At 47.0% G+C, this 141715-nt stretch overlaps 2 protein-coding genes across 3 annotated transcripts; one reads left to right on the forward strand and one right to left on the reverse strand.

Moving 5' to 3' along the window:
* Positions 1-7378: 7378 nt before the first annotated feature.
* On the reverse strand, positions 7379-29235 carry NCSTN (nicastrin). Of its 2 annotated transcripts, none has more exons than XM_073567187.1 (17): positions 29080-29235; positions 26866-26970; positions 26102-26225; positions 25878-25996; positions 25542-25687; positions 24076-24226; positions 23887-23993; positions 16012-16164; positions 15732-15836; positions 15508-15585; positions 15228-15397; positions 14938-15040; positions 13089-13181; positions 12716-12803; positions 11859-12025; positions 11420-11632; positions 7379-8407 (listed from the first exon to the last, which is right to left on the reverse strand). In XM_073567187.1, the coding sequence occupies exons 1-17, from the start codon at positions 29153-29155 to the stop codon at positions 8282-8284; spliced, it is 2124 nt and encodes a 707-aa protein (XP_073423288.1). In that variant the 5' UTR covers positions 29156-29235; the 3' UTR covers positions 7379-8281. The 2 variants fall into 2 exon arrangements, with proteins under 2 accessions (XP_073423288.1, XP_073423287.1); XM_073567186.1 differs by having other exon boundaries at positions 23887-23996.
* Positions 29236-29283: 48 nt separating this feature from the next.
* COPA (COPI coat complex subunit alpha) lies at positions 29284-77797 on the forward strand. The gene is made up of 33 exons (XM_073567185.1): positions 29284-29455; positions 40243-40356; positions 40441-40514; positions 40657-40737; positions 40839-40915; positions 40996-41105; positions 44204-44313; positions 44925-45024; positions 48613-48748; positions 48857-48939; positions 49046-49196; positions 49303-49369; positions 57245-57320; positions 57631-57713; positions 57794-57933; positions 58053-58138; positions 58234-58372; positions 58502-58664; positions 58925-59071; positions 59262-59451; positions 59533-59628; positions 59706-59794; positions 59924-60047; positions 63374-63460; positions 63541-63650; positions 63732-63809; positions 63900-63968; positions 64056-64192; positions 76152-76338; positions 76424-76534; positions 76648-76809; positions 76889-77083; positions 77449-77797. Exons 1-33 carry the CDS (start codon positions 29416-29418, stop codon positions 77506-77508), a joined length of 3672 nt encoding a protein of 1223 aa, XP_073423286.1. The 5' UTR covers positions 29284-29415; the 3' UTR covers positions 77509-77797.
* The last annotated feature ends 63918 nt before the right edge of the window (positions 77798-141715 follow it).

Consider the following 141715-nt stretch of genomic DNA (forward strand, 5'->3'; position numbering starts at 1 on the left):
GTTGTATGAATGTAGTATATATGTAGCATGTATGTATGTTGTATGAATGTAGTATATATGTAGCATGTATGTAGTATGTAGGATGTATGTTGTATGAATGTAGTATATATGTAGCATGTATGTAGGATGTATGTATGTTGTATGAATGTAGTATATATGTAGTATGTATGTAGTATGTAGTATATATGTATGTTGTATGAATGTAGTATATATGTAGCATGTATGTATGTAGTACATATGTATGTTGTATGAATGTAGTATATATGTAGCATGTATGTAGTATATATGTATGTTGTATGAATGTAGTATATATGTAATATGTATGTTGTATGAATGTAGTATATATGTAGCATGTATGTAGTATGTATGTATGTTGTATGAATGTAGTATAAATGTAGTATGTATGTAGTATATATGTATGTTGTATGAATGTAGTATATATGTAGCATGTATATAGTATGTATGTATGTAGTATATATGTAGCATGTATGTAGTATGTATGCATGTTGTATGAATATAGTATGTATGTAGTATGTATGTTGTATGAATGTAGTATATATGTAGCATGTATGTATGTTGTATGAATGTAGTATATATGTAGCATGTATGTAGTATGTAGTACATATGTATGTTGTATGAATGTAGTATATATGTAGTATGTATGTAGTATGTATGTATGTTGTATGAATGTAGTATAAATGTAGTATGTATGTAGTATATATGTATGTTGTATGAATGTAGTATATATGTAGCATGTATATAGTATGTAGTACATATGTATGTTGTATGAATGTAGTATATATGTAGCATGTATGTATGTTGTATGAATGTAGTATATATGTAGCATGTATGTAGTATATATGTATGTTGTATGAATGTAGTATATATGTAGCATGTATGTATGTTGTATGAATGTAGTATATATGTAGCATGTATGTAGTATACATGTATGTTGTATGAATGTAGTATACATGTAGCATGTATGTAGTATATATGTATCTTGTATGAATGTAGTATATATGTAGCATGTATGTATGTTGTATGAATGTAGTATATGTAGCATGTATGTAGTATGTTCTATGAATGTAGTATATATGTAGCATGTATGTATGTTGTATGAATGTAGTATATGTAGCATGTATGTAGTATGTTCTATGAATGTAGTATATATGTAGCATGTATGTATGTTGTATGAATGTAGTATATGTAGCATGTATGTAGTATGTATGTTCTATGAATGTAGTATATATGTAGCATGTATGTAGTACATATGTATGTTGTATGAATGTAGTATATATGTAGCATGTATGTAGTATATATGTATGTTGTATGAATGTAGTATATATGTAGCATGTATGTATGTTGTATGAATGTAATATATATGTAGCATGTATGTAGTATGTAGGATGTATGTTGTATGAATGTAGTATATATGTAGCATGTATGTAGGATGTATGTATGTTGTATGAATGTAGTATATATGTAGTATGTATGTAGTATGTAGTATATATGTATGTTGTATGAATGTAGTATATATGTAGCATGTATGTATGTAGTACATATGTATGTTGTATGAATGTAGTATATATGTAGCATGTATGTAGTATATATGTATGTTGTATGAATGTAGTATATATGTAACATGTATGTATGTTGTATGAATGTAGTATATATGTAGCATGTATGTAGTATGTATGTATGTTGTATGAATGTAGTATAAATGTAGTATGTATGTAGTATATATGTATGTTGTATGAATGTAGTATATATGTAGCATGTATATAGTATGTAGTATGTATGTAGTATATATGTAGCATGTATGTAGTATGTATGCATGTTGTATGAATATAGTATGTATGTAGTATGTTGTATGAATGTAGTATATATGTAGCATGTATGTATGTTGTATGAATGTAGTATATATGTAGCATGTATGTAGTATATATGTATGTTGTATGAATGTAGTATATATGTAGCATGTATGTATGTTGTATGAATGTAGTATATATGTAGCATGTATGTAGTATACATGTATGTTGTATGAATGTAGTATATATGTAGCATGTATGTAGTATATATGTATGTTGTATGAATGTAGTATATATGTAGCATGTATGTATGTTGTATGAATGTAGTATATATGTAGCATGTATGTAGTATACATGTATGTTGTATGAATGTAGTATACATGTAGCATGTATGTAGTATATATGTATCTTGTATGAATGTAGTATATATGTAGCATGTATGTATGTTGTATGAATGTAGTATATGTAGCATGTATGTAGTATGTTCTATGAATGTAGTATATATGTAGCATGTATGTATGTTGTATGAATGTAGTATATGTAGCATGTATGTAGTATGTATGTTCTATGAATGAAGTATATATGTAGCATGTATGTAGTATGTAGTACATATGTATGTTGTATCAATGTAGTATATGTAGCATGTATGTAGTATGTATGTTGTATGAATGTAGTACATATGTAGCATGTATGTAGTATATATGCATGTTGTATGAATGTAGTATATATGTAGCATGTATGTAGTATGTATGTTGTATGAATGTAGTATATATGTAGCATGTATGTATGTTGTATGAATGTAGTACATATGTAGCATATGTAGCATGTATGTAGTATGTATGTATGTTGTATGAATGTAGTATATGTAGCATGTATGTATGTAGTACATATGTATGTTGTATGAATGTAGTACATATGTAGCATGTATGTAGTATGAATGTAGTATATATGTAGCATGTATGTATGTAGTACATATGTATGTTGTATGAATGTAGTACATATGTAGCATGTATGTAGTATGAATGTAGTATATGTAGCATATATGTATGTTGTATGAATGTAGTACATATGTAGCATGTATGTAGTATGTATGTGGTATGAATGTTGGGACTACTACTGTCCCATCATTGGCTAATGTGTCAATTACTGTCATTGTAGCAGGCATCGTCCGATGGGACTTGTAGTCCCATCGGACAATGCCTGCACACACAAGACCCCCGGAAGGCCCGCACAGACCACCGGCAGCCGGCACAGGCCCCCGGCAGCCGGCACAGACCGACAGCCGGCACAGGCCCCCGAGAGGCCCGTACAGACCACCGGTAGCCGGCACAAGCCCCCGGCAGCCGGCACAGACCACCGACAGCCGGCACAGGCACCCGAGAGGCCCGAACAGACTACCGGCAGCCGGCACAGGCCCCTGACAGCTGGCACAGACCACCGGCAGCCGGCACAGGCCCCCGACAGGCCTGTACAGACCCCCGAGAGGCCCGCACAAACCACCGGCAGCCGGCACAGGCCCAAGACAGTCAGCACAGACCCCCGGCAGCCGGCACAGGCCCCCGACAGTCGGCACAGACCCCCGACAGTCGGCACAGACCCCCGAGAGGCCCGTACAGACCACCGGCAGCCGGCACAGGCCCCCGACAGTCGGCACAGACCCCCAAGAGGCCCGTACAGACCACCGGCAACCGGTCCAGACCCCGCCCGCACACACAGACACGCACAGTGTCCGCCCACGCACCGCCCACACTCTTCCCCCCCTCCCGAACAGGATGTACAAGGCAAGAAAGGGGGTTTTTTTTAATTCCGATATTTCTGTCCCATTGACTTGAATGGGACTTCCGGTATCGGAATCGGCGATACCGATACTTTTTGGGGTATCGGTCCGATCTAATCCGATCTGATATTTCTGAATAACGGATGGTATCGCTCAAGACTAATCAACACCTAGCACTTGCAGTGCTTTCCATAGAAAGCTGGTGAAACAGCGACATCTAGTGGTTATAGTTCAGTACTTTCCATAGAACAAGGGACAACTAGTGGTTGTAGTTTATTACTAGAGTACTTTCCATAGAAATGGCAACACCTAGAGGTTATACAGGGTGGGCCATGTATATGGATACACCTAAATAAAATTCGAATGGTTGGTGATATCTACATCCTGTTTGTGACACATTAGTATATGGGAGGGGGGGGACTTTTCAAGATGGGTGATGACCATGGCGGCCATTTTGGATCCAGCTTTATTTTTTTCAATGGTTAGAGGGACATGTGACATCAAACTTATTGAGAATGTCACAAGAAACAAGGGCAACACATCATCATGTAGCAATTTCAGATATCCAGTGGCATTGAGGTTTCCATTGATGAAGAATGGCCCCACTATCTTTCTACCCCATATACCACACCATACTATCAATATATGGGTGTCAGGTCCGAGCATTCCTACATCAACAGTTTCCTGGAAAATGGATTGGCCGTCGTGGGCCAGTTGAATGGCCACCAAGGTCTCCCGATCTGACCCCCTTAGACTTTTATCTTTGGGGTCATCTGAAGGCAATTGTCTATGCTGTGAAGATACGAGATGTGCAGCATCTGAAACAACGGATACTGGAAGCCTGTGCTAGCATTTCTTTAGCGGTGTTCATATCAATGATTCAAGAGTGGGAGAAGAGGGTTGCATTGTCCATCCAACACAATGGGCAGCACTTTGAACACATTGTATAAGTGGTCGTAAACTTGTAAATAACTCATGAAAGAATAAAGTTATGTTAAAACCAAGCACGCCATTGTTTTTCTTGTGAAATTCTCAATAAGATTGATGTGTCACATGACCCTCTTCCCATTGGAGAAAATAAAGTTGGATCCAAAATGGCCGACTTCAAAATGGCCACCATGGTCACCACCCATCTTGAAAAGTTTCCCCCTCCATATACTAATGTGCCACAAACAGGAAGTTGATATCACCAACCATTCCCATTTTATTTACTGTAGGTGTATCCATATAAATGGCCCACACTGTAGTTCAGTACTGCAGCACTCTCCATAGAAATGGCAACACCTAGTGGTTATAGCTCAATGCTACAGTAATTTCCATAGAAACAGTGACACCTAGTGGTTATAGCTCAATGCTACAGTACTTTCCATAGAAACAGTGACACATCGTAGTTATAGCTCAATGCTACAGTACTTTCCATAGAAACAGCAACACCTAGTGGTTATAGCTCAATGCTACAGTAATTTCCATAGAAACAGTGACACCTAGTGGTTATAGCTCAATGCTACAGTACTTTCCATAGAAACAGTGACACATCGTAGTTATAGCTCAATGCTACAGTACTTTCCATAGAAACAGCAACACCTAGTGGTTATAGCTCAATGCTACAGTAATTTCCATAGAAACAGTGACACCTAGTGGTTATAGCTCAATGCTACAGTACTTTCCATAGAAACAGTGACACATCGTAGTTATAGCTCAATGCTACAGTACTTTCCATAGAAACAGCAACACCTAGTGGTTATAGCTCAATGCTACAGTAATTTCCATAGAAACAGTGACACCTAGTGGTTATAGCTCAATGCTACAGTACTTTCCATAGAAACAGTGACACATCGTAGTTATAGCTCAATTCTACAGTACTTTCCATAGAAACAGTGACACCTAGTGGTTATAGCTCAATGCTACAGTACTTTCCATAGAAACAGCGACACCTAGTGGTTATAGCTCAATGCTACAGTACTTTCCATAGAAATGGCAACACCTAGTGATTATAGCTCATAACTGCAGTACTTTCCATAGAAACAGTGACACATCGTAGTTATAGCTCAATGCTACAGTACTTTCCATAGAAACAGCAACACCTAGTGGTTATAGCTCAGTGCTACAGTGCTTTCCGTAGAAATGGCAACACCTAGTGGTTATAGTTCAATACTGTAGTATTTTCCATAGAAAAACCGACACCTAGTGGTTACAGTTAAGTACTGCAGTACTTGCATTAAAATTGGCAACACCTAGTGGTTATAGCTCAGTGCTACAATGCTTTCCATAGAAACAGTGACACCTAGTGGTTATAGCTCAATGCTACAATACTTTCCATAGAAAAAGCAACACCTAGTGGTTATAGCGCAGCGCTACAATACTTTCCATAGAAACTGCGACACCCAGTGGTTATAGTTCAGTACTGCAGTACTTTCCATAGAAATATCGACACCTAGTGGTTATAGCTCAGTACTACAGTGCTTTCCATAGAAATGGCAACATCTAGTGGTTATAGCTCAGTACTACAGTGGTTTACGTAGAAATGGCAACATCAGTACTACAGTGCTTTCCGTAGAAACGGCAACACCTAGTGGTTATAGATCAGTACTACAGTGCTTTCCATAGAAACGGCAACACCTACTGCTTATAGATCAGTACTACAGTGCTTTCCATAGAAATGGCAACATCTAGTGGTTTTAGTTCAGTACTACAGTGCTTTCCGTAGAAACGGCAACACCTAGTGGTTATAGATCAGTACTACAGTGCTTTCCATAGAAATGCCAACATCTAGTGGTTATAGATCAGTACTACAGTGCTTTCCGTAGAAATTGCAACATTTAGTGGTTATAGTTCAGTACTACAGTGATTTCCGTAGAAACGGCAACACCTAGTGGTTATAGATCAGTACTACAGTGCTTTCCATAGAAACGGCAACACCTAGTGGTTATAGATCAGTACTACAGTGCTTTCCATAGAAATGGCAACACCTAGTGGTTATAGATCAGTACTACAGTGCTTTCCATAGAAATGGCAACACCTACTGCTTATAGATCAGTACTACAGTGCTTTCCATAGAAACGGCAACACTTAGTGGTTATAGTTCAGTACTACAGTGCTTTCCGTAGAAACGGCAACACCTAGTGGTTATACTTTAGTACTGCAGTACTTTCCATAGAAATGGCAACATCTAGTGGTTATACTTTAGTACTGCAGTACTATCCATAGAAACAGTGACACATAGTGGTTATAGCGCAGAGCTACAGTACTTTCCATAGAAATGGCAACACCCATTGGTTATAGCTCAATGCTACAGTAATTTCCATAGAAAAAGCGACACCTAGTGGTCATAGTTAAGTACTGCAGAACTTTATAGAAATGGGAACACCTAGTTGTTACAGTTCAGTACTACAGTGCTTTCCATAAAAATGGCAACAACTAGTGGTTATAGTTCAATACTGCAGTACTATCCATAGAAAAAGTGACACACCTAGTGGTTATAGTTCATAACTACAGTACTTTCCATAGAAACGGCACCACCTAATGGTTATAGTTCAGTACTACAATACTTTCCATAGAAACAGTGACACCTAGTGATTATAGCTCAGTGCTACAGTACTTTCCATAGAAAAAGCAACACCTAGTGGTTATAGTTCAGTACTGCAGTACTTTCCATAGAAACAGTGACACCTAGTAGTTATAGTTCAGTACTTTCAATTGGTTGCTGAAAACATCGACACCTACAGGTCAAAGTGTAGTACTGCAGTTCTTTTGACTTGTCCCAGAAGATATTTTAAATATTTTCAACACAGAATCATTTTTTAGTCATTTTATTACATCTTAGGAAAGGGGAACAACATAAGAAAAAAAATTTAAAAAAAAATACAAGAACAATGAAAGATGGCAGATGATGTTCATTCTATCGCCATTGCAACAAGTAATTCTACGGTTGGTGGAATATTGCTTTGAATTTCATGAAAATTCCACGGGAAAAACCTGAAACATAAGCTTTAACCACAGCCTTTGAGATGAAGACTGGTATAGGGCGTGCGACTGCTGCCAACCTTCTATACCGCCAGCACGTGTCTGTACAGCTAGAGTTGTCAGGGAACACTGACTATCAACCAGTCTTTCCATTGGTTGGCAGCCAGCACGCCTCTAATAACAAGGCTTTCCATTGGTTGTCATCCACCACGCCTCCACTAACCAGGCTTTCCACTGGTTGCCATCCACCACAAACACACCAATCAGTCTGTCTATTCGCTCGTTGGCAGCACGCCTCTATTAAGCAGTCATTGAAATGGTCAGTAGGCGGCACATTCCCTGCCAAGCAGTATGGTTTGGGGTCTGAATTGGGCGACAGTCAGGATCGGCATTGGGTCCTCCTCGTATGTTATAGGCTGGATTTTATTTTGGGAGAGATAAGTGGACTAACTGTTTGTAGGCCACCCAGTAAAGCAGGTAAAGACAGAGGATGCATTTGGTCCTGGATCCAGAGTCTCCATCTTGGAAACTTTTTGCCATCACATTGCACTTTTTCCTGTAGGTGGGAACAGGAGTTTTCATTTTCGTCATGGTCGCTGCTTGAATTAAAGAAAAAAAAAAATCAAAGTCCTTTCCAGTGTGGATCCATTGTTAAAGCAGCATGGGTGCTCCCACCTAACCAGTACAAACAGTAGCAGTCAAGGTCCTCCATCCAGCAGGGGGCGGTAAGTCTCTAGTAGGTCACTGACCCGCTGCTGTCTTGTGCACTTGTGAACAGTATGTTTGCCTTGGAGTTTATGAAGTAGGTAGCTCCGAAAGACAAAAGAAGGACGGCGATGCCCACGATCAGAGTTATCACCTGCGAGCAAAGAGAAAAGCGCATGAGCACAGGCAGGAAGGGTCAGGATTACGTCACATGCCTGTAACGATGGGGGGGGGGTTCTGTGCAAGTGTAGAGAGCAGACTCCGGAGCCAGTAGTTCACCTCCTTATCTGCCACGGTCAATATCTGACAGCAGGACCCGAGTGGTTAATTCTCCCATGACGTGACTACACAGGCGCCGACTGTGCAGTCATGGCAGCTGTCACAGCTATGGGGGACAGTGTACTGCCATGTTGATGTGTAGTGCAGTCACAAACTAAAACTTCCTGGTGGGAGAATGAGGAGTGGATAAAAAATTAATCAATAAAAATAGCTAATAGAGAAACAAACAAAAATCTGAAAATGTAACCCCTTAACGACCGCCGATATGCCTTTTAACGGCGGCAGTTAGGGGGCCTTATTCCTCATGAGGGTGGCGTTTAGGGTTATGGTTGTGGCAAGGGTTGGGATTAGGGTTAGGTGTAGAGTTGCTGTTAGGGCTAGGATAGTGTTGGAGTTAGAATTGGAGGTTTCCCTGTTTAGCACATCAGGGGGGTCTCCAAACGCGACATGGTGCCTCCATTGATTCCAGCCAATTTTGTGTTCAAAAAGTCAAACGGTGCTCCCTCCCTTGTGAGCCCCGATGTGTGCCCAAACAGTGGCTTTCCCCCACATACGGGGTATCGGCGTACTCAGGAGAAAGTGCATGACAAATTTTGTGGTCCATTTTCTCCTGATACCCTTGTGAGAATAAAGTTTGGGTCTAAAGTAACTTTTTTCACAAAAAATTAAAATGTTAATTTTTTCCTTCCACAATGCTTTAGTTCTTGTTAATAAACTTCTTGAATGTGATTTTGTGCACCTTGTGGGATGTAGTTTTTAGAATGGAGTCACTTTTGGGTATTTTCTGTTATATTGACCCCCCCCCCCCCAAACTCACTTCAAATGTGAGGTGGTCCCTAAAAAAGGCTTTGTAAATTTTGTTGTAAAGATGAGATATCGCTGGTCAAGTTTTAACCCTTATAACTTCCTCAACAAAAACAAATTATGTTTCCAAAATTGTGCTGATGTAGAGTAGGCATGTGGGAAATGTAACTTAATAACTATTTTGTGTGACATACAGTAGCTCTCTGATTTAAGGGCATAAAAATTTAAAAATTTCAAAATTTGCGCCAAATTACCGTTTTTTCGGAAATAAACGCAAATCATATCAAAGAAATTTTACCACTAACATGAATTACAATACATCACGAAAAAAAACAATCTCAATCTTCTTAGTGGAATCCGTTTAAGCGTTCCAGAGTTATAACCTCATAATGCGAAAAAATTGGCCTGGTCATTAAAGGGAACCTGTCACCCCCCCAGGCGTTTTTAAGTAAAAGAACCACCTTCAGCAGCACTAAGGCTGCATTCTGTGAATGTGGCTCTTATGTTTCTTATCCCTAGGAACGCTGAAATAAAGACTTATAAATTGTCCGCCATACCTCGATTGTGCCATGAAGATATGTTTTCTCCCCTGTGTCAACTGCCTCGCAGCCGTTCATCTCCCTCTTGCCTATGTGTGTCGCCTCCTCTGTTCCTCGTTACATGACCGGCGCCTGCACTCTGCAAACATTTCTCTTGCATGTGCCGTGCGCGCTGCCCGTGAACTTACATTAGGTGATGATGTAATGATATCGCGCCTGCATGTAGCGAAGGCCCCAGATCCCGCCCTGCAGTGTGTTATGATGTATTCACACTGCGGGGCTGGGAATCTGGCGCCTGCGCAGTGAGGTTCTCTGCGCCTGTCCCCATCTCCCTCCTCCTCTTTCCTCCACCGTAATACGTCGGCACTCGGCAGCGTCTTAGTGAGCTGAAATGCTGACGTATTATGGTAGAGGAAAGAGGAGGAGAGAGATGGGGACAGGCGCAGAGATCCTCACTGCGCAGGCGCCAAATTCCCAGCCCTGCAGTCTGAATACATCATAACACACTGCAGGGCGGGATCTGGGGCCTTCGCTACATGCAGGCGCGATATCATTACATCATCACCTAATGTAAGTTCACGGGCAGCGCGCACGGCACATGCAAGAGAAATGTTTGCAGAGTGCAGGCGCCGGTCATGTAACGAGGAACAGAGGAGGCGACACACATAGGCAAGAGGGAGATGAACGGCTGCGAGGCAGTTGACACAGGGGGAGAAAACATATCTTCATGGCACAATCGAGGTATGGCGGACAATTTATAAAAGTCTTTATTTCAGCGTTCCTAGGGATAAGAAACATAAGAGCCACATTCACAGAATGCAGCCTTAGTGCTGCTGAAGGTGGTTCTTTTACTTAAAAAGGCCCTGAGGGGGTGACAGGTTTCCTTTAAGGTCAAAATTGGCTGTGTCACTAAGGGGTTAATATCACTTTTCCCATGCCGGAAAATAAAAATTGGCAAGAATATTTGTTATAGTGATGGTCCAGAAAAGTCTGATCTTTAAAAATCAGAAAAAAAAACCTCAAAATTGACTTTTTTGGGTCACCATGTCCTCCAAATAAAAGAATGTGGAGATACAAAAAAAAATAAATTAGGAAAAAAATTTAAAAAAAATGTACATTTGTATATACCCCAAAATGGAATAAAAACTACAGCTCACCCTGAAAAAAACCCTCACACAGTTTATCAAACAAAATTAGGGGGTCTCAGAAAATGGGAATACCACATTTTTATAAAATGCAAAAAAAAGGAAGAAAAAAAATAGTAGAAAAACTATACAAGTGTCATTTTTACTGCACACAGGGCTCCATTAAAAAAAATGCATTTTTTCCACCATTTCACCACCACCTGGAGTTATTTTTTTTTTTGTTTTTCAGTACATTATATGAATGGCATCATTCAAAACTACAACTCGTTTCGCAAAACATGAGCCCTTGCATGGCGATGTGGACAGAAAAACAAAAAGTTATGGCTCCAGGCGAGCAGAGGAAAAATACAGTCCCCCCAAGGTGTAGTAAGCCTGGGGCTCCTGCTTGGTGGCACCCACCTCCAGCTCGTGACTGGGCACGAGGAATATGCGGGCCCGGATCTCCTTCCAGCGGCTTTCCGTCCAGGTGGAGTACTCTGTGGAGTCCCACTCATTCAGCTCAAAGGCGGGAGACTCGGCCAGATAGCTATGGAGGGTGGTCCGCACACAGTACGGTGCCCGGGTCGTCGAGTTATCATTCAATGGACCCTGCACCCATAAATATTCATAAAGCTAAAAAGAAAAAAAAACATGAAAAATTAAATTGATAAAATCCTAATATTTAAAGTTGGTGATGGAAACAGTCAGCAGGCAGGTCATCAGGGTCCATAAGATAGAGGGCCTTTAGTTTTTCATAGCTGATTATCTATTGTAGCATACATTATAAATGCTAGGAATGCTGAGAGATTTCAGCTCTGACGCCTGCAAAATTGTGATTGCAGGTCTGCTACAGACTTGCCTTAGGATCTGCAGCCTTGTCCGGGCTCTGACATTGCTCCTTCGTGTAGTTCACCACTTGTCCCGTGAGATTGGCAAGAACGGAGATGAGGAAGCTGGTTGGTGGGTTTGGGGACTGGGTCCTCCCGATCACAGAGGCCGTCACGTAATACTGAGCAGGTTTTTCTTCTAGAAATACAATCAGCATCAGTATTACACCACGTTTTGCCATCTGACATTTCTTGCTAGTTTTCTACTATTTTTTTTTTTTTTTTTTTTTTAAGATTTGACGCAATTTTCAGATGCCAATTACTTGCATGGAGACGAGATGCCATGATGTCTCCCATATGCATGACACGCAGAAATATGACATTCATGCTTGCCAGTCTCTATCATGTACATGATCAAATGCAGCAGATGCATGGAGGATTTACATAGCAGCACTGAGCAGTGTAGCTATGCATCCAGCTCTGAGGTCACTTACAAAAATGCAGCAGCGACATATGACTAGTATCCTGCAAATTTCACACGCTTCCCACCAATGCAGCCTTTCACGTTTTTTCGGTTGTTTATGACTCCAGTGAAAGTTAGCTGATATGGTCTATGCCATACACTGCACACAGAGAGCAGGGATTCTACTTGCACGTCTCTATGCAACCGAAGATCAGAAGCAGCAGCATGGAGGTCATTATACAACTGTACTGAGCTGTGTAGCTGTTAATCCAGCACAGGGTTGAGGTAAACACGAGAGAGCAGCTGCACAGATTTGTGTGTGTCTGTGCCCCTCTCTCTCCTTCCCACTCCATAGACTTCTATGGGTGGGGTGTAACCTGATCCCTCAGTGAGAGGATATTGCTTGGAGAAGCAGACCAGCCTTACCCAGGTTTCCTTTCCAGTCAGACTTAATGATGGACTGAAACCAACTATTGTTAGACATCACCAGGAAGCCGTACAACATCCGTGTCACCTGAAACAAAGCAGAAAATTATATAAGCCCCTAAATGCTGTTTATTGTCACATTCTCCAGTCACAACCAAAGCTGCCTGAAAAATTCAGTTGATTGCCCCTGAAAATCAGAGATTTAGCTCCTCCCTGTTGGCAAACATATGACCCAGCAGCTGAGTGCGGGACTCTATAGCACTCATGTCAGCTCTTACCGCAGGACACCAGTAGAAATCTGAAGGCAGCTTTAGAGGTGAACGGAGAAGAAGAGTTAAGTAGAGTAGACAGATGTCAGACAGGAGCTTCTTACCGACGTCACGTCTGCCTGGATGTCAGCGGCGTGGTGACCTCCTGCCTGCTGGTACAAGGTCCTGGCCAGCAACGTGGCCACCTCCGAGAGAGACTGCAAAACCGAAAGCATTTATAGTCACAGCCTATACGTAGGCACCGTCAACACTTACAAGGGGGGTTGGAGGGACTGACACCAGGAAGGGGGTGCCACAGATCTAGCTGGGAGGAAGAGTGACCTCAGGAAAGGGGTGAAGCTGAGACTTAGCTGGGAGTGTGTGTGTGGGGGACTGACCACAGCAAAGGGGTCACCACTGACACCTAGCTGAAGGTGGGGGGAATAATTGTGACCCCAGGAAAGGGGGCGCCGCTGAGACCTATTCGGGAGTGGGGGAATAACTGTGACCCCAGGAACGGGATGTCGCCGAGACCTAGCCGGGAGTGAGGGGGGGGAATAACTGTGATCCCAGGAAAGGGGGTACCGCTGAGACCTAGCCAGGAGTGGGGGTGAGTAACTATGAAAAAACTATGGGAGAGCATCGTAGATACCTAGCCAAGGGGGAGGAAGACTCTGACACTGGGAGGGGAGAGCGTCATAGATATCTAGCCAGGAGGAAAGACTCTGATCCTGGGAGGGGAGAGCACTGTAGAGACCTAGCCAGGGGGAGGAAGACTCTGTCCCTGGGAACGACGAGCTACCGAGACCTAGCCAGGGGTGGGGGGGTTGGGGGGGGGACTCTGACCCTGGGAACAACAAGCTACTGAGAACTAGCCAGAGGGGAGGACGACTCTGACCCTGGGTGGGAAGAGAGCTGCAGAGACCTAGCTAGGGGGGAGGAGGACTCTGACTCTGGGAGGGTAGAGCGCCATAGAGACCCAGTCAAGGCGAAGGAAGACTCTGACCCTGGGAGGGGAGAGCACTGTAGAGACCTAGCCAGGACGAAGGAGGACTCTGACCCTGGGAGGGGAGAGCGCTGTAGAGGCCTAGTTTGGAGAAGGCAGAGATCTTGTGTGAGTGACCCTGGGAAGGGTTGCTGCTAACACTTAGTTGGGGAGGAGAAGTGTAAAGTGCTAGAATGGGGGCCGCCATGTCATAGTCGGGGAAGGTGGGGGGTTAATTTCTGAAAAGTACCAGTGAGATCTAGTAAGGGGGATGAAACAACTGACCTCAAGAATGAGCAGGAACTGGGGTTGGGAATGAACCCGGCTGCATTAAAGGGAATCTGTCACCCCTTTTTTGAGATATCATATAATGATATCATTCAATTGTGTGTCACATAAGGATTCTCTTAGTACTTTTGCTTCCCCCTGACCCAGAACCTTTCATGCATAAATACCTTTTTTATATCGGTTCAGATGTATGTAAACTGACGCTGTCCGGTCCGCTGGGCGGGGCTTATACAACTGCTCCCCCCTCCCTGTCTTGCTCTATGCATTTCTTCTTGTGTAGAGCAAGACAGGGAAGGGGGAGCAGTTGAATAAGCCCCGCCCAGCGGACCGGACCTTGGCAGTTTACGTACATCTGAACCGATATAAAAAAGGTATTTATGCATGAAAGGTGCGGGGTCAGGGGGAAGCAAAAGTACTAAGAGAATCCTTATGTGACACACAATTGAATGATATCATTATATGATATCTCAAAAAAGGGGTGATAGATTCCCTTTAAGGGTGTGTCAAGCCCTAAGTGGTCGGCTGGAGGGAATGTGCCCCCCAGAATGAGGCACCCAGATCTGGTCTTGTAGAGGATCAGGGGAGGGGGAGCACCTCTGAGGACACCATAAATTATTCTTGGGTAGGAACATATTCAGGGGGTCTGTCCAGCAGCATGTACGAGGACACACGTGGAGCCTCCTCCTGTCATAGCGAGGTACCTGTGCAGCCTCTGTGACGTAGTTCAGAGCCTCCTCCTTGGAGAGTCCGCTGGGATAGTTCATGTTGATGCTGGTGGCAGTGTCGTACATACTGTTATAGTACCTATGGGGGGAGAGGACGGAGAGAAGCCATTGTCAGCTAGGACATCTTGTACAGCTGCACGCTGCCTCCTGATGGATGAAAATAGCTAACAGCCTGGAGTCATCTATAGTGGACGCAAGCATGTCAGTGGCCATTTCTGCATAGCTTCAACCAAAAAACCTAAATATGGGGGCAGCGCCGGTCTTACTTGTTGCGGTACGAGCTTCTGTGGTCAGTCAGCACTACTCCCGGGATAGTTCGGACTCTCAGGAACCGCTGGAAGGACGCTGGCGGAAGGGGCTGGGACTGGTCAGTTTCTTGCATGGTGACATTGGTGTTAACACTGGAGTTTTTCAGTAACTGGATCAGCTGCTCCACCTGGATGAGGAACATACGTTACAATGAATGCTATTCCATTACCCCACATCTAGGGAGAGCCAAACGGCAGAAGCAGGGCGGAAGCCAGCAGGCATCACTCGGGCGCCCACCTCAGTGTTCACAGACTCGTTAATCCGAGAAATGGGGTCAGTGTGGATCCACAAAGCAGAATCACTCCTCAGCGCCACCTGGTGTACAAAGGCAGAAATGCAGATAAAAATGTAACCGAAGTCTGCAGCGCTCCTGTCATACTGAGCACACTGGCCAATCTAAAAAAGCAGTGCTGCACTGTAAAGCATGAAGGACATACATAATGTACAGTTCTGTGTATTACCTGACTGAGCTCCACAAAGGAGTGAATGTTGTTCAGACGGATAGGAAATTTTCCTTTCTCCATGTCATACACCATCCGGGAGCTGCCAATGTAATCAAACACTTCCTGCAAACATAACATAACCCGAGATCATATGAACGTCTCTCCGACAGGGTAGAACTAAATATTCCAGCATGCCATGCAACAGCAACCCCCTGTGCACAGAGCGCAAACAACAGTGTTCCAACTGATCAATAGAATTCGAGAACTTCAGTGTAGACTGACAAAGAAACCATCTTACTCCCTGGAAGAAGGCAAACATGATGTTCCTGGGCAATGACTGGGAGTCGGCCACTTTGTGGATTGCCTCTGCGGCTGCCAGCTGGGTCACCAGGGCGGACACTGTGCTCTCTGCTGACGGTGCCAGGTTCCAGAAGAACGACCGTCCGTCCAGCTGGTGAAGAAGTCACAACATTTATTGAGATTTATTGTTGCAGTGGCTAACGAAATTCTAAATTTTATCGAAAAATAAAATGGCTTGTGCTAAGAATTTCTGACACCTGGAATTTTTTTTATGTTTTCATAGTTGAGCCTTGCGAGGGTTTTTTACTTTAATTCTTTTGCCAAGGCGAGTTGTAGACTTTATTGATAACTTTTTTGTATACTAATTACATTTTAATCACATTTTAGTACATGGGGTTTTTCTTTCAGGAGAGTAAAATAAAAAATAAAATTGTCAAAATCGGGAGTTTGGTTCTTTTATACATACATAAAAAAAAATTTTACCTACAAAATTAAAAATAAAATAACTAAAAAAATTCTAATACAGATTTAAAAAAATAAAATTCTAATACACATATACAGTGGCATGTAAAAGTCTGGGCACCCCCTGGTCAAAATTACTGCTATTGTGAACAGGCCTAAAGTTACAGATCACACGTTTCCTTTGTATTTTAGGAAAAAAATTAAAAATTTTATTCATCTTTTACATTTTAAAAATAACAAAAAGGAAAATGGGCCAATGCAAAAGTTCCCCCCCCCCCCGCATGGCTAGTTCCTAGTAGCGCCTCTTTTGAGAGTAACACAGCTTGTTAATGCTTTTTGTATTCAGACAGGAGTCTTTAATTTCTTGTTTGGGGGATTTTCATCCATTCCTCCTTGGAGAATTCGTCCAGTTCTGTGAGATTCCTGGGTCGTCTTGCATCCTCTGCTATTTTGAGGTCTAGCCACAGATTTTCAATGGTGCTCAGATCAGGGGACTGTGAGGGCCATTGTAAAACCTTCATCTTGCGCCTTTAGAATTCGCTTATTGTGGGTTTTGATGTATTTAGAATCATTATCCATTTGTAGAAGCCATCCTCTTTTCAGCTTCAGCTTTTTTTACAGATAGTGTTATGTTTGCATCAAGAATTAGTTGAAATTTCATTGAATCCATTCTTCCCTCCACCCATGAAATGTTCCCTGTGCCATTTGCTGCAACACAACCCCAAAGCATGATTGATCCATCCCCATGCAATGGTTGGCGGGATGTTCTTTTCCTGAAATTCTGGCCCTTTTTCTTCACACATACCTGTGATCGTCGTGACCAGAGTTCTATTTTATTAGTCAACAGGACTTGTTTCCAAAGTGCTTAAGGCTTGTTTCAATGTTCTTTTGCATACTTCTGACGCTGAATTTAATGGTGGGACGCAGGAGCGGTTTCCTTCAGATGACACTTCCAGAAGGCCATATTTGTGCAGGTGTCCTAGACAGGAGAACAATGTACCACAACTCCAGAGTCTGCTAAATATTTCTTAAGGTCTTTTGCAGTCAAGTGGTGGATTTGATTTGCCCCTCTAGCAATCCTAAGAGCAGCTTTCACAGACATTTTGCTTGGTCTTTCAGACCTTATCTTGACCTCCACTGTTCCTGGTAACGGCCATTTCTTAATTACATTTCAAACTGAGAAAAGGGCAACTTGAAAAAACACTTTTCTATCTTCTTATAGGCGTCTCCTGCTTTAAGGGCCGCCACCATTTTCAGAGTGTTGGGCAGCTATTTACAAGAACTCATGAATGCTGTTTCTTTGGCACAGGGTTAGAGGAGGCCGGGATTTTATAAAGCTGTGAAATTTGCATCACCTGGCCTTTCCTAGCAATGATAGTGAACAAGCAGTAACCCTAACAGGCTAATTAAGCTTTGAAACCTTGGCCAGTTATCTGAGCACACAAAGCTTCAAGGGTGCACAAAGTTTTGCATCAGTCCATTTTTCTTTTTGGAATTTTAAAAAGAAAAAAATGAGTATATAGATTTTTTTTTGCCAACAATACAAAGGAAATGTGTCATCTGTAACATTAGGCCTTCATTCCATCTTCAACTTGCCTAACTGTTCACAATAACAGTAATTTCGAGCAGAGGTGCCAAAACTTTTACATGCCACTGTGTATAATGCATATTTCAATATTGTTTAACCATTATATTTTTAAAATATATTTGGAAAAAAAAAAAATCAGAAACAGTACACCATCTCAAGTGGAAAAAGATGTTGTTTAGTAACCCATCATGTGACGTTTCGGCTCCATGTGTGAGCCTTTTTCAAGTTGCAGATTGTGTGCTGCTTTCGATTTTTTCTAAATAAAATAAGGACTAGTATATAACTGGGAGGCTCTGCACCCAATTTTTGCTAGAAAGGTGCTGATATACATACACATGCGCTCACACATTATTTATGTTTTTTTCATCTAAATTTTTATTTTTTAACTTCTTTTGTATATATTCACTTAAACCTTTACATGTACAGTGGGTACGGAAAGTATTCAAGACCCCTTTAAATTTTTCACTCTGTTTCATTGCATCCATTTAGTAAATTCAAAAAAGTTTATTTTTTTCCCATTAATGTACACTCTGCACCCCATCTTCACTGGAAAAAAAAAACCTGAAATGTAGAAATTTTTGCAAATTTATTAAAAAAGAAAAACTGAAATATCATATGGTATATGACCCATTGCTCAGTATTGAGTAGAAGCACCCTATTGAGCTAGTACAGCCATGAGTCTTCTTGGGAATGATGCAACAAGTTTTTCACACCTGGATTTGGGGATCCTCTGCCATTCTTCCTTGCAGATCCTCTCCAGTTCCGTCAGGTTGGATGGTGATTGTTGGTGGACAGCCATTTTCAGGTCTCCCCAGAAATGCTCAATTGGGTTTAGGTCAGGGCTCTGGCTGGGCCAGTCAAGAATGGACACGGAGTTGTTCTGAAGCTACTCCTTTACTTTAGCTGCGTGCTTATGGTCATTGTCTTGTTGGAAGGTGAACCTTTGGCCAAGTCTGAGGTCCAGAGCACTCTGGATGAGGTTTTTATCCAGGATATCTCTGTACTTAGCCACATTCATGTTTCCTTCAATTGCAACCAGTCGTCCTGTCCCTGCAGCTGAAAAACACCCTCATAGCATGATGCTGCCACCACCCTGTTTCACTGTTGGGATTGTATTGGACAGGTGATGAGCAGTGTCTGGTTTTCTCCACACATATCGCTTAGAAATATCACCAAAAAGTTCTATCTTCATCTCATCAGACCAGAGAAGCTTATTTCTCATAGTCTGGGAGTCCTTCATATGTTGTTTAGAAAATTATGCGGGCTTTCATATGTCTTGCACTGAGGAGAGGCTTCCGTTGGGCCACTCTGCAATAAAGGCCCGACTGGTGGGGGGCTGCAGTGATAGTTGACTTTGTGGAACTTTCTCCCATCTCCATACTGCATCTGTGGAGCTCAGCCACAATGATCTTGGGGTTCTTCTTTACCTCTCTCACCAAGGTTCTTCTCCCACGATTGCTCAGTTTGGCTGGACAGCCAGGTCTAGGAAGACTTCTGGTCGTCCCAAACTTCTTCCATTTAAGGATTATGGAGGCCACTGTACTCTTAGGAACCTTGAGTACTGCAGAAAATCTTTTGTAACCTTGGCCAGTTCCATTGACCTCATGATTCTCATTTGTTCTGACATGCACTGTGAGCAGTGAGGTCTTATATAGACAGGTGTGTGCCTTTACAAGTCAAGTCCTATCAGTTTAATTAAACACAGCTGGACTCCAATGAAGGAGTAGAACCATCTCAAGGAGGATCACAAGGAAATGGACAGAATGTGACTTAAATATGAGTGTCTGAGTAAAGGATCTGAATTCTTATGACCATGTGATATTTCAGTTTTTCTTTAATATATTTGCAAAAATTTCTACATTTCTGGGGTTTTTTCCAGTCAAGATGGGGTGCAGAGTGTACATTAATGAGAAAAAAAACGAGCTTTTTAGAATTTACCAAATGGCTGCAATGAAACAAAGAGTGAAAATTTTAAAGAGGTCTGAATACTTTCCGTACCCACTGTATATATGATATTTATAGATGTATTTGATTTACCGTAGTTTGAATTTACATCTTTACCTTTTTTCATATATATTTTATACTAGCTGAAGAGCTCGGCATTGGCCGGGCACAGTAACTAACTGTGGTTAGTTATAACAAATTAAAATGATTATCCTCCATCCCATAGGCCCGTGCCCATATACCCATCATACATATCCTCCATCCCACAGTCCCATGCCCATATACCATCACACATCCTCCATCCCATAGTCCAGTGCCCATATACCCATCATACATCCTCCATCCCATAGTCCCGTGCCCATATACCCATCATACATATCCTCCATCCCACAGTCCCATGCCCATATACCATCACACATCCTCCATCCCATAGTCCAGTGCCCATATACCCATCATACATCCTCCATCCCATAGTCCCGTGCCCATATACCCAACACACATCCTCCATCCCATAGTCCAGTGCCCATATACCCATCACACATCCTCCATCCCATAGTCCTGAGCTGGGTGGCGCTGAGCAGGGAGTTTCTGGAGATGTGCTGTTATATAACCTAACAGTGTGGCTCTATGTGCGGCTGCTGATGTTGCGATTTTTAACGCTGGTATCAATAGAGCGTGGCAGTAATAGAGGAGGGGGTGATTTACTTCTGTCAAGTGCTCTCTGCTCCTTTCTGGGGGGTAGACAAAGGCTGGGAGCTTATGTTCCCAGGGACGCTAGATTTCTCCCACCCGATCAGTGTCTGCTGAGGTGTTGTGGGAAAACTGTTGCTCATAGCAACCAATCACAGCTCAGCTGTCATCTTTTAAACAGCTCTGGTGTAATGAAAGATGCTTAGTGATTGGTTGCTATGGGCAACACAGGCAAATGTAACCTGTTGTGGGTGTGTGTGTGTGTGTGTGTGTGTGTGTGTGTGTGTGTGTGTGTGTGTGTGTGTGTGTGTGTGTCCACCGTCGCAGCTACAGCCACAAAATTTGGCACAGTCACACGTCTGGACCCCGAGAGTGTCCTAAGCTATGTTGTGAGGCGAAATTTTAACCCCGCGCGTTCCAATTCACCAATTTTGCCCATATCTACATAATGGGGAAAAAGTGTGTGTGTGTATCAAGCCCCGCCCCTCATTATGATGTTATAATGGTTGCCATGGTGACGCTGATGTCATCATAGGTTGCAAGCCCCGCCGCTCATTATGATTTCATAATGGTTGACTATGGAATGGAGGATGTGTGATGGGTATATGGGCACTGGACTATGGGAAGGAGGATATGTATGACCGGTATATGGGCACGGGCCTATGGGATGGTGGATATGTATGATGGGTATATGGGCATGGGACTATGGGATGGAGGATATGTATGACAGGTATATGGGCACGGGATCATGGGATGGAAGATGTGTGATGGGTTTATGGGCACTGGACTATGGGATGGAGGATATGTATGACGGGTATATGGGCACGGGACTATGGGATGGAGAATATGTATGACGGGTATATGGGCACGGGACTATGGGATGGAGGATATGTATGACAGGTATATGGGCACGGGACTATGGAATGGAGGATGTGTGATGGGTATATGGGCATGGGACTATGGGATGGAGGATGTGTGATGGGTATATGGGCACGGGACTCTGGGATGGCGGATATGTATGACAGGTATATGGGCACGGGACTATGGGATGGCGGATATGTATGATGGGTATATGGGCACGGGCCTATGGGATGGCGAATATGTATGATGGGTATATGGGCACGGACCTATGAGATGGCGAATATGTATGATGGGTATATGGGCATAGGACTATGAGAAGAAGGATGTGTGGTGGGTATATGGATACTCGACTATGGGATGGCGAATATGTATGATGGCTATATGGGCACGGGCCTATGGGATGGCGAATATGTATGATGGGTATATGGGCACGGGCCTATGGGATGGTGGATATGTATGATGGGTATATGGGCATGGGACTATGGGATGGAGGATATGTATGACAGGTATATGGGCACGGGATCATGGGATGGAAGATGTGTGATGGGTTTATGGGCACTGGACTATGGGATGGAGGATATGTATGACGGGTATATGGGCACGGGACTATGGGATGGAGAATATGTATGACGGGTATATGGGCACGGGACTATGGGATGGAGGATATGTATGACAGGTATATGGGCACGGGACTATGGAATGGAGGATGTGTGATGGGTATATGGGCATGGGACTATGGGATGGAGGATGTGTGATGGGTATATGGGCACGGGACTCTGGGATGGCGGATATGTATGACAGGTATATGGGCACGGGACTATGGGATGGCGGATATGTATGATGGGTATATGGGCACGGGCCTATGGGATGGCGAATATGTATGATGGGTATATGGGCACGGACCTATGAGATGGCGAATATGTATGATGGGTATATGGGCATAGGACTATGAGAAGAAGGATGTGTGGTGGGTATATGGATACTCGACTATGGGATGGCGAATATGTATGATGGCTATATGGGCACGGGCCTATGGGATGGCGAATATGTATGATGGGTATATGGGCACGGGACTATGGGATGGAGGATGTGTGATGGGTATATGGGCACTCGACTATGGGATGGAGGATATGTATGATGGGTATATGGGCACGGGCCTATGGGATGATGGGTATATGGGCACGGGACTATGGGATGGAGGATAATTATAATTTGCTATAACTAACCACAGTTTGTTACTATGCCCGGGCAGCGCCGGGCTCTTCAGCTAGCCTAATATATAAAGCTCAATGTGTGTATGTGGTGTATGTCCGGGATAGGCATCCGCACTGTCGCAGCTACAGCCACAAAATTTGGCACAGTCACACGTCTGGACCCCGAGAGTGTCCAAAGCTATGTTGTGAGGCAAAATCTTAACCCTGCGCGTTCCAATTCACCAAACAATTTTGCCCCTATCTACATAAGGGGGAAAAAAGTGCGCGCGCATCAAGCCCCGCCCCTCATTATGATGTCACAATGGTTGCCATGGCGACGCCGATTCATCATAGGCTGCAATGGGGACGTTTATGTCATAACGGTTGCCATGGTGATGATGATGTCATAATGGGTATATGGGCACGGGACTATGGGATGGAGGATATGTATGACGGGTATATGGGCACGGGACTATGGGATGGCGGATATGTATGATGGGTATATGGGCACGGGACTATGGGATGGAGGATAATTATAATTTGTTATAACTAACCACAGTTAGTTACTATGCCAGGGCAGCGCCGGGCTCTTCAGCTAGTATGAAATATATATATACAGTATATTAGATATCTATTTTATATATATATATATATATATTAGATATTTATTATGTATATATTAGATATTTATTATATACATATATTAGATATTTATTATATGGGACTTTGCGTGTGGAGTAAGTGTGGCTATGTGAAGTGGGCGTGGCTTTATACACATACATACACACATATACTCAATTTGATATATATATATATATATATATATATTTAACCTCTCTCTGGTGTATATATACATATCTTCTATTTCTTTACTTTTTTCTTTTGGGGTGGGGGGGGGGTTCAGATGAACCTTCAATCGTTTCATTTGTACTTCATACTGCAATTTGTCAGTATAGCTGCATATGGAGAAGATGATGACTATTGGGGGGATAAAGGAGGTTTCCACCTTGTTCAACCCAAAGAGTGAGGCTGTCCGGAGAGTATGAGGCGCCCTAACGTTTCCAATAATGACCGCCATGGTGGCAGGACATAAATCGTAAGTTGGGGAGGGTAGCCCTGCCCCTAGTGCACTCACCCTGGCAGCCGATATGACCACCTGATCGCCGGGCGGTATGGGTTCCGAGATGTTTACCGGCTTCACAGTGCTCCAGACATTGTAATCAGTAAGAGTATCACACACAGCTTCTAAAAGACAGTGTTGAAGTCAGTACTGGAGACTACACTGTTACACTTCATTATACCAGGGCACCCGGGGCACACTGACCAGGGTTAATGCTGAAGGACATCTGGATTGAATTGCGCCTCATACACGTGACGGTGCTGGTAACGGCGTGCATCGGAGAGATTAGCTGCATGGCGCAAAGCGGGTACTGGGGAGAAGTGTTGTTACCAGGAATGTTGTGCTTCATGTAACACTGGAGAGAGAAAAAAGGGCGAGGAGGACTGTTATGAGAATATGAACCATTTTCCAGAACTTTCTGATGCATCTTCTGGGACACAGACGCTGCCCCCCCCCCCATTAGGTTTGTACCGTACACACAAGCTGCAGCATCCAACTCCCCTCCTTCTCTCCCTGCCAGCACTGTGTAATTCTATCTCACTCTTTCCCCCCTCCCTCGGGAATGTGTTTGTGAGCAGCTCACTCAGCTCTGTGCAAGAGCGCATGGTTTTGGAAATCTCTTTGTTCCTGCAAACTTGAATATAATAGCACCGATTATTCATATACGCAACAAACCTATATTTTTGGAATCTACATCCTTTAAGCTATTCTCCACAGTGCTTTGCGACTTCCACGCTCACCAGAAACTGAGAAAAGGGGAAATGCCTCACCGTAATACATAGAGATACCATGTTTAGACTTAAATGAATGCTAATTTTGTCCGAAAACCTATAATACTTCTGTCATCTTGCTGTGAGCCCCGTAGCCAGAGTTATGGCCCTTATGAGGTTTTAGTAACTTTTGAAAAGGGGAATGCATTCTATAGCTCAGCCCACCCTGTGAAGTCATCCGGGGAGGAAGACCCTTAGTTTTGGGCAAAGGTATAAAGCTCAGAGGCCCAGACAAAGGGTGTTTATTTGCCCGGGGTGCCAGATAGGAATCAGCTGTGCTGATGAGCCATTTTCCCTCGGGGAAGGCGCCCTTCCCCCTCTCTCCTACATGGCGTGCCATTGACTGAGAACTGTAAGTTTCCCTTTTAATCCCTTTTTATTTGTAATTGCCTGAATATATTGTAATTGTCTCGTTTGTAATATCTTTTTATATTTTTGTAAACACTGCCTAAAACTATGAAAATTTACTAGCTTTGTTTTCCTTGCTCTAAACGTATCATAACGTCCTCTGGGTTAAATTTACGCTACTGTTGGGTTGGCTTTTAACTTGATATTGATTTTAATATTAGAACTAGGAGCTGGTGGCAGCAAAGTGTGTCCTGGGCTATTTGGGGAAACTCTGCCAGGGACGGACGGAGGTTTTACATGTGTATTTCCTGTCTGGGACTGGGGATATACATACCGCCCTCCCTGCAGAGTGCCCAATAGCCAGTACACCGCAAGGCAGCCTTTCTGGTGACTACTTATCCTAGATGTAGTTCCCAAACTGACCTGATGGTAAGGCAGGCTCCAGAGAGCTGCAAGTTCCAAAACAGGAACTGAAGGTGAGATCGTAAAAGAGGATCCCTGACAAGGACGGAGGAGAAGTATGAGAATCCGAGGAAGGAGTGACCTACCAACCTGCTTAATGACCTCCGTCTCATTTTCATCCTGCAGGAGGAAGATGGGAAACTGGAAATCTTCATAGGACATCCCACTACCCAGAGGATTCCACAGCGTCCCATTACAGTGCGAGTACTGGGAGCCGTGCTCACTCCAGTACAGTCCTGAGGAGAACGACAGGATTATACTAGTCATATACTCGTACATAGAAGCAGTATTATAGTAGTTATATTCTTGTACATAGGGAGAAGTATTATAGTAGTTATATTCTTGTACATAGGGAGCAGTATTATAGTAGTTATATTCCTGTACATAGGGGGCAGCATGCATATGTTACAGGCAGAACAAACTCACCAAATCCATCATTAGGACACTGAAGGTCCATGGAGAAGCCTTCAGGTGGGGGTGGTTTGGAGTATATTACCGCTACTCCAGATATTCTAGAGCTCTCCTTAAATTTCAGCAGAATGTCCCTAATTGGGATGAGACTTTCATCAATATGTGGTAAACCCAACACTTTGTCATTCTATACATTATTTTTTTTTGGACATTGAAAACCTTTATTAATTGTTTCTTACTTGGTGAACAGGTTGCCCTCCAGGAGCACCATGTACGGAGGTGTAGGACCGGTCTCCAGTACCCAGGGCAAGTCTTCTTCCCTTTCCACAACATGTATCACACCCGTGTCACCATTTCTAGAAGCTGAAAGACAACAACAACTTAAAGGACAATACAGAAAACTTCAACTATATAGAGTAGTTATCCTTCCTCAGAACCAATGTTAGCTATAGATACAATTGATGGTGATGCACTTCCCACTTAGTTTGTCGGGAAAGTTGGCAGCATAATCCAAAGTATTAGCTATCACTCCATTCCATGAAGATGCATGGGCAAAACACGTCATAAGCTCATATGGAATAATATATCTATTACTGTGCTAATAGACAATAATGCAGAGTAGAGGACCGCTAGAGACACGTAGCGACTAGCCCACAGTAAGCCGGACAGCTTACACATACATTTAGAAGCTTATTTTTGCCTTCTTTTTCTAATCGGACATTTCCAGGAATTTTTAGTATAAACAGAGTACCCTCCAACTCAAAGTCCCCCCCAATAATAAAGAGCGCCATCCAACCAATTGTTTGTAACCTAGACTTTCTCCATTGACCGGCGCCCAAGGCGAGAGAGAGAGACGGGAAGAGTGGCGAGTGAGGCAAGGGGAGAGAGACAAGGCAAGCGGCGCCCTTGGCGACAGAAAGAGAGCCCGCCCCTGGCCTCTAACTTTCTTGTGGCCTCTGTAGAAAGCAATAACCTCCCAAGGCCCCGTAGAACTAGGACTCACACTGGCATCCGATCTGGTGGGTGGCATTCAGGAGCCGGACACAGGGGGCCGTGCTGTTCAGAGTGACGTAAATCTTCCTCTCCACTGAATTCCCACCACATAAAGCTGAAAAACAAAAACCACAAGAAAGCATATGAAGCCAAAGAATAAGGAAGATCTATTGGGGGATCTGAGGAGAGGGGGCCCGATGCTAAGTGGGGGGAAGACAGAATACCCGCAGCACAGGAGGGGGGCACAGACGTCCCGCCACAAAAGAGAGAGGGGAGCACAGACGTCCCGCCGCACAGGAGGGGGGGGGTGTCCACAGAGGACCCGCCGCACAGGAGGGGGGGGTCCACAGAGGACCCGTCGCACAGGAGGGGGGGGTCCACAGAGGACCCGTCGCACAGGAGGGGGGGGATCACAGTGGACCCGTAGCACAGGAGGGGGGGGGGACACGACAGGGGACCCGTCGCACAGGAGGGGGGGGGGGACGACAGGGGACCCGTCGCAGAGGAGGGGGGGGGACGACAGGGGACCCGTCGCAGAGGAGGGGGGGGGAGACGACAGGGGACCCGTCGCAGAGGAGGGGGGGACCACAGAGGACCCGGCGCACAGGAGGGGGGGACCACAGAGGACCCGGCGCACAGGAGGGGGGGACCACAGAGGACCCGGCGCACAGGAGGGGGGGACCACAGAGGACCCGGCGCACAGGAGGGGGGGACCACAGAGGACCCGGCGCACAGGAGGGGGGGACCACAGAGGACCCGGCGCACAGGAGGGGGGGACCACAGAGGACCCGGCGCACAGGAGGGGGGGACCACAGAGGACCCGGCGCACAGGAGGGGGGGACCACAGAGGACCCGGCGCACAGGAGGGGGGGACCACAGAGGACCCGGCGCACAGGAGGGGGGGACCACAGAGGACCCGGCGCACAGGAGGGGGGGACCACAGAGGACCCGGCGCACAGGAGGGGGGGACCACAGAGGACCCGGCGCACAGGAGGGGGGGACCACAGAGGACCCGGCGCACAGGAGGGGGGGACCACAGAGGACCCGGCGCACAGGAGGGGGGGACCACAGAGGACCCGGCGCACAGGAGGGGGGGACCACAGAGGACCCGGCGCACAGGAGGGGGGGACCACAGAGGACCCGGCGCACAGGAGGGGGGGACCACAGAGGACCCGGCGCACAGGAGGGGGGGACCACAGAGGACCCGGCGCACAGGAGGGGGGGACCACAGAGGACCCGGCGCACAGGAGGGGGGGGACCACAGAGGACCCGGCGCACAGGAGGGGGGGACCACAGAGGACCCGGCGCACAGGAGGGGGGGACCACAGAGGACCCGCAGCACAGGAGGGGGGGACCACAGAGGACCCGCAGCACAGGAGGGGGGGACCACAGAGGACCCGCAGCACAGGAGGGGGGGACCACAGAGGACCCGCAGCACAGGAGGGGGGGACCACAGAGGACCCGCAGCACAGGAGGGGGACCACAGAGGACCCGCAGCACAGGAGGGGGGGGATCACAGAGGACCCGCAGCACAGGAGGGGGGGGGATCACAGAGGACCCGCAGCACAGGAGGGGGGGGATCACAGAGGACCCGCAGCACAGGAAGGGGGGGATCACAGAGGACCAGCAGCACAGGAAGGGGGGGATCACAGAGGACCAGCAGCACAGGAAGGGGGGGATCACAGAGGACCCGCAGCACAGGAAGGGGGGGATCACAGAGGACTTGCAGCACAGGAGGGGGGATCACGGAGGACTTGCAGCACAGGAGGGGGGATCACGGAGGACTTGCAGCACAGGAGGGGGGATGACAGAGGACTTGCAGCACAGGAGGGGGGATGACAGAGGACTTGCAGCACAGGAGGGGGGGATCACAGAGGACCCGCAGCACAGGAAGGGGGGATGATGGAGGACCCGCAGCACAGGAGGGGGGGGATCACGGAGGACTTGCAGCACAGGAGGGGGGTATGATGGAGGACCCGCAGCACAGGAGGGGAGTATGATGGAGGACCCGCAGCACAGGAGGGGGGGGATCACGGAGGACTTGCAGCACAGGAGGGGGGTATGATGGAGGACCCGCAGCACAGGAGGGGGGGATCACGGAGGACTTGCAGCACAGGAGGGGGGATGACAGAGGGCGCACATACCATTGTCAGGCTGCACATACACACAGTGATCGGCAGGTTCCAGCGGGCTGGAGGAAGCCCTTCCATACATCACCTCTCACCTGCCAGCAGCACCAGGGTCGCTCCAAGACTCCTCCATCTTGGCATAAATCCCCCCGTCTCTCCAGCAGCCGCCATGTTTACTAGTCATTAATCGCTTCCGCCTATCACTTCCTAGCCGGAAGTCGGCAGGCGCGGCCATGGTGACGAAAGTGTGCGACTTCCGCGATAGCCGACGTCCCTTCCGGATGTTCTTCCTGGGCTGGAACTCTATGGTAGCTTGGATAACTGTCTACGCGCATGCGTAAGAGAAGTCAGGCTGATCCAACGCGGCACTTCCGGAAGGGAGGCTGACGTGTGACGGCGGAGAGGAGACTCGGCAGAAGCGGACGGAGGACATGTTGACCAAATTCGAGACTAAGTCTGCTCGGGTGAAAGGTATTGGGGGGCTGAGATGTGACCCAAGGCATTGTGTGTGCGGGGGGCCTGTGCTGGTCTCTGGGAGATGTCCCGAGTGACTGGGCCGGGGAGTACCGACTGAATAGTGTGCACCCACCAACTATACAGTGCGCACCCCCACTATAGTGTGCACCCACCAACTATACAGTGCGCACCCCCACTATAGTGTGCACCCACCAACTATACAGTGCGCACCCCCACTATAGTGTGCACCCACCAACTATACAGTGCGCACCCCCACTATAGTGTGCACCCACCAACTATACAGTGCGCACCCCCACTATAGTGTGCACCCACCAACTATACAGTGCGCACCCCCACTATAGTGTGCACCCACCAACTATACAGTGCGCACCCCCACTATAGTGTGCACCCACCAACTATACAGTGCGCACCCCCACTATAGTGTGCACCCACCAACTATACAGTGCGCACCCCCACTATAGTGTGCACCCACCAACTATACAGTGCGCACCCCCACTATAGTGCGCACCCCCACTATAGTGTGCACCCACCAACTATACAGTGCGCACCCCCACTATAGTGTGCACCCACCAACTATACAGTGCGCACCCCCACTATAGTGTGCACCCACCAACTATACAGTGCGCACCCCCACTATAGTGTGCACCCACCAACTATACAGTGCGCACCCCCACTATAGTGTGCACCCACCAACTATACAGTGCGCACCCCCACTATAGTGCGCACCCCCACTATAGTGTGCACCCACCAACTATACAGTGCGCACCCCCACTATAGTGTGCACCCACCAACTATACAGTGTGCACCCCCACTATAGTGTGCACCCACCAACTATACAGTGCGCACCCCCACTATAGTGTGCACCCACCAACTATACAGTGCGCACCCCCACTATAGTGTGCACCCACCAACTATACAGTGCGCACCCCCACTATAGTGTGCACCCACCAACTATACAGTGCGCACCCCCCACTATAGTGTGCACCCACCAACTATACAGTGCGCACCCCCACTATAGTGCGCACCCACCAACTATACAGTGCGCACCCCCACTATAGTGTGCACCCACCAACTATACAGTGTGCACCCACCAACTATACAGTGCGCACCCCCACTATAGTGTGCACCCACCAACTATACAGTGCGCACCCCCACTATAGTGTGCACCCACCAACTATACAGTGCGCACCCCCACTATAGTGTGCACCCACCAACTATACAGTGCGCACCCCCACTATAGTGTGCACCCACCAACTATACAGTGCGCACCCCCCACTATAGTGCGCACCCACCAACTATACAGTGTGCACCCCCACTATAGTGTGCACCCACCCAACTGTACAGTGCGCACCCACCAACTATACAGTGCGCACCCCCACTATAGTGCGCACCCCCACTATAGTGCGCACCCCCACTATAGTGTGCACCCACCAACTATACAGTGCGCACCCCCACTATAGTGTGCACCCACCAACTATACAGTGCGCACCCCCACTATAGTGTGCACCCACCAACTATACAGTGCGCACCCCCACTATAGTGTGCACCCACCAACTATACAGTGCGCACCCCCACTATAGTGTGCACCCACCAACTATACAGTGCGCACCCCCACTATAGTGTGCACCCACCAACTATACAGTGCGCACCCCCACTATAGTGAGCACCCACCAACTATACAGTGCGCACCCCCACTATAGTGTGCACCCACCAACTATACAGTGCGCACCCCCACTATAGTGTGCACCCACCAACTATACAGTGCGCACCCCCACTATAGTGTGCACCCACCAACTATACAGTGCACCCACCAACTATACAGTGCGCACCCCCACTATAGTGCGCACCCACCAACTATACAGTGCGCACCCCCACTATAGTGCGCACCCACCAACTATACAGTGCGCACCCCCCACTATAGTGTGCACCCACCAACTATACAGTGCGCACCCCCACTATAGTGTGCACCCACCAACTATACAGTGCGCACCCCCACTATAGTGTGCACCCACCAACTATACAGTGCGCACCCACCAACTATACAGTGCGCACCCACCAACTATACAGTGCGCACCCACCAACTATACAGTGTGCACCCACCAACTATACAGTGCGCACTCCCACTATAGTGCACACCCACCAACTATACAGTGCACCCACCAACTATACAGTGCGCACCCCCACTATAGTGCGCACCCACCAACTATACAGTGCGCACCCCCACTATAGTGTGCACCCACCAACTATACAGTGCGCACCCCCACTATAGTGTGCACCCACCAACTATACAGTGCGCACCCCCACTATAGTGTGCACCCACCAACTATACAGTGCGCACTCCCACTATAGTGCGCACCCACCAACTATACAGTGCGCACCCCCACTATAGTGCGCACCCACCAACTATACAGTGCGCACCCCCACTGTAGTGCGCACCCACCAACTATACAGTGCGCACCCCCACTGTAGTGCGCACCCACCAACTATACAGTGCACACCCCCACTATAGTGTGCACCCACCAACTATACAGTGCGCACCCCCACTATAGTGTGCACCCACCAACTATACAGTGCGCACCCCCACTATACAGTGCGCACCCACCAACTATACAGTGCGCACCCACCAACTATACAGTGCGCACCCACCAACTATACAGTGTGCACCCCTACTATAGTGTGCACCCACCAACTATACAGTGCGCACCCACCAACTATACAGTGTGCACCCCTACTATAGTGTGCACCCACCAACTATACAGTGCGCACCCCCACTATAATGTGCACCCACCAACTATACAGTGCGCACCCCCACTATAGTGCGCACCCACCAACTATACAGTGCGCACCCCCACTATAGTGCGCACCCACCAACTATACAGTGCGCACCCACCAACTATACAGTGCGCACCCACCAACTGTACAGTGCGCACCCCCACTATAGTGTGCACCCACCAACTGTACAGTGCGCACCCCCACTATAGTGTGCACCCACCAACTGTACAGTACGCACCCCCCACTATAGTGTGCACTCCCCCTACTATACAGTGCGCACCCCCACTATAGTGTGCACCCACCAACTGTACAGTGCGCACCCCGACTGTACAGAACCCACTCCCCCTACTATACAGTGCGCACCCCCACTATAGTGTGCACCCACCAACTGTACAGTGCGCACCCCGACTGTACAGAACGCACCCCCCACTATAGTGTGCACTCCCCCTACTATACAGTGCGCACCCCCACTATAGTGTGCACCCACCAACTGTACAGTGCGCACCCCCACTATACAATGCGCTCCCCGACTGTACAGAACGCACCCCCCACTATAGTGCGCTCCCCCTACTATACAGTGCGCTCCCCCTACTATACAGTGCGCTCCCCCTACTATACAGTGCGCTCCCCCTACTATACAGTGCGCTCCCCCTACTATACAGTGCGCTCCCCCTACTATACAGTGCGCACCCCAACTGTACAGTGCGCACCCCCACTATACAATGCGCTCCCCGACTGTACAGAACGCACCCCCCACTATAGTGTGCACACCCCCAACTGTACAGTGCGCACCCCCACTATAGTGCGCTCCCCCTACTATACAGTGCGCACCCCCACTATAGTGTGCACCCACCAACTGTACAGTGCGCACCCCCACTATACAATGCGCTCCCCGATTGTGCACACCCCCTACTGTACAGTGCGCACCCCCACTATAGTGTGCACACCCCCAACTGTACAGTGCGCACCCCCACTATAGTGCGCTCCCCCTACTATACAGTGCGCACCCCCACTATAGTGTGCACCCACCAACTGTACAGTGCGCACCCCCACTATACAATGCGCTCCCCGATTGTGCACACCCCCTACTGTACAGTGCGCACCCCCACTATAGTGCGCTCCCCCTACTATACAGTGCGCACCCCCACTATAGTGTGCGCTCCCCCTACTATACAGAGCGCACCCCCACTATAGTGTGCGCTCCCCACTATAGTGTGTGCTCCCCCTACTATACAGTGCGCACCCCCACTATACAATGCGCACCCCAACTGTACAGTGCGCACCCCGACTATAGTGTGCACACCCCCAACTGTACAGTGCGCACCCCCACTATAGTGTGCACACCCCCAACTGTACAGTGCGCACCCCCACTATAGTGTGCACACCCCCAACTGTACAGTGCGCACCCCCACTATACAATGCGCTCCCCGATTGTGCACACCCCCTACTGTACAGTGCGCACCCCCCACTATAGTGTGCACACCCCCAACTGTACAGTGCGCACCCCCACTATAGTGCGCTCCCCCTACTATACAGTGCGCACCCCCACTATAGTGTGCACCCACCAACTGTACAGTGCGCACCCCCACTATACAATGCGCTCCCCGATTGTGCACACCCCCTACTGTACAGTGCGCACCCCCCACTATAGTGTGCACACCCCCAACTGTACAGTGCGCACCCCCACTATAGTGCGCTCCCCCTACTATACAGTGCGCACCCCCACTATAGTGTGCACCCACCAACTGTACAGTGCGCACCCCCACTATACAATGCGCTCCCCGATTGTGCACACCCCCTACTGTACAGTGCGCACCCCCACTATAGTGCGCTCCCCCTACTATACAGTGCGCACCCCCACTATAGTGTGCGCTCCCCCTACTATACAGAGCGCACCCCCACTATAGTGTGCGCTCCCCACTATAGTGTGTGCTCCCCCTACTATACAGTGCGCACCCCCACTATACAATGCGCACCCCAACTGTACAGTGCGCACCCCGACTATAGTGTGCACCCCCACTATAGTGTGCACACCCCCACTATAGTGTGCACACCCCCAACTGTACAGTGCGCACCCCAACTGTACAGTGCGCTTCCCCACTATACAATGCGCACCCCGACTGTACAGAACGCACCCCCCACTATAGTGTGCACACCCACTATAGTGTACACACCCCCAACTGTACAGTGCGCACCCCCACTATAGTGTGCACCCCCCAACTGTACAGTGCGCACCCCCACTATACAATGCGCACCCCCACTATAGTGTGCACACCCCCAACTCTACAGTGCGCACCCCCACTATAGTGTGCACACCCCCTACTGTACAGTGTGCACACCCCCAACTGTACAGTGCGCTTCCCCACTATACAATGCGCACCCCGACTGTACAGAACGCACCCCCCACTATAGTGTGCACCCCCCAACTGTACAGTGTGCACCCCCACTATAGTGTGCACCCCCCCAACTGTACAGTGCGCACCCCCACTATACAATGCGCACCCCCGACTGTACAGTGCGCACCCCCACTATAGTATGCACACCCCCAACTGTACAGTGCGCACCCCCACTATAGTGTGCGCACCCCCACTATACAATGCACACCCCCAACTGTACAGTGCGCATCCCCACTATAGTGTGCATACCCACAACTGTACAGTGCGCACCCCCACTATACAATGCGCGCCCCCACTGTACAGAGCGCACCCCCACTGTACAGTAACAACAGAAGAAAAGCAGTCACAGAGTCCAAAAGTACTGACAACTTTATTAGAACAAATAGCCAAATATACCAAACACACTGGAAAAAGTGGGGCTAAAAGATGGAATCAGATGAATTTCAACAGATAAAATTGTCCAAGGTGGGCAGACCCACATACGGGAACACCTGCAAGGTATATATATATCCCCATATAGTACAAAAACGAGACAGTATGTGCTTACAGATAACATATGTATATAGGGCTGTATAAGCCACCACCCATGTCAGTAAACATTATCATCATCAAATCATGTCATCCATTATCATGACATAACAGGGTAGACACAGAACCTAGGCACATAGAGCAAGTATCGCAATAACTAAACGGTAATTACCTTATGCAGAGTGGAACCCTGTACAGGACCAGCCCACCCGTCCCGACGCGCGTTTCGGAGTGCAGACGCTCCTTCCTCAGGGGGCACAACGTGGCAGTATACAAGCGCCTGTATATATATGTGGCGCATACCGGAAGTGCCGCACTACCGCGCAAGTGCGGTCCCCGACACAACGCCGGGCGAGCCGCCTCCCCCATATGACGTCGCAGGAAACACATGGGGCCCCATGTGATCCAGCGGCGACCAATCAGGACGAGGCGCCAGCACAGACAGAGGGCGGGAGTGCGCACACTCGACAATGAAGCACACCGTCAGCCATCTTAAAGGAGGGCAGATTTAAGGGCATATATTGCACAAAAACCAAATAGAAACGGATTTGGAGAAATCGCATAACGCATACTTAAGTAACACGAGAATGAGTCTATACAACTTTGGTGATATAAGGAGCTAGGATATACGATATCAATCAAAATATGTGGACATGCATCACTGGTGGAATACATAGATATGTAGCAACAAGGGCATGAACACATGCACACAAAAAATGAGGAACAATTCTTTCAGAGCCAAACAAGTACAATGTAATATATATATATATAATGTATAACAGCGATAATACAGTGTACACACACACATGTAAGAGCAAAGGTATGACCACATATGTACATAGGACAAAAGGGACCATTCCTTCAGGGCAAAAATACAATATCTAATATATACATGTACATATACATAATCACGATAATGTATTGCAGTATAAAGAAAATTAAATGATTAAAGAAGCCCCAATTCAGGTCCGCCATTTTGTAGTCCTTCAAAAAAAATTTTGTGCAATAAAGTACATGAGATATCCATCGAAGATCATCCCAGAAAGAAAATACAGCCATACCCCTCTCAAATGTCCATAATACGATATAGGAAACAAAGACGAAGTAGACAAGCGTGATCCTCCAAAGATCCAGAAGATGAACATATGTGAAGAGCAACACCAAACATCTACATAAAAAAAGAGAAATAATTAAAATCAAATAAAAACAGAAAATGCGGAATTACATTATGATACAGTGTACTGGTGACTACAGGAACGGTGCAAAGCTGATGTTTTCATTAAGTCCCCGAAGCTGAATCGTATCGAGGGTCCAAATCCAACGGGATTCCAACTGACCAAGGCGTTTCAACAAATTACCTCCCCTAATGTTAATATCCAGGGCATCAATCCCCCGTATCCTAAGACGAGTACTGTCACATTGGTGAACAATTTTAAAGTGTTTAGGGATCGTTTTGAGGGTGGCCATATCCGTGTAATTCATATCTGCTTGAATACCCAGGACATGTTCCCAGATACGAACTTTAAACTGTCTTGTCGTCATCCCAACGTAGATAAGCCCACAGGGGAAGGTTGCATAGTATATCACATAGCGGGTAGTGCAAGTGATCCGCTTCTTTATTTTGTAATTTCTTGCACCACCAGAACTGCGAAAATTACTGCATCTATCTACGTTGGGACATGCGACACAGTGACCACACAGTACAGCCACCCTCAACCGAGACATTATCCAAAAACATCCTGGACAGCTGTCCCACATAATGACTATTAATTAGGTGGTCCCGTAAATTTTTAGTGCGCCTGAAAGTAATCAAAGGGCGCTTAGGGAGAAACGTTCCGATGACCAAGTCCACCTGTAAAATAGGCCAAGCCTTGGTAAGTGCTGATCGTACCCTCTCAGAATAGGGATGAAACGTGGTAATAAATCTACAGTGACTTCCATCATCTGATTCATCACCACGCTCTTCATACAGCAGACAGTTGCGTATCGAATATTTCGCCCTATGATAGGCTTTTTTCACAATCCGCCTGCTGTAACCACGTTCGTAAAAACGTATCTTCAGCTCCTCCGCCCGCCTCTCAAAATCAGCATCATTGGAACAAATCCGACGAAGGAGGAGGAACTGTCCCACTGGTATAGAGTTCACCATGTGGGGAGGATGGCATGAAGAGGCATGTAAAAGTGTGTTTGTAGAGGTAGGCTTACGACAAATGTCTGTATAAACATTACCACTACCATCTTTACAGACGGAAACATCCAAAAAATTAATCTTGGTCATGTCACACTCAAAGGAGAGAGTAATATTCTGATCACTACTGTTGAGGCATCTCAGAAAATTGCGCAAGGTCGACGGCCGTGCCCTGCCAGACAAACAGGATGTCATCGATGTCATGATCCAGCGTGGATCTGACAGTTTAAATGGATAAGTGAACTTTTTTTTCCTTTGGCTAGGTGCCAAAGTGATGTGATTGCCCCCGGTGGCCATTAGAATTATTACACGTGGTGTCGTTCATTCTGAGTTGCCCCGTTGGTGGTGAGTGGTAGTGCACTTTAGTTTCTTTGGTTTAGTGCACATAATTATAATTCAGGTGTGAGGCTCTATAAAAGAGAGCCAGGTGTATTCAATCACTGTTGGTGATATTGTGTTCGTCATTTGGGAAGCAAGCCTGGGTGATGAAGGAGCTGAACATGAGTCCTGCGCAGCCCAGCCAGAGGGGACGAGTGGCAGCTAGGTGGTCTGCAAGAAGGGCTGGCATGGCGTGGTGGAGTCACAGTTTATGGTGTCGGCAGGAAGTGCTTGCATGGCTTGGTGGAGTGACGACTATGAAGAGAGTTGCACTCAGCACGCATGCGGGACTTGGTTGCTGAGACCTGGACTCAAGCATGCTGGACGTTTTGGCAGAAGCTGAACTCATCTTTGGGACTCTGTTACTGGACTTCGGCAATTGGTGGTGGACTCTGCTCCAAGGCTGCACTATGGTGAAGGATCCAGTTATGGTGATGGATCCGGGTGGAGGAGAAGATGCACACAGGTGTTGGGCTCTGTTGCTAGGAGCGTACGCAACAGAGCAAAGCTAAGTGGTGTTTCCCCTGTATTGTCATTTTCCCTCATGAGTGTTTAGTGCAGTGGTGGGATTAGTTTCCGCACCGACCAATTCCCTAGTGAGGGTTTAGGTTCAGGGCGAGCTAGGGTTTTTAGGTTCCTGTGCGTCGCCCGGTGCGGAATCGGCATAGGGAACGTTAGGAGTGCAGGGACACTGGCTCAGGGGAGTACAGGAGGTCTCCACTTCCCTATTCCCTATTGCAGGGCCCACCATTGTTAATGTTACCCAGGTTCCCCTTTATTATTTAAATTCGCCTTACTGGAGGCGGGGTTTCCAGACTACTTTATATATACGTGTAATATCTAAATTCGCCAGTTGGAGGCGGTGTATCCAGCTGCACGTGTTATTATTTAAATTCGCCCCACTGGAGGCGTGTATCCAGGGTCACGTGTGTCATATGGGTTCGCCTTGCGGTACTCGCTGCGTCCAGACACACGTGACCGTGACAATCGATAGACCACGCCCAGAAGGGGACGCGTTCTATCGACAACATCCGGTCCGACATGAAGAGGTCCCTTTCCCACAGCCCCAGGAACAGATGGAGCTGCAGGAAGAAGGACCCCTTTAAAACAAAGAAACTGTGGGTGAGGGTGAATTCCAATAGTTCCAGCAGGAGTCCCCTCAGGCCAATCGATAAATTCGATGTTTGAACTTGAAGAAAGAATTTGACCGCAGCAATACCATCTTTGTTTGATATTTGTATAAAGGGACTCCACATCTGCTGAAACTAAAAGGGATTCACCCTCAAGGCATAGACCATCGACCTTGCGCAATAAATCCCTGTATCTTTCAAATATGAGGGAAGAACAGTCACAAGGGGTTGTAGGTGGAAATCAATCCATCGATTGACATGTTCTAAAAAGTTACCCCTCCCTGACACAATAGGTCATCCAGGTGGTGACTCCAGATCCTTATGAACCTTCGGAAGTAAATAAAAAGTAGCCACAGTGGGCTCACTAACAAGTAGTGCCGAAGCCAGCTCCTTAGTGATAATGTGCCGCCCTTCGCACAATGGTCTCTAATTGGGCAGAGTAGGCACTCAAAGGGTTATACTGTATGTTATTCTCTTATAACATATATTATTATTCAATTGACGAAAGGCTTCCCTTTCGTATAATTTTTTCGGCCACAGAACAACATTACCACCCTGGGGGTGTGCGCACTGTACAGTAGGGAGTGTACACACTATAGCGGGGGTGCACACACTATAGAGGGGATGTGTACAGTGCACATCCCCGCTATAGTGTGCCCACCCCCACTATAGTATGTGCACTCCCTACTGTACAGTGCGCACCCCCACTATAGTGTGCGCTCCCCTTACTGTACAGTGCGCTCCCCTCACTGTACAGTGTGCATCCCCTACTGTACAGTGCGCATCCCCACTATAGTGTGTTCCCCTCCCCCCCAACTGTCTGTGGAAATGTCCCCCACCCCCCCCCCAACTGTCTGCGGGGATGTTCCCCCCCCCCCCCCCACCACCATCACCACCACACTGTCTGCGGAGATGTGCCTTCCTAAAGGCCCCGTTACACATAACGATGTCCCAGGGATCCCACCAACGATCCGACATGGATGGGATCGCTGGGACATCGTTAGGCTGATCGCTGGTGAGCTGTCACATAGACAGCCCCTCCAGCGATCAGGACCAGCGAGCAAGCTGGTATCTAAGGTAAACAGCGGGTTTCTAAGAGCCGCGTGACTCTTAGTTACCCGCTGTTTACCTTAGATACCAGTGTGCAGCATCGCTGATCGTTGCTCTCCCGCTGCCACACGCGATGCGTGCTGGCCAGCGGGAGATCAACGATCAAAAAATGGCCCAGGACGATCCTGCACGATCAGCGATATCCGGGGGGCGGTCACTGATGTGTGTCACGGGGCCGCCCTTAACCCAACTGGTCGGCCTGCGCAGCCTCCCATCACCGCTAGTGGGTGCGCTCCGCCTGCGCAGCGTCTGAACTGAGTCTGCTTTCTCTCCCCCCAGGCTTGAGCTTTCACCCCAAGCGTCCGTGGGTCCTCACCAGCCTGCACAATGGCGTCATCCAGCTGTGGGACTATCGCATGTGCACCCTGATCGACAAGTTCGATGAACACGATGGTGAGTGTCGCCGGCTGTTCATGAGTGTCACCGTCTGCTCGGCCAGGGTGTCACGCGATCCTCACCCTCTTCTTTCCTGTCCAGGCCCCGTTCGCGGCATCGACTTCCACAAGCAGCAGCCGCTCTTTGTCTCTGGGGGCGATGACTACAAGATTAAGGTGAGGCATGAGGATATTGAGCAGCGACTCCACGGATTTGACTGCCGGTAGATGGCATGGTGACCAATAATTCCTCCTCGCCACCTCCTGGCAGTCTCATCCAGTGCACAGCGGGGTAACTGAAGAATTCTGCTTCCTGCAGGTGTGGAACTACAAGCTCCGGCGCTGTCTCTTCACCCTCCTGGGTCACCTGGATTATATCCGCACCACTTTCTTCCATCATGTAAGTCTCAGCGAATTGACAGCCCATTGTCTCTTTTATGAAGGGGTTTGACTATTTTTGATATTTGAGGCAGAACTTTGAATAGAGGAATCGTTTTGCAGGAATACCCCTGGATCCTCAGCGCCTCGGACGATCAGACAATCCGCATCTGGAACTGGCAGTCTCGCACTTGTGTCTGGTAAAGCCATGAAGCCCATCCATCCCCTCGGACTCCAAAATATTAGATACTTCTCCTGTAACTCCATTCTTTCCTTTCAGTGTCCTGACCGGTCACAATCATTATGTGATGTGCGCCCAGTTCCACCCCTCCGAGGATCTAGTGGTGTCCGCCAGCCTGGACCAGACAGTGCGCGTCTGGGATATTTCTGGTGAGCTGCCCAGGTCGAGGGGGTCATCTGTGTGGCCACGTCCGGCCCAAAACTGCAGGAGACCCGGCTGGGAGAAGGAGAAAGGGGCAGTGTGACAAATTGAGACTAACTCAATCCACTATACAACAAATATATAATATTAGGAGCAGAAATCTGTACTTCAGAGCTGAAATCTCCCTGCTTTCTCTTCAAGTAGTGTATGTACACAGTGAGCTCAGCTCTGGCGTATAATACAGAATTTTGTTCAGGATCAGTAATGTATACACAGTGACTGCACCAGCAGAATAGTGAGTGCAGCTCTGGAGTATAATACAGGATATAACTCAGGATCAGTAATGTATGTACACAGAGACTGCACCAGCAGAATAGTGAGTGCAGCTCTGGAGTATAATACAGGATGTAACTCAGGATCAGTAATGTATGCACACAGTGACTGCACCAGCAGAAGAGTGAGTGCAGCTCTGGAGTATAATACAGGATGTAACTCGGGATCAGTAATGTATGTACACAGTGACTGCACCAGCAGAATAATGAGTGCAGCTCTGGAGTATAATACAGGACGTAACACAGGATCAGTAATGTGTGTACACAGTGAGTGCACCCGCAGAATAGTGAGTGCAGCTCTGGGGTATAATACGTAATGTCACTAAGGATCAGTAATATAATGTATGTACGCAATGACTGCACCAGCAGAATAGAGAATGCAGATCTGGAGTATAATACAGGATGTAACTCAGGATCAGTAATGTAATGTATGTACACAGTGACTGCACCAGCAGACTAGTGAGTGCAGCTCTGGTGTATAATACAGTATATAACTCGGGATCAGTACAGGATCAGTAATGTATTTACATGGTGACTGCACCAGCAGAATAGTGAGTGCAGCTCTCGGGTATAATACAGGATGTAACTCAGGATCAGTAATGTGTGTTCACTAGGGTGACCGGATCTCATATGGGGGGGAAAAAATGTCAGAATCTTGTTCGTCTGGACCCCACAAAATGATTCCCCTTTCCAGATATTGAGAGAGCCAAAATTTGAGCTCGATCAAACGACGTTAACCCGTGCCGCTCGTCGCTCAAAGTTTGAAAAAATCCAAATTGAGGTATTTTAAGATTTAGGTATTTTGCATAGTCTGTTAGACTATAAAGAATGTGACAACAACATTGCAGAAATAGCCCTGACCAAATTTTCGAACCATTTGTGGTATTTGAATGCAGAGTTGGTGGGATAATCGTTTTTTGATCCCACCATTACAAACAATGAAAAGTTGTTAATGGCTAATAAATTGCTCAGTAGCACAGATGAACCATCAGAGCACGCTAACCTACATGAGTTGATAATTTTACATAGTTATCTAATCTATTCTAGAGCTTTTGTTAAAGTAGTTTTTGAAACGTCAGAATATAATGCTCGGCATTTGCTTACAACTTGCAGGACATATTGCTTTTGTTCTTCATCTTTTGTCAGAAGGTCGTTAAAGTCGGTTACTTCCTACCTCTTTTAATTTTTCTTTCCTAACTTTTGGATTTACAACCCTAGCGTGCTCTGATGGTTCATCTGTGCTACTGAGCAATTTATTAGCCATTAACAACTTTTCATTGTCTGTAATGGTGGGATCAAAAAACGATAATCCCACCAACTCTGCATTCAAATACCACAAATGGTTCGAAAATTTGGTCAGGGCTATTTCTGCAATGTTGTTGTCACATTCTTTATAGTCTAACAGACTATGCAAAATACCTAAATCTTAAAATACCTCAATTTGGATTTTTTCAAACTTTGAGCGACGAGCGGCACGGGTTAACGTCGTTTGATCGAGCTCAAATTTTGGCTCTCTCAATATCTGGAAAGGGGAATCGTTTGGTGGGGTCCAGACGGACAAAATTCCGACATCGATTTTTTGCGGTCACCCTAGTGTACACAGTGACTGCACCATCAGAATAGTGAGTGCAGCTCTGGAGTTTCCCTGCTCCTTGCCTCCTGCAGTTCTTGGTTGGATGCTCCACATTTTGCAGTACACAGCAGATCCGACCAGTCGATGGCAGAATATGGCCGAGGTGAGGGAAGTTCTCTCCTCTGCCATAATCTGTATGCACTTGGAGGGAACGCTCCCCCCTTATTAATGCTATGGCTGCCGGCTGCTTCCCCTCTGATGTCCTGTAACTGTGAATGCATGACGTGTTTAACCCTATGCGAGCTGCATGTCTTGCTCTGCATCGTCACAGAGCAGGGGAAGCTCATCAGCCACACTAATCGCAGTAACGTGGCAGCAGGTAATTGCATGTATTAACCTGGGGGCTCATGTAATATTTTTTTAAAGGGGATGTCCATATTGGTTGCTATGCTTCATTGGGGAATATACAGGTGGGGAGCACAGAGAACCAAGCACATTCATGCACTATATAGACCACCCATTCATCATTACCCCCCAGTTATAGATTTATTGTTAACTTAGAGGTTTTTGGGGGGGATGGAAAAAAATGTGCTTCTTAACCTTTTGTAACCAGGTGACGATGGGTTTGTGCTGTAGTAAATCCCCTTACAATTAAGTAGGGATCCCCTTACAATTAAGTAGGGATCCCCTATCCACCACCCCATATCTGCAGACAGGGGGCGCCGTCATTGCACATTTGGTCCGTTAAGCATCACCATCTGAACTAATCCATCTCTCCGCTGCGGATATTAAACGCATGCCCCCCTCATCCTGCAGTAACCCCCCCTCCCTCCCAAGTCCGTGCACGCTCACTGGTCCATCGTCGGTGTCCTTGCCGCCCTCTTTATTTGTGCAGTCACAGACATTTTCCATTCATGCTGCTGATGCATCTGGCCAACATCTCACCGCCATGTTTTACCGCCCGCCATGTTCCATCCATCCATCCGCCCGCAGGAGAAAAATAAGAGTATTTCCAGAAATAAGGGGTCCTTTGTCAGTTCTACAATTTGGGGGCGGCCTCTGTATTGGGGGTCATTTTATGCTGGATCATGCACAGTTGGAAACGAGCAGATGATGACGCTGCCCTATAATACGGTCCTAGACTTTTTAGCGCCGTCCCTATTTATTAACCTGTCCCTCCTTTACTCCCTCACATGGAAAGGCCTGAGAAAGAAGAACCTGTCTCCAGGGGCAGTGGAGACCGACGTCCGAGGAATCACCGGGGTGGACTTATTTGGGACCACCGATGCTGTGGTCAAGCACGTTCTGGAGGTTTGTGAATCAATAGACCCCTGATCTCATCCAGGATCCCTCACCGCCGCCTGTCACCACTAGCAAGGGTAATATATAAAACGCAGCTGATTTCTTCCAGAAACAGCGCCGCACCTATCCACAGGATCTGAGCGGTATCAAATCTCTATAGAAGAAAATGGGCTGCAGTACTTCACATAGCCTGTGGACAAGTAGGGAGCTCTACTTCACAGGATCCACTAAATTTTCATGAATTTTGTTAATCCGGCATAGGAATATTTTATTGCATGCTGGACTATGAGAATTTCTGAAAATAGATTTGCCAGATTAATTGACATTTATTGCTTGTTATGAAATGGTGATGTAATGATTATTGGGCGTGACTCCTCCCTCCCCGTGGTCACGTGATCATGGATATCTTGGCACCCATGCCTGGTACTTCAGTTTTGCTCCCTCTACCTGATGGATCAGAGTTGCAGTACTAGGGACAGCCAGGACTGTATGTATGGCACTGTGCCGGAATAAAAAAAAAAAGCTGCGCCACTCGCATCCACGATCCTAGATGCATATCTGAAAGAAATCAAAATACAGGGATGTGTATGGGTTGTCATTTTCTTTTCTCATCCTCATAGGGACATGACCGTGGGGTTAACTGGGCAGCTTTCCATCCCACCATGCCTTTAATTGTGTCTGGTGCAGATGATCGCCAAGTCAAAATCTGGAGGATGAATGGTAAGTTGGGGTGGACATCAGATTCTTTACCCTTCTGTAAGGGTCACATGCTCGATGTCTGTTACGATGGTCTGCAGTTTGGTCGCCACCAGTGGATATCTCCTTATTAGGCCGGGATCACACTACCGTGTGTGATGCGAGAAACTCGCAAAAGTGTCTCGCATCATCACCCGGTGCTGCCGCCCGCACTCAGGACCGGAGCTCTCACGCTCCGGTCCGAGTGCTGGCGGCAGCCCTGGGTGATGATGCGAGAGACTCGCGTGAGTTTCTCGCATCACACATGGTAGTGTGATCCCAGCCTTAGTCAGATTGTCAGCAGTGTAGCTACCACCAGTGGAGAGCTCCTTATTACTCCGATTGTCATCAGTATGCCCATCACCAGAGGAGAGGTTTTTATTACTCAGATGGGCAGCAGTGTAGCCACCACCAGAGGAAAGGTCCTTATTACTCAGATGGTCAGCAGTATGGCCACCACAAGAGGAGAGCTGCTAATTAGTCGGATATCTGCAGTATGGCTACCACCAGAAGAGAGCTCCTTATTACTCAGATGGTCAGCAATATGGCCACCACCAGTGGAGAGCTCCCTATTACTCGGATAATCTGCAGTATTACCACCACCAGAGGAGAGCTCCTTATTACTTAGATGGTTTGCAGTATAGCCACCACCAATGGGAGAGCGCCTTATTATTTAGATGGTCAGCAGTATGGCCACCACCAGAGGAGAGCTCCTTATGATCACCAGTATGGCCACGACAAGAGGAATGCTTATTAATCAGATTGTCTGCAGTATGGCCACCATCAGTGGGAGCTCCTTATTACTCAGATGGTCAACAGTATGGCCACAACCAGTGGAGAGCTCCCTATTGTTTAGATGGTCTGCAGTATGGCCACCACCAGTGGAGAGCTCTCTATTACTTAGATGGTCTGCAGTATGGCCACCTCCAGTGGAGAGATCCTTATTATTCTTGTGGTCTGCAGTATGGCCGTAACCAACGGACAGCTCCTTATTACTCAGATGGTTAGCAGTATGGCCACTACCAGTGGGAGAGCTCCTTATTATTAAGGTGGTCTGCAGTATGGCCACCACCAGAGCAGAGCTCCTTATTATTGAGATGGTCAGCAGTATTGCCACCACTAGAGTAGAGCTCCTTATTATTCTTGTCGTCTGCAGTATGGCCACGACCAGTCAACAGCACCTTATTACTCTACCAGTGGAGAGCACCTTATTACTCTGGTGGTCTGCAGTATGGTCACCACCAGTGGAGAGTTCCCCTTAGAGTCAGCACCAATATATCTTGTCTGTATACACACGTGCATTGCTGGTTCTGTGGGGTGGATATAAATGGACTCACCTTTGTCTATCTCTGTTTTCCAGAATATGCTGTGCCCACTACAGGCCAGTTTTCAGTAGACATGACTAGAGGTGTCAGAACTCATGCCTTCTGCGCCCCGTGTAGCATGTGTGTGGGTACAGAACGTTGTAGTTTTACTGATCCCCCACCCCTTGTTATCTGCAGCAACTAAAGAGCTGCCATTTTCAGACTGCCCCTCCCTCTGGGAACCGATCAACAGCTGTAGCCTAGAGTCGCACCCAAACAATCAAGCTTAGAGAAGACTTCATTCAGCTGTCTCGTCTAAAACTTCTGCCCTCTGGGGCATCCCCCTATAAAGACGCCTTTGGTTACAGTCAGCCGGGGACAGTAACACTACAGACGCCCTGTTTGATGCAGTGGTATAATATATTAGGCGCTTGTCCCCTCCCCTCCCTCTTTCCTGCTTTTATGCCGTGTGTGAGATCTGCATTGACAGGTTGTCGCTCAGCTTAGAACTATAACTCCCAGCATGCTCTGCTAGTTCCTGCATAACAAAATGTCTGTAAGATGTGTAGTCATTAAGAAGGTTAGTGCCTAATAATGCAGAATGAGTGCAGCTCTGGCGTATAATACAGGATGTAACTCGGGATCAGTAATGTAATGTATATACTCAGTGACTGCACCAGCAGACTAGTGAGTGCAGCTCTGGGCTATAATACAGGATGTAACTCAGGATCAGTAATGTACTGTATGTACACAGTGTCTGCACCAGCAGAATAGTGAGTGCAGCTCTGGCGTATAATACAGGATGTAACTCGGGATCAGTAATGTAATGTATATACTCAGTGACTGCACCAGCAGAATAGTGAGTGCAGCTCTGGGCTATAATACAGGATGTAACTCAGGATCAGTAATGTACTGTATGTACACAGTGACTGCACCAGCAGAATAGTGAGTGCAGCTCTGGAGTATAATACAGGATGTAACTCAGGATCAGTACGGGATCAGTAATGTATGTACACAGTGACTGCACCAGCAGAATGGTGAGTACAGCTCTGGGGTATAATACAGGATGTAACTCAGGATCAGTAATGTATGTACACAGTGACTGCACCAGCAGAATAGTGAGTGCGGCTCTGGGGTATAATACAAGATGTAACTCAGGATCAGTAATGTATACACACAGTGACTTCACCAGCAGAATAGTGAGTGCAGCTCAGGGGTATAATACAGGATGTAACTCAGGATCAGTACAGGATCAGTAATGTAATGTATGTACACAGTGACTGCACCAGCAGAATAGTGAGTGCAGCTCTGGAGTATAATACAGGATGTAACTCAGGATCAGTACGGGATCAGTAATGTATGTACACAGTGACTGCACCAGCAGAATGGTGAGTACAGCTCTGGGGTATAATACAGGATGTAACTCAGGATCAGTAATGTATGTACACAGTGACTGCACCAGCAGAATAGTGAGTGCAGCTCTGGGCTATAATACAGGATGTAACTCAGGATCAGTACAGGATCAGTAATGTATGTACACAGTGACTGCACCAGCAGAATAGTGAGTGCAGCTCTGGGCTATAATACAGGATGTAACTCAGGATCAGTACAGGATCAGTAATGTATGTACACAGTGACTGCACCAGCAGAATAGTGAGTGCGGCTCTGGGGTATAATACAAGATGTAACTCAGGATCAGTAATGTATACACACAGTGACTTCACCAGCAGAATAGTGAGTGCAGCTCAGGGGTATAATACAGGATGTAACTCAGGATCAGTGTAACTCAGGATCAGTAATGTATGTACACAGTGACTGCACCAGCAGAATAGTGAGCGCAGCTCTGGGGTATAATACAGGAAGTAACTCAGGATCAATAATGTAATGTATGTACACAGTGACTGCACCAGCAGAATAGTGAGTGCAGCTCTGGGGTATAATACAGGTTGTAACACAGGATCAGTAATGTATGTACACAGTGACTGCACCAGCAGAATAGTGAGTGCAGCTCTGGGGTATAATACAGGATGTAACTCAGGATCAGTAATGTAATGTATGTACACAATGACTATACCAGCACATTAGTGATTGCAGCTCTGGGGTATAATACACCAGATCAGTAATGTAATGGTTTGTTTGGATTGAGGATTTTTAGGATAGATCTTCTCTCTATCTGGAATTCGCATAAGGTTTTTGCAGAACATTAGATCTTGGAGTTGTTCGGTTTTATCTGCCATTTCTTTGATTCCTTTGTCTTGGTTTGATGCAGAATCTAAGGCCTGGGAGGTGGACACGTGCCGAGGACATTACAACAACGTCTCCTGTGCTGTCTTCCATCCTCGTCAGGAGTTGATCCTCAGTAACTCCGAGGATAAAAGCATCCGTGTCTGGGACATGTCCAAGAGGTGAGCAGCAGCCTGTCCTTCCGTAGTCCGCTCGGCTGCCACAGGTTTATTCTCTCTGTAGATTCATTTCTGAATACAGATTATTTTATTTATTCCGTTTCAACACAGAACCGGAGTCCAAACCTTCCGCAGAGATCACGACCGCTTCTGGGTCCTGGCCGCTCACCCCAACCTTAACCTCTTTGCAGCAGGTAAGATATTTTTTTTTGCTTTCTCTCACCCCATCGCCACCCTGGTTTTGAAGCAACCGTATGATAAGATGGCTTATGATTGCTTATTTGTATCTGTTCCCGCCAGGACACGATGGAGGAATGATCGTATTTAAGCTGGAGAGAGAGCGTCCCGCCTACGCTGTGCACGGTAACATCTTGTACTATGTGAAGGACCGCTTCCTGAGACAGCTGGACTTCAACAGCTCGAAGGACGTGGCCGTGATGCAGCTCCGGAGGTGAGATACACCTGGAAATGTTCACATCAATCCCTTTACGTTACCTGCGGCATCATCGCCCACCTATTATATGTCTACGATTCTCTCTGTTGTGTTCTCTCTACAGCGGCTCCAAGTTCCCGGTGTTCAATATGTCTTACAACCCTGCGGAGAACGCCGTCCTGCTGTGCACGGTAAGGAGCTGATGGTGTATAGTGTACGGTCATGGTTTGTTTCTCCCTTCATTGGGGGACACAGGTTACCATGGGTGTATGCTGCTGTCGCTAGGAGGCTGACACTATGCAAATAAGAAAGTTAGCTCCTCCCCAGCAGTATACACCTACCGACAGGCACAAATTACTTAAATTTTTGCTTAGTGTCTGTAGGAGGCGGACCTGGATCTAACACCAGATCCGCAGTGTCTTTTCCTTTACAGGTTTTGTGTGTGTTTATTAATCATTTCACCTTTGCTTTTCAGATACAGCTCGTTAGGTAACAGGGTGCAGATTTCTCACCCAGTTTTCCCACATTTAAGCGACCAAGAGAGCAGTGTGGTATAACCCACATCGCCCATTCTCGGACCCACTGGCACGACTTTGTCCCCTGTCCCCCCTTTGGGGTGTTTCAGGGTGACTCTCGGTGGCCAGTCCTTGCCTATTCCTCTCCTCACCCCTCTCCTCGGAGAGGGCTGAGAGGAAGACGGTGGTCCCCCTTGTTCCTAAGGGGTTGACGCCGTGTTCTGCACCGTCTGGAGACAGTGCGGGAAGGAGGATCTTCTCTCCCAGGACCCTCTCCATCCCAAGGGCTCCTGATGTGATCCTCAGCTATGAAGAGGAGCCGTATTCAAGAAGCAAGGTAGTATACCCCCGCCTCCCTCTCCGCTGCAACACTCACCGCTATAGGCCCAGCAGCTCCTGTGCTCCCCTTCTACCCAGGACCGGATTTCAAGATTCATGCAATTTTTTTTCTTACACAGCGCGCACCGTCCGACATTTTTCAGCTGTCTTCTTCATCCGGCTGTTCTCATTAAGCCACGCCCCCAAACCCCACCCCCGATGTTCAACCTGTCAGCGGGCTCCGCTCCTTGCCGCACACGCCCTCAGCATGGCACGGCAATTTTCCCCTGCGCGTCCTCAGTCCCGGCCACGCCCCTCCGCTGGCCTCAACCAATGGGAGTGGCGCTTTCGTTTTTTGCCAGTGCCGGATGCACCAACCGGCCTGCGCGTCGGTACCGGCGCTGGTGTTGGGCACATAAAAGGCTGGTCACGCCCTCACAGGCGAGCCAGCCTCTTTCTCGTTCTTCGGCCGGGCACGCCCCCCTTTTCTGCGCGCACGGCCTGACAGGCGAATGACAGGGAGTCTCTGACTTTCCTCAGGACGATAACCCCGCTCTCCTCAGCGCGTCTCACAGTCAAAGGACAGGGTCCATCTTCCACGTGCTCCTGCAGCGTCTGTGCCACATGGGGGTCACAGCTTCCTGCACTTCTGCAGCGTCCATCAGTGATCCGGCGGGGAACATGGCTACCTGCGCTGCTGCATCGCTGGGTGTCTGGTAGCCTCTGCATTTTCCACTCCCCTGGCCATTTTTCTTACTCTTAGCTCCCTTCAGCAGTATCGCCTCCATAGCATACTGCTGCAGTCTTCACATAGGCTCTACCTATGCCCAACTCTGCAGGGGCCTCTGGCTATATCCCTACGGTAATTCACAATGCTTGTGCCCGCTGTAAGTGAAAGTGGGCTTCAGGGCAGCCGTCTCCCTTCTGTCCATCCTGCAGTCCTTCCACCATGTCTGCCCCTCAGGAGACCTCTAATGCCCGGGATGAGAGCGCACACCAACACCCCCCCCCCACACACAGTGGGCTGTTGCCATGTCCTAGTCGGTCTCAGGTCTGACCGTTGCCATGTCTTAGTCGGTTTCAGACCTCACCAAAATATCACAGTCCCTGATACAGGTCCTAGAACGTATGCCGCATCTCACTGCCGCCATCAGTGCTCACACGGTGATTCGCACGCACCTGACCACGACCTTCGCAGGGACAGATCAGGAGAAAGGTCTAGGAAGCGGACTCGGTCTAGCTCCTCTTCTTATTCGACAGCACCAAGGGTGCCCCTCTCTGCCGTTCCCCCTCCTTGGAGGTGGACGTCAGGTCAGATGTAGCCTCTCTGTCAGAGTCTGACTCTGATGCAGATCAGACCTCTGGAACACAGGACATGGTAGATAGCTTTATTTTGGCTATTGTTCAAACCCTCAAAATAACAGAGGAAAATGCTACTGCTCAGGACCAATCTGTTTCATTCAAACGGGTAAAATGTCCTTCCAAACTTTTTCCCAATCACAACGAGTTTGAGGTCACTACCTCTAGACACTGGGAACAACATCCCGGCAAACGCTTCCCGGGAAGAAAACGACTAGACATCTTTAGCCCTTTTAGTTCAGACCTTGTCAGCAAATGGTCTGAATCTCCTAAGGTGGACCCACTGGTTTCACGCTTGGCATCCCACACAGTCCTGTCCCGATGCGACGTCTCTCAAGGATGCTACGGACAGACAGATTGAGACTCTAGCCAAATCAGCCTTTGAGGCGTCAGGCGCTTCTTTCTGCCCAAACTTTGCCTACACATGGGTGGCGAAAGCAATATCTGCCTGGGCCAAGATACTTCGTCGAGGCATTGTGGCTGCAGCTCCCACAGAAGAGCTAGCAGATTTGGCAGACCAAATTGCCCATGTGGGTAAATACGTGCTGAATGCCTCCCTGGATGCTGCTGTTTGCTCAGCAAGAGCAAACAGCAATATTATTGCTATTCGCCGCATCCTTTGGTTGAAGGCATGGAACGCAGATCCAACTTCCAAAATATCTCTCACTAGCCCTACCGTTCCAGAGCTCCAGGCTCTTTGGGGCCAAGCTAGACCAGATCATTTCGGATGCCACCGGAGGCAAAAGTACTTCTCTGCCCCAATCCAGGCCAAGACGCCTCTTCAACAGAAAGGGCCCCCAGCCTTTTCAGCTCTTTCGACCTTTCTCTTCCTCAGGTGGATCCTCCCAGCAGGACCATTCTTTCGCACAAGGGGAAAGAAGGAAACCTTCCTTCAAACCTACCCCTCGCTGAAGGTCTAGGAGCCTCCCCTCTAAGCCCTCCGGTTCTCGCGGCTACAGATTTTCCTCAAAATGACGCGTCACCCCCCACCTGGGAATCTTTCCAGGGTGGGAGGCAGGCTTCTTTTCAAGGAGACTTGGTTGGCGGCAGTCGACAACGCCTGGGTCAGGGAGATTGTCACATCAGGCTACAAGATAGAATTTTCTTAACCCCAAAAGGATGTTTCTTCCTCTTTCGTCCACCAAAACAGCCCTCTCATGGCCCAGGGCTTTCCCAGACTGTCTATTCCCTCCTAAGCTCCGGAGTAATCGAACCCGTTCCTTGGCACGAAGGGTTTTCTGGGTTTTATTCAAACCTGTTTGTAGTCCCAAAAAAGGACGGTTCCCTTCCCTTTGCCCGATCTTGGACCTCAAGCAGTTGAATCGCCACCTTCGGGTTCGCCACTTTGAAATGGAGTCCTTGCGCTCTGTGATCGCCTCCATGGAGCCAGGGGAATATTTTTTGCTCTGTGGACATTCAGGATGCTAATTTGCACGTTCCTATTTGTGTGCAGCATCAGAGGTTCCTCCGGATTGCCATACAGGAGTACCATTACCAGTTCACGGCTCTTCCATTCTGTCTGGCGTCCGCCCCCAGGGTCTTCACGAAGATCATGGCGACGATCATGGCCATCCTTCATTCAAAGGGGATTCTTATAATCCCTTACCTCGACGATCTCCTGGTCAAGGGCCCATCTCGTCGAGACTGCGATCACAGCCTCCAGATCACTCTGGACATGCTGTGCCGTCTCGGCTGGATAATCAACAAAGAGAAGTCGACCCTGATCCCAACTCAGCTTCTTGTTTTCCTGGGCATGGAATTCGACACCATCCAAGCTCGAGTCTCCTTCCAAAGGAGAAATTTTCGTCCCTCCGGCAGGGGATACACCCTCTCCAGCTGCCCCTCCTGTCTGCCTGGGACAAGACAATGATTTCCCTAGACAAGACCGGTGCTTCTGCCTCCCAAGGTGAGGCAATCCCTAACCTGGTGGACGCTTTCCAACTCTGTCCTAAGTGGGAGATCCTTCCTTCCTGTTTGATGGCAAGTCATCACCACCAATGCCAGTCTCCTGGGTTGGGGAACACAAACAGAGAGTACAGAATGACAATTGTGCCGAAATATCCTGCAGTAAAACATATACCAGTAGTCAGCAAGTGCTGATAAAAAGATGGTAACAAATACAGGGTATTTAGTCGATACATTTTTTTGCAAAAAAATGTATACCAAGCTGCTCCACCGCGTCAAGGTAACCCCTATTGAAGCAGTCCCTATCTAATGTTTTTAAAACCTGAACATGTGAACAGATAGGCGCTTCGTTCCTGGTATGGGCACGTGGTGTAAGCCAGCTCATTATGTGCATTGAGGGACACAGCATCCTTCCTTAATGTTGTACCGTGTTGGCCAATGTGCCGTTGTTTGGTTGGTACATAGGTTGAGTTCTTATAGTTGCTCCTACTACTGCTTTTGCACCAACTGAGGTAATTCATGCCTGTCGGTAGGTGTATACTGCCGGGGAGGAGCTAACTTTTTCTTATTTGCATAGTGTCGGCCTCCTAGCGACAGCAGTATACACCCATGGTAACCTGTGTCCCCCCCAATGAAGGCTCCAAGATAGAGATTTTACGGTAAGTACCAAAAATCCCTCTCTTTTCTATGTCATGGCGTAAAGATGGTGGAGGGTATCACATGTATCAGGCATTTCAGCGGATAAACAGCATTGATCTGAGCCAGCTCTTATCTCTAATATTAGAGGGTTCTTCTGGCTGTAGGACACAGCCAGCACCTGCTTACATGAAGTGTACTATTATGTCCCCGGAGAGGGGAGGTAGCGGGGACCCTTAGAGCTCCCTCTCTCCTAGATGCCGGGCATATGTACCCCGTGCAGTGCCCTGATAGTTTGCCTACATTTCAATGTTTTATTAATGCTATGTGTACTGTGTGTTGCTCTTTTATTCTATGCCCTTGTATTGTATATACAGCTCTTGCAAAATTTAAGATACCACTGCAAAATTTTCAGGTTGTCTGATTTTTCTCTTTATAGGTATATTTTTGAGTAAAATATAAATTGCTCTTTTATTCTATAAACTACTGACATGTCTTTGAATTTCCAAGCAATAAATTTTGTATTTATTTTCAGAAAATGAGAAATGGTCAAAATAACAAAAAAAATGCAGTGCTTGCAGACCTCAAATAATGCTAAGAAAACAAGTTCATAATCATTTAGAAACAACCATACTAATGTTCTACCTCAGGAAGAGTTCAGAAATCAATATTTTGTGGAATAACCATGATTTTTAATCACAGCTTCCATGCGCCTTAGCATGCTTTCCACCAGACTTTCTCACTGCTTTTGGGTGACCTTATGCCACTCCTGGTGCAAAAACATAAGCAGTTCTTCTTTGTTTGATGGCTTTTGACTATCCATCTTCCTCCTGATTACATTCCAGAGGGTTTCAATGGGGTTTAGGTCTGGAGATTGGGCTGGCCATGATGTGGTGGTCCTTCATCCACACATTGACCTAGCTGTGTGGCATGGTGCATTGTCCTGCTGGAAAAAACAGTCCTCAGAGATGGGGAACATTGCCTGAGCAGAAGGAATGAACTGTTTTTCCTGGATAACCTTGAATGCGGCTTGATTCATACGTCCTTTGCAAAGATTAACCTGCCCAATTCCAGCTTTGCTGAAGCATTCCCAGATCATCACCGATCCTCCAACAAATTTCACAGTGGGTGCAGGACACTGTGGCTTGTACGCCTCTCCAGGTCTCCGTCTTACCATTAGATGACCAGGTGTTGGGCAAAGCTGAAAATTAAACTCATCAGAGAAGATTACCTTACTCCAGTCCTCTATGGTCCAATCCTTTTGGTCTTTGGCCAACTTCAGCCTGGCTCTCCTTTGCTTCTCATTGATGAAAGGCTTTTTTTCTAGCTTTAGATTACTTGAGCCCTGCCTGTTACGAACTGTTGAGCCTGTTACGAACTTCACCCCAGCTGCCATTTGCCATTTCATTTGTAGGTCACATTCGAATAAGATTCAATCAAAAAAGGAAGCACACTGTAGCGCCATAACATGCAAATATGAAAAATGAATTGCATTACTGCATTAGAAATATGAAAAATTGAGAAAGTTTAGCTCATAAAATGGCCAATTTTATGTGTACCTGGAAGCCACGGCAAGGCATTTCTAGGAAAACGAGAAATGCCTTACCGTGGCTTCCAGGTACACAAAATTTCTTGGAAAACGAGAAATGCCTTACCGTGGCTTCCAGGTACACACAAAATTGGCCATTTTATGCGCTAAACTTTCTCAATTTTTCATACTTCTAATGCAGTAATGCAATTCATTTTTCATATTTCACGTTTGCATGTTATGACGTTAGTGTGCTTCCTTTTTTGTTTGAATGTATATGAGTTGGTGACTCTAGGTTAAGCACCTGTTCACACTATGCTTATGCTTGGATGTGACGGTCAGTTTTTGAAATCTACATTCGAATAAGATGACGGTCATCCCTTTCAGTGGAGAGTCGTTTTCGCCCTCTGCCGGTCTGTAGCTTTGTTGTCCCCAATGTCTGCTGCTTGACCTTGTTGTAATGATGGACTGCCATCTTATTAATTTTAAGGATGGAGGCAACATGACGCTCACTGTATCCCTCTGCTAGTAAAGCCAGAATTGAGCCCTTCTTTTCCTCACTCAAGACTTTTAAACTCCTTTGGCATGGTTAAAAGTTATTTTTTCATTCCTATTACTTTTGGGATATTACTAGCACTTGTTTTGCCATCCGGCTTGTCCTATTGCAAGAGGATTGTGAACTCCACAGCAGGGTTTTTTAATACTTTCCTTAATTAAGTAGAATGAGGTGTACGCTGGTTGGAATTCAACTGACATTGGAATGGAATGGCTGTCAGACATGTAGAGAAGCTGATTTTTTTAAAAACTGCATTGATCTATCAATTTTTGCCAGAGCTGTATTGTGTTGTAATGAGTGTGTTTACATTGGGGATAGCAGGAGTTAATCTTGTAGGCTCTTGTTGGGCGGCACGGTGGCTCAGTGGTTAGCGCTGTAGCCTTGCAGCGCTGGAGTCCTGGGTTCGAATCCCACCAAGGACAACATCTGCAAGGAGTTTGTATGTTCTCCCCGTGTTTGCGTGGGTTTCCTCCGGGCACTCCGGTTTCCTCCCACATTCCAAAGACATACTGATAGGAAATTTAGATTGTGAGCCTTCAGGGACAGCGATGCTAATGTGTGCAAAACTGTAAAGCGCTGCGGAATTTGTTAGCGCTATATAAAAATAAAGATTATTATTTATTAGGCTGGGTCAGCAGCCTCAAAGGAACAGGAAGTCCCTGTTCCCCAGTCAGTGCCCGGGCAGGCTTGCCTGTGGCAGGACGCTCCTACAGCCAGGACCAGAAGGTTCCCCGGACGCCAGGGAAAAGCTGCTGCAGACCCTTGCTTCCATCTTCCAGACAGTGTAGATGTACTGTGGGACCGTCATCAGAAAGACTGTTGTGGCTCTCCAGTTCGGCAGGGAGCCACGGATACTGACTGGCCTCAAATAGTTGCAGAGACAGAGCAGGAGGCATTATTTCATGTACAGTAAAGTTTTCCCTGTTGAAGCAGAACTGTGCTTGTCGTGTTTTTTTCCTGGATCCTCATTCCCAGTGGCTGCAGTGAATGTGGAAAAAAGGTAACTGACTGTGCTGTAGTATTGGGGAACCGTACCTTTCTTTTTCATGTGCAAGGGGGTCGGGGTGCTTATGGACTGTTGCTTTAAGAGACTCTGTCATGACTACCACTCCGTGCCACCTTGTTACAACAGCACATGGGGCCAATAGTAATTTTAGAATATTCTCTGTTGTCCTCTCTGAGTCTTTCTGGCTATTTTGGGGGCGAAAGACAAGTGATTATTATTTTTTTTTGTTTTCTATTTGGACAGAGGGCCAGTAACCTGGAGAACAGCACGTACGACCTGTATACAATCCCCAGAGACTCCGACTCCCAGAATCCTGATGGTAAGAGACAAGAAAATCATGTTCTTATAACTTTAAAGGAGTAAATCGAGGTGTCTTTGGAAGGTAAATGCATTTCTGAGCTGGATGTTGGTGGAAACAGTCAGCAAGCTGTTCCTTAGCCGCTTAGAAAATCTATTATAGTTAGAAGCAATACAGATTTGTGCCAAGTGTGTTACTACACTTCACAGAATGCAGCTCTGGAGTATAGTGAAGACTGTAACTCCTCTTCTCATGCACCTTCAGTCCCTGCCACTCATATTTTAGGCTTGCCGTGCGGTACGTAATTCCCTATCTCCACCTCTCTCCACAGCCCCAGAAGGAAAGCGCTCCTCCGGACTGACCGCAGTGTGGGTGGCTCGCAATCGGTTTGCAGTCCTGGATCGCATGCATTCAGTGAGTGGCGTGGCTTTACCTGCACCATTTCTCTGGCCTCAGCCGCCTCGCTGACCGTCGCTCCTCCTTCTCCCATGCAGATCCTCATCAAGAACCTAAAGAACGAAATCACCAAGAAGGTTCAGGTGCCAAACTGCGATGAGATTTTTTACTCTGGAACTGGGAACCTGCTCCTCCGAGACGCCGACTCTATCACCTTGTTTGATGTGCAGCAGAAAAGGTAACAACTCGAGGGCAGACCCATCATGGGACTGGCCAACCGAGACCCTCGGCTAATTGGTGATTTAGCCAGAGTCCACTGCTGGGTCTGTGCATGATAAACTTTCTCTCTACACACAGAACTCTAGCATCTGTGAAGATCTCCAAAGTGAAATATGTGATTTGGTCGTCGGACATGTCTCACGTGGCTCTCCTGGCCAAACATGGTGAGTTCCCTACAGTTTCTCGCATATAGTACTGCCTGGGCATCAGGGTACACTCCTGGCTGTTTTTTCCCCACTCAATGCCCGTCTATCCACAGCCATAATGATCTGCAACAGGAAACTGGATTCTCTGTGTAACATCCACGAGAACATTCGGGTGAAGAGCGGAGCATGGGACGAGAGCGGAGTGTTCATCTACACTACCAGCAACCACATCAAATACGCCCTCACCACAGGGTATGTACGGGGAGGGGAACAATAATATGTTATGTTCAAGTACCTTACCCTTCGTCCACATGAGCATTACATGCGTGTATGGGGGGTCGGTCTCATCACTCACTTTGCCCACTGTTTTTGTCACTTCAGAGACTATGGCATCATCCGAACCCTCGATCTGCCCATTTATATAACACGAGTGAAGGGTAACAGCGTTTACTGTCTGGACCGGGAGTGCCGCCCGCGGGTTCTCACCATCGACCCAACAGAATTTAAGTTCAAGTTGGCCCTGATTAACAGGAAATATGATGAGGTAGATTCAAGCTGGCATGGTTCCCATCTTTTCTTCTGGTCAGGGAGTGGCCGCCCTCTTAGGTCTGGGGACAGGCCACCCTCTTTGGCCTTCGGTCTGGAGATTGGCCCCCCTCTATGGCCTTCAGTCTGGGGATAGGTCTCCCTCTTTGGCCTCCTTGCCATATTTTTTTAGGATTAGTCTCCCAGATCTTTTGCAGTTTTGTGTAAAATTGACCTCTGGGGGTTATACACGATGTCTAATTAACCCTCTCCTCGTAGGTCCTACATATGGTGAGGAATGCCAAGCTGGTCGGCCAGTCTATCATTGCCTACTTGCAGAAGAAAGGCTACCCGGAGGTGGCTCTGCACTTTGTGAAAGATGAGAAGACCAGGTTCAGTTTGGCTTTGGAGTGCGGTAATATTGAGGTAATGGACTACCCATGGGCTTTCCTTCCTCCTCCCCTCATAACTTGGTCCTGCCATTGCCTCAGCCATTGGGCTACCGCTTGAGAGCAGTTTGCGTATAGAGATGCCATTTGATAAAGAAGGTCCTGGCGGGGCTCTACTGAAACTTTTGACGTCACATGACCCCTTATTTTTTTCTTTTTCTCACCAGATCGCCCTTGAAGCTGCCAAGGCCTTAGATGATAAGCACTGCTGGGAGAAACTGGGTGAAGTGGCTTTGCTGCAGGGCAACCATCAGATTGTAGAGATGTGCTACCAGCGCACCAAGAATTTCGACAAGCTCTCCTTCCTCTACCTGATCACCGGGAACCTGGAGAAACTGCGCAAGATGATGAAGATTGGTTAGTTAGACACACCCCGGCACACGCCCAGTCCGGTAGCGTTAATGCGGCAGCTAATACCCCATCTCCTTCCACTTTTAGCTGAGATCCGTAAAGATTTCAGTGGCCAGTACCAGAATGCTTTATACCTGGGGGACGTGGAGGAGAGAGTGAAGATTCTCAAGAACTGTGGACAGAGTAAGTGCCCTGCCATTGGGCAGGCGATTCCCTAACCCTCCACCATTTATTCACTACTAGTCTCATCATTTGCACAGAATCTCTGGCCTACCTTACTGCCGCCACCCATGGAATCACCGAGGAGGAAGAAAACCTACGAGAAACATTCGACCCTGAGAAAGAAACTGTAAGATGGTGACCTGCAGGCGGGACCCTCAATAACTGGGCATTTATGGGGCACACACCTGACACTTATTATATTTTTAATAACATTTTTTAATTAGGCAGAATTATTTTGACTAATGTTTGCTTTCAGATTCCTGAGGTGGATCCCGATGCCAAGCTGCTTCTGCCCCCTCCTCCGGTGATGCCACTGGACACTAACTGGCCTCTGCTCACCATGTCCAAAGGCTTTTTTGAAGGATCCATATCCAATAAGGGTAAGTAGTCTTGTAGATGTGAGATGTTAATCTGAAGGAACTCTCTCCTTCCTGCCCAAAATTTCAATACAGCATGATTGACCATTTAACCCATTCACTACGTATATGCACTGTGCGTGCGAAGTGTATATATCCGGCCCTGCTATCTCTGGTCACCATTCTGCATTGCGGTGTGACCGATTTAACATATCTGTTGTCTGACAGCATGCCAAACCTGCATGCCACCGGGGGTGGCTGTACCGCCCTCCGCATCTGAATGGTCACAATCAGTCAATCGTAAATTTTTGAAAAAAAAAAACCAATTTGCCACACTGTCTCTTGATGGCATCAATCACAGCAGTCACAATGGATGAGGCTATCGTCTCCGCTGATTAACCCTTTTGGTGCTGAATAGTCAAACTATTGTTGAGCCAAACAGTGCCAAAGGGATCCATCTAAAATAGCGATCACCGCTCTGCACGCTATCTTTTCATCAGATCTGGCGTGCAGAGCAGTTGTGTAGATCTTCTGGCTACCCAAGAGACAGAGTAATCATTGGTGACCAGTGCGATCCTCCTGCGATCGTGATGTGACCTACTTGTGATTGCAGCAGTTCCCAAATCCCTGTTCCAGCTCCCCCACCACTCTCAATTTGATTTTATTTGCACTTTTGTCGTGTGTGCAGCGTCCTGCGCCGAGCATTCATGTTCCTTCTGTGGCTGCAATTCTCTGGTCTGTATTGCTGCTGATCAGACTAGGCCAAGTGACTTTTTTACATTTTTTAGTTAAAGCAATGGATGTCACACTGTTATTGACGTCCGATTTTCTTTTGCATAAAAAACGGCACCAAGGCCATAAATTTTGTGAACTCACTACAATTTTTTTATACAAACTTTATTTCCACTGATTTTTCTTTTCATTTTTTTTTTCTTCTAAAATTTGGACACTACCTGCCTAATACGAGGACCAGGTACGGAATTACACTGTACAAGCTGTGTGAGAGTACCTCAGGGTGCACCCACAGATTTAAGCTATGTGCACACGATGCATTTTTTTATGCGTTTCAGCACGTGCGGAAATGCTCCAAAAACGCAATGGAATACTAAAGCAAGGTAATGCAATGACAATCCTAAAGTGTTGTGCACATGATCAGTAAATTTCTGTCCGTATTTGCAGCATTTTATTTTCTCCAGCATGTCAATTCTTTATACCTACAAGAAACGTAGAGTTCAAAGTCCAAAACTGTAGAAACATATAAACAAGCTGTATTACAAAAGTAATAACAATGACTCTCATGATAAAAAGTGAAAGGAAATAAATGGCGCACCGTGTCAAAAGATATCCATTGCCCAAAGTTCATTGTTCAAAGTTCTCCCCACATATCTAGATAAGTTCCTTGGGGGGTCTAGTTTCCAAAATGGTGTCATTTGTGGGGGTTTCCCCTGTTTAGCCACATCAGGGGCACTCCAAATGCGATATGGCGTCAAGGCAATTCTGCGTTGAAAGAGTCAAACGGTGCTCCTTCCCTTCCAAGCTCTGCCATGCGCCCAAACAGTGGTTTACCCCCACAAATGGGATATCGACGTACTCAGAACAAATTGCACAATAACTTTTGGGGTCCTGTTTCCCTTGGGGAAAATAAAAATTGGGGGTGAAAAGATTATTTTTGTGGAAAAAATTATTTTTTAATTGTACAGCTGTACGTTATAAACTTCTGTGAAGCCCTTGGGGGTTCAAAGTTTTCACCACTTATCTAGATAAGTTCCTTGGGGGGTCGAGTTTCGAAAATGGAGTCACTTGTGGGGGCTCTCCAAACGTGACATGGCGTCCAATCTCAATTCCAGCCAATTTTGCGTTGAAAAAGTCAAACGGTGCTCCTTCCCTTTCGCGCTCTGCCATGCGCCAAAACAGTGGTTCCCCCAACATATAAGGTATTAGCGTACTCAGGACAAATTACACAATAACCTTTGAGGTCCAATTTCTCCTGTTACCCTTGGTAAAATAAAAAAAAATGGATCTGAACTAATTTTTTTGTGAAAAAGTTAAATGTTCATTTTTTAAAAAAAAAAAACATTCAAAAAATTCCTGTGAAGCACCTGAAGGGTTAATAAACTTCTTGAATGTGGTTGTGAGTACCGTCAGGGGTGCAGTTTTTATAATGGTGTCACTTTTGGGTATTTTCTATCTTATAGACCCCTCAAAGTGACTGCAAATGTGATGTGGTCCCTAAAAAATAAAATGGTGTTGTAAAAATGAGATCGCTGGTCAAATTTTAACCCTTATAACTTCCTAACAAAAAAAAATTTTGGTTCCAAAATTGTGCTGATGTAAAGTAAACATGTGGGAAATGTAATTTATTAAGTATTTTATGTGACATATCTCTATGATTTAAGGGCATAAAAAGTCAAAGTTGAAAAATTGAGAAATTTTCGCCAAAATTTCCATTTTCTTCACAAATAAACGCAAGTTATAATGAATTTTTACCACTAACACGAAGTACAATATGTCACGAGAAAACAATGTCAGAATCATCGGGATCCATGGGAGCGTTCCAGAGTTATTACCCCATAAAGGGACAGTGGTCAGAATTGTAAGAATTGTCCCGTCATTAACGTGCAAACCAACCTTGGGAGTAAAGGGGTTAAGCTATTAAAGATCAATATAAGATTCTATAATATTAAGCTAGCAAAGATTAACATAAGATTAAGATTTCTGTAACATCACCACTATCATGAAATACAATGTCACGAGAAAACAGTCTCAGAATCAGTGGGTTATTTAGAAACATTGCAGAGTTATCTCCTAAAATGACACTGGTCAGAACTGTAAAATTTGGCCTCATCCTGAAAGTGCAAACAGGCTGGAGGGTGAATAGGTTAAAGGGGTGGGCATTATTTTATTTTTTTTATTAATTTTTGGTTATGATGTCCCATCCTTGCAACACCTGATACCCCCTCCGGCCGGTATTTCTCGGATGTTGCCGAAGCACAGCAGTTATGTCGTTTCTAAAGTGGCGCTGGCCGGATACTGCAAGTCTCTTTAAGATTATGCCACTTGGTTGCAGGATTAAGTCTCCTGCTCCATCTGTCTGCCCCCTACAGCGTATCACAGCCTCTGTCCTCCCTTTGCTGGCGATCTGACATTCAGTGCATTCTTACGTACTGGATCGAAGCTTCGGCGCCACCGCTGGACATGGCAGAGCTGCTGTGTCCAAACAGGCTCATTGGAAATCTATGTATTACTAATGTCAGGACAGGGTGACGTTAACCATTATAACTGGGAATACTTTGGTTTTTTTCCCAAAAATGCCATTAATTTATGAGAGGTTTCACTTTTTCTCCTTCCAGCTAAGGGAGCAATGGCCGCCGACATGGACGTGGACACGGTGGGAGGAGAAGGCTGGGGAGAAGATGCTGAGCTGGCGTTAGATGAAGGTGAAGGCGTCAGCCTCGATTACCCTCAGTCCCCTTCTCTTCTAAGCATATAAACCCAATAGCCATGGCGTTCATTTCAGATGGCTTCATGGATGCGGGAGAAACATTCGGAGATGAGACCCCCAGTAAAGGACAGGAAGAAGGAGGTGGCTGGGATGTGGAAGAGGACCTGGACCTTCCTCCTGAGCTGGTGAGTACACCTGAGATAGTCAGGTGGCAACGAAGATTTATCTTCTGCCTTTTCCTTTTAAATTTGGCCCTTTGCTCTCAGGATGTTCCCGCTGGTGGCTCAGGCTCGGGAGAAGACGGCTTCTTCGTGCCACCAACCAAGGGCAGTAGTCCAGCACAGGTAAGATGTCATTCCCTCTACACGGACGTGTTGTGAAGCAGGATAGGATGTAGATGTTCATTATGTTCTGGTCATTTATTTGTCCTGCAGTCTTGGTGCAACAACTCTCAGCTTCCAGTGGATCACGTCTTGGCCGGATCGTTTGAGACCGCAATGCGAGTAAGTTAACCATAAGCCTCCGACATGGGTTCAGTGCCAGCTGTGTGCTCATACAGACCCACTTTGACCATCTTTTGCTCTCCTCAGATTCTCTATGACCAAGTGGGGGTGGTGAACTTTGGCGCCTATAAACAGCATTTCCTGCACACCTTCTCCAGAGGTCGTAGCACTTATCAGGCACTGCCGGGGCTCCCAGCGATGTACGGTTATCCCCAAAGGAACTGGTAAGGACACATTCCTGATCAAGAATGAACAGAATTCAGTTTCTTGAAAAGCTGTACAGTTAACCCCTTAATGACCAGAACTTTTTTTAGTTTTCGTTTTTCGCTCCCCTTCTTCCCAGAGCTATAACTTTTTTATCTTTCTGTTAAAATGGCTATGTGAGGGCTATTTTTTTGTGGGACGAGTTGTACTTTTGAACGATACCATTGGTTTTACCATGTTGTGTAACATAAAATGGAAAAAATTCCAAGTGCGGTGAAATTGAAAAAAAGTGCAATCCCACACTTGTTTTTTGTATGGCTTTTTTGCTAGGTTCAATAAATGCTAAAAGTGACCTGCCATTATGATTCTCCAGGTCATTACGAGTTCAAAGACCACAAACATATATAGGTTCTTTTTTCTATCTAAGTGGTGAAAAAAAGTTCCAAAATTTGCTAAAAAAAAACAAAAAAAATTGCGCCATTTTTCGAGATCTTGGGTTGGGTGAGGGCTTATTTTTTGCGTCCCGAGCTGACGTTTTTAAGGGTACCATTTATATGCAAATACAATCTTTTGATCACCCGTTATTACATTTTAATGCAATGTCATGGCGACCAAAAAATAAAAATTTACAGAAAATTCAAAAATAAAATAAAAACGGTGGGGTCTGATGCTAGACCCAAGTGCCTCCCACAGGCACTAAGCAAGAACTGGGGAATTCCCAGCCAGCGAGAGAGGGTGTATACTGCAGGGGAGGAGTTATATTTTTTCCTTGTTTACTTAGTGTCGTCCTAGTGGCAAGCAGCATAACACCCACTGTCTGTGCCCCCCAATGAGGCGTGGGAGAAAACATAAAAGTTCAAATTACCCCCCATTCAAAAAAAAAAAAAATTAAAGATACAAAAATATTTGGAATTGCCGTGTTAAGAATCACCCGATCGATCAATAAAAAAAAGGATTGACCTGATCACTAAAAGGCGTAGCAAGAAAAAAAAATAAAAATGCCAGAATTATGTTTTTTTAATTAACGGAGTGAAGGGGCGACGGTTCCTTTCTATTGCCCGCTCTCCCCCGAACCAACAACAGGCAAGCACGCGGAGTATACCTCCCCGTACACTTTGCTGCGACGACTGGGGCTGAATCCTCTGACGATGGTTCCTTTACGGTCCCGGTACCCCTCACGGATACGAGGGCGAACGCACGGATAAGATTTGACCAGCGCTTTCGGATGCCCTGAATCAGCCCCATAGCTCACCGTCCCCCTGTCCATAGGGTGGACCGATTGAGCAATACCCCTGTAACAACCTCTCCGGCACTGCTACATCGCCCGGGAGCTTTTTTACCTCAGGATCGGAGATGGGATGAAACATGCAGGCTCCTAGACAGCGCAGACGGAGCGAGCACCGGATTGGAGGTATGGGGTCAGGTCCTGGCCCTGGGAGAAGCGCTGACCGAGTCTCAGCGGCATACCGGCGCTCCGTCGCGGCTCCCCCCTTCACCCGGCGCTCGACACGGGTAGGCCCAAAAATTTAGTCCCCCGGCTTTTCGGCCCACTAGGCCGCAATTTACATAGCGCCGCCCACTGTTAGCACCGCTGCCCACGTCTATGGCGCCTGTTGCTCTGTACGAGAGGCGACCTGCTAGTCTCGGGGGCCATGTCCTTAACCCCTTCTCTGCTCCTTGGGCTCTGTGACAGCTGCGGGGGTGCGCGCACGGATGGCCAACACCTGGTGACGCTACAGGGCCACCGATATTCCTCCCAGGGACACAGCGTCAGGACCTGCGGGTAAACTGCATCTGCTCTCAGAGAAAAGCTTAACCCCTTCGCTGCACATTCCCTGCAGCTGCAGCCCAGGCTCTGCTTGTAGCCCTTTCACAGGCACTATGTCTCAGTCTAGGTAAGCAAAAAAGGGGGCTAATAAGAAGCGCACTGCGTTCTTTATCGCTGGTACCTATTGCAAGACTACCTTGCCTAGTACTCAGACTAATCTGCTATGCACGGATTACGACCCGGCTTGTGCTAAGACGCCATCCGCTGCAAGGTGCTCCCTGCGTTTAGTCCCCCTGAGTGGGCTGCGTCCTTGTCACGGTCTGTGCAGTCACTGACCAAGGCTATAGATTCCTCCGGGAATCCTCTTTAAGTCAGAACGCGTCTTTACCGCCCGAGGAGGACCTTTGCGACGGCCGGGAACCGTCCGCCAGCAGGGGCCGTGCTCGTTCAAGGGATTCTCAGGTCTCTAGAAAGCGGACCCATGACGCGTCCCCTAGTCACGCTCGCGATTCAGCATCGGTGAGTTCTGTCTCTCGCTCTCCCTCTCCTAATGTTCGCAGAGAACATGTCTCTAAATTTGAGTCTGACATGTCAGTCCCTCAGAATTCCCCAAATGTCCATGAATCGCTTGATTCTCTGACAGTCAGTCAACAAGTTTCTGACGTTGGACGAGGAAAATATTCCCGCTCCGGATCACGTTATCTCCTTTAAGAAGAATAAACGTGTACGCAGGGTATTTGCCAGCCATCCGGAGTTGAAGGACATTGTCTAGAAACGTAGGAACTGACAACATAAGCGGTTCACAGGACAAAAGCCTATCGAGGCTAAATACCCCTTTACTCCAGATCTAATGAAGGATTGGTTACAGTCCCCTTCGGTGGATCCTCCCTTATTGTGTCTTGCTCCTAAAACGCTTTGATCCGTTTCTGAGGGCTCTTCAGTCAGAAACCCCTCCGATTGTCAAATTGGCTACCTCGCCAGTTCAGTTTTTTGAGCTTCAGGAGCGGCTTTTTTCCCATCTTTCGCGGCGACTTGAGTGGCTAAGGCAATGGCCACTTGGGCAGAGGTCTTAAGGTAGCAATCCTCCGGAGACAACCAGTGTCGCCAAGATAATTCACGCAGGGGACTTTGCAGTAGACGCCTCTTTAGATGCCGCTAATTGCGCTGCTAAGGCAACCGCTAATGCAGTCTCCATCAGAAGAGCCCTATGGCAGATTCCACCTCCAGAGACTTATCTGCCGTATCAAACTGATCGCCTGTTTGGACAAGAAACTAGACCAGCTCATTTCTGACACTTCTGGGGGGAAGAGTAGGTTTCTTCCCCAACAAGGGGCTGCCCGGCCGTTTTCGGAATTAACAGCCGACTCGTTTTTCAACCTTTTTCGCAACAGCTCCAGCTGGTCCTCCACATCCTTCTCTTCCGTATCAGGGAGGTCGCCGCGTGAAGACAGAGGTTCCCAGGTCTCTCACAGACCTAACCGCTCTTGGAAACCCAGGCCGACAGCATCTGGATCTAGGGAAACAGATCCCATAGATCCTCTACTCAATGACTTGTTGTGGTATCCGGCAGACACCGACAAAGTAGGCGGCTGTCTGCTGTCATTCAGTCACAGCCTTCCTTCGGGGCCGTTCATGCGCCGCAAAGGGACGGAGTCATCCTTCCGGTCCTTCAAGACGAATGGTTCAGCGTTTGTTTTTTTTTTTTTTTGTTTTTTTTTTTATTCAAACCTTTCTTTGTGGTTCCAATGAAGGAAGGAACGATGCAATCCATACTGGACTTCAAGCTGCTAAATCAGTTTGTCAAAGTACGGCGATTCCGAATGGAATTCCTCCGATCGGTGTCGCCTCCATGCAAAAGGGAGAGTCCCTATCATCCAGCAGTTCCTGCGTTTTGCAATTCGAGAAGAACACTTCTAGTTCGTTGCCTTGCCCTTCGGTCTCGCCACCGCCCCCAGGGTCTATACCAAGGCCATGGCGGCTGTCATGGCCATTCTCCACGCTCAGAGAGTGGTGGTACTGCCGTATCTGGACGACCTGCTGATCAAGGGTCCATCCCTTCCAGCCTGCGAGAAATCCGTGGATATCACAGTAAATACACTTTCTCACCTGGGTCGGAAGATAAACTTTGAAAAGTCTTCCCCATTCCTTTTTGGAATTGATCTTGGACTCTTCCCGCGAGTTGCTCATTCTCACTCCAGAAAGGGCCCGAGCCTTACAACCAGGGCTGTGGAGTCGGTAAGCCAAACCTGCGACTCCGACTCCTCAATTTCCCTTACACCGACTCCACGACTCTGAATCCCACGTATATTGCATACATTTATGTGAAAAATTTATTGTAGTACAATGTGAACATCAGACATTTAATCATTTTTATGATACAATAATCAAGATATTTAGAACATAATATATATTTATTGGAATTCAACTTTAGAACACAAACTGTAATTGTAAATATGTAATACACTAAGTAATATCGATTTACATATATATATTGTATGTGTGTGTGTGTGTGTATATATATATATATATATGTGTGTGTGTGTGTGTGTGTGTGTGTGTGTGTGTGTGTGTGTGTGTATATATATATATATATATATAATGTGTGTATGTGTGTGTGTATATATATATATATATATATATATATATATATATATGTATATGTGTGTATATATGTATATATATATATATATATATATATATATATAATCACACTGTGTATTAAACTATGTAAGTGGCAAAAAAGTTTTCAACAAAAACATACTAAATAACATTTGTGCAGTCTATGAATTTGTTCTAAGAAATAGAATTTCCTCCATCAGATCCTCCTTCATAGATGACCTCAAATCTGACCTAATAATTTTAAGGCCAGAGAACAACCTCTCTACACTAGCCGTAACCACATGGGCAACATCTCTTAACAATATCCGGGTATAAATTAATTGCCTCATGCACAGTCAGTTTTGATGAACAGTTGAATTTTTGTATTTGACAGCAAGTGAAACATTTTGCTGAAATATGGTCAATCTGCTTGCTATAGGAGACGGAGTGAAATCTTTTTCCTTGCCGTAACGCTTTACCTGCTCCATGTCATCCAAATACTTGTCAAAGTCAAACGCCTCATCTGATGAGGATAAAGATATGGCAGCAGTAGCACTGTCAGGACCCAAGTCCTCTTGCGCCTGGCAGTCCTCCTGTAGGCCACACATCCTAACTGCTACGTCAGTCAGAGCTTCTTTTCCTTTAGTAAGCTATTGATCATCAAGCGGTATACGATGACTTGGGTCCACATAAACAGCTGCCAGAAAAATTTTATTTTCCAATAGCTGTGTCTCTCTCCGTTTCATTAAAGCAGAAATGCCATCTGCGATTAATCCTCCTCTTTGGGACAGGCAAAATAGCAAGTTCTTCCACTCCCTTATGAAAATGCCAGGAGTTAAATCCTCAGCTTGTAATTTTTTAGTCACTGTAAATGGGTGATTAAGCAATTCCTTCAATTCAGCCACCTGTGTCCATTGACCTTCATTTAGGGTTACCTGAGGGTTCGTCATATCTATAAGAAACAGTTTTAGTTCAAGCAATCGCTCAATCATTAAATAAGTGCTGCACCACCGAGTGGCTTGATCGACAATTGCCCGTTTCCCAGCACGTCTCTTCAAGATGGAATCAATTTTAGGGGTTCTGGAGGCAATAACCAATTTCCTCACTTTTCCAATCAGATTTCCTGCATGTCCCTCTTGCAGACTATCTCTTACTGCCAGCTGCAGCGTGTCCACAACACAGCGCATGTGATGAATATGAAAGTGTTTTGAAGCACCTTCAACAAGATCATCTATATCTACAGTATAATTTTGCTGTTCTTCTGTTGTAATATCTGTTTGTTCCTCAGTTACATGAACAGCACTGTGGCCTTCCATCTCAAACATACTGAATCCTAAATTTTCTTCTAGCTGTTGTTCATTACTCTCATCAGTTTAATTGTACTTATCATATTTGAAGCATTGTCCATTACAATAGCAAGAGCCTGTTCTTGTGTGAATGTAGCCTTAGATCAGGAATAGAACAGCCATTTATAGGACATTTCATAACTTTCCCAAATTCCTATGAAAAAATATTCAGCACATTCTGCATTGAACTACTGTACCCTATTTATTATATATTTTAGGAGTCAGAGTCGGTCCATTTTATACCGACTCCACCAAAATGAGTATCGACTCCACAGCCCTGCTTACAACAGGCAGCACGACTCTTTCCCTACCGCTTTCTCACTCCATACGTTTTCAACATGATAGTTCTCGGAAACATGGTGGCAGCGATGGGAGCGGTTCCATTTGCACAGTTCCATTTCCGCCCTTTACAACATCCATTGCTGTTAACTTGGGACAAGAACCCGTTCTCCCTGGACCGCCGGTTCCTTCTATCCCTGCGGGTCAGACAAGCCCCCAAGCGGGGGACACTGAAATCGTCCCTGAGTTAAGGGAAGTTCTTTCTCCCAGTACGATGGTCGGTGGTGACCTTCAACGCCAGTCTCCTAGGCTGGTGTGTAGTTTTTTCTTCATCACCACACGGCACAGGGTCGTTGGTTAATTCCAGAGTCACGTCTCCCCAAAAACATCTTGGACATTCGAGCGATCAAATTAGCTCTACTGAGTTTCCACCATCTCATCGCAGGTCACATCATCAGGATCTAATCCATCAACGCCACGGTTGTGGCGTATATCAGTTGTCAGGGGGGTACTCGGAGCAGGATGGACATGCACGAAGTGAGTCACATCCTCCATTGGGCCGAGACCAACCATTCGCCTATCTCAGCAATCCGCACCCCGGGTGTGGACAATTGGGCAGTGTTTTTTTCTCTCAGTCACCAAGGCCATTTGCCTCAGGAGAGTGGTCTCTTCATCCGGAATTTTTTTCAGCAGATCTGCCATTGCTGGGGGACTCTGGATGTGGATCATATGGCCTAAAGACTAAACAACAGGGTTCCTCCATTCATTACCCGATCGCATGATCCATGCGCCATCCGAGCGGACACCCTAGTTCTGCTGTGGCACCGATTCCAGCTCCCGTGCATTCTTCCCTTGCTTACCAGTGATCCTAGTCATGCCAGATTGGTCGCGCCGACCATGCTATGCAGAACTAGTACAACTTGTCGCCGGCGTTTCCTGGCGACTTCCAGATCGCATAGATCTACACTCACAGGACCCGATTTACCACCAGAACGCCGGGTCCCTGTCTTTGATGGCGTGGCCGTTGAATCCTGTTTTTTAGCACAGACTGTTTTTTTCTCGTGATGTGATCTCCATGATTAATGTTAGGAAGCCCGTGTCCATGCGCACTTATCACCACACCTGGAGAACCTTCTTCTCGTGGTGCAAGGACCATGGTCGATCCCCACTGGTGTTTTCTATTCTTTCCATATTGGAATTCTTACAATCCGGATTAACGTCGGGTCTCGTGCTTAGCTCGCTCAAGGGCCAGATTTCTGCCTTGTCAGTGCTATTCCAATGCAAAATTGCCACCGGACTTCAGATGAAGACATTCAGAGAGTCTCCCAGGTGGCGCCTCTATATTTTAAGGGCCATTGGATTCATGGGACTTTAACTTGGTTCTCGGAGGCTCTTTTCGAACCACTGCAGGATGTACCACTAGTTATTCTCTCTTGGAAGGTGGTCTTTCCAGCGGCAATTACGTCAATTACACAAGATTCTGAATTGGCAGCCCTGTCCTGCCGTCCTCCGTTCCTGAATTTTCATCAGGACGAAGCAGATCTCAGGACGTCCCTATCTTTCCTGCCCAAAGGTCGGGTCTTCTTTTCATCTCAATGAAGAAATTGGCCTTCTTTCTGTCCGGCTACAGTCCATTGCATTGAGAGGGCCTTCCACACCCTCGATGTGGTCAGGGCTCTGAGACGGTACATCTCGCGGACTGCTTCCTTCCACAAGTCAGATGCCCTGTTCGTACTTCCACAGGGGCATAGGGAAGGGTCTAGCCGCTTCAAAAACCACGCTAGCCAGGTGGATTTGCTTGACTATTCAGGAATCCTACCGTGTCCGGGACACACCTGTCCCAGCAGGGATTCAGGCGCATTCTATCTGCTCAGTGGGCGCCTCTTGGGCCAATCGGCACCAGGCGTCGGGAGAACAGGTCTTCAACACTGCGACTTGGTCCAGCCTGCATACCTTTACAAAACATTACCAAATTCATGCTCAGGCCTCTGCGGATGCAGCTCTTGGCAGACGCATCCTTGCAATCGGCAGTACCACAGTGTTAAGCCAGTGGTACATGGGGTATTAGCAGTTTTATGCTCCCCACCCAGGGACTGTTTTTTTAGGACTTCCCACTGTCGGTGTCCCCCAATGAGGTGTGGGAGAAATAGGGATTTTTGTGTACTCACCGTAAAATCCTTTTCTCCGAGCCAATCATTGGGGGACACAGCACCCACCCTGTTTGGCCTATTGGCTCACTGTAGCATTTTTAGGTTTTGACAGTTATGATTATTGTCATTCGTTTAATGCTCCTACTGCTTTTTTCACCGAACTGGGGAATTTACAGCCAGCGAGAGGGTGTATACTGCAGGGGAGGAGTTAACTTTTTTTCTGTGTTTACTTAGTGTCCTCCTAGTGGCAAGCAACATAACACCCACTGTCTGTGTCCCCCAATGATTGGCTCGGAGAAAAGGATTTTATGGTGAGTACACAAAAATCCCTATTTTTTTATTTTTTTTTTATTTTTAAAAGCATTTTTTTTACTTTTGGCATGCTTCAATAGTTTCCATGGGAGGCTAGAAGCTGCCACAACTCGATCACCTCTGCTACATAGAGGCGATGCCTCTATGTAGCAGAATTACTGCATTGCTATAAGCGCTGACCACAGGGTGGCGCTCCTAGCAAGCCGGCATCAATAATCATAGAGGCCGTAGGTTGTCGTGCCGACGAACCGATGATCCCCGATCACGTGACGGGGGGTCAACGGTGAGCGCATTTCTGGCCGGATGGCCGGGAGCGCTTGTTAAATGCCGCTGTCACAGTTTGACAGCAGCATTTAACTAGTTAATAGCCGCGGGCGGATCGTGATTCCGCCCGCGGCTATTGCGGGCACGTGTCAGCTGTTCAGAACTGATATGTCCCGAATTTGATGTGGGCTCACCGCCGGAGCCCACATCAAAGCGGGGGTGCTGTCATCGGACGTACTATTTCGTCCGATGGCAGAAAGGGGTTAAATACAATTCTGTCTGTAGCCACCACTAGGGGGAGCAAGTTTCTGATGAATCTGTGCCTTAAAGGGAAGGTGCCATCCAACAATTTTTTTTTTCAGCAATTGAAAAAATGTAAAGAATTAATGTTTACATTTTCTTAAAAAATATTATCATTTGTTTTTAATTTTGCAAAATATGAAAAATAATTTTAAAAAGTTTGGCATTTCCACTTGTTAACACTAGGGGGAGCAGCTACTGAAATCTGGCACAAAAACCTATGACATCTAGGAAAACAGTGAGCAGCCATTTTGATGGGGCCTGCAAAGTTACTGACTGTCTTTGAATGTAAAGTCTGGATCAGAACAGGCCATCAATCAGCAGAAATGTTTCCTGGATTTCTGTGGAGCAGACAAGCAGACGGTCCATCCATGTGTATAAAACACAGCACTCTATGTACAATCCCTGGCACTGAATAGGGCGCCCCCCACAGACCAGCACACTGCTCTCCTGAAATACTCTGTGCTGCTGTCACCCTGCTCCTTGCACCATATATCAGGCCCCTGTCGCCTCGCTTTCACACATCGCCAGGACAGGATCTGAGGAGAGGAATGGGGTCTTCGGTCACTGAGGATGGCAGGCAGCAAGGATTCTGGGAGCAGGGTGACAGCAGCACAGAGTATTTCAGGAGAGCAGTGTGCTGGTCTATGGGGGGCACAGAGGGAGATATATGGGGGAGGAGCAGGGAGACAGCAGCACAGAAATCCAGGAAACATTTCTGCTGATTGATGGCCTGTTCTGATCCAGACTTTGCAGGCAAAGACCCCATTCCCCTCCTCAGATTCTGTCCTGGCGATGTGTGAAAGCGAGGCGACAGGCGCAGTCCGGGGTGATGCTGGGAAGCAGGATGGGGGAAATGTAGCCATACAGTAACGATAAAAATGAGACCCCTCTCTTCAGCTGCCTCACCAGCCCTCCCCTGACTGCACCTATTACCCCTGACCCGTGTGCAGGTGCTCAGCCAGAACCACCCTAGAATGCTTTTAGCAGATAATACTGCCATAGTGTTCTCACATAATACCGCCATATACTTCACACATAATGCCGCCATATAGATCATACCACCATGTTGATCACACATAAAACCAGCAGGGTGACAGCAGCACAGAGTATTTCAGGAGAGCAGTATCACACGGGATAGGATTAGATACACGGCTCAGCAGACAGTATCACACAAGAGAGGATTAGATACACGGCTCAGCAGGCAGTATCACACAAGAGAGGATTAGATACACAGCTCTGCAGTCAATATCACACAGGATAGGATTAGATACACAGCTCTGCAGACAGTATCACACAAGAGAGGATTAGATACACAGCTCTGCAGTCAATATCACACAGGAGAGGATTAGATACACGGCTCAGCAGACAGTTTCACACGGGAGGATTAGATACACGGCTCAGCAGACAGTATCACACAGGGGAGGATTAGATACACGGCTCAGCAGACAGTATCACACAGGGGAGGATTAGATACACGGCTCAGCAGTCAGTATCACACAGGATAGGATTAGATACACGGCTCAGAAGTCAGAATCACACAGGAGGGGATTAGATACACAGCTCAGCAGACAGTATCACACAGGATAGGATTAGATACACGGCTCAGCAGACAGTATCACACAGGATAGGATTAGATACACGGCTCAGCAGACAGTATCACACAGGAGAGGATTAGATACACGGCTCAGCAGTCAGTATCACACAGGAGAGGATTAGATGCACGGCTCAGCAGACAGTATCACACAGGAGAGGATTAGATACACGGCTCAGCAGTCAGTATCACACAGGAGAGGATTAGATACACAGCTCAGCAGACAGTATCACACAGGATAGGATTAGATACAAGGCTCAGCAGTCAGTATCACACAGGATAGGATTAGATACACAGCTCAGCAGTCAGTATCACACAGGAGAGGATTAGATACACAGCTCAGCAGTCAGTATCACACAGGAGAGGATTAGATACACGGCTCAGCAGTCAGTATCACACAGGAGAGGATTAGATACACAGCTCAGCAGTCAGTATCACACAGGAGAGGATTAGATACACAACTCAGCAGACAGTATCACACAGGATAGGATTAGATACAAGGCTCAGCAGTCAGTATCACACAGGAGAGGATTATATACACAGCTCAGCAGTCAGTATCACACAGGAGAGGATTAGATACACAGCTCAGCAGTCAGTATCACACAGGAGAGGATTAGATACACCGCTCAGCAGACTATAACACCAGACAGTATTACAGATATGCCCACACTGGTGAAACTTCCAGCCCCCCCAATTATACACTAGACTATGGGCTGTATAGGTCACTGTCCTCAGATAGCCATAAAAGCTCTCATGAAAAGGAAGGTGTCAGATTACCGGAGATCACTGGGGCTGTGTGTGAGTGAGGAGGGCGGAGACAGAGCAGGAGGACAGTGGAGCAGGAAGCACAGTGCAGAAAGTAGAGCTCAGCAGAATGAGCAGATAGCACTGGGCTACAGTAAAATGGCGCCCAGCCACACCTACAGCAGTGAATGGTGCAGCCCACAGGGGCGTGCCCAGTTCACTGCTAATGAGGCTGCAATGCGGGGTCGGGAGCCAACCGCAGTCTCCTATGTCCAGGGACGGCCATATTTGCAGACTGTATGAGTCCTCCACAGATCTGCAAATCAATATGGCAGCGCCCAGTGGCTACATTAAAACATTATTACAAACAAGCCATAAATTCTGGTTAGTACAACATTTGCTGAAACAACATGTTTTGTTACTTACGCTTTTTTTGCAAATATAAAATTGTGGCACCTTCCCTTTAAGCTCCCCCTAATGGCTGCTGCACACAGACCGTCCATCCAGGTGGCTTCCACTGATGGGCAGTACATCTCTATTGACAGACCACCATTGCCATAAATTCCCTATCAGAGCATTTTAGAAAAGGATCTCTGCCTCTAAGCTTTGGATTTACTCTTGCAGGAAGGACGCCGGGTTAAAGAACGGACTTCCTGCCGTCGGCTTGAAGCTCAGCGACCTGATCCAGCGTCTGCAGTTGTGCTACCAGTTGACCACATCAGGCAAATTTGAGGAAGCGGTGGAGAAGTTCCGCCTCATCCTGCTCAGCGTTCCTCTTCTGGTGGTGGACAACAAGCAAGAGATCGCAGAGGTGTTGGGGGCTGTGATGTCTTACGAGGAGCATTGCGTGTTATATATGAATCTCAAATCAGCATTGATTCAATCTTCCATTGCAGGCCCAGCAGCTCATCACAATCTGCAGAGAGTATATAGTGGGATTGTCCATGGAAATAGAGCGGAAGAAGCTTCCTAAAGATACCCTGGAGCAACAGAAGCGCATTTGTGAGGTGAGACCGAAAACAGGCACACATACAAAATCATCAATATATCTATAATGACCTTGATGTACCTCTAGGGGGCACTATATATATTTCTTCCATTGAGCAGTGTCTTTTTGCAGATGGCGGCCTACTTCACACACTCCAGCCTGCAGCCCATCCACATGATCTTGGTCCTAAGAACGGCCGTCAATCTCTTCTTCAAGCTTAAGAACTTCAAAACAGCTGCCGCATTCGCCAGACGACTGCTAGAATTGGGGCCCAAACCTGAAGTGGCGCAGCAGGTGCAGAATGGTGGTGAAAGATCAATGCAGATCCAGTTACAATCAACATGTGGCAACTAATATATTTTTTCTATGACAGACACGCAAGATTCTGGCTGCTTGCGAGAAAAACCTCACTGACACCTACCAGCTCAACTACGACATGCACAACCCATTCGACATCTGTGCTGCCTCTTACCGGCCGATATATAGGGGGAAACCGGTGGAAAAATGTCCCCTCAGCGGAGCATGCTACAGCCCGGAGTATAAAGGACAGATCTGCAGGGTCACCACGGTATGTCAGGAAATTATATGCATATCATTGGCAGCAGTTTTAATTAGATTGTTGTTGAATTTATTCAGTACAAATGCAAAATGCCCCCTGATTGCCGCTAAAGGGCATCTATTATATCTCTTCAGATCTGAAAGCATTTTTAAAGTAAAGGCGAGAAAGGATAAAAACAAAAGAAATGTACTCTCACCTGTCCTGTTGCTGCGTCTCTTTGCTGTGTCCTCCACTCGCTCCCTTAAGTTTTCCACCCGACACTGATGGCGGCTGTCACTAATTTTTATTAAAAAAATGTTTTTCCTAACCATTTAAGCTCCTTGGATTATCTCTTTTAATAAACACTAATTCTTTACCCTTAATTATTTTCATAGGTGACGGAAATCGGAAAAGATGTGATTGGTTTGAGGATCAGCCCTCTACAGTTCCGTTAAAATCTCACAGCCCTTTTTTTCACTCAGCCTGATTATTAGTAGCCGCCTCTGTCCCCTAAGCTTACATGTCGAGACTCAAGGTTGCCTTCTACTAATTTGTAGATCAGCAAATCTAAGTCCTTTCTCCATATGTGAAATATAAATCAGAAAATCTGGAACCGTATACTTATTTTGAGCAGTTTTCGACCATCATTAGACCAAATGCCGAGAACAACATTCGGTTTTCATATCTATTAATTAAACAGTTTGTATAAAAGCCAATAAAAAGTAACTAATGTGCATGAAACTATTTTTTATTTCACCGTTCTTTACTCAAATTGTGAATGAAACAGCTCTGTATTTCCCTCTCGCAGCATGAAGTCACAGAAAAATCCATTTCCATTTGAGTGGTTTAAGCTTTTTTTTATTTATCAGCCTTTGCTTAGTTATCTTGGTAATCTACTCCATTAACTTATTTTGTGTTCTTCTCTCACAAACCACAAGTTAAAAGTTATGGTTTATCTGCTTAGTTTGTGCTCTTTTAAAAGCTGCTTTGAACTGCTGCTCTAATAAGAATCTATAGTCTAAAGGTACTGTCACACTAAGCGATATCGCTAGCAATATCGCTATAACTTGTAACGTTATTGCGATATTGCTAGCGATATCGCTGTCTGATACTTACCTACGACCCGCTCCCGCGCTGGTTATCGCTGATCGCGCGAGAACGTCCAGGACTGTTTCTCGTCGTCCGCTTCCTGTGGAAAGACGAGCGTGGAGCCGGGCGGGAGGACGCAGGATCGCCTAGTGTGACAGGTAAGTAGCGACCCCTGTCCCCAGCGATGTCGCTGGTGAGATCTGCCTGTGTGGCAGCTCACTAGCGACCACTTAGCGATGTACCAGCGATCCTGACCGCGTCATATCGCTGGTCGGGATCGCTGGTACATCGCTAAGTGTGACAGTACCTTAACACTGGGGAAGTGGAACAGAGAGGTTCACATAAGGGTCACCATGTGTAAATAATGCCTTAGTACAGATTACTGCTAGAGCAGCAGTTCAGAGCAGCTTGTAAAAGAACATAGAGAAGGCAGTTAAAACAGCACTTGTAGCATAAAGTTTGCGAGGGAAGGAAGGATAGGTGACGGGAGTATATTAAAAAAAAATGTATTACTTTGCAGAATCTGTAAAATGAATGAACAAAAAACAGGATTTTTGGGTTGCTTACCGTAAAATCTGTTTCTTGGAGCCTTCATTGGGGGACACAGAGACCATGGGTGTATGCTGCTGCCACTAGGAGGCTGACACTATGCCCAGAAAAAGGTTAGCTCCTCCTCCACAGTATACACCCCACCGACCGGCACTAATTTCTTCAGTTAGTGAGAAAGCAGTAGTAGAAGTAACAAAATGATTGAAACAGAACAGACAACTCAACTGTAAGTAACAAACAACATAAGAACAGGAGTTGCAGAACGTGGGAGGGTGCTGTGTCCCCCAATGAAGGCTCCAAGAAACAGATTTTACGGTAAGCAACCCAAAAATCCTGTTTTCTCTATCGCTTAATTGGGGGACACAGAGACCATGGGACGTCCCAAAGCAGTCCCTGGGGAGGGAAAGCAAACTTCCATCAGACCAGCGGACTCGCCACCGCTGCCTGCAGGATCCTTCTTCCTAGGCTTGGCATCCACCGAAGCGTAGGTGTGGACCCTGTAGAATTTCACAAACGTGTGAACAGATGACCAGGTTGCAGCTTTGCAAAGCTGCAGAGCAGAAGCTCTGTGGCGCACCGCCCAGGAGGCACCCACTGCCCGGGTAGAGTGAGCTCTAATTCCAGGTGGGGCTACTCTATGCTTGACCGGTAGGCTTCTAAAATTGCTGATCTGATCCATCGAGCAATAGTAGCCTTGGAGGCCGGCTGACCTTTCCTCGCACCATCTGGAATGATGAAGAGAGAGTCTGTCTTCCGCAAGGAAGTCGTCCTAGCCAGGTAGACCTTCATCGCCCTGACCAGGTCTAACTTGTTCAAGGAGCACTCACGGGGGAGAGTTGGACCCGGACAAAAGGATGGGAGAACAATATCCTCATTCAGGTGAAAAGTGGACACCACCTTAGGAAGGAAAGAGGGCGGAGGCCACAGGACCACCTTATCCTGGTGGAGCACCAAGAAAGGGGAGCGACAAGAAAGGGCCGCCAATTCCGACACGCACCGGATGGAGGTAATGGCCACCAGGAAGGCTACTTTCCAGGAGAGAAGGGATAGGGAAACTTCCCTGAGAGGTTTGAAAGGTGGACCTTGCAAAACTTCAAGAACCAAATTAAGATCCCATGGATCCACAGGCGCGCGGTACGGAGGTGCCGCATGAGTCACTCCCTGAAAAAAGGTCTTGACCTGCGAACGGGAGACTAACGTCTCGAATGGAAAGCGCCGAGATTTGCCCCTTTTAAAGAGCTGAGGGCAAGGCCCGCATCAAGGCTTGTCTGGAGGAACGCCAGTACAGAAGGGAGTGAAAAGGACATGGGCGGAATGTTATTGACCTTGCACCAAGCGAAATAGGCCTTCCACGTACGATAATAAATTTTGGAAGACTAAGGCTTTCTAGCCCGGATCATGGTGTGAATAACTCGAACCGCGGTCTCAACAGCCACGCCGTTAAATTGAGGGACCGAGAATTGGGGTGGCAAATCGGACCCTGAGACAGGAGATCTGCTCTGTCTGGAAGCTTCCGGGGGGGCGTCTGCGAGCAGGTTGACAACGTCCGCGAACCAAGACCTTCTGGGCCAATCCGGAGCCATGAGGATGACCTGAACCCCTTCCGCCTTGATTTTCTTCAACAGCTTGGGAAGAAGAGGAAGGGGAGGGAACAGGTAGGGGAGCTTGAACTGAGACCAGGGAATGGTCAGAGCATCGGCGCCCACTGCAAGTGGATCTCGAGCTCGATACGAACTGTGGGACCTTCCTGTTCATGCGAGACGCCAGCAGATCTACATCTGGAGTCCCCCAACGACGGCAAAGCTGATGGAAGACGCCCGGATGTAAGGACCACTCTCCCGCCACGAGACCCTTGCGACTGAGAAAATCGGCGGCCCAGTTGTCCACACCGTGAATGTGCACCGCGGATATCGCTGGGACTGAGACCTCTGCCCAGTGAAGAATCTTGGACACTTCCGCTAGAGCTGAGGAACTTAGTGTCCCCCCTTGATGGTTGACATGCCACCGCTGTGGCATTGTCTGTCTGAATCCGGATTGGCAGACCCCTGAGAAGCCTTTCCCAGTGAATGAGAGACATAAATCGCCCGTATCTCGAGGACGTTGATAGGCAGAGTTGTCTCTTGAGTCGACCACCGACCCTGAACCGTTTGATTGCGAAACACTGCACCCCAGCCGAGAAGGCTGGCGTTCGTTGTCACAATCTGCCAGTGAATTGTAAGGAATGACCGACCCCGAGAAATGAAAGGTGACGTCAGCCACCAATTGAGGAACTGTTTGACCCGGGGCGAAAGGCTAATTGGACGGTCCAGGGAAAGGACAGACCTGTTCCACCGAAACAGGATGGCCTGTTGAAGTGGTCTTGAGTGAAATTGGGCAAAAGGAGCCGCTTCGGCCGTTACCACCATCTTTCCCAAGACTTTCATGGCTGACCGGAGATGGAAGCCGTGTGCTCTGCAGTGATCGTACATCTCGCCGCAGAGAGATCATCTTGTCTTGAGGAAGAAAAACCCTCGATCGATGGGTGTCGAACAATAGGCCAAGAAACACAAGACGTTGTGTCGGAACAAGACAGGACTTCAATGGTACAACTTCCCACCTCTGATTGCTGTCTCATCTGCTGCAATAGACTCTAATGGTAAAAATTCCCTCTGCTTGCTGTCTTCTGCAACATATTCAAATGGTACAACTTCCCACCTCTGCTGTCTCATCTGCTGCAATAGACTCTAATGGTAAAAATTCCCTCTGCTTGCTGTCTTCTGCAACATATTCAAATGGTACAACTTCCCACCTCTGATTGCTGTCTCATCTGCTGCAATAGACTCTAATGGTAAAAATTCCCTCTGCTTGCTGTCTTCTGCAACATATTCAAATGGTACAACTTCCCACCTCTGATTGCTGTCTCATCTGCTGCAATAGACTCTAATGGTAAAAATTCCCTCTGCTTGCTGTCTTCTGCAACATATTCAAATGGTACAACTTCCCACCTCTGATTGCTGTCTCATCTGCTGCAATAGACTCTAATGGTAAAAATTCCCTCTGCTTGCTGTCTTCTGCAACATATTCAAATGGTACAACTTCCCACCTCTGATTGCTGTCTCATCTGCTGCAATAGACTCTAATGGTAAAAATTCCCTCTGCTTGCTGTCTTCTGCAACATATTCAAATGGTACAACTTCCCACCTCTGATTGCTGTCTCATCTGCTGCAATAGACTCTAATGGTAAAAATTCCCTCTGCTTGCTGTCTGCTGTGTCATCTGCTGCTTTACCATCTAGAAACATAGTTTAATGTGTCTGCTAATTCTTTGTTATAAATCATTTGGTGCATTGTACTTAAAACTCACTGTTGCATTTCCATGACTGGGATCAGTGTAGATCTTATCTGGTGGAGGTGTTAAAATAGATGTTGCCAGGCTGAATGTCTTTGATCGTCCCAAAAAAAAAAAAAAAAAACCCTGGTGTGCTGACCCCAGCTGCCAAATTATCCTCAACCAGTTCCCACAATCCATCTCTTCAGACCCTGCAGTCTGGACTATAAATTTAGAACCATCCATAGGGGTGCACGCATGTGGGGGTGCACGCATCACAGAAGCAAAGCGTCACGAAGATAAGCGTCGGGATACAGCAGTTATTACATGGCAGTTAGTCAGGACAGGAGTCAGGTAACCCTCACTCTGCTGTCCCTTTTAACCATGTGCTTTATTCCTATCCTCCTATGTTCTCTTGCAATCCACTTTCACCGACCAATCCCCCCTCCATCACGACTCATATACATCAGCTCCTCTCTCTTTGTTTCTCCCATGTACAGCTCCCATGCACTTCTCACCTTCTTAAAAAGCCTCAGCCCATCTTGCCCAAACACACTGCACATAAAATCTTCATACAATTCCAAAAACTACTTGCTCTTTATCTTCCTGCTCCTACTGATTTCAGGGGACATCTCCCCCAACCCCGGTCCACCATCCCCCAACCTCAACCCCTACCCTACCTCACATCGAAACCTTAATAATCTTACTAATATCACTTGCACTCCATCTCCTTCTTTCAATTGTGCCCTTTGGAATCCACGGTCTGTATGCAACAAGCTTCCTTTCCTACACAATTACTTTCTGAAAAACTCTCTGAATTTGTTGGCCCTCACGGAAACCTGGATTCAGGATTCTGACACTGTCTCTCCTGCTGCCATTTCCCATGGTGGCTTACAATTCTCCCATTCCCCGAGACCGACAAATAGACCTGGTGGTGGAGTCGGCATACTCCTGTCCCCACAATGCACTTTCCAGGTCATCCCCTCAGTTCCATCACTCTCATTCCCTTCTTTTGAAGTCCACACCATCAGGCTCTTTCGTCCCCTCTCCCTCAGAGTAGCGGTCATATACCGGCCCCCAGGCTCACCCACCCACTTCCTGGACCATTTCTCTGCCTGGCTGCCGCACTTCATGTCCTCAGAACTACCAACCCTTATCCTGGGAGACTTCAACATCCCCATTAACAGCCCCACTTCCACATCTGCATCCCAGCTTCTATCACTAACCAGTTCTCTAGGCTTCTCTCAGCTCTCAACCTCTGAAACACACAAAGACGGTAACACCCTGGACCTGGTTTTCGCCCGGCTCTGCTCAATCTCCTACCTAGATAACTCACCGCTTCCCCTCTCTGACCACAACATTCTCTCCTTTACACTCACAAATCCTCGCTCACCCCAGCACCCTCCTACCTACCATTCAGTCAGAAATCTACAAGCCATTAACCCTCATACACTTTCAGACTCCCTACACTCATCATTGTCCCCAATCTCTTCTTTGTCCTGTCCTGATCTGGCTGTACATCACTTCAATGACACTCTTAGAAGCACCCTTGACCAAGTAGCTCCCCTCACCCTCAGAACCTCCAAACACAGAGTGAAACAGCCCTGGCTCACATCGCAAACCCGATTTCTCCAGCGATGCTCTAGGTGTGCTGAACGCTTATGGAGGAAAACACACACCAGAAGACTTCATACACTTCAAATTTATGTTAAGGACATATAACTCTGCCCTTCACCTCGCCAAACAGACCTACTTCACCACCCTGATCTCCTCACTATCCAACAACCCCAAGAAACTTTTTGACACCTTTCACTCCCTCCTCAGGCCAAAAGCACAAGCCCCTATCACAGACATTTGCGCTGATGACCTGGCCTCCCACTTTATAGAGAAAATAGACAATATCCGTCAGGAAATCTGCTCCCAATCACCAAGTTCAGTGACTCCCATCCCTCCCTGCATTTCCCCTGGCTCACTCTCCACATTTGCTCCCATCACAGAAGAAGAAGTCTCCAGGCTCCTCTCCTCTTCTCGTCCAACTACATGCACAACCGACCCCATTCCCTCACATCTCCTCCAGTCTCTCTCCCCAGTCGTCACAACTCACCTAACTACAATCTTTAATCTCTCCCTCTCCTCTGGCATTTTCCCCTCCTCCTTCAAACACTCTATCATTACTCCATTACTAAAGAAACCCACCCTTGACCCATCCTGCACAAACAACTACAGACCAGTCTCCAATCTCCCCTTCATCTCTAAACTCTTGGAGCGCCTGATATACTCACGCCTTACCCGTTACCTCTCCACTCACTCCCTCCTAGACCCTTCACAGTCCGGTTTCCGCCCCCTACATTCGACAGAAACTGCACTCATCAAAGTGACCAATGACCTTCTGACAGCAAAACGTAATGGTGACCATTCTCTGCTCATTCTTCTCGACCTTTCTGCAGCTTTCGACACTGTTGACCATCCTCTCCTACTCTCTAGGCTCCAGTCACTAGGCATTAAGGACACTGCTCTTTCCTGGTTCTCCTCCTATCTTTCCGACCGCTCCTTCAGTGTTCTGTTTTCTGGCTCCACTTCATCTCCTCTTCCTCTCACTGTTGGGGTACCTCAGGGCTCAGTCCTTGGCCCCCTTCTCTTCTCTCTCTATACAGCCCCAATTGGACAGACCATCAGCAGATTTGGCTTTCAGTACCATCTTTATGCTGATGACACACAACTGTACACATCATCCCCTGACCTTACCTCCGCTGTACTACAGAACGCCACTGACTGTCTGTCTGCAGTCTCCAACATCATGTCTGCTCTCTATCTGAAACTCAACCTCTCCAAAACTGAACTTCTTCTGCTCCCACCATCTACTAACCTCCCTAAATCTGACATTTCCCTCTCTGTGGGTGGCACCATAATAACACCCCGACAGCAGGTGCGCTGTCTGGGTGTTATGTTCGACTCCGATCTCTCCTTCACCTCCCATATACAATCTCTTGCCCGCTCATGCCGCTTACACCTAAAGAACATCTCTAGAATCCGCCCTTTTCTCACCATGGAAACAACAAAAACTCTCACTGTCGCCCTGATCCACTCCCGCCTAGACTACTGTAATGCTCTATTAATTGGCCTCCCTCTCACTCGACTCTCCCCTCTCCAGTCTATCCTTAATGCAGCAGCCAGGGTTGTCCATCTGGCTAATCGTTTCTCAGACGCGTCCGCTCTTCGCCGGTCGTTACACTGGCTGCCAATTCATTACAGGGTACAATTCAAAGTACTTGTTCTCACCCACAAAGCTCTCCACAGTGCGGCACCCCCTTACATCTCCTCCCTCATTTCTGTCTATCGGCCTAACCGACCGCTGCGCTCTGCAAATGACTTTCGACTAACCTCTGCCCTAATCCGTACCTCCCACTCCCGACTCCAAGACTTCTCCCGTGCTGCGCCAATCCTCTGGAATGCTCTACCCCAAAATATTAGGACCATCCACAATTTGCATAGTTTTAGGCGCTCGCGCAAAACACATTTGTTCAGAGCGGCCTATCACATTCAGTAATCAAAGTCATGTTTGTGTGTGTGTAGCCCATTCACTATCTCCATCTAACCCCCACCCCCTGAAGATGGCTGGACCGTCATTGTAAATACATCATTGTAAATACAAACCTGTGCTTTGTATCCCCCCCACCTCATTGTAGATTGTAAGCTCCACGAGCAGGGTCGTCTTATTTCGCTTTAATTATTGTATTGTTAACGTTGTTACTTATGACTGTTGTGTTTGAAACTGTTCAACTGTAAAGCGCTGCGGAATATGTTGGCGCTATATAAATAAAGATTATTATTATTATTATTCTTTGTGTTGACGAGCCACCCGAAATTGGACAGGGTGTCGAGAACGATGGAAAGACTTTGGCGAGTCTGGTGAAAAGACGGAGCTTTGATAAGAATGTCGTCGAGGTACGGAAAAAGGACAAGACCTGATCCTCAACAAGGCCATCAATGCCGCCATGATCTTTGTAAATACTCTGGGTGCGGTGGCGAGACCGAACGGCAGGGCGACAAACTGGTAGTGGTTCTGGTGAATCGCGAAACGCAGGAATTTCTGATGCCCGGAAAAGATGGGAACATGCAGATAGGCATCTTGAATGTCTATTGAGCACATGAATTCCTGCGCCTCCATGGAAGCGATCACTGAATGAAGAGACTGCATCCTGAAATGTCGTAGGCGGACTCTCTTGTTCAGTAACTTGAGGTCCAGGATGGGCCGGACCGCGCCGCCTTTTTTCGGTACTACAAACAGGTTTGAATAAAACCCTGTGAAACGTTCTGACTCGGGAACGGGCACGATCACCCCGGAACTGAGGAGGGAGGTGATGGATGCAAAGAAACCCGGAACTAAGGCGGTGTCTTTTGGAGGCCGGGACTCGAAGAAACGATCCCGGGGCCGACAAGCGAGCTCTATCTTGTATCCTGAGGATACAACCTCCCTGACCCAAGCGTCTTCTACTGAGGCAAGCCAGACGTCTCTGAAGAAAAGGAGTCGACCGCCCAGTTGGGAAGGCGCCTCGGGATTTCGTTGATAGTCATGCTGATGTGGATCGTCCAGATCTGGACCTGGAGGATCTGCCCTGGGAGGAGTGAGACCACCAGGAGGGAGTGGGCCTAAAGGAGACTTTCCTATCCTGGATTGCCTGCAGCCTTTGATGGTTGGAAAAGGTTTCTGCCGTCGCAAAGTGGCGGAAAGACCGAAAGAGCCGAAACTGACGCCTGGGGGAAGGTCTACGAGGCTTGGACTGAGGGAGAAGAGAGCTTGAACCTCCAGTGGCGTCTTTAATAACTGGTCCAGCTGGGATCCGAAAAGACGTGCTCCCTGAAAAGGCAGATTGGTAAGGGACTTTTTTTTAAGACAAATCCACCTGCCAAGCCTTGAGCCAAATTGTACGCCGGATTGCAACAACGTTGCTGGACGCATGAGCTGCGCAAGACGCGGCATCCAAGGAGGCCGAGACCAGATAATCCCCTGCATGGGAGATCTGGTTGGCTATCTCGGCCAATCGCTCTGGTTGGGCTCTATCCAGAATGCCCTGGCAGAGATCCTCCGCCCATGTAGCTATGGCCTTTGCTACCCAAGTGGAAGCGAAGGCTGGGCTTAGCACCGTCGCAGCCGCTTCGAATGCTGACTTTGCTAAAGATTCTATGATCCTGTCGTTAGAATCTTTCAGAGACGCCACACCTGAAATCGGGAGGACCATGTTGTTAGATAGTCTGGCGACGGGAGCATCAACAGAGGGGGAAGCCGGCCAGTTGTCGGTGAGCTCCTGAGAAAATGGATACAGCACGCTGAGGCGCTTCCCTCTCTGAAAGCGCCTGGTCGGATTTTCTCTTTCCCTGGTAAGAAGCTTGCCAAACACAGAGTGCGAAGAGAAGACTCTGGAAGGTGTTTCTGCCCATCTGAACGAAACCTGATCTGAGGATTTTGCAGGGGAGTCTGATGTCGAAGGTGTGGTTAATCGCTGCAATGAGGTTCTGTACCGTAACCTTCATGTCCGTGTCATGGTCCGAATCCAGCTCTAAAATCTCCGGATGGCGCGTCCGAGAACGCTTCGCCTGACTCGGGCGAGGAGGCACAGGAAGGAGACTGCTGGGAAGGACTATGTGGTGAGATGGGACGAGGGGAGGATTCCGGCCGGAGATCCTGCCTGGGTCTTTTGCGGCTCATGCTGGCTGGCTCAGATGGAGCCTCTTGCAACCTGCTGGATACTGAAGAAGTGTCCAGGGGCAACTTATCAAGAACGGCCACTAGGGACTGAGACACCTTAGTAAGATCCGCCACTGACTGTGATAGAGAAGAAGCCCAGCCAGGAATGGGGGATTCACTCCCCCGGGTGGGCATAGGGGGCTCCTGGGCGGCGGGCTGAATGGGTTGCTGCAGTCGAGGTAGAGGGGAGTGGACTGACCTGAGGGAAGTTTTCAAGAAGAACATGCAAAGAACTTGACCAAAGTGCCAGTGGGAGCAGGCTTAGAGGAAGACATAATGAGGGACAGTCACTGAAGGAGTGCCAGAAGGTTGAGGGACAGGGAGGAGGGTGTCAGTCTGCAGAAGCAGAGCTACTCACGGTCCGTTGTCCTGTGGATAACCCCCGTACGCGATGCTGCACAGCCCGTCTGGATTTGTAGGGCCACAGCAGAGTGCAGTGTCCGGCTGACAGGAGAGAAAATGGCGGCCGCCTGAGGAGCACGAGAAAGAAGCGCGCTTTTCCTGAGCGGATGATGGGCGGAGCTAAGCGTCGACGCTGGCGCCTGGGAGCGCGAGGCGGTGGGCGGGCTTAGAACGGGCAGGAGGGAAGCTCGCCTGAGAATGATGGCGGGGGCGTGGCAGTGACGCTGTACTAGGCCCAAAGTGAAGCCGGGGCCTAAATTAAATGCAGCGCAGCGACCGCTCCTGAAGGTGATGGAGGATGCGACTGGGAGCCCTATATTTACCCTGTCCTCGGACCGTTCCGTGGAAAACCTGTTGGAAAAAAAGGTACCTTGAGCGTCCTGTAGAAGTATGCCCGCGCCTTATCCAAACCGACAGGCACAGGTAGGCGAGTGGGTGGGAGACGACCATCAGGATCGCTGACACGTACCCATGTTGGCAGCCGTCTGAGAAGGCTGTTGGTCCTGCTGAGGAGATCTGTGACGATACGGGTGGCAGTACACGCCGTACTCAGTCTCTTTGTGGGACTACAGATGTGACTATTCGCTCTGTATCTCTCCGGAAGATCTGAAAAGAAAACGACGCACACTGAGGTAGATATGTGTCCACCTTCTACTGACACTAAGCTAAACTGAAGAAATTAGTGGTGGTCAGTGGGGTGTATACTGCGGAGGAGGAGCTAACCTTTTTATGTGCATAGTGTCAGCCTCCTTGTGGCAGCAGCATACACCCATGGTCTCTGTGTCCCCCAATGAAGTGATAGAGAAAAAGTTACTCTTAAGTCATTTAGCTTTAGGAATGGCAGGCACGGTGCTGCATAAGGAACGTGCATCTGACTGTAGAGCCCTATAGACTTAATTTAGAAGGGAACTCTGTGCAGTGCCGCCCCCTCCCACTACTCAACCCCAACCCCCCCCCCCCGGTGATGCCATAATTAGGACGTCCCACTGACCAACAGGAAGAGAGAGGAAGGGGCGTCCGGCCACACCCTCAGGGGTTAAATTCAGATGCTGGGGTGGGGGTCTCTTTCCTCTCCGGCTGATACCTAGAAGCTTCGGCCAGGTCCGAAGCCATGATCGTGGCCCTGCAGCAGAGAGCAGCACAGGAAGGTGAGCAATCATTTCAATCCCTTGTGTTCACCTCCCTGTGCCCTCTCATGACCCCCTAGCTTTGCCGCAGGCCTGTATTTACATATCCCGGGGCTCCATCTCCTCCTAGGCTGCAGTCCTGTAGATCTCCTAAGGTCGCAGGCTTCCTTGGCATCCCCCATCATCCCCTAGCCTACCCGCTGATAATATCTCTTGCTCTCCCCTGTGCTGTCCGCCCCATACCCACCTCCTGCGCCTTCTCCCAGCTCGGCCCCCCCCTCACACTACTCCGGCTCTGTGCGGTCCTCCTACCATCCAGTGAAGATCCACGTCGGCGACTGGTCATCACCACTGCTCCATCCACCAGCCCAATCGCGTCGCCGTGCACTGGAGCATGTGCCCCGCGCACATTATTCCTCCGCCGGCGTCGTGCTACACTCGCCCAGGATCGGGCCTCCGCGACTTCTCCCGATGTCGCGCTGAGGCCTGAACATGTCCCGCCCACTTCCGGTCGGTCGTCGGGCCTGAACACGCCGCAGCTCCGGAACTCTCAGACCGCCCACTTCCTGGGAGCAGGCCTGCGATAGCTCCGCCCACTTCCTGTCATCGGCCCCACGATGGCTCCGCCCACTTCCTGTCATCGGGCCCCTGCTCCGCCCACTTCCTGGCAGACGCAGTTTAGCCTTGGTAGGAAGGACATCACCCTCGATATACATGGTCTTTGTAACACGTGTGGGGTGGATGCTGACAGCGCCTGCCTTATCTGTTCATGTATGTCATCCCCTGAGGAAGAAGTGTTGTATACTTCGAAACGCTTTGGAAAATAAATGGTTAATCTTTCAACATAACCTGGATTCGATGTTTTGTCAAGCAGCGCACTAAAAGTCCATGAATTAGTTCCATGAAAAGTCTGAAAACATAAAACGTAACACAAGCATTCCAACCACACAGTACACTCCGCCAAACCCCCACAATGACCCTTTCAAAAAAATAAATAAAAATATCCCACCATGTGAAAAAGCACAGCATTATCAATTATGCCCCTAGCCACAACGGGCGCAGGGGGTAACATCACTCCCCATAGTAGCAGTGGTCCAAGGCGTAGACGCCGCACGACCTCCCGCTCCTCCTCAGACGACTCCCGTCACCATTCCCACTATCCCTCTAAGAACTGTTCATGCTACATCAATGACTGACAGCCAGAGGGAATCTTCACCCAGGGAGACCAGCCAGTCCAACCACCAGATAACCCCGGAGTTCCACCCCCCCCCATCGTGAGAAACTCAGGCTCGGGCACACGACAGGGATCAGACATCACATGCTCCATCACTGGCCTGTCAGGCTTGGAGATCTATCCCACACTCCCCGGGTTTCTGGTCACTGCAGACACCGGACCTCAAACAACGATACAGCGAGAGCCGGAGTTCCTCCATCACCTGGAGTCACTCCTCGACCATAGTCAAATAGTGGAGTGCTCTCATCCCAGCGATCTACATGTTATAAATCACTCAGAAAATAATGATCGTGTTTCCGCCTGGTCGCGGTATGATGAGGAGTTCCGCAAGCGTTTGGCCCTACAGCCCAATCTAGGCTGGGGAGTAAAAGCCACAGATGTTTGGCTACGATTGATGATGGCTCAAAAGTAGCCCCCCCTTTATTCATACGCGACCACTAATAATTACTCCATGACTCAACGGTCGCACGTGGACCAGGCGCCCGCTTACTATTTAACAAAGGATACGGCTGATTTACATGGTAAATATAAACATGGGTGCTCATCCTGCGGACGCGGACACCCTACATCATGGTGTACCCGCCAAGCAAATGAAGCGCTTACAAGCTGCTCAGCGGATATATTATGGATTTGATTACAGGTTTTACCCCCCGTTAAATGGAGTAAGAGTCCCTGAAGTGGACTCAGTGGAGTATGTGTAAGAGTCCCTGGTGTGGACTCAGCGGAGTATTGTATGTATCTCACATATAAAAGTGGAATACGGATCCAGGAGTCGGAGTACACCAGCTCAGGTATCACTCTTTCTGTGACACATATTGGTGAATGTTGATAAATCGATAAGGAATCAATGCTGAGAAAGACGACTACCAAAAAAAAAAAAAAATTTTTTACAATGCCTAACGACACATCTATTACTGAAGCAAAATCAATTGCGCAGCTACCATCGTTACATTCAAGGACATCCTGCATCAAGGTGTACCAAAGCAAATGGAGCAATTGCGAGGCACAATCCAGGCGGGCGTAACCGCCATAGGCCCCTGGCTAAGCCTTTACCCCGATAAAGGAGCTGCCCAGCAGCCATATCACGGTTTTAAATATGGCTCTTATCCCCTTCAAATTTAGCCAACATCAGCAAATAATCTAAAATCACAATCTAAAATTGGTACACGAATTCCCTGAATTTTTACATCAAGTAGATCACGCGAATTCCCCGAGATTTTACATTAAAAAAAAAAAAAAATTCAGTTAAATCATTGCCTTTCAAAAATTTCAAATCTCGCCTTTTGGTATCTCTGTTCTTTCCTTTTCCAAAACTTAAAGTTTATTTCTCGGCGTTTCAGCGTTCCACTATTCTTGCCGTTAAGTATTGTGCCCAAAAAAGAACCCGGTAAATATCGGCTAATACATCACCTTTCCTACCCAAAAGACGATTCGGTCAATGACGCAATACCCCCAGAAGACTCGTCGATAACCTACGCTTCGTTTGACAGAGCAGTTGAGCCTGTGCGCGCAGCGGGGCCCGGTGCCCTGCTGGCAAAAACCGACAGAGTCTGTTTTCCATCTTTTACCCGTGCACCGTGAATGCTTTCATTTGTTGGGTTGTAAGGTGGACCAGCTTTTTTATTTCGACATGTGCCTACCAATGGGCTGCTCCATTTCCTGTCACTACTTCGAGCTTTTCATCACCTTCTTAGACTGGGTAGTGCGTCAAGAAACAGGCAGCAATTCAACAATCCACTACCTCGATGATTTTTTGTTCGTCGGACCTAGGGACTATAAACTCTGTTCATTCCTTCTTCGGAAGTTTAAATTTATTTCTAGGCGGTTCGGTGTCCCACTGTCGCCGGAGAAAACGATCGGTCCGTGTAACGTTCTCCCTTTCCTCGGTATTGAAATAGACACAAATGAGATGATTTTTCGTTTACCGGCGGATAAATTGGAAAAAACAATCCAAATGGTTAAAAGTTTCTTCGTTGAAAAGAAAGTCACCCTCCAGCAAATGCAGTCCTTACTAGGTTTACTCAACTTTGCTTGTCGAGTTATGCCAGTTGGCAGGGCCTTTTCACGCAGGTTATCATTAGCTACAAAGGGCATCGCCCAGCCGGGCCACAGAATCAGAATTAATCGCTCAATGAAAGCAGATTTGTCCGTCTGGAAAGCATTCTTGGAAACCTACAATGGGCATACCTGTGTCATGTCTCAGGAAACGCTAAACAACGCCCTAGGTCTACTGGTGGGTGCGGATGTCACTAATGGTTTTGTCGAAATCTACAACAACCAATGGTGCAAAAGCAGATGGCCGGACATATGTACCTCTGCCAGTTGGGGCCGCAACCCCGTTTTGTTGGAGATATTTGCTATAGTTACGTCAGTCGAACTATGGGGTGACAAACTGAAAAATGCAAATATCAGATTTCTAATCAAAAACCCGGGAAGCGCTAAATGCTTAAACAGTATGTCTTCCTCATCACCACCGATTCTTGCGCTGTTGCTCCGACTTGCACTATTATGCCTTAGACACAACATCTGGTACCGAGCCAGAGTGACGTCTACTGTGGATGATAAGATGGTTAACTCTTTGTTGTCTTCCGATTGGCAGACCTTCAAAGTATTCCTTCTCAGCGCAGAAACAACAGGCCTACTGTGTCCTCCCTGCCTCTGGGACACAGTGGCCAATCACTGATGCCCTTGATCTGCGCCTCAGTGACACTGGCTACCAGGAAGGTTTATGGTAAGGCATGGGAAGAGTGGTGCTCGCTAATTAACGGGAGGCCAGTCGATACGTGTGATCGGGCGAGATGCGACGTGGTGGTAGAACTCCTGAACCAGCTCAGGCGTAGAGGCGCGTCGGACACATTAGCGCATCGTCATTTATCGGGAGTAGCCTTTTTCTTTCAGCTAGTGGGATGGGCCGATGTAACTAAATATTTTTTCAAAAAGCAAGCCGTTAAAGGCTGTAAAAGGCTCCAACCCAGTCAGGAATGTCGTCGCCCTGTTTCTTTAAGTCTGTTGCATGATATTATAACAATATCTTCAACGGTGTGCAAGTCACAATACGAGACAGCCCTAATATCTACAGCGTTTGCAATCGCATTCTTTGGGGCGCTGCGGTCTAGTGAACTAGTGCCGCATTCTAAAACAGCATCAGTAGGCGGGTTAATTAATGAGGATCTCGTAATATGCAGCGACGCTCTGCACATTAGAGTGCGGAAATCAAAATGTGACCCCACCGGTATAGGGTCGTGGGTCCTGGTCAAGGCCCTAGATGGCCCCATATGCCCTGTCAAAATAGTCAGACATTACGCGGTTATAAGACAGGAAAGTAGATTTTTTTCTCTCTCACACCGACGGGTCCCCACTTACTAAATATCAATTTCACACAATTTTTAAGAAATGTCTACAAGCTGTCGGTGTAAACCCTAAAGAACACGGGACGCATTCTTTTAGAATCGGAGAAGCCACTGAAGCAGCTAGAGCCGGTGTAGCAGAAGCTGAAGTACAGAGATTGGGACATTGGAAATCCGCATGCTTTGCAAGATACATAAGACCAGACCTGCTATAACACATCTTGTTTCTTACAGGAGGTCACAAGCACACAGTTTGGGGACATTCTTTTATGTATTGGGTGTGCAAAAGAGCCGAGATACGCCCTGGTGGAAAGAATTTTTACTTTCCACAACTAGAGGTCAATTAGAGAGGCATCAGAGGGCTCCAGTGGGATCAGATCTTCCCCGAGTTGGTTAAAATTTCTAAAATGGCAAAAGGGCCACTGATATTGGTGTTACACGCTGGTGGTAATGATTTGTGCAAGACAACAGGTGCGGAGCTCTTCACGACATGAAAACAGACATAAAGCGGGCTGTTTGTTTTATACCAGATATGGTGGTGGTGTGGTCCGATACTATATCACGAACGGTATGGCATGGAGCTAAAGACCTTAAGGCCGTCGACAAGTCAAGGAGAAGGATAAACGCAAAGATGGCAAAGTTTGTCAAAGAGAACTATGGCATCGTGGTTCACCACCACAACCTGGAGTAAGACATCTCACTCTTCCTGAGACCGGATGGCGTTCATCTAACAGATGTCGGGCTAGATATGTTTTTAACTAATTTGCAGGAAGGGGTTGAACAGGCCTTAATGATGTGTGGGGGTCGGAGTCCTGTGTAGGTCATACACATGATCCTCCGTGGCGGTAGTGTAGAGGGGGGTAAGGTTCGTAACCTCTCATCAGCCGACATGCCCAGCGGTCGCGGGCCTACAGCTTTGAGTCCGTTGCAAATTGTACTTGCCTCTCTCTGCTTATTAATAAACTGTGACCGACCTGTTCAACTCATCCATGCTTGTCGGTGTTTTGTTATGGGATTGGTGGGAGGCGGTAGGCACTGCTTACGACACACAAGTCTCTGCAGTCTGGCAGGCACGGTACTGCATAAGGAACGTGCATCTGACTGTAGCGCCCCATTGACTTAATTTAGACGGGAACTCTTTGCAGTGCCTCCCCCTCCCACTACTCCCCCCCCCAGGTGATGCCATAATTAGGATGCCCCACTGACCAACGGGGAGAGGAAGGGGCGTCCAGCCACACCCTCAGGGGTTAAATTCAGGTGCTGGGGTGGGGGGTCTTTCTCTTTCCTCTCCGGCTGATACCTAGAAGCTTTTGTCCCACCCTCCCTCCCTTATAGATTAGCGGACGTGCGGCGCAAACGTGGTTTAAAATTTATATTTAAAAAAAAATTATATATATATTTGATTTTGTGCAAATTTATTATTCACGTTATATTTTTATTCTGTCACAGCGGTAGTGTAGAGGGGGGTAAGGTTCGTAAACCTCTCATCTGCTGCCTTGCCCAGCGGTCGCGGGCCTACAGCTTTGAGTCCATTGCGAATTGTACTTCTCTCTCTCTGCTTATTAATAAACTGTGACCGACCTGTTCAACCCATCCATGCTTGTCGGTGTTTTGTTATTAGGAGATTGGTGGGAGGCGGGTAGGCACTGCTTACGACACAGAAGTCTCTGCAGTCTGCGTATGAGGATTTGTCTTTGAGCTTAAAATGTGAAAGTATGCAATTATGGATGGCCTATTTCATTGATTCGAAGGAAGAAATTAGGTTACACAGATTCACACTTTTCAAGAGGATGCCCGTTCTAACCTTCCTGTATGTACATGGATGACCTTTGGACCAATGTGATCTCTGAACAGTGTTCATGTTTGGAATAAAGCTCTGTTGAAATCATACTGTTTTGCTGCTCTTTTTTTCCTCTATTACTAGATGTGAGCCTATTGTGCCCTAAATAGTAAAACGGAGGACCATAAAAACAGAACTGATAAGGGGAAAAAAGGATCCTCCAAAAGCAATATAGTGTCTAAAAAGTATTGATTTTTAGGTAACAATTACTTTTTAAAAAGGACATAATTTAAAAAAAAAGGAGATGGCAACACATAGAAACAGATAATGAAAAATACACGGGGCAGACGTTATATTAAGAATCACTCCATGTATATGGGTTTATACTTATAGAGCCTGTAAACTAGTAAGTACATAATATTACTGATGGAAATATATGCTGCAGTCCTAATCACCCTAACAATGCAATATACCGTACATCATAATGATCATCCAAGACTGTAAGGGTTAATATACCTTAAACAAAATGCTGAGTGCTTAATACATGTACAAGATGCAGGACACTGTCTCTGGTGTGTGGTGCAGACCAGATGGCTTGGATATTAGAAATAAGGCTGTAATAGCATGATTCCAAATAGAGTGCCTTTTTTCGGGTCAAGTCGGGTTTCATGAAATCCGATTTTCTCAAAAGTCGGGTCGAACGAAATCGGCCGATTATCGTGAAAAGTCGAAAGCCGACCGAAACACGAAACCCAATGCAAGTCAATGGGGAACCAAGGTCGGCAGTGAGTGGAGGACAGGAAACACACCTACAGTGCCCATTTTAATGCCAAAAACATCAATTCTTATTACTTAAGCTTGTCAACCTTAATTTACTTTATAATAATAGTTAAGCATTGAAAACTGCGGGTTATTTGGCTAAAGTTGTGGGGGGTGGTAGGGCTGGCTCCAGATTTTCGTGGGCCCAGGTCCAAAGAGTGTCAATGGGCTCCTTTAACACATGTCACAATTCATGATCCTCTGATACGGCAGAGAAATAGCGGTATAGTACAATGAAAAATACTTCACTTCTTACATCACATGACTGATATCCATTTTAAATTCTCCAATAGCTCCAAAAACGGACAGTATATTACTCCATACAGTATTATGGCCACCGCATAGTGCGCTATACAGAGTAATGAGGCCCATATATTTCTCCATACAGAATCATTGGTCCCATATAATGTTTGAAACAGTATATGATGAGCTCCACATAATGCTACAGTATATGTTGGTCCCCATGGATGAAGCTCCACTGTCTTATGGGCCCAAATAATGCTCCATATATAATTGGCCCCATTTCTAATGCTCCAGTGTATAATGGGCCCAGTAAATGCTGCTCCAGTGTCTGATGTCCACCTTTGGAATGTTCCAGTGTATGGTGGGCCCCATATATCATTCTCCAGAGTATAGTGCTCCCCAAAAATTGCTGTCCCAACATTGAAAACAATCAAATAAGTCTCCTCGCTAGGGAATCCCTGTACTAGTCTGGACTCCTCGTCGTCCCCATCTTCCATCTCTCTGCACTTGGACTGTTTAGGCAGAGGGCGTACAGGCGTGATTTCATTGCGCTCTCTGACCAGAATGTCACTGTCAGGAAACGCGGAAGACGTCACGGCGGTGGAGCAGGGAGAGGTAAGTATTTCAACTTTGCAAGTGCTGTGATCCTGAGCAAGCAGGGGGAGCCCACTCGTTGACGACGGCACTGGCACAGGGCCCCTCATAGTACGGCGGTGTGTCTGACGGCGGGTGGGCCCTCCCATGAGGGGCCCTGTGCCAGTGCCGTTGCCCATGAGTATGCGCCCCCCCACCTGCTCAAGGAACCGGCACTTTCATCTGCACCTTCCTCTTTGTCACCGTGTAAGGTGGTATAGTATGCGGGAAGGGGAACCTGAGTTTCATCAGGGTCAGATTCTGGTTGTGTAGAGTGCGAGGGGAATGTAGTGGTCTGGGTCAATGTACCAGCAGAATCATTTAGCAGTGGCTGGGCATCAGTGCACTTGTGGCGCCCCCAGGAGTACGGTCGCCACAGTTTGATTACCTTCCTCCTAGGGAGTGTGATGTCATGCTTGGGAGCAACGAAGGATCTCTCTAGCAGTTAAACCAACACACAAAACAGTTCCCACTCCAGGCCAGCAGGGAGACCTCTGAACCTGACTGCTGAGGAGCTGCTCTCTGTGGTCGGGAGGAGGTAAGTTAGGGCAGTCTGTGAAGGGAAGGGGAAGTGTGTGGACGTGAGAAGGGGAGCTGGAGGATGAGCAGAGTTAAGGCTCACTCCTAGCTGGAGCGCATGGTCGGGATTCCAGTCTCCGAGTTTGTAGGGACACTGACGGTCCTGCAGCAGAAACCGGAGGAAGTAGCAGCTGTAAATGCTGTGTTCCCAACTTAGGCTCGGAGGCCCCAGCAGCGACGTGTGTGAGCCAGAAGGAAAAGGCTATGGCTGCCTGCCATACGAGAAAGTTCCAAAAGAGAGTCAACAGGGGGAACTTCAGTGAACTCAGTACTGCGAGTACCTCAGATAAGCGCTAGAACGGAGGCCTCACTACCTATCTGCAGAGAGCAAATTCCTAATTTGCATCCAGGATGACCAACTCCTTCTCCATCTGTACTCTGGGTCCTGGACAGCACTTACCAAGTACAGGTAAATGAACTGCACGACTGTGTCTGTCATCTTTCTCCTGCGCCTGGCGCACGGCTCTGCTACATCCTGCACTGCACACCATCTACCAACTCTTTCATCTGCCCTGCGACTACAGCCCTACCTGTGCAGGGCTTCTACATCTGAGCTGCACCACAACATCTGTCCCAGAGAAGCGACACTGCAGCGCGGGTCAATCTGATCAGAAACCACAGATGGCGTCACGTATCATTCACCTATAAACATTATTCACCCCTTTGCATGGACGCCCAGGGCCATGGAACGGGTCATCACCACCAACGTGACACATCCCTCTGTGACACCGGCCCGGTACCGATTAACCCCACTGCCCTGGCTGGCCACCCACACTCCATGTCAGATTCAACTTGGACTGGGGAATTCACGATTTGACTTGATAACCCAGGCATGGTATGATAGAAAGAGCTTCATGGACTAATGTGAAGTGTGGCCTGCTGCATCATTCACTTTTGGTGGGGGTGAAGTACACAAGGAAAGGGGTTCTTCCTGACCAGGAGCCAGCACTTGACGACTCAGTGCTTGCATTTTTTGAAACTTCAGAAGAGGAGGGCATATTTGCTGGAGTCTGTTTCGGCAATGTAAGCCAAAACCAGTTCCTGATGCTCCGGCTTTAAAAGCGGTTAACCTACTCCCAGAAAAGGTAGCCTTCCAGGCGTTCCGGAGCCAGACCATGACGCAGGCACAACACCTCCTGCCTTAGCTGCTATTGTGATTTTGCCACTACCAGCAGATGCACCACCACCATCAGCATCAGCTGGCCCGCCACGCCCACGTCCGCGGCCTCTTCCACCAAACTTCAAAATGTTGCAGAAAATGAATCCAAAATAACATCAGATATATGGTACTGTATCAGAAGTGTACAGCTCTATACAGTCAAAGGATGATTTTTAATCTCCCTATATATACCATCAGTCACACAGTGACGCTCACAGGCTCAGTATGGATTAGACAAGAATATAAAAAGTAGAAAAAGTGTACAGTATCATCAGATAGCAGGTATACAGTATATAGTATAGTTTAAACATTCTAAATCTCCGTAGATATTTCAGGAGGCAGACACAGACGCTCTCAGGCTCAGTATGGATTACAACACAATATAAAAAGCCGTAAAAAGGTAATGGATCTGAAGAGTACAGCTGTACACAGTGTAGGGGTCATTGTTGTCAATCTCAGTATTTATTTCCACAGTCAGAAAATAACTCTCACTTGGTCAGTTTGGATTAGACCTGAATATGAAAAGCAGTAAATGAATGGGTAATGTATCACAAGCGTAGAGCTGTATACACTAGTGTTGGGGTAATTTTTAAATGTACATCTAAATTGCAGGAGTAACCCACAGACTGTCACACGCTCAGGATGGATCACACCACAATATAACAAGAAGATCCGCAAGAAATAATCACACATGTGGGACAATGTTCCAGGTGTCAATGATACACTTAGAGTCGTGGGTGTGACGGACTCAGCTCCTGCTGAGCCCATTTTTTGAGTGGACCCTCTGGGTCGTGGCACCCACCCACCGAGGGCGAGCTGACCTTGTGAGAATCCACCCCCTATACAGGGAGTGTCAGGGGCAAGACCAAGGGGGTGAGCCACCACGACTGCTGGGACCAGACGGCCGGCTCAGGGGACACTAGACGAGTGTCTGACGACAAGGACGAGCAGGAAGCAAGACGAGACTAGACGTAGGTGCAAGGTATCTTCATTAGGATAACTCAGGATCACATACAGTGTAAACAAGCAAAACGTGCAAGGTGCGTGCGTGGGCACACCAAGGTCCATAACATGGTACGTGCCATGTGGCATGCCTAGGTACAGGTAATGACATGATGGCATCGGACTCCGGACTGCTGGCAAACCGACAGGGTCCAGGGATCAGGCTGCGGACGTCAGCTCCGGACATCAGGCCGTAGTCATCTGGTTCCGGACCTCTGGCAATGGTCGGCAGGTACCGGGCATCCGGCAGGCAAACCAGGGTTCAGGCAAAGAGGCACAACAGATATCCAAGCAGGGTGTATGTTTAGGGAACACGCCAAGGTCCAAGGCTAGGTGCGTGTGTAGGGGACACGCCAGGGTTCAAGGCTAGGTGCAAGGCAAGGTGCATGTGTAGGGGACACGCCAGGTTCAAAGCGAGGTGCGTGTGTAGGGGACACGCCAGGTACAAAGCGAGGTGCGTGTGTAGGGGACACGCCAGGGTTCACAAACGAGACAGGGTGCGTGTGTAGAGCCACGCCAAAGCATAGGATAAGACAGAGTGCGTGTAGAGACACGCCAAGGCACAAGACAGAGTGCGTGTAGAGACACGCCAAGGCACAAGGTACAAGACAGAGTGCATGTAGAGACACGCCAAGGCACAAGACAGGGTGCGTGTAGAGACACGCCAGGGTCCAAGGTACAAGACAGAGTGCGTGTAGAGACACGCCAAGGTTCAAGGCAGGGTGCATGCTAGGAGCGACGCCAGGGTTCAAGGCAGGGTGCGTGCTAGGAGCCACACCAGGGCACAAGGAAGGGCTGCATGCTAGGAGCCACGCAGGGGGCACGCCACACTGGCCAGTGCACACGGCTGTACACAAACACGTGGCACTTACCACGGCACAGGAGACGGCCAAGGGGAACCCACGCCGGGGTTCAATGCAAGGACAAGGCAGGGAACAAGGCAAGGAACACAAGCAGGAACAGAGCCAGGTCAGAGCGAGGACAGAGTCTAGCAGCGGAGCGTAGGCAGAAGCCCAGAGCCGGGCCAAGGGAAGACCTTGGGACTAGACATAGAAACGAGCACTAAGGAGAGGAGAAATGGTGCGTGTGCCAGGGAGCACTACAGAGCACCATAGGAAAGAGCGAGGCAGAGCAAGCAAAGACTGAGACCATAGGGAGGAACACAAAGCAAGGAATAGCAAGGCAGAGAACACAGGGAGGACTACAAGTCAAAGCATAGCAAAAGCAAGACATGGCAAAACAGGCGAGGCAAAGACAAACATGGCACGAGAGACAACACAAGACATGGCACAAGACAAGAGGCGGAATACGAGCACGGAGCGTGTGCAGAGACGCACTACAGAGCAAAGTGCAAGGGCACAGAATAGAGGGAGCAACCCCACAGACCCAGAGCCTTGCAGGGAAGCAACACAATACTCAGGCCCTGAGCATAGGAAGAGGCGGCCTGATATAGGGTATAGCTAGTGATGGGCGAGTCCTAAATTACGCGGAATCGCTTGACTCTAGCGAGTCCGAGCCCGGGACTCGCTACTCGTTGCGAGTCTAGCGAGTCCAATGTTAATGAATGGGGAAGCGAGTCTTAGCGAGTAATGTGCGATTTACAAATTACAAAGGAACATAACAGATTCTATATTTGCGAGTCCCGAATCCAGTACACAGGACTCGGGATTCGTAGACTCGCTCACAATCGCTGTGTGTTGACATAGGCTGTCTTGGAAACTTGTAGGAACATAACAGATTCTGTATAAGCGAGTCCCGAATCCAGTATACAGGACTCGGGATTCGTAGACTCGCTCAGACTCGCTGACAATCGCTGTGTGTTGACATAGGATGTCTTGGAAACTTGTAGGAACATAACAGATTCTGTAAAAGCGAGTCCCAAATCCAGTATACAGGACTCGGAATCGTAGACTCGCTCAGACTCGCTGTTGACAGCGATATGATATAGCGAGTCTAGCGAGTGAGAAAAAAAAACTCTGACAAAACTAGGATTGCCATTGACTTGCATTGGACTCGTTACTGTGCGAGTAATCACTGGGAGACTCGCCGAGTAACGAGTCCAGCGAGTCCCTTACTATTCGCCGAGTAACGAGTCCTAGCGAGTAGACTCGCCCATCCCTAGGTATAGCACCTCCTCCTCCAGGTCAGGACCAGGGGAGCACTTCCGGGATTCTAGACATGACGAGATGATAGCAGAACCAGACAGTGCAGGATCTTAGCAAACGTCACATGATCAGGGTTTCAGACATGACGAGATGATCACCGAACCAACCAGTGCAGGATCCTAGGAAGAACACATGATCCGGGATTCTAGACATGACGAGATGATTGCAGAACCAGACAGTGCAGGATCTTAAGAAATGTCACATGATCAAGGACTCCAGACATGACGAGAAGATCACAGAAGGCAGAGCAGAAACGCAGGCATCCTGTAGCTCAGACATGAGGTGAGTGTGCACACTGCTCTAGGGGACATGCAGGACAGCAGACAAAGCATACACATGCACATCGCTCCAGGAGTTCTTGAGCAAACAGACATGGCGGACGTGACAGTGGGTGGAGGAGGACTTCCTGGCAGAAAGGGTACAGTATCACCAGATACCAGGTATATATAGCATAGTTTAAACATTAAAAATGTACATCTATATATTAAGGAGTAGTGTTGAGCCACCCCGCTAGTGTTCCAGTTGGTTTTGGTTTGTCGAACACGAGGCAAGTTCGTTGAACACCATTGAAAACAATGGCAGGCAAGCACAAACACATGCAAACACATAGAAACAATTACAAAACACCTTAAAACGTGTCCCAAAGCAGATAAAATACTCAGAATACAAAAATAACATGGAAAACGGCAACTACATATAGAAAAGAGGTGGAGGAGGATGAGACACAGATATAGGCATGTCAGGCCCTTATGAAGTCAAGAAAGGCTGGAATAAAAATGTAAAATACCAAAAAACAGTAAAAATCTGAAATCGAAGACGATCATATACCGTCGGACTTCCCACCATAAATTATGCCAACTGCTGATCGGGCGGCGTTATTCTCACGAACCTCTGAACACCATCCATGAAGGCAAAGTGTTTGGTTTCCGGGGGCAGTATGGTTGCAAAGCTGAACCTTAAAGGAATGTCCAGAAGGGCACCACCAGGAGTGGAGCCTGCGGCTTAATTCGACTCCACCCAGGAAACTTCAACCATGCCAGCTACAGAAAGGATGGACAGATTGCAAGCTTTGTTGATTCTGTGGGTGGTGGTGGATGTCCGTTTTTAGTTGTGCTAGCGATTTGTCAGCTTAATTCCGTTAACGAACGAGACTCCGGCATACCCCCTCGGTACGCGTGAAGCTTACTAGAGGGACACGCGAGGCTCTGGCACGCGAGATCGATCAATAACAGGTCTGTCATGCCCTTACATGTCCGGGGCTGCATGCGCGCTACACTGAAAGGTCCAGCGTGTGTCGCTTACAGGTGCAGATAACCCGCTGAACCCCGTTAGTGATGGGGATCTGGGATAACAATTCTTCCCCGCGAATGAGAATTTCCCAGTAAATGCAGGTCAACCGGAATTCCGGAATTAGGCCTAACCGGCATTCCAGAAAAAATGAAAAAATTAAGTGTCCAAACCACAGCTGCTGTAGCTTGCTTAACAGCTGGGCTCCTATGCTGAGTAGCACGCATTTCTTACATAAACAGGCGGCATAGCTTGGTTCACGGGTGGGCTCCTCTGCTGAGTAGGAGACAGTGCTGCAAGGCCCAAAAGGATTTTCTGGACAAGATGCGGTAAAAAATAATTAGAAACACACACGGTGTAGCTCCTTGACAGGTGTTCTACACCGCTTGCTACCACACACCGCTACTATGCCATGAAACAGTCTATTAACATTGAAAACCATTATTAATCTGAAAATGAAGTTACACTTTTGGTGAACGAACCGTTCTCGAACGGAACCTCTAACAGCCGAATTTTAAGCAAAGTGTTCGAGTTCGACGAACGGCTCGAACACCGCTCAAAACAGCTGGAATTTTAACTTGGCGAACAGGTCGACTCGAACACTGCTCATCTCTAATCAGGAGGCAGACTCAGACGGTCTCAGGCCCAGTATGGATTCGACAAGATTGTAGAAAGTTGAGAAAGGGTACAGTATCACCGGATAACAGGTATATATAGCATAGTTTAAACATTAAAAACCTATGTCTATATATCAGGAGGCAGACTCAGAGGGTCTCAGGCCCAGTATGGATTTGACGTGATTGTACAAAGTTGAGAAAGGGTACAGTAAAACCGGATAACAGGTATATATAGCATAGTTTAAACATTAAAAACCTATGTCTATATATCAGGAGGCAGACTCAGACGGTCTCAGGCCCAGTATGGATTTGACGTGATTGTACAAAGTTGAAAAAGGGTACAGTATCACCGGAAAAAAGGTATATATAGCATAGTTTAAACATTAAAAACCTATGTCTATATATCAGGAGGCAGACTCAGAGGGTCTCAGGCCTAGTATGGATTTGACGTGATTGTACAAAGTTGAGAAAGGGTACAGTATCACCAGATAACAGGTATATATAGCATAGTTTAAACATTAAAAACCTATGTCTATATATCAGGAGGCAGACTCAGACGGTCTCAGGCCCAGTATGGATTCGACGTGATTGTAGAAAGTTAAGAAAGGGTACAGTATCACCAGATAACAGGTATATATAGCATAGTTTAAACATTAAAAACCTATGTCTATATATCAGGAGGCAGACTCAGACGGTCTCAGGCCCAGTATGGATTTGACATGATTGTACAAAGTTGAGAAAGGGTACAGTATCACCGGATAACAAGTATATATGTAGCATAGTGTACACCTCAAAAACCTATGTCTATATATCAGGAGGCAGACTCAGAGGGTCTCAGGCCCAGTATGGATTTGACGTGATTGTACAAAGTTGAAAAAGGGTACAGTATCACCGGAAAAAAGGTATATATAGCATAGTTTAAACATTAAAAACCTATGTCTATATATCAGGAGGCAGACTCAGAGGGTCTCAGGCCTAGTATGGATTTGACGTGATTGTACAAAGTTGAGAAAGGGTACAGTATCACCAGATAACAGGTATATATAGCATAGTTTAAACATTAAAAACCTATGTCTATATATCAGGAGGCAGACTCAGACGGTCTCAGGCCCAGTATGGATTCGACGTGATTGTAGAAAGTTAAGAAAGAATACAGTATCACTGGATAGCAGGTATATATAGCATAGTTTAAACATTAAAAATCTGCGTGTATATTTCCGGAGTCCGACAAAAACACTCACAGCCTCAGTATGGATTAGGGTTATGTATTCGAAGCGTACACCAGTATACACTGTTGGGGTATTTTTCAATCTTCATATATATTTCAGTCTCAGTAAGACAGTCCAGACTCTCCGCAAGAGGAAACGAGATGGATACAAGTACAGACGGAAAGTCAACTGATTGCAGAAATTTTGGAATTACTAATCACGGGAAAAACTTCCGTCACAATTCTCAGAGGCGATGCTGACCCTCAATTACTTTGTCTGTGGAGACAGCGAAAACAGTTCTTGTGAAGAAAGGTTTGCTGTATCGTAGTACCATGGAACCCATCACCGTTACTCATCTCCATCAAATTTTGATCACAGGGACAGATGTAGACAATGTCCTCACTGCCTATCATGATCTGTCAGGTAACTTTGGAGTGCACAAGACAGAAGCCACAGGCCGTAGGCGATTCTATTGGATTGGCATGAGATGACACATTTAAAAATGTGGGCAGGAATGTCACACGTCTGTGAGTCGGAAAACCGTGAAAGCTGATGATAAACCACCACTGCATCTCATTGTGAGTCGACGTCCATAACAAATGGAAGCCATTGATCATCTGAAGATAGAGCCCAGCAGGACAGGGCATAGCTACGTCTTAACCATCATCTATCATTTCACCAAATTTGCATTGGCAGTCCCAGTGAAGTATTTAACAGGCCAGACTACACAGTGGTGTAGCAGGGAGAGGTAAGTATTGCAAGTGCTGGTGCCCTGAGCAAGCAGGGGGGGCCCACTCGTGGGTGGCGGTACTGGCACAGGGCCCCTCATAGTACGCCAGTGTGTCTGACGGCGGGTGTGCACCCTCACCGTCAGAGACACTTGATTCTACTATGAGGGACCTTGTGCCAGTGCCATTGCCAAAGAGTGTGCCCACCCACCTGTCCAGGGCAACGGCATTCGCACGGGTGCGTGAGCCAGGTGGTGACCCCGGCCCTGTGGGGGGAGGCAGCCCAGTTAGGGAGGTGGAAAAAATGGCATATGTTGATGTTGGACATTCAGCAGCTGCAAATGGAGTAATTGGATAAGTCCGCGGAAGAGGAGGACAAAAGCAAGCCATTTTTCTGGCAACCTACGTGTCAGCAGGGGAGGGTGGGACAAAATCCTTTGAAACCCATGCATGGCTCATTTTAATGAAGGTTAGATCATCAACATTTTGGGTCCTTTTTTCTGTCAGGATTGATCCAGAAGCACTGAAGACTCTTTCGGATAGCACACTAGCAGCAGGGCAAGCGAGCTCCTGTAAAGGCATATTGTGCCAATTCAGGCCAGGTGTCAAGTTTACTGGCCCAATAGTCAAACGGGAATGACCGGTGAGGGAGAACATCGATATGTGAGGAGAAGTAGTTTGTTACCATAGTTGACAACTGCTGTCTCCTGTCACTTTCGATCGATGCAGTATTACCAGTCGTGTGAGCGGTACTTGAAAACATGGTCATGAATACCCTGTGTCCAATGCCACTTCGGCTGTGTGCACCACGAACACCTCTTCCATGTTGCCCACTATGGCTCGTTGTAAAAACATCACCGCCGCCGGGCGCTGGGAATGCCTTAAACAAACGGTTTACCAGAGTTGCTTGTTTGTTAGCCAATATTAGCTCTAGGTTCTCCTGTGGCATGATGTTTTGGAATTTGCCTTTATAGTGTGGATCCAGGATGCTGGCCAACCAGTAGTCGTCATCGTTCATCATTTTGGCAATGCGGGGGTGCCTTTTTAGGATCTGCAAGGCATAATCAGACATGTGGGCCAATGTTCCAGGTGTCAATCATGCACTGCGAGTGCTGGCTGGAGGAGGACTTTCTGGCAAATCAACATCCCTCCAGTCACGCACAAACCCAGTACCTGACCTTGCCACGCCAACATTTTTTCTTGCCCCCTGAGAAGCATCCTCCTCCCCAAAATAATCATCCCCATCATCCTCCTCCTCCTCTTCCTCTTATTCCTCCACCACGTCCTCGAGACTTCCCTGAGCAGACAATGGCTGACTGTCATGAAGGCTTCCCTCCTGCTCTTCCTCCTCGGCTGCAGACGCCTGCTCCATAATGTGCATCAAAGTTTGCATGAGCAGACGCATAAGTGGGATGCTAATTCTTATGATGGCGTCATCTGCGCTTACCAGCCGTGTGCATTCCTCAAAACACTGAAGGACTTTACAGAGGTCTTTCAGCTTCAACCACTGCACACCAGACAACTCCATGTCTGCCTGCAAACTGCCTGCCCGTGTATCCTCCCACAAATGAATTACAGCCTGCCTCTGTTCGCACAGCCTGTGAACCATGTGCAGGGTGGAGTTCCACCTTGTTGCAACATCGATAATTAGGCGGTGCTTGGGAAGGTGGAGCAATCGCTGCAGCTTCTGCATACGACTTGCGTGTACGGGAGACCGGCGGATGTGCGAGCACAGTCTTCGCACCTTATGGAGCAGGGGTGTTAACTCCGGATAATTATTGAGGAAGGACTGCACCACCAGGTTCAAGGTGTGAGCCAGGCAAGGTATGTGTCTGAGTTTTGAAAGGGCTATGGCTGCCACAAATTTCCGGCCGTTATCACTAACTACCTTGCCTGCCTCAAGATGTAGACTGCCCAGCCATGACTCAGTTTGTCGCTGCAAGTAGTCGGCCAGTACCTCCGCGGTGTGTCTGTTATCGCCCAAACACATCATCTTCAACACAGCCTGCTGACGCTTACCACTAGCTGTTCGATAGTGGGACACCTCGTGTGCAACACTGGCAGCTGCGGGTGGCGTGCTCGTGTGACTGCGCTCTGTGGACGAGCTTTCGCTTGAGGAGGAGGAGGGTCGAACGCCTACAGCCAACTGTTTCCTATACTGTGGGCTAGGCAGCACTGTCCCACCGCCGCTGTCCCCTGTGGACCCTGCATCCACCACATTAACCCAGTGCGCAGTGATGGACACGTAACGGCCCTGGCCATGCCTACTGGACCATGCATCTGTTGTGAGGTGCACCTTTCCACTCACTGATTGCTTGAGTGCATGGACAATGCAGTCTTTCACATGCACGTGGAGGGCAGGGATGGCTTTTCGTGAAAAGAAGTGCCGACTGGGTAGGTCATAGCGTGGTACTGTGTAGGCCATGAGCTCGCGGAAAGCTTTGCTTTCAACCAACCAGTAGGGCATCATCTCTAACGAGATTAGGTTGGCAATGTGGGCGTTCAAAGCCAGCGTACGCGGATGAGTACTTTCTTGTCCTACTCAGTCTCTGGTAGGGTGAGCTGGACTTGAGAGCTGCATATGGTGGAACTAGCGGTGGACATGGCGGACTGAGAGAGGGTTTGTGATGGTGATGGTGTTGGTGGTGTTGCTGATGGCCTAGATTCAGTCTTTCGTAGCAATAACATTGTGATTCCATGACTGCTTTGCCCTTGCGACGACACCTTGACATTTGCTGCTGGTGGTGTGCTAACCGGTGGGCTTACAGTGGGGGAAGCGATGTAGCATTGCTGACTACCTTTGTTGAGGTAGGGCTAAATTAACCCTTCACGGTTGAGCCAGTGATTTCCAAATTAATTTACAGGGCGTTGCTAGCAACTGGGAATGACCACACGGAGACGGGGTCTCTGTATGGGAGGATCGAGGCAGATCACTGAACCCCTTTACTGAATCTCACATTACATAGCATTCTGCTTAATTACGCAAAGTATACAGCTACCAATAGAATCGTAATACATTTAAGCCAATAGTATTGTAAGAAAATCAGAATATGTCCCCAGCTGCATGACGTAGAATATAGAACAATAGCACATTCTTTTAGGGTCTCATCTCATATCTCATATCTTGTACAAGCTAGAACAGTCTGGTTTCATAACAGCCGTGAACTTTCATCTAGTTAAGTTACAAAATTTAACTCGTAAACAACAAAATGGCGTTGCAAGCACAAAAATGGATCCCGAAGAACAAGATGTCCCGTACATCTGAATACTGTACTTCACAATTCCCCCCTAGATAAATTTTGATAACACATATGCAGCATCAGAGGTGCTATCCCAAGCCATAAGCTCGAGGGGTACTGGTCTTCACATGACTGATGCCGTGTTACCCGTCATGGCTGTCGCGGCGCACCCGTCCCCCCTGTATACTGCAGTTCACGAATAACAATTTTTGATGATGGTGGTGGAGATCTTTTGTAGGTAGGCATGTGCTTGGCTTCAACATCTTCATCAAGTAGCCTTTTAAGATCGGTGCAGAGAAGAGCAGGGGCAACGACACCTTTGGTATCATCATTAGCTGTCTTAGTGCAGAATTTCCTAATACATACATAAATACACCAAAGAACAAGTTTTAGTATCACATATACAACAAGGATACAGGTAGCAATGTGTAGCAAGCTCTGTAAGATCCCAGCTATCCAACCCCCAATTCCCTTAAACCAATTGGCTGGATTGAGAAAGGAGAAAGTGTCTGACCACCAACTGTCCTTATGACGATCATTGTGTTTATCGTATTAATCTCTGAGTCTTTGAATATCTTCTAACTTTTAACTTCATAGTACTGTTAGGATCTATATAATGACAGCAAGCGGGTCCACTGACCTGACACATACCACCTTGTGCTGCTGTTAAGTAGTCCAGCACTATAGTATGTTGATTAGTGACTATAATAAGTTGATTTTGGACAGCAACAGTAGTGTTAAGTATATCCAATATATCCCAAATTTGATCATCTAGATAGTCTGTGGCTCTAACCAATTTATCCCACATTTGTGTAATCATTGGGTAAATGAAAATAGAACTGACAACTTTATTGGCCACACTCATCTGCACTATATGTGGTCTCCCTGAAGGGCGGGGTGAATTGTCCGCAGCTCTTTTGTATAATGTATGTTTGGGTATAGCCTGTGTATCCAATTGTTTGTTTAGAATAACAAAGGTGGCCGGGGTCAAGCGACCCAGAGTTCAAGTACCTCTTACCCCTACTGGCACCTATTTATAAGCATTGTCTCCACATACCCAGAACATGTCATCAGGTAAATCCCATAGGGCTGAATGTTGCAGTACCAATCTATGAGTTAAGTCTATGAATGCAGATGCATTCTGAAGCATACACCAAGCTGGAGATTGTCCTAAAGGACTACGATAACCTACATCAGGATTTCCACAAGTGGGGGTTCCTGGCACATATTCAGAGGACTCATTACAAGATATATTGCCAGGGATACTGGCACAGGTTTCTTTGGAACCCTGGGGAAACAAATTAGAATATTCCCATGACGTGTTATGTAACCTTCTTTCTAGCAACATTGGTTTGAAAGCATCAGTAGAGTGTGAAGTTACATTGAAACTGACTTGTAGACCATACATTGGAACTTGCCCCAGATTGGTTAAACTAGTCTTATTCTTAGGGACCCAAGCCCCTCCTTTGTAGGCCAAATATTGAAGTTGTGTATTACTTCCTGAAAAGTTACCTTGCCACCAGGGGTATCCCACCCATCCCACAATAGGTATACCAACAGTTAAATTCCATAACTTAACATTATCTGTGGCATTATTAGCGAGTGTGTCAGAACAGTCAGTCCAAGCAAATAACTCCTCGGGTGGAACAGGGATAGCCAAAAAGGGGATGCTTGTGGCTGACACTGGTGAATACGTGCAAATCCAACAGTCTGCCAGAGACTGGGAATTGTCCAACAAATCTCTCAGTAATTTTTCATGATGTTGTATAACCTTATTATTCAAGGACGTTGGGGAATTTAGGCTGTCCCATGCAGTTACCAATAATGTGAAAAATGCGAAAAACCAAAACATTATGTCCCTTCATTTGCTAATGGCTTGTTGGGTGATGAGGAGGACTTCATAGGGACCGTCATACAAGGGTTCTAGTCCGTGCTTCCTGACATGCCTTTTCACGACTACCAAATCACCAGGCTTCAGGTTATAGCAGGTGTCGGTTTCTGCTGAATCTGGAAAAGAAGAGGAAACTAGAACATGGGTGTTAGCAAGATTTTTACTAAGCTGAATAACACATTGAACAGCACGGTCAGTCTCTTCTGATAACTGCTGAAGCTGGAAATTTGCAACTGGGGGCCTAGCACCAAACAATATCTCATATGGGGACAGGCCATATTTTACAATAGGGGTAGTACGAATGTGGTATAGTACAATGGGTAGGAGCTCTGGCCATGGAGCCGTAGTCTCCTGCATCATTTTGGTCAATTGTCCCTTCAGTGTGCCGTTCAGCCTCTCAACTTTCCCACTGGATTGTGGGTGATACGGAGTATGGAGGGCTACAGTGGATCCAAGCATTGTCAGAACTTCTTGGTACACATGAGAAGAAAAGGCCGGACCTTGATATCAACAACTTCTGGAACCCCATATCTGCATATAACTTCCATTACCAGTTTCTTCGCTGTGGTTTTTGCAGTCATATTGGTAACAGGGAATGCTTCCTGCCAACTGGAGAACCGGGGCCCAGTAGAATTTTTGCACCAGTGCAAGGGCCTGATTCTTTCCTCGATGTGTAGGCCCATGTGCCCATGTGGCAATAGCAGGGTACATCCGCTTAGGGAGACACACGAGTTGGTCCTTTTTCCAGAGACCATTATCCATACGTGCCTCATCAGTCTTCCATTGCTTCACCTCTTCCTTTGGAGACATTCTCTGCATCGTCATTAAGCGGTCTCGCAGGGTCCAACAGAAAACTTCAGTCTGTTGTAGATCATCAGGTTCTTGTAGGGTCAATGCTTCCTGTAACTGTTTACGCTGCGAGCGTGTGGTCACCATAGTTGGTTCAACGGGTAAGAGAGCGGCGGCTTTTGCTTGCATATCCGCAAATGCGTTGCCAACAGTCTGTGGACTGTTCCTAGGACCGTGCGCCTTAACTTTGATAATTGCCACCTGAGTAGGTAATTTGATTGAGTCCATGAGGGTTTTAACAGCTTCAGCATTTTTCACTGGGGTTCCGGCAGTAGTAATAAACCCTCGATTGGCCCATAGAGCCCCAAAATCGTGAGCAATACCAAATGCATACCATGAGTCCGTGTATATATTAGCCCGTCTGTTCTTGGCCAAAGTACATGCAGTAGACAGAGCCTGGAGTTCTGCTTCTTGTGCGGACTGTGAGGGCGGGAGTGCAGCTGCGTGCACTACAGTGTCTTCTGTGGTAACAGCATATCCCGTGTGGAATCTACCAAACTCGTCAGCATATCTTGAACCATCCGTGTATAACACCAGATCAGGATTTGGGAGTGGATTCTCACTGACATTTGGTGGAGTAGCTGTTTCTTCAGTCAGAAGTTGGGAACAATTGGAGGTAATCCTCATCACTGCCATCTTCCCTTATAGTTCATTATACCGTCTTTCAAGGAGTTGTAAAGGGGTTGCATTATGCGGGATGCATCCGGTATCCACTGACGACAATAAGTGCATAAGAAAACGCTGGAGTTCAGTTTCATCTTTTGGGAAAGGAAGGGAGCTGACAGCTATTTTTCTTTCTTCTGCGAGGTGTCTGGCACCCTGAAGGAGACAGTGACCCAAGAACATCACTTGACCAAGGCAGAACTGAAGTCTCGAGGCCGAAACCCGACAGTTCAGTGCTGCCAGATACTTAAGGAGGCTAACAATGGCAGAAATGGCTAAAGACACCTGCTCATATTTTTTTTTTTTTTTTGCAAACTGGTTGGGACTGTTTTGGGCCCCTTGTGACATAACTGTCCATGTTAACTGTCGTCCCTGATAAGTGAATGCAAATAGAAACTGGCAGTCATTGTGTAACGGAATGCTAAAGAAGGAATTGGTAAGATCAATAACTGTAAACCAAGCAGCATCCTGGGGTATTTGGGACAAAAGAGTATGAGGATTAGGCACCAGGTTTTAGAAACACTTTTACTGGTTCTACAGGCATTTTCCCTATATCATTTGGCCATCATCTTGGAATTGTATTCTGGAGCGGAACTGTGATAATTAATCTGCCCCTAGTAAATTTACTGGACATGTGGGAGAGATTACGAACTGAACAGTAACCTTGGGAAAAGGTCCCACAGAAATAGGGTTTATGAAAGAATATTAATTGGGTGTACCATCTACTCCGATTAAAATAGCAGGGGAATGACAATCTCTGAAAATGTTCGAGTCTGGCACAGCGCCATAATTAGCAGGGAGGGGCTGAGGAGTAAGGTTCTCAGTAGCTGAAGACTGGGAGGGGGACAGAGTTTGCTATGTGGGCTGAAGGGCACACTGTGTGCTCGCAGCTGCGGTGGGGGCTGGAGGCTGCTGTTTGCTTTTGTTTGTTTTTTTTTCTCTGTACGCTGAACAGGCGGGTTAAATTCTTCTGAAAATTTTTTTTTTTTATTTTTTTTTTTTAGCGGGGACTGAGGCTGGCAGCGGTGGCTCATAAGAGATACTGTGAGCGTTTAACAAAGAAAAGGTGGGGGCTGCGACTCTCGGTCTCCTTGTACAATTGTCATCTAGCAGGGAGACCTCTTCTTTCAAATCATCACTTTTAACTATTTCCCTGACACATTAATATCAATCTTAGTTCCTTCGTAACCACATTCTCACAGCACAGTCACTTTCTTGAACCACAATACATTCCGTCTTTGCCATAATAATAGACAATTTTTCCTTCTTCAACATAGCAGTAACAGAAACAATCAGAATTCACTTTCTCTGTTCTTCCTAACACCTTCGTCGCACAATTCATGTGCCAAGCCACAAAATTCTTCTTTTCCTTCCACAGATTCTCTCATTTAGAGCTAAATATCCTTACTTCAGTTGTGCACAATACTGGAGCGGCCGTCTCAGTCTGTTCCACAGGGTCAATAATCCCCCTCTGGGATTGCCCAAAATTCGCGGTACTCAGTGAAAGGAGGAGGGCGTCTCAGACTATCCCTCCGGACATCTCTGGTTATATATATATATATATCTAAGTTACGTATCCTACCCACCTTCGATCACTGACCACGCCTGACTACTAACAGTGAATTCTGGATTTCAGGATATTTTGACTATAAAGAGAGTCACAATCACTGGTCAATCCGGGGTGTCCGTCCCTTATGAGGTACGGTTCGAGCACTGGGCCCCCAACGGGACTACACCTCTATATGATTCCACCCATGAATCACCCCACCACGGGGACAAACCTCAGATCCTCTTTGCAGCAACAAGCACAGGAAAACCACACCAACGGTCAGTCTGAACAGTATAACTGCCAACTTACTGCGGCTGTGGGGGGTGATCAGTCCCAATTTTCCAACACCTGTGTCCGCTCCGAGGGTCCTTTGTCTTGTTGTACTCCAGGGGCAGAGGCGTCCCTACTCGGGGGCCCCACGTTTGGGCGCCAAGACTGTTGAGGTAGGGCTAAATTAACCCTTCACGGTTGAGCCAGTGATTTCCAAATTAATTTACAGGGCGTTGCTAGCAACTGGGAATGACCACACGGAGACGGGGGTCTCTGTACGGGAGGATCGAGGCAGATCACTGAACCCCTTTACTGAATATCACATTACATAGCATTCTGCTTAATTATGCAAAGTATACAGCTACCAATAGAATCGTAATACATTTAAGCCAATAGTATTGTAAGAAAATCAGAATATGTCCCCAGCTGCATGACGTAGAATATAGAACAATAGCACATTCTTTTAGGGTCTCATCTCATATCTCATATCTTGTACAAGCTAGAACAGTCTGGTTTCATAACAGCCGTGAACTTTCATCTAGTTAAGTTACAAAATTTAACTCGTAAGCAACAAAATGGCGTTGCAAGCACAAAAATGGATCCCGAAGAACAAGATGTCCCGTACATCTGAATACTGTACTTCACACCTTCATTCGGAGCAGGTGCACATGTGGTACATGAGGTTTGGTAGTCCGTCCACGCTTGCAAGTGCATGGTGGTTAAATGTCTAAGCATGCAACTGGTATTCAAATTTCTCAGATTTTTCCCTCGGCTAAAGGTCTTTGTGCACGTCTTACAGATAACCTTTGCCTGATCATTTGGATTTTGTTCAAAAAAGTGCCACACTGCACTCTTCCTACTATGGAAGACATTTTGAGACCTTGCACGCTGTGCTAATTTGACCGTCTGGCCAAGCTGTCCTGCAACTCTTTTGGTTTTTGTAACACGTTTTTGGACTGCTACGGTCATGCCAGATAACAGCTGTTGCGATGTCGTTGCCTGCTGCGGATCCTCTTCCTCTTCTGAGCTATTGGCAATGGCACCCTCTTCCCCCAATGGATGCCAATCTGGGTCAACAACTGGGTCATCCATCACCTCCTCTTCAATTTCATGTGCACCTTCCTCTGTGTCACCGTGTAAGGTGGTATAGTATGCGCGAAGGAGCACCTGAGTTTCATCAGGGTCTGATTCTGCCTCAGTACACTGCGAGGACAATGTAGTGCTATGAGTGAATGTACCAGCAGAAAAATCTAGCAGTGGCTGTGCATCAGTGCACTCCATGTCAGATTCATCTTGGACTGGGGAATTCATGATTTGACTTGCTAACCCAGACATGGTATGTGAAAAGAGCTCCATGGAGTAATCGGTAGTGTGGCCTGCCACATCCTTCACTTTTGGTAGGGGTGAAGGACACAAGAAAAGGTGTTTTTCCTGACCAGGAGCCTCCACTGACGATTCAGTGCTTTTATTTTTTGAAACTTCAGAAGAGGAGGTGAGAGAGCTGGAGGCTGTGTCAGCAATGTAAGTCAAAACTTGCTCCTGAAGCTCCGGCTTTAAAAGTGGTTTACCTACTCCCTGAAAAGAGAATACCAAAAAATTCTACTTAAGAAAAATTCCAAAACTAAATTGTTATTAAATATATGATTTTTATTAAGTCAAAAAGACACCAACATGATTCCAAATTAAAACGATAAAAAATTCCTACAGAGGAAGCAGATCAACATGCACAGTAGACAATATATAAGGTTTCAATCCACAAAAAAGGGGGATTTTTAAAAGCAGAGAAAAAATATATACAATTTTCTATTTAATATACCATGCATTGCATTATTTCATATAATCAATTATCCCACTGCTTATTATCATACTACCAGAAATCCATTCGTTATTATATGGCCAAATTTGTCATGATTGATATAAAAAAGCGTAAAGTGAATAGTGCATTTTCAACATGAAATAACTAGGCCATGAAGGTATAGGGTTAATCAAAAACTACCCACCTGAATTCATACTGTGTATGTGAACACTGCCGCCTCACACTCCAACATGCGTTTCACACGTAGTTTCTTCAGGGAGTAATGAGGTGGGTGGGCTACATGCTACATTTTATAGTGCAATAGTTTGGCAGGATACCAATCACAAGCGCTCTGCGGCGCATCGCCAGCTGCCATATTGATGGCGATCCCGCCGCAAGTCTCGCGGCAACGTCACCAGAAAGCACGATAGCGCCGTCCGTGACATCACAGGCGAGGCTCCCGACTGGGCATGCGCCAACAACGGAGGCAGACGATGCGCACTACACTAGTGTGGCCATTATATCTAAGGGCAAATTTGTGGCTGAGATGCCGAGTCCATGCTCTATACAAGTGCATAGGGACTCGACATCACCAGTAATAAGAAACGTATCTGGTTCCAGACTGATTCCATGCAGTCTTTGCAAAACCTCCCCACCTCCTGCCTTAGGTGCTATTGTGCTTTTGCCACTACCAACAGATACAACACCACCACCACCATCGGGACCAGCTGGCAACCCCCGCCCACTTCCATGTCGTCTTCCACCATACTTCCTCATTTTTGTGAAAATGTACCCAAAATACCACCAGCTATATGGTACTGTAAAACAAGGTAGATGGTGTATCTACTATTGGTGAGAATTTGAATCTCACTGTAGATTTGAGGATGCAGAACTATTGTCTCAGGCCCAGTAGAGATTACACCTCAATGTAACAGGCTGAAATTGGATGGTGTATGACAAGGTGGAGGGTGTCTATAGGATTGGTGAGAATTTGAATCTCACTATAGATTTGAGGACGCAGAACTATTGTCTCAGGCCCAGTAGAGATTACACCTCAATGTAACAGGCTGAAATTGGATGGTGTATGACAAGGTGGAGGATGTCTATAGGATTGGTGAGAATTTGGATCTCACTAGAGATTTGAAGAAGCTGACAATGATGCTCTCAGTCCAAGTATGGACGCAGGCAGCCTAATAAGCAGGACTGCTGCACACACAAAAGGGTGGAAAAATGAACGCTTGGTAACTGTGCAGAAAAGAGGAAGAAAAGTATTTTTGCTTTTAAAAAAGCAGTTTGCACAGCAGTGTGCAAGCAGCAATGCAGCTATCAGGGAGCCTTATAAGGCAGCCTAATAACCAACAGAGCTGACGGATAAAAAATATAGCCTCCTCTGTCACTGCACACAAACTGTTGTGTTGTACAGTGAAAATCGCTACCAGCAGAAGCAGTTTTTTGGTTCTTCTTCCCTGCCTAATGCTCTCCCTTATTCTGAATCAGCAGCAGCAACCTCTCCCTAATGCTAAGATCGGCAGAAGTAAGATTGTGGTCGGCATTCATGCCCTTTTATAGCCCCTGTGACGCCACACAAAGCCAGCCAATCACTTGCATGCCCTTCTCAAAGATGGTTGTTACCGATGCCTATGTCATCGGGTTGCCCACAGTGTGCGTCCTCCATCATTGACTGAAAAAGGGCGCTGGAAGCATCTTTTGAAACGCTACTTTGGCGCTCTGGTCATGACCTCGTGGCCGACCTCACGCTATGGTCGGGTTTAGTTTCATGAAACCCGACTTCAGCGAAAGTCGCCGACTTTTGAATATGACCGACCCGTTTCGCTCAACTCTAATTCCAAACCATCTGTTAGCAGACCGGATGGATGGGATCCATGAGTCTTCCCTGATGTCCTGGATTTCCTCAGGCAGGGTCCAGTGTTTCAGCCTCAGAGGTCGGGCCTGGAGTTTGAAAGGGCACTATTAATCCAAAAAGGCTTCTCCCAGAGCTTAGTCTCTACCCTGCTTCGGAGCAAAAAGTTAGGAACAACTAGAATATATGGTAGGACATGAGCAAAATCCTTGTCTAGTTCGGGCAATCCTTGAAGGGTAAAATTCTGACAAAGGCCATATTAAAATTTCTTCAGAAAGGTTTGGGGATGAGCTTGGCAACTGCCACTCTTAAGGTGCAGGTGTCGGCCCTAGGGGCCTTGTATAATTATAATTTGGTAGGAGATAGGTGGCTAATTAGATTCATAAAGGCATGTGACAGATTTAGACGGGATTTGGATGGTTCGCCCTGGGTACATTTTGCCCCCGCACATTTCGTCCCCAGCATTTGGCCCCCAGGAGGTTTTGCCCCCGCACATTTCACCCCCGCACATTTCGCCCCCAGCAGTCCCCAGCAGTTCGCCCCCGGATGTTTTGCCCCAGGAGTTCGCCCCCGGTAGTTCGCCCCCAGATGTTTCACGCCCAGCAGTTCACCCCCGGAAGTTTTCGCCCCCAGCAGTTCACCCCCGGATGTTTCGCCCCCAGCAATCCGCCCCCGGATGTTTCGCCCCTGGATGTTTCGCCCCCAGCGGTTCGTCCCCGGATGTTTCGCCCCCAGCAGTTCGCCCCTGGATGTTTCCCCCCCAGCAGTTCGCCCCCCCGGATGTTTTGCCCCCAGCGGTTCGCCCCCGGATGTTTCGCCCACAGCAGTTCGCCCCCCGATGTTTCGCGCCTGGATTTTTTGCCCCCAGCAGTTTTCCCCAGGATGTTTCACCTACAGCATTTTGTCCCTGGATGTGTCACCATCTGATGTTTTGCCCCTAGCATTTTGACCCCAGATGTTTCACCCTCAGCTTTTGGGGTCAACATGCAGGGAACAAAACATCTAGGGCTGAACATACCTGGGGGTAAAATATACAGGACCCCAATTGCTGGGGATTCTTGTGGCTGCCTTTTCAGCAGCTCTATTGGCTGGCCTTAAAGGCGTATTATCACCCTAGAACACAAAAAAACTGACATACTTACCTGTCGCAACTGCAGCTCTTTGGGTCCCGAAGTGCAGTCTAGTGGTTCCCCGTGACGTCTTCTCCTGCTTCTGGCTGTCTTTTCATCTTGCCTGGATCACTGATCCATGAAGCATGAAGAATGCCACGGCAGTGAGGCCGAATATCTCCTGGCCGCTCACTGACATGACGTCACTCCTGCCCCATTCATCAGTCAATCCAGGGGGCAGGATGCCTCTCCTGTCACCAAAACACTGCTGCGCATGCGCAATGCCGCGATGAGATCAGGCAGAAGAAGAGGACGCTAGGAAGAAGGAGAGGACTCGTGGTGGCCTCTGGATCCAGCATGGCGATCGCCAGCCCACACAGCCAGATCAGACAAAGATGAGCAGAAGACCTCTAGGTAAGTACCAGGAGGGGAAGATCGGCAGCATGCTTACCACAACATGATTTCTGAAAGCATGCTGCCTTATTTTGCTGTTCGGCATGAGAATACCCCCTTACTGCAGGCTATGTATGGAAGCAGTGGGACTGTTGACTGACTACAGGGTTAATCCCACCAACCATCTCTGCAGAACTGAGATATTGGCTTTGCTGAACTAAAGTGGTGGTTAACCAGCTTCTACAGAACCTCTTTATCAGGTCTTCAGAAGGGGGGTTTTGGGATTATTCCTCACAGAACACTCTGCCAGTATACCAAAGAATGGAGCAGCAGATAAAAGTGGTATTCTCACTTCAGGATCCCTTTTTCTATTGATGCCCATTCCTCAGATTAGGCCAAGAATAGGGTCCAGTTGTATTCTGCATTGAACCAGCTGTTTATCAGCAGCTTTCAGCACCAACAACAAGGACAAGTGACTGGAAGCTGCAGCCATAGCTCTCCATGATTTCAGTGAGATCCAGGGAAGATGTGACAGCACTTGGTAAAGAGCTGATCCACCGTGACATGCCTTATACAGGGGCATGCACTGCTCTGTGCAGAGAAATGCATGTTCTGGACGGGATTCGATTGTGTGCATCCGGTCTTTCAGAAACAAACGGCCCTTTGGGGACAACCATTAAATTGGTGTGGCCCTTGGTGAATATGAGTTTGACACCCCTGATCTAAGACAAGTGACCATCATTTTACTGTCATGTACTAGTGGTGTTACACTTAATGGCTTCTTTTTGTCATCCATTAGATATCATACTATATCTAGTGATGAGCAAACCCGATCTGGAAAGTTCAGGTTTCGTATCGAACATTGCCTGCTCGGGTTCAACCACACCGACCCAAAACAGGCAATGTTTGGAGTTTGCTCATCAAAAAAGAAAAATCGCTTCTCTCCCCTTTGCCAAGGTCCCTACCTGTGTGGAGAGTCTTCTTGATCAAGGGAATCCCTAGCTAGGAATCCTGAAAGGGATTCCCTCGGGAACGATGACATATTCACACAATGTGGAAGTGCATGGAAGAGGATTGAAGAGGACCCTCCGCGTCTGTCGGTACCTCATAGAACCATAGGAAAAAGGATGATCACAAGGCAATTATTTGTGTGTATAAAAATATAATTTTTATTGAAACAAATTCATTAAAACCATACTGCCAAAACTGGGGAAGTAGGAGAGTACAGATACACTCATTGCTCACAGTCACTCATTAAACGCGCAAATCCAGGAAGAGACAGCTACCACAAAAATGGATAGACACAGGGACTGCCAGCAATATATTGCAGCTACAAGGGGCAGAACTGAAAAAGCCCTAATAATAAACTACTACAAATATTAATATAGCCATAATTACATCGCAAGGTGTATAGGCCACATCACAGATTATGATCTAGATGTCCACCATAAAACAATGCCGCTTACTTGGCAATAACCCTCATACCCATAATTACAATAATACTCCGCAAATATAATCAGATAACCGTGGTCACTTCTGGTCCGCGCGACTGGAAGTAACGCTTACCACCCGGATGTGACACGTCACATCCAGGTGGTGAGTGTCACTTCTGGTCGCGTGGTATACCACGCTGTGGCTGGGAGATATAAATAATGGAGACACATGGTTGGTAGCAGGCCTCTTGAGAAAGGAGCTGAAACACGCGTTGGGGCGGACGCGCTAGTCCAGGAGGTAGCGGCATCCTGTATAAGAGATACCCAAAGGTAATTTTACCTGATTATATTAAAAAACACACTCCCCTTGAAAAAGCAAATGCGAAACGCGCAATGGGGTACCGCCACTACTTAAGGTAATGTAGCAACACTTTTTCTTTTATATATCTTCCTTATACCTTAGCTTTCAAATCTCTAATATGTACTCTGGTCATTTCTGCCACATGGATTAACTTTTCTCTACCTTGAGTGGCATATTTTTTCTTGGACACTTAGGCTAGTTTCACACTAGTGTTACTGGGCGCAGCTCAGAGCCGCCGCTAAGCTCCACCCCTGGCTGCGCCCCCTCCTGTCAGCTGCATGCGATCAGCATACCCTATACTTAGCGCTGTGTTACGTGTAATGAAGAACATTAAGTGGAATAGTAATTATACATGGGTTACTGCAGATATTGCTACACTGTATTCATCTATACCTCATCATCTAGCTATTCGTGCACTTCAGGATCAGTTGCTTAAATATACTAAATACAGTGTGGAATTGCAGCAATTTATTTTATCTGTAACTGAATTTTTGTTAAAAAACAACTATTTTATGTTCAAAAGGAAAAGCAATTTGTTCCTTCAATTACAAGGATGTGCGATGGGGGCAAAATTTTCCCCATCACTTGCAAATATATTTGTTACTTGGTGGGAGGAAGAAAAAATTTATGGTCAGGAAAATATTTTTATGGATCATATAGAATTTTTGGGAAGATTTATTGATGATCTGATAATAATATGGAAGGGTGATCCAGATAATATAAAAGAATTCATAAAATTCCTTAACATTAATAATCATAATTTAAAATTTACATATCATATGAATAAGGAACGAATTGCTTTTCTTGACATGATGTTGATTTGAAATGAAGCAGATTTTAGGGTTGAAGTATGTTTATATAGAAAACCGCAATCAGGTAATTCCTTGTTGCATGCTAGCAGCAACCATCCCAAACATGTCATTAATAATCTCCCAGTAGGTGAATTTGTGCGTGCCAAGAAGTGCTGCACAACTGATTCATTTTACAGACAGGAATGTGAAGTAATTGATGAACGATTAAAGACTAGAGGTTATCGCAAGCATCAAATTAATAGGCGTAAAATTGTAGCAGAAAGAAAAACAAGAGATGATTATTTGGAAATAAAATCAAAATTTAGTAATTTTCAGGAGAAACCAGTTTTTATTACTATAGTGATCAATTTAATCAAATAATGGAAATTATTAAATCAAATCTACCTATTTTACGGGTGGATCCAACTTTGAGAACTATATTGGATAAAGGCTGCAATTTTATTCCTAAAAAAGGAACTACAATTGCGAATATTTTGTCCCCCAGTGATCACACTTTGTGTTTTTCATCAGAAAATAATTCAAGCTGGTTATCTGTCTCTGGTAGCTATCGTTGTGGAATAAGATCATGCGGTTTATGTAAATACATGTATAATACGTCTACATTTAAATCCACAGTTACAAAAAATGAATATGTCATAAATATGTTTGCCAACTGTAGTTCCACATATGTTATTTATTTAATAACATGTGAAACATGCTGTATTCAATATGTGGGCAACACCACACATTCTCTTCGCAAAAGGATTTCTGAACATCTTTATGATTCATGTAATAAAACTACAAGGAGTCCCTCGGGAGCCTCTCAGCATTCTATTTCTGTACATGGAGGAGATGTCAGTACTTGTAGGGTTAATATAATAGAAACTGTCCCAAACCCTAAGAGGGGAGGTGATAGAAAAAAGGAATTGCAGCGCAAAGAAGCAATGTGGATTTTTAAGTTAAAAACACGATATCCTGCAGGCATGAATTTAAAATCTGATCTTTTATATATATATATATATGATTAAGATGATGTGGTGATTTCCTCCATGTTCAGATTCAATGCTTTATGGTATGGTGGAGAAAATCCTCCCTTCCTGCTATTGTGGACCTCCGCCCATTTTTTTTTTTTCCCTCCCACTTTACTTCAGCCAGCAAGTGTATATAGGTATATGTTTATTTGTAAGATGTTAAGCTATGAGTAAGGACCCCCCAGTCCGAAACGCGTAAGCGTCTGTCACAATGGTGAACCATATGTTTTTTATGCATCTATTCTGTTTTTAATCATTTTTTTGGAATAAAGTCTTTTAATTTTAACCATCCTTTGGTCGAAGTTGCTGGAACACCTCCTGAGTATTGTGCCTATACTTAGCGCTGGGTATGCTGGTCGTGCGCTGGTACACTTTTCAGTAAATAATTTTATTAAGTTTAAGACAAAGTGAACAAAATATCGCTCATATCACATATAAAATGTAAATGTACATCGGTTAAAGTTAATTCAAACATGTGGATCAGGTAAATAGCACTGTATTGTGAATACTTTTACCAAGATAAGAATGGTAAAATAAAAAAAGAAAACAGAAAAAACAGAGAAAGTAAATCAATTCAGATTATACCGTGTCATGGAAAGACTTCTCAAAATAGTATTACGGAAACTATTTTAACTATAAAGACTGAGTGAAGATCAGAAAGAGAGAAGAGGGGAGAAAGAGATAGGTATAGGACAGAGAAGAGGGTATGAGGGGGGAGGGGGGGGAATAGATAGAAAGATAGGAGTAAGTCGGGCGTCCAGAGAACTCATACGCACAAATATCCGAATCTTCATAAAGATTACAAATATCAGTTAAAGGCACCTGGATTATAAACGACCACAGTATAGCCCCTTATCTGTGCCAAGACGAATATTCCGGAGTCTCTCGGAAAATGTGCCAGGAAGTCCACGTGTTAGCATGTGCATCCCATTTGTCACTGTCATCTTATGAGAGAGTGTAAAGATTTTGAGATGATCTTGTTCCGACAACGTAATCTGGAGCTCTCTTTGCCAGGCCTCCAAATACGTTGGGGCACCTTTATACTGGGCTGTACACAAGAGGTTATAGATCAACACGATGGCATGCTGCGGCACGGCTTTTAATGAAATTAGGGTCTCAAAGTGTGTAGGTTTGGATAATAGAGCGTTTCCCGGGAATTTCTTTTTTAGAAATGTGGTCAATTGAGTATATTCCAGCCAGGATAATCTCCTCTCCGGGCATGACTCCTGCAAAGCCTCAAAAGACGCCGTTCCAGATAATTTCCTAGCCACCTGTCCCAGTGTAGCTCCGTCTGCGGAGTCCCAACATAAGAAGGTAGATCTCTTCAACGCAGGGGGAAAGTCTAAATTATTGAAAAGTGAGCTCATACTTCCCGGTCTGTGGGATAAGTTTAATGTCTCCAGATGTCTGTCCCAGAAAAGCATGAGCGCCTGAGTCAGAGGTTGAAACCCCGAGACCACCGGTCTCTGTTGAAGGGGGGCCCAAAGGAGCTGTGCCAAAGGGAACGGGGAGAGATGGGACTCAACGCCCACCCATTGTTTATTGAGATCGTTAAATCTCCAATCTAAGACCCTCGTAAGGAGGACACTCTGGTAATATTTTTCGAAGTCAGGTAAACCAGCGCCTCCCCTGGATTTGGGTCTCACCATTGTGGCGTAACGAATCCGCGGTCTCCCTGTCCCCCAGACAAATCTGCTACACGCCCTCTGGAGCTGTCTAAAATACTGTTTGGCAACTTTTACCGGGACTGTTTGGAATAAATAAAGGAACCTCGGGAGTATGTCCATCTTGAGGGCATTGATCCGGCCAAACCAGGAAAGTCGGCCCCGGTTATATCTATTAACCCCTTCACGACCCATGACGCCTACGTAGGCGTCATGAAAAGTCGTGCCCAAACGACCTATGTAGGCGTCATGCTATAAATAGCCCCCCTGCGGGTCGGGTGACCGGGGTCACTGAAAGGTCACCCGACCCGCACACAAAGGACACTCTAGAGTTAATCCCTGGGGGCGTGGCTTAGCCCCCACGTGCCTACGATCGCTCTGATTGGCTGTTAAAAGTGAAACAGCCAATCAGAGCGATTTGTAATATTTCACCAATGAAATTTGGTGAAATATTACAATCCAGCCATGGCCGATGCTGCAATAGCATCGGACATGGCTGGACACTGACCCCCGACCCCCCCACACACCGACTGGTGGGGCCGATCGGCCCCCGCCACCGATGAACGGCGGCGATCGTTCGCCGCCGTCATCATCTGCTCCCCCTCCCCTTCCTATCACTTCCTCCCACCTTCCGATCCCCCCTGGGACCTCCGATGGTGCTCCCAGTGTCCCGCCGTGGCTCCCGGCGTCCGGATCATGGGCGCCGCCATCTTGCAAAATGGCGGGCGCATGCACAGTGCGCCTGCCATTGTCCAAGATGGCGGCGCCCATGAATTTGCCGGTTGCCCGTTCATTTTTCATTTTGATCACTGTGATACACTCTCACAGTGATCAAAATGAAAAAAAAAGTAAATACACCCCCCTTTTATCACCCCCATAGCCAGGTGCAAATAATAAAATAAAAAAAATATTTTTTTTTCCATTTAGGGTTCGAACTAGGGTTAGGGTTGGAATTAGGGTTAGGGTTGGAATTAGGGTTAGGGTTGGAATAAGGGTTACAGATAGGGTTAGGGTTAGAAATAGGGTTAGGGCTGGAATTAGGGTTAGGGCTGGAATTAGGGTTAGGGCTGGAATTAGGGTTAGGGCTGGAATTAGGGTTAGGGCTGGAATTAGGGTTAGGGCTGGGTTGGGATTAGGGTTAGAGTTGGGATTAGGGTTAGGGGTGTGTTGGCGTTAGGGCTGTGGTTAGGGTTATTATTAGGGTGGGATTAGGGTTAGGGGTGTGTTGGGGTTAGGGTTGGAGTTAGAATTGAGGGGTTTCCACTGTTTAGGCACATCACGGGGTCTCCGAGCGCGACATGGCGCCACGATTTATTCCAGCCAATTTTGCGTTCAAAATGTCAAACAGCACTCTCTCCATTCCGAGCCCCGACGTGTGCCCAAACAGTGGTTTACCCCCACATATGGGGTATCAGCGTACTCAGGAAAAATTGCACAACAACTTTGGGAGTCTAATTTCTCTTGTTACCCTTGGGAAAATAAAAAATTGGGGGCTAAAAAAATGATTTTCGTGAAAAAAAAGATTTTTTTATTTTCACGGTTCTGCGTTATAAACTTCTGTGAAGCACTTGGGGGTTCAAAATGCTCACCACATATCTAGATAAGTTCCTTGGGTGGTCTAGTTTCCAAAATGGGGTCATTTGTGGGGGGTTTCCACTGTTTAGGCACATCAGGGGCTCTGCAAACGTAACATGACGCCCGCAGACCATTCCATCAAGTCGGTATTTCAAAACGTCACTACTTCCCTTCCGAGCCCCGATGTGTGCCCAAACAGTGGTCCCCCCCCACATATGGGGTACCAGCGTACTCAGGACAAACTGTACAACAACTTTTGGGGTCGAATTTATCCTGTTAACCTTGTGAAAATAAAAAATTGCGGGCTAAAAAATCATTTTTTGAGGAAAAAAATAGATTTCTTATTTTCACGGTTCTGCGTTATAAACTTCTGTGAAGCACTTGGGGGTTCAAAGTGCTCACCACACATCTAGATAAGTTCCTTGGGGGTCTAGTTTCCAAAATGGGATCACTTGTGGGGGGTTTCCACTGTTTAGGCACATCAGGGTCTCTGCAAACGTAACATGACGCCCGCAGACCATTCCATCAAGTCAGTATTTCAAAACATCACTACTTCCCTTCTGAGCCCCGACGTGTGCCCAAACAGTGGTCCCTCCCCACATATTGTGTACCAGCGTACTCAGGACAAACTGGACAACAACTTTTGGGGTCCAATTTCTCCTGTTACTATTGTGAAAATAAAAAATAGCGGGCTAAAAAAATCATTTTTTGAGGAAAAAAAATATTTTTATTTTCACAGCTCTGCGTTATACACTTCTGTAAAGCACCTGGGGGTTCAAAGTGCTCACTATGCATCTAGATAACTTCCTTAGGGGGTCTAGTTTCCAAAATGGGGTGATATGTGGGGGAGCTCCAAAGTGTAGGCAGACAGGGCCTCTCCAAACACGACATGGTGTCCGCCAATGATTGGAGCTAATTTTCCATTCAAAAAGTCAAATGGCGCTCCTTCCCTTCTGAGCCCTGCCGTGCGCCCAAACAGTGGTTCCCTCCCACATATGGGGTGCCACCGTACTCAGGACAAACTGAACAGCAACTTTAGGGGTCCAATTTATCCTGTTACCCTTGTGAAAATAAAAAATAGCGGGCTAAAAAAATCATTTTTGAGGAAAAAAAATGATTTTTTATTTTCATGGCTCTGCGTTTATAAACTTCTGTGAAGCACTTGGGGGTTCAAAGTGCTCACTACCCATCTAGATAAGCTCCTTGGGGGGTCTAGTTTCCAAAATGGGGTCACTTGTGGGGGGTTTCTACTGTTTAGGCACATCAGGGGCTCTGCAAACGCAACATGATGCCCGCAGAACATCCCATCAGTCTGCATTCCAAAATTGCGCTCCTTCCCTTCTGAGCTCTCCCATGCGCCCAAACAGTGGTTTCCCCTGACATATGGGGTATCGGTGTACTCAGGACAAATTACACAACAACTTTTGTGGTCCAATTTCTCCTGTTAGCCTTGTGAAAATAAAAAATAGCGGGCTAAAAAATCATTTTTGAGGAAAAAAAATTTTTTTTATTTTCACTTTTCTGCGTCATAAACTTCTGTGAAGCACTTGTGGGTTCAAAGTCCTCACCACACATCTAGAAAAGTTCCTTGGGTGGTCTAGTTTCCAAAATGGGGTCACTTGTGGGGGAGCTCTAATGTTTAGGCACACAGGGGCTCTCCAAACACGACATGGTGTCCACTAACGATTGGAGCTAATTTTCCATTCAAAAAGTCAAATGGTGCTCCTTCCCTTCGGGACCCTGCCGTGTGCCCAAACAGTGGTTTATGACCACATATGAGGTATCTGTGCACTCAGGAGAAATTGCCCAACAAATTTTAGGATCCATTTTATCCCACTGCCCATGTGAAAATGAAAAAACTGAGGCTAAAAGAAAATTTTTGTGAAAAAAAAGTCCTTTTTTTTTTTTTATGGATCAATTTGTGAAGCACCTGGCGGTTCAAAGTGCTCACTATGCATCTAAATAAGTTCCTTGGAGAGTCTAGTTTCCAAAATGGGGTAACTTGTGGGGAAGCTCCAATGTTTAGGCGCACAGGGACTCTCCAAACGCGACATGGCAACCGCTAAATATTCCAGCATATTTTCCATTCAAAAAGTCAAATGACGCTCCTTCCCTTCTGAGCCCTGCCGTGCGCCCAAACAGTGGTTTATGACCACATATGAGGTATCGGTGTACTCAGGAGAAATTGCCCAACAAATTTTAGATCCATTTTATCCTGTTGCCCGTGTGAAAATGAAAAAATTGATGCTAAAAGAAATTTTTTATTGGAAAAATTAAAATGTTCATTTTTTCCTTCCACATTGCTTTAGTAGCTGTGAAGCACCTGAAGGGTTAAAAATCTTCTTGAATATAGTTTTGAGTAGCTTGAGGGGTGCAGTTTTTAGAATGGTGTCAATTTGGGGTATTTTCTGCCATATAGACCCCTCAAAGTGACTTCAAATGTGAGGTGGTCCCTAAAAAAAATGGTTTTGTAAATTTTGTTGTAAAAATGAGAAATCGCTGGTCAACTTTTAACCCTTATAACTTCCCAACAAAAAAAAACTTTGTTTCCAAAATTGTGCTGATGTAAAGTAGACATGTGGGAAATGTTATTTATTAACTATTTTGTGTCACATAACTCTCTGGTTTAACTGAACAAAAATTAAAAATGTGAAAATTGCAAAATTTTCAAAATTTTCGCCAAATTTCCATTTTTTTCACAAATAAATGAAAACATTATTGACCTAAGTTTACCACTAACATGAAGCCAAATATGTCACGAAAAAACAATCTCAGAATCGCTAGGATCCGTTGAAGCGTTCCTGAGTTATTACCTCATAAAGGGACACTGGTCAATATTGCCAAATATGGCCAGGTCATTAAGGTCAAAATAGGCTGGGTCATGAAGGGGTTAAGATCTGCAAGAGTTCTAGTAAGCAGTGGGGAGTAATTAGCCTTAAACAACTCATCCGGATTGGCTGAAACAAATATCCCAAGATACTTGATAGATTGGGTCTCCCACCTAAATGGGAAGGCGGATTTTAGCCTATTGACTTGTGTGGTAGGAAGAGTAATACTAAGGGCCTCTGTCTTTGAGTAGTTTACTTTGAAGTTAGAAACCATGCCAAAGCGTTGAAATTCCTGGATGAGAACTGGAAAGGCGATTTCCGGGTTTGTTAGATACAGAAGGAGGTCATCAGCGTATAAGGCAAGTTTATAAGAGCTCTGACTTATATCAAAGCCCCTTATATCGGGGGAGCCTCGAAGGGATATAGCTAAATGCTCCATGGCTATCACATATAGAAGGGGTGAAAGAGGGCACCCCTGTCTAGTGCCATTAGATATTTGCAGGGGAGAAGATAGAGTATTATTGGCTCGAATTCGTGCCGAGGGCCTATGATACAGGGCAGAGATTCTCTCCAACATAGTTTGACCGATTCCCAGCTGTCTGAGGGATGAGTGTAGGAAGGTCCAGTTAAGACGATCGAATGCCTTCTCGGCATCGATCGATAGAAGGCAGGCTGGAGTACCTTGTCTGTACATGTGGGAGGTCAAAAGTAGAGTTTTAATAGTGTTATCGCGCGCCTCTCTACCCCGGACAAACCCTGTTTGGTCAGTATGGATTGAGGCAGGCAACAGCGGGGACAACCGGTTAGCTATTAGTTTGGCGAAGATCTTGACATCTACCCCTATAAGAGAGATAGGGCGGTAATTGGAGCATAGCGATGGGTCCTTCCCAGGCTTGGGAATCACCGTTATGGTAGCCGCAAGAGTTTGCGCGGCAAAGGGGCAAGCCGAGGATATAGCGTTAAAGGTCCTGGTCAGGAAGGGCGTCAGCTCCAAGGCGAATTGCTTATAGAAATTGGCCAGGAAGCCATCCGGGCCAGGACTCCTTCCATTGGCCAGACCCCCAATAACCTCAGTGACCTCCTGCTCGCTAAAAGGGTCATCTAGCATGAGAGAGTCCACATGATTCAGTGGGGGGAGAGGGGTACCATCGACATACTCGTCCACTTTCGTTTGGAAATTTGTTGGGGACATGTCCGCCACTGGGCCACCTAGGTTGTACAACCCATCATAATAGTCTCAGAATACATCTGCAATTTCATGAGGTTTATATGCTGAATGGCCAGATGGTGATTTAATGGTGGGGATAAATGTAGAGGGTAGGCGAGGATTAAGAAACCTAGCCAGAGCTCTGCCCGGCTTGTTAGAGAATTCGTACATAAATCTCCTACTTCTGTCTCGGTGACGGGCAGACGCTGCATCCAAGAGGGACCCCAAATCTAGTCTAGCCTTGAGCAAGTCTGTTAAAATCTGAGGGTCCTGGGTCCGTTTATGGGCCTGTTCTAGGTGTTGGATGGAAGTCAGTAATCTATCTATTTTGCAAGCTCTATCCCTCTTGAGTCTGGTTCCCTGTTGAATAAAAGTCCCCCGGATCATCCCCTTCAAGGCCTCCCATTGGAGCGGTAAGGGCGTTGGGTCATTGGCATGAAATTCGAAGAAGTCCGTGATTGTCTTCCTGATGGCTGACTGACATATCTGATCTTTTAATAAGTGTGGGTTCAATGACCAAACCCACTCCCCAGGGCGCAAGTCTGTCAAGAGGAAAGAAAGTGACACTGAAGCATGATCGGACCACACCATAGGGTCTATAGTACAGGCCGGGTCATGTGAGAGTAGGTGGTGGCTAATGAAAAAAAGGTCTATTCTACTGTACATATCATGGACAGGAGAATAGAAAGTGTAGTCCCGTGTTTTAGGGTGTAGGGTATGCCAGATGTCAATAAGCCTCAAGTCCAGTAATTTACTCCTAAGACCCCGCAGTTTAACTGCAGGAACAGAGGACCTACCCGAGGAGGAGTCAACAGCTCGATCAAGGATAAGATTGAAATCTCCTCCAAGAATCAAGGAGCCTTCAGCGAAGTCAGAGAGGGTGTTCAGGTACTTTTGGCAAGTCCTGGCCGGGTCCTGGTTGGGGAGATAGAAATTGGCAATGGTAAATAATTTGGTACAGATCTTAAGTTTGATAAAAATAAATCGCCCCTCTGGGTCGGACTTAACTGCTAAGACCTGGGCTTGGAGAGATTTATGTAGAGCAATGCTAACTCCCTTGGATTTTGCAACTGAATTGGTACTATGAAACCAGGAAGTATAATACCTATGCTTAAATGTGGGGGTGTGGTCCGTTTTAAAATGAGTCTCCTGAAGCAGTAGAATATGGATTCTTTTTTTATGCATGTTATAGAGGATCCTGGATCTCTTCTCTGGTACATTAAATCCTCTAACATTCAGCGAGCATAGGTTGAGGTTCGCCATCTTAGAAGCCCTATCTTCTGGGCACCCGAGAGAAGAGTAGGGAGATGGGGAGGAGAAGAAAGAAACTGAGATTAAAGGAAAGAAAGCAGAGAGAGTGGTAGAACGGAAAAAGAAACCAGAATAATAAAGACTAGTATCAAGACCTGTCTTTACTTAGCCTTCTGAGTCCTAGCTCAGAAGGCAATTAAACTGAGAAAATACTCACAACTAGTGTTCTAGGAACACACCCTAATGTGGGAGGTGACTGAAAACTATGTCGCCTGAAGGACGGCTGCTACACCACCTAACTAGTTAATACCGAAAAGGGGTAGAAGAAAAGGAAACCACAGATGGTCAGTCACCCGACCAAAATGAAAGTAACATATATAACAGCTAACAGCTCAGGTTCAATAAAATTAATCACAGCAACAAGGTGAGAAATGCAGCAGGAGAGACAAACTCCCGTCTCCTGGCTCACAACTCGTGAGGCTTTTAGGAGAAGCATAGATACCCATGGGGGTTCAGGCGTCCCAACCCAGCATTGGAGCATGCCGGGAGGGGAGGCAGAGAATCCCAACATTATTAGAATTAGTGATGCCCAGGGGAGAAGGGGGGGGGGAGGGGGGAGAGGAAAGGAGAGGAGGGGGAGAGAGAAAGAAAAAAAAAAAAAACACGGACAAAGGGCAATATTGGTTAGGCATCAGAGTAGGCCATAACAGCCCTCATTCCTCCTTCAAACTACATGTATAACCCAGTAGTCCCGAGAGTTCAGGTCTCCGCCGAAGAGGATCTCGGCGACTTCTGGGATCTTGGTCGCTGAGTATGGTGTTGATCAGGTGGGAAGGGACCTCCACGACGGACCATTCTCTGGGGTAGAGGTGTAGTATATGGCCAGTCTAGCAATTTTATCCCAGGGAGATCCAGAGCCGAAAGAAAATCTGGCAGGTCAGCCGGAGACCTCAAGATGATCAGGTTGGGACCTTTCCTGACTTGTAATTGAAAAGGATAGCCCCAGGAATAAGCAATATTGTTGTTACGTAGAACCTCCAGCAGGGGTCTCAGGGCTCTCCTTTTTGCAAGAGTTGATCGGGAAAGATCCGCTAGAAGTTGTATGGGAGTTCCTTTAAAATCCAGGGTATCTTTATCTCTTGCTTTTCTCATAATATTCTCCTTGACCTGGAAGAAGTGTACCCTGCAAATAATGTCCCTTGGCCTCTCTGGGTCTGGGTTTCTAGGCCCCAGTGCACGGTGTGCTCTGTCCATCTCAATGCGTGTTTCAAGGGGACGTTCCAACAAGGAGTTAAATATCCTCTGCAGTGTAGAGGTCAAATCCTGAGGCCCGACTGACTCCGGCAAACCACGAATGCGCACATTATTTCGCCTGTTGCGGTTTTCAGCATCTTCAATCATGTCAAACAAGAGATGGATCTGTTGAGCCTGCTGATCTATAAGCTGTTGTTGTGAGCTTTGCTGAGAGTATAAATCCTGGGTGCGCTGGTACACTTTTGCCCGTGCATCCGCCCTTTTTGCGCTGCGCCCACGTGCGCCAAACGCACTGTGTTGCATTTTTGTGCGCTCTGTGCAGCGCAAAAAAGGGCGGATGTACGACATAGAATTTTGGGATGAATTCACAATAAATTTTCCTAATCAGAAGCATCCGTTGTTCATATCTCACATTAAAAACTCACATTTAGTTTCCGATTTCCTTATTTTATAACAAAAACATTAAATTGAAGCAAAATCTGGTGTGAAGAAGCTAAACAATAGTTTTTTCTACGACATGTATTGTCCCAGTGGAAAATGATATATTCCTGTTTAAAAATGCCTCCAAGATTCAAAAATGTCATATTTTCAAAGTCGTGAAAGGAATATCGGCGGCAGAAACTAGCAAAATGCAGAATTCCATGATAATAAAAGGAAAAACAAGCAAACATGTAAGAAGTATTTGTGAAAAAAACCATACTAACGCAACGGGTCATTAGGTCGGGGTCATATGCAGCGTAAATGTCTAAATCCCGTCCACATGCTCATGAAAAAATGCACAGTTTAAAAAAATGACATGCAGTGCAGCAGTGGCGTACCTACTATGTAGGCAGGGGACGCCACTGCCCCCGGGCCGTCAGGGGCCTGCCGCCAAGGGGTGTAATGCGCTCATGAACAGCGGGCCCCCTGGATCTATCATGCTCTGGTAGGTGTCTGTCACCTCCTGGAGCATGGCAAGAATAAACTAATACCACCTGCTGCTGCGCTGCTTTCCTCACTCTGCTTCGATACAGATCCTGAGACGTGAGCGATCACATGATTGCATATAGCATTCCAGGTCCTGTATCACAGCAGCGTGTGGCAGCAGGTGGTGAATATTAATTAACCTGCCATGTTCCAGTAAGTGACCGGCACCTACCGGGACATGGTGTACCCTCTTCCCAGCACTAATTCAGCATTGGAACTTCATTTCAGGCTGTTGGCAGGGGGCATGGCTAAAGAGGCAGGGCAGAGGTTAGGAGACATGTTCATTCACATGCACTAAGGAGTTGCAGCAGACAATCTGCAGCTAATTTATAGCAGAAAATTCTACACTAAAATTGACATCTAGTGATGCGGGTTTGATGCGACAACCTTGTCCTCTGGCTGTGATTGACAATGGCTGGATACCTGCAAATCATGGTTGGTGGACAAGGTTACCACTCTGCTTATGAACATGGCAGGCCACTGCATCTCAAAGGCAGGACAGAGCAGAGAATCAGACTGCAACTAAACAAGTGAGGCATAGTTGGAATCAGTAGGCCTCACCCTACATTACACTATCCTCAAAGTTTCCCTTTAAGGCAAAATAATCACATAGTATTCTATATCAGCACTTTGTAATAGATAATTGTTCACATTTGTGCAACATAAACTTTGCAATAATTCTATATAATGGAAATGTTAAATGCTCACCAGAGTCATGCAGAAGGAACTGCTGCTGGATACTAGAGTTGAGCGACTTTTGGTTTTTTAGGGTCGCGTTTCGTTTCGTGAAACCCGACTTTTCCAAAAGTCGGGTCGAGCAAGATCGTCCGATTATAGGGAAAAGTCGGGGTCGTCCCGAAACACGAAACCCAATGTAAGTCAATGGGGAATAAAAGTCGGCAGTGAGAGGAGGACAGGAAACACACCTACAGTGCCCATTTGAATGCCAAAAGCATCAATTCTTCTTACTTAAGCTTGTCAACCTTAATTAACTTCATAATACAAGTTACGCACTGAAAAATGGGGGTTATTTGGCTAAAGTTGTGGGGGGGAGGGCTGGCTGCAGGTTTTCATGTGCCCTGGGCGAAAGAGCGCCCCTTTAACACATACCACAACTCATCATGCTCCGATACGGCAGATAAATAGCGGTATAGTACAATGAAAAATACCTTTTTACATCTCATGACGAGGCCCATCTATTTCTCCATACAGAATCATTGGTCCCATATAATGTTTGAAACAGTATATGATGAGCTCCACATAATGCTACAGTATATGTTGGTCCCCATGGATGAAGCTCCACTGTCTTATGGGTCCAAATAATGCTCCAAACATAATGGGCCCCATTTCTAATGCTCTAGTGTATAATGGGCCCTGTAAATGCTGCTACAGTGTCTGATGTCCACCTTTGGAATGTTCCAGTGTATGGTGAGCCCCATCTATCATTCTCCAGAGTATAGTGCTCCCCAAAAATTGCTGTCCCAACATTGAAAACAATCAAATAAGTCTCCTCGCTAGGGAATCCCTGTACTTGTCTGGACAGGTGCTGTAGCTTGCTTAACAGCTCGCCAGCCGTTCTCACGCCCAGTATGGATTGCACGTGATTGCACAAAGGTTAGAAAGGGTACCGTATCCCCGGATAACATGTATGGATAGCGTACACATTCAAAATATATGTCTCAGGAGGCAGGCTCAGACGGTGTCAGGCCCAGTATGGATTGCACGTGATTGCACAAAGGTTAGAAAGGGTACCGTATCCCTGGATAACATGTATGGATAGCGTACACATTCAAAATATATGTCTCAGGAGGCAGGCTCAGACGGTGTCAGGCACAGTATGGATTGCACGTGATTGCACAAAGGTTAGAAAGGGTACCGTATCCCCGGATAACATGTATGGATAGCGTACACATTCAAAATATATGTCTCAGGAGGCAGGCTCAGACGGTGTTAGGCCCAGTATGGATTGCACGTGATTGCACAAAGGTTAGAAGGGGTACCGTATCCCCGGATAACATGTATGGATAGCGTACACATTCAAAATATATGTCTCAGGAGGCAGGCTCAGACGGTGTTAGGCCCAGTATGGATTGCACGTGATTGCACAAAGGTTAGAAGGGGTACCGTATCCCCGGATAACATGTATGGATAGCGTACACATTCAAAATATATGTCTCAGGAGGCAGGCTCAGACGGTGTCAGGCACAGTATGGATTTGACAGCCCAGATTACACAGCGGAGGAGCAGGGAGAGGTAAAGATTGCAAATGCTGGAGCCCTGCCCAAGCAAGGGGGGCCCACTCGTGGGCGTCGGTACTGGCACTGGGCCCCTCATAGTACAGCGGTGTGTCTGACGGCGGGTGTGCACCACCACCGTCAGAGACACTTGATTGCACTATGAGGGACCCTGTGCCAGTGCCCGCGCCCAAGAGTCGGCCTACCCACCTGTCCAGGGCAACGGCACTCGCACGGTGTCGTGCGGTAGGTGGTGACCCCGGCCATGGGGGGGGAGGCAGCACAGTTAGGGAGTTTTAGAAAGTGGCATATGTTGATGTTGGACATTCAGCTGATGCAAAAGGTGAAATAGGTGAAGTACCAGGAAGAGGTGGACCAAAGCAAGCCATTTTTCTGTCACCCTATGTGTCATCAGGGGAAGGTGGGACAAAATCCTTGGAAACCCATGCGTGGTTCATTTTAATGAAGGTTAGATCATCCACATTTTTGGTTGACAGACGGGTCCTTTTTTCTGTCAGGATTGATCCAGCTGCACTGAAGACTCTTTCCGATAGCACACTTGCAGCTGGGCAAGCGAGCTCCTGTAAGGCATATTGGGCTAATTCAGGCCAGGTGTCCAGTTTAGCGGCCCAATAGTCAAAGGGGAATGACCTGTGTGGGAGAACATCGATATGGGAGGAAAAGTAGTTTGTAACCATAGTTGACAACTGCTGTCTCCTGTCACTTTCCATCGATGCAGTATTACCAGTTGTGTGAGCGGTATTTGAAAAATCAGTCCACAACATTGTCATGAAACCCCTGTCTCCAACGCCACTTCTGCTGTGTGCACCACGAACACCTCTGCCAAGCTGCCCCCGGCCCGTACGGCTCGTGTGAGAACCATCACCGCTGCTGTGTGCTGGGAATGCCTCAAGCAACCGATTTACCAGAGTTGCTTGTTTATTAGCCAATATTAGGTCAAGGTTCTCCTGTGGCATGATGTTTTGTAATTTGCCTTTATAGCGTGGATCCAGGATGCTGGCCAACCAGTAGTCGTAATCGTTCATCATTTTGGCAATGCGGGGGTCCCTTTTTAGGATCCGCAAGGCATAATCTGACATGTGGGCCAATGTTCCCGGTGTCAATGATGCACTGCGAGTGCTGGGTGGAGGAGCACTTTCTGGCAAATCCACATCCCTCCAGTCACGCACAAACCCTGTACCAGACCTTGCCACGCCAACATTTTCACTTGCCCCACGAGATGCATCCTCCTCCCCTAAGTAATCATCCCCATCATTCTCCTCCTCCTTCCTCCACCTCGTCCAGGAGAGGTCCCTGAGCAGACAATGGCTGAATGTCATCAAGGATTCCCTCCTCCTCTTCCTCCTCATCAACATTGGCTGCAGACGCCTGCTCCTTAAGGTGCGTCAAAGTTTGCACGAGCAGACGCATAAGTGGGATGCTCATGCTTAGGATGGCGTCGTCTGCGCTTACCAGCCATGTGCATTCCTCAAAACACTGAAGGACTTTACAAAGGTCTTTCTGCTTCGACCACTGCACGCCTGTCAACTCCATGTCTGCTCTCAAAGTGCCTGGCCGTGTATCCTCCCACAAATGCATTATGGCCTGCCTCTGCTCGCACAGCCGCTCCACCATGTGCAGGGTGGAGTTCCACCTTGTTGCAATGTCGATAATGAGGCGGTGGTTGGGAAGGTGGAGCAATCGCTGCAGCTTCTGCATACGAACGGAGTGTACAGGCGACCGGCGGATGTGCGCGCACAGTCTTCGCACCTTCTGGAGCAGGGCTGTTAACTCCGGATAATTTTTGAGGAAGCACTGCACCACCAGGTTCAAGGTGTGAGCCAAGCAAGGTATGTGGCTGAGTTTTGAAAGGGCTATGGCTGCCACAAAATTACGGCCGTTATCACTAACTACCTTGCCTGCCTCAAGATGTACACTGCCCAGCCATGACTCAGTTTGTCGCTTCAAGTACTCGGCCAGCACCTCGGCGGTGTGTCTGTCGCCCAAACACATCATCTGCAACACAGCCTGCTGACGCTTTCCACTAGCTGCTCGATAGGGGGACACATCGTGTGCAACAGTGGCAGCTGCAGATGGAGTGCTCGTACGACTGCGCTCTGTGGACGAGCTTTCGCTTCTGGAGGAGGAGGAGGAGGAGGAGGGTCGAACGCCTACAGCCAACTGTTTCCTATACCGTGGGCTAGGCAGCACTGTCCCACCACCGCTGTCCCCTGTGGACCCTGCATCCACCACATTAACCCAGTGCGCAGTGATGGACACATAACGGCCCTGGCCATGCCGACTGGACCATGCATCAGTTGTGAGGTGCACCTTTCCGCTCACTGACTGCTTGAGTGCATGGACAATGCGGTCTTTCACATTATGGTGGAGAGCTGGGATGGCTTTGCGAGAGAAGAAGTGGCGACTGGGTAGGTCATAGCGTGGTACTGCATAGGCCATGAGTTCGCGGAAAGCTGTGCTTTCCACCAACCGAAAGGGCATCATCTCAAACGAGATTAGTTTGGCAATGTGGGCGTTCAAACCCAGTGTACGCGGATGAGAGACTGAGTACTTTCTTGACCTACTCATAGTGTCTGGGAGGGTGAGCTGGACTTGAGAGCTGCATATGGTGGAAGTAGCGGTGGACAGGGCGGACTGAGAGAGGGTTGATGATGGTGATGGAGTTGGTGTTCTTTCTGATGGCCTAGAATCAGTATTTCGTTGATATAACAGTGGGATTCCCTGACTGCTGTGGCCTTGCAACGACACCTCAACATTTGCTGCTGTGCTAACCGGTGGGCTTACAGTGGGGGAAACAATGTAGCGTTGCTGACTACCTTCGTTGTGATCAGTTGCACATGTGGCACTTGAGGTTTGGTGTTGTGTCCACGCTTGCAAGTGCATGCTGGTTAAATGTCTAAGCATGCAACTGGTATTCAAATTTTTCAGATTTTTCCCTCGGCTAAAGGTCTTTGCGCACTTCTTACAGATAACCTTGGCCTGATCATGAGGATTTTGTTCAAAAAAGTGCCACACTGCACTCTTCCTACTTTGGCAGACATTTTGCGGCCTAGCACGCTGTGATCTTTTGACCCTCTGGACAAGCTGTCCAGCAACTCTTTTGATGTTTGGAACCTGTCTTTTGAGTGCTCCGGGCCTGCCAGATAACAGCTGTTGCGATGTCGATGTCTGCTGTGGATGCTCCTCATCTGAGCTATTGGAAGCAGCACCCTCTTCCCCCAATGGATGCCAATCTGGGTCAACAACTGGGTCATCCATCACCTCCTCTTCTATGTCATGTGCACCTTCCTCTGTGTCACCGTGTATGGTGGTATAGTGTGCGGGAAGGGGCACCTGAGTCTCATCAGGGTCAAAATCTGGCTCTGTACACTGAGAGGACAATGTAGTGCTCTGAGTGAATGTACCAGCAGAATCATCCATCAGCGGCTGTGCATCAGTGCACTCCATGTCAGATTCATCTTGGCCTGGGTAATTCACCATTTCACTTGATAATCCAGGCATGGTATGTGAAAACAGCTCCATGGAGTAATCAGTAGTATGGCCTGCGTCATCCTTCAATCTTGGTTGGGGTGAAGGACACAAGGAAAGGTGTGGTTCATGAACATGAGCCTCCAATGACGACTCAGTGCTTTTACTTTTTACAACTGAAGAAGAGGAGGCGATAAAGCTGGAGGCTGAGTCAGCAATGTAAGACAAAACTTTTTCCTGATGCTCTGCCTTTAAAAGCGGTTTGCCAACTCCTAGAAAACTAAGCGTTCGAGGCCTTATGTAGCCAGACGATGACGCAGGGTCAGCACCTCCTGCATTCGGTCCTATTTTGCTCTTGCCACTACCATCAGATCCACCACCAACACCATCATTACCAGCTGCCAACCCCCGCCCAATTCCACGGCCTCTTCCACCAGCCTTCCTCATTTTTGGTAGAAATGTAGACAAAATCCAACAAACTATATAGTAATGTAAAACAAGGTACAAGGTGTCTATAGGACAGGGGAGATTTAGAATTTCTGCACACACTTGTGGACAGTGGACACTTTTGGATTGTGTGAGGCCCACTGATATCTGAGCGCTATGTGACAGGCTCGATGGCACAGCTGCCTGTGACCAAAGTGACGAGAGGATAATGGAGATTTTGAATCTCTGCGCACACTTTTGGACACTGGACACTTGTGGATTGTGTGAGGCCCAATGAATATCTGAGCGCTATGTGACAGGCTCGATGGCACAGCTGCCTGTGACCAAAGTGACGAGAGGATAATGGAGATTTTGAATCTCTGCGCACACTTTTGGACACTGGACACTTGTGGATTGTGTGAGGCCCACTGATATCTGAGCGCTATGTGACACGCTCGATGGCACAGCTGCCTGTGACCAAAGTGACGAGAGGATAATGGAGATTTTGAATCTCTGCGCACACTTTTGGACACTGGACACTTGTGGATTGTGTGAGGCCCACTGATATCTGAGCGCTATGTGACACGCTCGATGGCACAGCTGCCTGTGACCAAAGTGACGAGAGGATAATGGAGATTTTGAATCTCTGCGCACACTTTTGGACACTGGACACTTGTGGATTGTGTGAGGCCCACTGATATCTGAGCGCTATGTGACACGCTCGATGGCACAGCTGCCTGTGACCAAAGTGACGAGAGGATAATGGAGATTTTGAATCTCTGCGCACACTTTTGGACACTGGACACTTGTGGATTGTGTGAGGCCCACTGATATCTGAGCGCTATGTGACAGGCTCGATGGCACAGCTGCCTGTGACCAAAGTGAGGAGAGGATAATGGAGATTTTGAATCTCTGCGCACACTTTTGGACACTGGACACTTGTGGATTGTGTGAGGCCCACTGATATCTGAGCGCTATGTGACACGCTCGATGGCACAGCTGCCTATGACCAAAGTGACGAGAGGATAATGGAGATTTTGAATCTCTGCGCACACTTTTGGACACTGGACACTTGTGGATTGTGTGAGGCCCACTGATATCTGAGCGCTATGTGACACGCTCGATGGCACAGCTGCCTGTGACCAAAGTGACGAGAGGATAATGGAGATTTTGAATCTCTGCGCACACTTTTGGACACTGGACACTTGTGGATTGTGTGAGGCCCACTGATATCTGAGCGCTATGTGACAGGCTCGATGGCACAGCTGCCTGTGACAAAAGTGATGAGAGGATAATGGAGATTTTGAATCTCTGCGCACACTTTTGGACACTGGACACTTGTGGATTGTGTGAGGCCCACTGATATCTGAGCGCTATGTGACAGGCTCGATGGCACAGCTGTGACCAAAGTGACGAGAGGATAATGGAGATTTTGAATCTCTGCGCACACTTTTGGACACTGGACACTTGTGGATTGTGTGAGGCCCACTGATATCTGAGCGCTATGTGACAC

This window comes from Dendrobates tinctorius, unplaced genomic scaffold (assembly GCF_039654945.1).
Source record: "Dendrobates tinctorius isolate UK_male_01 unplaced genomic scaffold, ASM3965494v1 ptg000019l, whole genome shotgun sequence".
NCBI lineage: Eukaryota > Metazoa > Chordata > Amphibia > Anura > Dendrobatidae > Dendrobates > Dendrobates tinctorius.

Bases quoted from the DNA above. Each gene is read 5' to 3' on its own strand.
- COPA (XM_073567185.1), top strand. From the start codon at position 29,416: ATGTTGACCAAATTCGAGACTAAGTCTGCTCGGGTGAAAG. The intron at 29,456-40,242 runs GTATTGGGGGGC...CTCTCCCCCCAG, and splicing joins TAAGTCTGCTCGGGTGAAAG to GCTTGAGCTTTCACCCCAAG. The intron at 59,629-59,705 runs GTAAGTGCCCTG...TCATTTGCACAG, and splicing joins TCTCAAGAACTGTGGACAGA to AATCTCTGGCCTACCTTACT.
- NCSTN (XM_073567186.1), bottom strand. From the start codon at position 29,155: ATGGCGGCTGCTGGAGAGACGGGGGGATTTATGCCAAGATGGAGGAGT. The intron at 25,997-26,101 runs GTAAGAAACAAT...CATCCCAATTAG, and splicing joins GAGGGCAACCTGTTCACCAA to GGACATTCTGCTGAAATTTA. The intron at 11,633-11,858 runs GCAAGTCTGTAG...TTTTCTTTTTAG, and splicing joins ACAAGGCTGCAGATCCTAAG to CTTTATGAATATTTATGGGT.